Genomic DNA, 144,179 nt, shown 5'->3' with positions numbered 1-144,179 from the left:
TGATATTTCAGTTCATTTCATAACCCAGTGGGTCATAGCCCTCTGCATACCCTCTGACCTAAATGCCCTTGAACTAGAATATCATGTGCACTTTTGTAGCCTGTCAGGTAAATGTGAAATAATGAGTCATTGCACGTTGACCCTTTCCTGCTTCATGAACGCAAGTGTGGTTTGAAGAAGCGATAAGATGTAAGTATGGATGTACTTTTTCAGAACTTTAATTTCTTGGAGAGAAATGGTACACCACATATTATGAGATAATATTAGTAGAATAAGTTAAAATGACTATGGTACCAGGTAAAATATTAAATCTATTAAATATTTATATATCCCTTTAACATATGCGGAGTTTCCAAAGCTCACTCTTGCTTGTGACTGTGTTACTGGATGACTTTCACACTGAGTGAATTTACTGAGTGCACTCCCTCTCTCTCCCCCTTACACACACTCATCCTCTCATGCACACACACACACTCACTCACTCACATGCACAGGCTTCATCTACTCTGGCTTTCCGAAGTCAGGCACTGCCTTGGAGTATTACCTGACGTGACTCTTTGTAAACTAAATACCGATCACTGAAAGAGTGAATTATCCACTGAAAAAGTGGTTTTAACTGCTGAAAAAATGTTCCAGAGCTGAAGAGCATACAGCAAGTATACAAATATTATTTGAGATTGTGAAAGCAGAGTAAAGCAGGTAGTTTTCCAAGGCTGCAGCTTGGCTGGAGTGGGGTTTTTATGGAGGGCCCTTCTGATCCTCAAACTATCGCATCATTTTAATCTACTGGCTCCAACCATCCATATATCAATGTGTGAAGGAAGTAGGACAGACGTTGTGATTCTCACAATGCAAATGCAGAAAGTGAGCCTCAGAGGTGTTAAACTGGGTGAAATGTCCCAGTTTCCCATTTCCAATTGCAGGAAAGTATCTAGCCCTGGCACTGTATGCCTGATGACATTGATTACATCATTATTTGTGGTGTGCCAAGGGACTGGAAAGAACATGGGGTCAGTCAGGAGGGAAATGGTTGAACAAATTATATACTCATACTATGAAATACTATGCTGCTATTTAAAATAATGGCTTAGATCTAAACTCAGAAAAGCAAGTTAGAGAAAAATATATATCATACAATTCAATTTTTTACTTAAAAAAGGAAAGATTGTATTTAGGTAAAATTACTTGTAGGGGTTCATGGAAGATTAGTGAAAGATAGATATCTACTAAATCATTAGTATTACCTACTTGAAGAGAAATAGGCTATAGGGATGGTCAGAGGAGATGGAAGAGTGAATAATTAGCTTTTTTTGTTGTATAATTTCATTTGTTTCAAAAAGTAATGTTTTTGCAATTTCAAAAATCTGACAAAGACTATGTAAAACAATAAAATAAGATTCTTTCTTGTAGTTCTATTATTAAGTGAAGTAACTTCCCAAGATTACCTTAATTGAAAGGGGCAGCATTAGTGCTTGTTTTTGACCCCAAAACCATGGCCTTTCCTTAGTGCTACAGCTGTCTCTTCTGTATCAAGTCTGTGTAAAACTTCGCACCCTTGAAACTAGCATCGGGTGAACACACACAGAAAAGAGCAGAATAATGTCACATAAGAAAACACAGCCCAAATTATTATTGTTGTTAGCACAGTGTTTAATGCAAATTTAAGCATGTGAATCAGGTATCACAATAGCTGTTGAAGAAATGTAATGCTGACAGTATTTGGCAATAAAATAATAATCACTGTGTATATCTCTGATGAAATGAGATTTAATACATTTGAGCTCCTAATTGTCTGCCACACTACATTAGAGATGGATACAACTATTGTCTCCACTGCTCAGAAATATGAAATTCAAAGCAATATGCACAGTGTCTTGAAATAAGCTAGCTTAATGAACCAGCAAATTAGACCTTTCTATCTCTTTATTTAACAACCAGTTCCATGAATGTATCAGAGTTCATTACAAAAGGGCAAAATTTAAAGAAATGCTGCTAAATTCATTTATGATTAGAACTAATGGCTTTGAAAAGACTCCTCATATTTTTAGAGAAAGCCATTATTTATTATTGAATTTATATGGCTTTGGGTAATAAACATTCAATCTTTTCTCACTTACATCTGTTATTTATAATTTGGATTTTGTAAAACAGCCACACACAAAAAATCTCCCATAAAGAAATCAACTTTCCCCCGCTAAACTCGGCAATGACATTCAGAAAATACAATGGCAAAACTTTCTTCTTGATTTGTGTCAATGGTTGTCAGTGGGGGTGAGGAGGATTTTGGCAATGTCTGGATACATTTTTGGTTGTCACAGCTAGTGGGAGAGGGAAGGACACTGCTACTTGCATCTGGTGGGTGGAGGCCAGGGATGCTGCCAAACATCCTGCAATGCACAGAACAGACACCCACAACAAAGAATTATTCAGCCAAAATGTGAATAGTGCTGAGACTGAGAAACCCTGAGCTGTGTGTATGTGTCTCATTTAAAGAATGCTCCATTTCATTCAACGTCTTCTAAAATGAGATCACTCTCCATCCTGTCACGTAGGCTTAGAGCGAGACCAAGGGAAGGAATGGATCTGGCTCAGATGATTTTTTTCCCCCAAATCGTTATAGTAATAATTACTTCAGCATCTGCAATAAAGATGATAGAGTTTCATGATAATATAGATGACTTAAGTTTGTTCAATCATTTACATTATCTTCCAGGAGATACCTTTCCCATTTGAAATTAAAAGCATCTGATTACCTAATACTTTTCAACATGTTAGCATATTGGTTGAACATATTTAAAATAAATCTGTTCGGGACTCCAATTTAGACAAGAAGAGTCAGTAGCCAGCAGGTCTATGGCCAGAGTCAAGAATGCAGGCAAACAATGGGAAGATCAAAAGGTCTGATTCAGCCTGGGCATGGTGGCACACGCTTATAATCCCAGCATTTTGGGAGGCAGAGGTGGGAGGATTGCTTGAGGCCAGGAGCTTCAGACTAGCCTGTGCAAAATAGTAAGACCTTGTCTTTACAAAACAAACAAACAAACCACACTTCGATTTTTATTTTAGATTGGGGGAACATGTGCAGGTTTTTCTTTATCTCCCATAAAGAAATCAACTTTCCCCCGCTAAACTTGGCAAGGGTATATTGGGTGATGCTGAGATTTGGGCTTCAATTGGTCCCATCACCCAGCATAGTACCCAGTAGGAAGTTTTTCAGCCTTTGTCCCCTCACTCCCTACTCCCTCCCTCCTTTTGGAGTCCCCAGCATCCACTGTTCCCATTTTTATGTCTATGTGTACTCAAGGATTAGCTCCCATTTATAAGTGAGAAGATGCAATATTTGGTTTTCTGTTTCTGCATTAATTCACTTAGGATAATGACCTCCAGTTGCATCCACATTACTGCAAAGGATGTGATTTTGTTCTTTTCTATGACTATGTAGTACTCCATTAGTGTATATGTACTACATTTTTAAAATTCAATCCACCATTGATGGACAGCTAGGTTCATTCCATGTATTTGCTATTGTGAATATCGCTGCAACAAACATACAAGTACAGGTGTCTTTGGTAGAACAATTTGTTTTCCTTTGGGCATATACCCAGTAATGGGATTGCTGGGTCGAATGGTAGTTCTCTTTTTAGTTCTTTGAGAAGTCTCCAAACTACTCTTCACAGTGGCTGAACTAATTGCAATTTTCTTTAAAAATAGCCTGGCCTGGTGGCATGTGCCTATTGTCCCTGCTATTCATGAGTCCCAGCTCAAGCCTAAGAGTTCAAGGTTACAGTGAGCTATGATCTTACCACTGCACTCCAGTCTGGGTGACAGACTGAGACCAAGTCTCTTAAAAAAAACCTGATTCACTTTAGCTCAGAATTGCTTGGAACATTATTTACAGTCTGTTTCAAGGTAGAAATTGCACACTTTTGATAGGAATCAGTTTAATTCGAATATGGTAGAATTTCTCTTTTGGCATTCCAGACGTAGGCTAGCTTTTTCTCTAATCTGTCTTATCATATGCATGCATGGGGAAACTGGTTAATTTGATATAATTTAACCTGACACTTGTAGTTCCCCTATGATAACAATGATCAAACTTTGTATCTAGGCTTTATTTAAATAAAATCTAATTATTATGAAATAGCCCAGTGAGGAAAAATAAAAGACACTGAAATTCTTTTCATCCAAAAGAAAATAATGATCAAGTATCGGCGGGGTGCAGTGGCTCACCCCTGTAATCCCAGCACTTTGGGAGACCGAGGTGGGCGGATCACAAGGTCAGGAGTTCGAGACCAGCCTGGCCAATATGGTGAAACCCTGTCTCTACCCTGTCTCTACTAAAAATACAAAAATTAGCTGGGAGTGGTGGCACGTGCCTGTAAGCCCAGCTATTTGGGAGGCTGAGGCAGGAGAATCACTTGAACCCTGGAGGCAGAGGTTGCAGTGAGCCGAGATCGTGCCACTGTACTCCAGCCTGGGCGACAGAGTGAGACTCTCCATCTCAAATATAATAATAATGATAATAATAAAATAAAATCAAGTATCAAAAATTAAAACATTCGAATCCTAATTTGTTAAACTGCCAGGGAACTAGGGTGTCCTGAAGTAAACCTGGTTAAATATAAAACATGTTCTTATATCCTTCTATCTCATTAAGTAGAATAAATATAATTGAAACATTCACGACTTAAGGATTGTATAATGGTGGATTTCCTTTGGGAAATATTTTAGTGGTTATATGTTTATTGCCATATATTTTTAGGAAAATAAATGTTACTAGCACATCAAATACATGATTTCACCAATCTTACTGCTCTTGGAAATAATGAAATAGATCTTGGTGCTAAGCTCAACTTGATTTAAGGACAAATATTAGTGATGGTACGGGTGGTACTCAGATGTAGCAAAAATTGTGACTGGTATCCAAGTGAATGGAATCCTGTGGCAGTACTTCAGAGTCATCATTCTGAACATTTTTATTGTATAGCCCTGGGGTGAAAAAAGTGAAAAGGATGAAGGTTAAATGACCTCAGTGTATGTCTTTACACTTTTGGTTTTTACAATTAAGAACAGTTAACATTTATGGGTGCTTGTGGTGCACCCAATAACGTTTACATAGTGCGTAGTACATGCCAGGTGTTGTAAGAATGTTACTTGTTTATTGTTTTTAATTCGTTTAACCCCACAACAACCTCATTTAATAGATTACAGCTAGTACATGGTGAGGCTGGGATTGGCACCCAGGCGTCAGCTTCTGGAGTCTGTGCTCTTTGACAACTCTGCAATAATGCATCTCTTGTGGTAACAACAAGTACCGCACATATTATCTCATTGAATTCTCACTGTGCTCTTCTGCTGAGCTTCATTATCTCACTGAATACATGATGTCAATGGCGCAAGCCAATTCATTTCTCAGTAAGTTGTATGGCGGGAAAAGCTTTCAATTACCCAAGATTCTAAGTCAATTAAAACTAAAGTGGGGAGGGCACAAGAAGAACTACTAAAGTGTGAAAATCAAAAAGAATGTAGAATTTCAATTAACATTTATTTCATATCTCATCCTTTTCAAAATCCATTCTTTGTATATATGTTATAAAGCATTTATGCATCATTGCAATTGTACATTATGTAATTTATCTTTATATTTTTTATTTGAGACAGGGTCTTCCTGTGTCACCCAGGCTGGAGTGCAGTGGCATGATCTCAGCTCACTGCAACCTCTGACTCCTGGGTTCAAGCATTCCTCCCACCTCAGCCTCCTGGGTAGCTGGGACTACAGGCGTGCTCTACCATGCCCGGCCAATTTTTGTATTTTTAGTGGAGATGGGGTTTTGTCATGTTGGCCAGGTTGGTCTCAAACTCTTAACCTCAGGTGATCCACCCGCCTCAGCTTCCCAAAGTGCTGGGATTACAGGTGTGAGCCATCGCACCCGGCCCATTATGTAATTTATAAATACATATACAAATATTGGGAATGCATGATCAAAAATTTTATACTGATGGAATGTTTGCACTTAATATATATTTTATAATAACTCCAGGTTTTCTCCCTGCCTGGGCCATTTCCATGACATGAGAAAGTCAACTTGGAAACTTATATTATCTCCTTAAAACCTGTATCCACACTTAAATGAAGTATGCATAACTTCATTCCCTACGCCATCCAAATTCATTCCCACAGCACATTGTCACTAATTGCCTGGGAGTATTTCAGACACACAAAGTATATCTTACCTTGAGACTTCATCTACGAGACAAAACCAAAACCAAAACAGCTCATTGATTCAGAAAAAGAATATCTCATTGTCTGAAGGAATCCAAGAGGTTGAATGAATTAGTTGTTAGGATATCCATTGTGCTAGGCACAGCAGGTACCACACGTCTGGGCTCTGTCCTGATGGAGCTGACAGTTTATTGTGGCAGTAGGGAGCACAAATCCCTGGCAGTATGACCTTGAGCAGGTGATTCACCCTCTCGGTGCTAAGTTTTCTCATTTTTGCAATGGGCATAATAACAGCACCTACCTCAAACGGTTGTGGTGAAGGAGATGGTGAATTAATAGATAGAAAGTGTCTCGCACAGTGCGTGGCATCCACAAAGCACTATATTCTCTGTTTCGTTGTTGTTTTTGTTTCTCATTGTCAAAGAAGGTGAACGAAGCACTAGATCCTCATCACTTTGTGTGATGATTAATGTCATGTGTCTGCTTCACTAGGCCACGGTACCCAGATATTTGCTCCACCCTTATTCTAGGTATTTCTGTGAAGGTATTTTTAAACAAGATTCACATTTAAATCAGTAGTCTTTGAGTCAAGCAGATTACCCTCAATAATGTGAGTGGCCTCACCCAGTAAGTTGTGTGGCCTCACCCAATAATAATAATGTGGCCTCACCCAATAAGTTGAAGGCCTTGAGAGAAAGGACTGACCTCCCCCACGGAGGTAGGGATTCTGCCAGCAGACTGTCTTCGAGGTTGAACTGCAATACCAACTCTTCCCTCAGGTCTCCAGCCTGCTGGGCCACCCTGCAGATTTTGGATTTACCAGCCTCCACTATCTCATGAGCCAACGCTTTAAAATCTCAATCTCTCTCACTTTTTTATTTCTCTCTGTCATACACATCTATGTGCGTATATATGTGTGTATACTCATATAAGAGAGATATGTAACTCTGTATTCATCCATAAGTAAGAGTCACTTAAAGCTAAGAGTTTCTTACTGATACAGAGTAATACATCTCTCTTAAATGAACACACACACACACACACACACACACACACGCGGGCGCGCGGGTATATATGTATACACATCCTACTGGCTCCGTTTCCCTGGAGAAGCCTGACTAATACACTGTGGGATAATGGCAGCTAGCATTTATTGAGTCCATTCTACATACTGTTTAACACTTCAAATATGATCTTACTTATTCTTCAGAAAATCCCTATTACCAACCACCATTTTACAAAAAAGAAACCGAGTCTAAGAGAAGCCGGCGACTTTGCCCCAGATCATTCAGCTAGTATGTGGCAGAGGCAGGATTACTCAAGTGCCTCCCTCACTTCTCCAATACAAGTAAATGCTGTCATTGTTTGAGTATTCATTCAAAGGTTTTGAATGGAGTGATCTGTCTTCAGTATGCCCACAATGCCAGGTGATGTAGAAATATTTATGTGGCTATTTTAAAAACGCTTTCAGGCTATTGAGAGATACTAATTGCCAAACAAATTTTGCCTGCCTTTTTTTTCTCTTTCTTTTTTTGTTTTTTTGAGATAGAATCTCTCTGTCACCCAGGCTGGAGGGCAGTGGCATGATCATTGCTCACTGCAGCCTCAACTTCCTTGGCATCAGCCCCCTGAATAGCTAGGACTACAAGCACGGAACCACACCTGGCAGTTTGTTTTTTTAAGCAGACACTCATGTTGCCTCACTATGTTGCCCAGGCTGATCTCGAACTCTGAGGCTCAAGCAATCCTTCCACCTCGGCCTTCCAAAATGCTAGGATTACAGGCATGAGCTACCACACCCAGCTGACCACTTCTAATTGTAATTCTTGCCTGGGCTGAACTGTTGAACTGTTTCAGCAAAGCTATTTGCAATACATCAGACAGAAGCTAAGTAGACAGCAAAGAACATGGAGATGACCCAATCCTCTGCTACAAGGGCTACCTGGCAGAAGGGAGCAATTTTAACATCTTGGAGTGAAATTAGCCAAGGTATCATGACCAACTGTGGTTTTTGAGGGAAATAAAATCTCTTTTGAGTTAGTTGAGAGAAACAGCTGTTTACCAATGGACTTTCAAGACCTCTCCTTCCTATCACTGTGCATATTATGAAATTAGCAAATCCAATCAGACTTCTTCCAGTAAATAACTGTGACTGTTGAATGAAGCTTATCTGAGGGTTCGCCAAGCACATTTAAACCAGTCCGAGAACCATCGGGCAAACCCACATAAGCTAGCATTCACAATTTCCTTTTATGTGCAAAGCTGTTTCTAAAATTTAAGAGTTCAAAAGAGCTTTGAAGGAATATTTTTATAATCTGTGCCACTGGGTAACAGATTGAATTTAGCCTCAACTGGTGATATTTGTCTCCTTAATTATCAGCAATAATAACACTTTAAATTGATATGGTGCTTTTAATTTTGCAAAGAATGGTCAAGTTCATTTATCAACTCATCTACTTTGTTGTATTATGCTATAATTTTCAACTATTAGTCTAAGACAACAGGCTAAAATATGAAGAAAGATGGGCTAAGGAGTGCTGTCAACGTCTTTTTTTCTTAAGCTGAATTTAGGTGATGATGACATGATCTAAAGATACTTTTGTTATCTGAGATAACTTATTTAGTCATCACAGACGTAAAATATATACTTGATAGTAAATGCGTAGATAACACTTAACGTTGTCGTAAAAACTTTAATTCACATGCACATTCTAAGTATAAATATGAAAACCAATGATTGGCAAATGACTGGAGAACTTTCTTTGCTGTTTATCTCTGTCTGCGAGTCTAGGAAATTGAGAGTTTGCTATACTATCAAATACCATGCTTCAAAAAATACTACAAAGGGGTTAAGAGCAAGCAAAGGGCTTGGCCTTGGCTTTTGAATGGTCCATGCTGTGCCTGGCTATAGAAGCATCTTTCTATAAAAAATATTCATATACTCACCATAATAGGAAAGTAATAATTATGTCGGCAAACCCTTCAGCTATAAAACTTGCTAAATGGTGTTTAAAACAGCAGGAGAGCATTTGTCTATACATTTTGTACTACTGTTTTGCATTGTGTGGATTAGGATTATATGGCATATTTTAACATTATGTGACAAAGGAAGGCAACAACTCTGAAATATATGAGGTTGTAAAACTTATATTTAGATATTTTCACTATATAAGGAGACAAGTTCGCAAAGTGAAATTAATAGAAGGGATGTGTTTGTGCAATTTTAGAAGGTAAATCAAAGTAAAGCTATTTGGTGTGGAATTCCCATTCAGGAATAAGTCATGAAAACAAATTAGTCAATGAAAAGTACACGTATACATAAAATACGTACTGGATTGTACTCTCATGTTTGAAAGTAGAAAGTCATTATCAAATAACTATAAATGGTATATTACTGCATCAGAATCAACTCTTATAGCAAGGGATGCTTATACCTGTTGCAAAAAAAAATGCTGTCTGTGATTAGTCAAAGTTCACAATTTGTTTTGTCTCTGTCTATTGTATTTCCATAATTCTAGCTATTCCTATTCCAAATTTGGTGTTACACAGATCCAAGAAGCAATTTAGAAGTTTGTTCTCTTTCAATGTGCTCAGCAGAATCAGTACTGTCATTGACTATTACCCCAAGAATGATGTTTCTGTCTCTTTCTCCACTGTATCTTCCATGAGCTTCTATCTGAAATAGCAGAAGGGAAGACTTCTATTCTGGCAGCAGAAACCCAGCACCACAGCATTGCACAACTCCAGAGGCAATATTCACACTGTAGTTATGTGAATTCCTAGTGTCATTTTTATAGACTACCATGTGAATGGTGCCCTTTGGAGTGCTGCAAATCCTCTGAAATTAATTTCACCTATTAAATTAACAAAAGCTTATAGGGTTATCTCAAGAACACAGGAGGTTTTCTCCAAAGTTGGCTTTCTCTCTTCACCTTTATAAGGCCAGACACTTCCATCTCAACCTTGGCTTTGCTTGGCCTCTCAGTGCAGGCACCAACAGGATTGATGGGATTTGGAAATCTAAATGGCCCAACGTTCGTCAGGCATCCACCCCATGGTCCAATTAGCTGTGGCCACAGAAGGGGTTTTGTGCCATCCGCTTAGTAAGAGACAGAATCTCTGAGAAGGGGTATGGATCAGGCAGGCAACTGGCTACTGAGCTGGCTGTGGTTACATAGATAACGCTGGATTTTTTTGGGAGAGCAAATACTCTCTAAAAATTTTCTCATTATACAGAAGTCATTGACTCTATGAGTACTTACTCTTTCCTAATAGTGAAACTGCCATCATCTGGCAGATTGTATTATTAATTCAAAAAATACTTATTTTTTATTGTAAATAGATTGTATTATTTATTCAAAAATAAAAAATAAATAATAATTATTATTCAAAAATAAATAATTTTTGAATAAACAATACAATCTACCAGATGATGGCAGTTTCACTATGAATATATTATCCCTGTGAATCAATTATCATTTCCTGCCCCATGACTGCAAGTCAGGCCTGGACCTGGGACTTGAGGAAAGGCTAGTGAAATTGCTGTTACTTATCAGCAGACGCCTTAAGGGCCATCATCCTCTTTCCTTGCTGCTCTTCTCCCTCTGCTGTGATAGAAGCAATGTTAATATTTGAGGTAAATATCCATGTGATGTCAGTTAGTGATATTATTTCATATTATTTCTCTCCCTGCCCCTCCACCCTGCCATCTTTTGTTCCTGTTTTTCCTCCCCTGCCTTCTTTGTGGTTATGTTGTAGAAACTCGTGAATCTGTTATATTCTTACAAAGAATGTTGATGGTTTTGTTTTAGCAGGCAATTAACTTAAACAGACTCAAACTAGGAATTCTGTCTTGCGTTTGGCGGGCTGCAGCTCAGATCTCAATTCTGTTCTCTAAGCCTGACCTATAAGCTGCTTTGAGTCTGCCCCATGCACAGATCATTCAGGTGTCAGGAAATGGGGCAGTATTTACGCACAGAAGGCTTCTGAGGCTCCTCTGCCCTGGCTGTCATTTCTGGGATTCTCTCATCACTTTCCAGCAGCAGTGGTTGCCCCAGAACCTTTGGTTCTTCAGGCCAGAAAGAGCAGATGTTCTAGTGGGTTTTGCCCATTCATGCTGTCTGCAACCCAATCTCAGACTGAAGTCATGAAAATGGGTAATCCTCTGATAATCCCTCTTTCATATTTTGACTCCCTCCTAAAATCTGCCTGGTTTTGCTCGCTCTCCAGAGTATTTTGTTTGGAGTTCAGAGCTGTTGCCTGCAAACGGTCCAGGCTCTTAGAAATCTACTCTGTCATACTGACGTGAAATTCTAAAGCCAGTTCAGGCATATAATAACAAAAAATAAACTTTTGTGGTTGAAAGCCATTAAGACTTGGGGTTATATTTGTTTCTGCAGCCTAACTTACCCAAAACTGGAATGTTGCTTCTTAACCGTTTCACATCTATGTTTGTGAAACCTTATTCAAGGACAAATGAATTTCCCTGAATGTTTCTGATGCTGTGAATTTTGCTTTTCTTCTTCCACTGTTAAGATACTTTAAGTGGTACCCTTTCCTTCTTAACTTCTGCTGAAATCATGAAGAAGACTGTTCCTTAACTTTTTAAGAAGATATTCTCTGTTCCATGTTTGCACATTCCATCCTTATCACTGAAACCACAGGGTTTACAGATCAGTATTCATCATCTAAAATGAATACACATCTACCATACTGTGCTACTGACAAAATTGGTCTTGGTAAATTATGAAACATTTTATTTAAAATATATGGTGAATTGATTTCTGCTAAAGCATGGTAACATAAAAAACCTGTAAAGAAGGGGTAAAAACAAATTAAGCAAAGGAAAGCATTTTTCTTGGGATTGTCATTTCAATGTTCACTTCCCTAGAAATGATTCCATAAAAAGCATGCCTTTCTTCATATAATATAACCAAGCAGGTCTCTGGCATAGATGTTAAGTATTATGATATTGCCTTTAATAAAATGCAAGATTCTAAATATGCAACCTTCAAAATTAGTGTAAAAACTCTTCTTCTCTCTCTTAGTTGATTAAAATCATGAAAAAAGAAATACACACATATACATTTATATTAATATATTTTCCCCTAAGTTGATTACTTTCCAGTCTAGCATCTAATTGGTAACAAAAATCTCTTTATGAAAGTCTACAGGGGGGTTGTAGATTAGAAAAGCCTTTTTGAAATTCATGACAATCTTTTAGTATTATCAATTTCCACTTAACTTACCAGAAAGTCTGGGAGGCTGACAACGAGAGATGTCCTATAGTCATCTTCACAGCTTCCTCTTTTTTATTTGAACATTTATCTACAATTATTTTTGTAAATAGCCTGTAAATATATTTATATAGCTCAAATTATGATTTCTTTTTTTATTTATGTATTTTCTTCAGATTCTCTCTATCACTTATTCAACCAACATTTATTGAATGGCCACTTTGGGCCAAGCACGGTGGCTGCAGGAGTGAACAAGACACAGCTGCAACAGCCTTCATGGTTCTTCCTTCTTTTTTTTTTTTTTTCCAGGTGGAGTCTTGCTCTGTTGCCAGGCTAGAGTGCAGTGGTGTGATCTCGGCTCACTGCAACCTCCGCCTCCCAGGTTCAAGCCATTCTTCTGCCTCAACCTCCCAAGTAGCTGGGACTACAGGCCCGCACCACTACGCCCAGGTAATTTTTGTATTTTCAGTAGAGACAGGGTTTCACCATGTTGGCCAGGATGGCCTTGATCTCCTGACCTCATGATCCGCCTGCCTCAGCCTCCCAAAGTACTGAGATTGGTTCTTCCTTCTCTAGGGGAGGCAGACAGCAACCATTGGCACAAATACAATCACTTCAAGTTGTCAAATATGCTATGCAGGCCGGGCGCGGTGGCTCAAGCCTGTAATCCCAGCACTTTGGGAGGCCGAGACGGGCGGATCACGAGGTCAGGAGATCGAGACCATCCTGGCTAACACAGTGAAACCCCGTCTCTACTAAAAAATACAAAAAACTAGCCGGGCACGGTGGCGGGCGCCTGTAGTCCCAGCTACTCAGGAGGCTGAGGCAGGAGAATGGCGTAAACCCGGGAGGCGGAGCTTGCAGTGAGCCGAGATCCGGCCACTGCACTCCAGTCTGGGCGACAGAGCGAGACTCCGCCTCAAAAAAAAAAAAAAAAAAAAAAAAAAATATATATATATATATATATATATATATATATGCTATGCAGAAATGTAAAGCAGGATAAGGGGTCAAAACCTACTAGAATGCTCAATTCTCTTTAATTTGTTTACCTTTGCATCATTCTGAATTACAGTAACTGCTTTGAATTATAAGCAATCCCTGCACAAAAGATTAATGGTTTATGTACATTTTGCTTCCACCCACCCCAAATTCCACCACGCCTCTGATGCTGCCCTTCCTGAGGAAACCAAAGACCTCCTCATCTCTAAGTTCATTGAACATCTCTCACGCTTTTCCTAAGTTGACTCCTTTGTGCATCTCTCAATGTTGCTCACTCGCCAAAAAATTGCTCCTGTCCTGGGATCACCTCTGGCCATGCTTTCTCTGTATCCTCTGGAATCTGGAAACATTGAGGAGCCTGGAAGGGCCGGGTCCTCCACCCTTTTCTCCTTTTTTAAAAATATTTGCCTTCAGGCATCTTATGCATCCCTCATGACTGCTTCATTACCCACATATACTCCAATGACTCAGAAACTCGTGTCTCCAGCTGAGGCATTGCTCCCAAACTCCAGACTAGTGCCACCAACTGCCTTAGGACACTTCTCCTTGGATGTGCCTTGGGCTTCTGACATTCAATTAGTTCAACACTGAGCTCAGCATCCCATTTGTCTCCACGCACCCACCCAACAATTCCCCATCACAGAAAGTGGCACCACCATCTACTCCTCAGCTGCCTAAGCCAGAAAGCAGGTGCCATCCTCTCCCTCACCCTTCTCATCTTCTTAATTACAAAATACAGTGAAACTGACTTATATATTGCTCAGATCCATCCACCTGGCTTCATCCTCATTCTTATTCCCTTAGACCAGGCCACAGGGTGACAGACACACTCTCAGATTTGCTAATTTCATTCCACCCCCTACCCTGCAGCCAGGATGAACCATCTGAGCTCTTCCTCTGATTGGGGCTGTCCTAGGCTTGAAGTTCTTTATAGCTTCTCTCAGGGAAAAAGACTATCGGACATTAACCTATGCACCATTGCAGATTCTTTCAATTTCTTCATTTCTGAAGAAGCTCAGTTTGGCCATGCATGAACACCCCAAGCTGGTTGGGGCCCAAGTTGAAGCCGTGGGCCTATCAAGTCTACACACCAACCTCTGCTTTGAGTCATCCCTCCACTTCCAGAATGGGATGAAATGTCGCATGATGGCGCATGACATCTGGCTTCCTAAGCAGCCTCCAAGCACCAGATGCTGCAACCCAGAAGTGTGGGGAAATTAACTCCCCATGGATGCTCCCTGAATAAGGGAAAACAGGAGGTAGAGTGTAGCTGGGCAGATTAATTCCTCCTTCTCTCTGTTTTCATGGCCTACTACAAGACAGAGTTTCTTCCCACAGCCTTTCCAGAGCAATCCCACGTACCAGGCAGACTCACCTGCTGAGCCACCTGCTATGCCTCTTTTCGGCTCCTTGTAACCTGGTGGCCACACAGTGGTGTGTGACAGTTTCCTCACCATGCCTGACTTCTTTATTTGCCATACTTCCCTTTTTAACTTACCTTTTAAACCTTGGACTTGCACCTCCCGAAATGTCAGCACTTTAGTTTTTGACTCAGGTTCCACTTTCTGGAGGACCTGGGCTTAAACAAGAGCCGAACTTCTCGGTCACTGCCTACATCACTGACTTCATCTCTTTTTCTATGTACTGAACCCTTTCCTAGCTACCACCCCCTGCAGTGTCACGGATGTGCCACATACTTTCTTTCCTCTTCCAGGCCTTTGGATATGACCTCTCGCCGCTCTGCTGGGGAAATCTTAGGTCTCACCTGGGAAGCATTTTTTTACACGACTGTTGCATTGGACTGGTTCATGCACCATGTTTAGATGCCCATGGCACACTGTGCCTTCCTGGGAAAGGGCTCATCCCTCTTGTTTACTTCTTTGTCTTCTCCACCTGGCAGGAAGTTATTCACTATGTACTCTAGCGCCTGCTTCAATGCCTGACACGTAGTGTCCAATAAATATTTGATGAATGATTGGATAAATGAATACATGTTTTCAAAAGGAGACAAATTCCCTGGAAAAGGTACACAAGCAAGAAAATTATGCAAGTGTTCAATTTTTGTCTATGAAAGCTTTAGTATACTTTTTTAAAAACTGAAGCATATTACATTCCATTTTTTTTTCTTTCTCACTATGAATCTTCATAGAAGTATGAAGTATGGGGGGCTGAGGCAGGAAGCTCATTGAGTCTGGGACGTCAAGGCTTCCGTGAGCCCTCTTGGTGCCACTGCACTCTAGCCTAGGCAACAAAATGAGACCCTGTCTTAATAATAATAATAATAATAATAATGAAATGGCCAGGCTCAGTGGCTCATGCCTATAATCCCAGCACTTTGGGAGGCCTAGAAAGGAGGGTTGCTTGAGGCCAGGAGTTCAAGACCAGCATGGCCAACATGGTGAAACCCCATCTCTACAAAACACCTTAAAAATTAGCCAGATGTGGTGGCACATGTCTGTAGTCCCAGCTACTCAAGAGGCTAAGGTGGGAGGATCACTTGATCCTGGGAGGTCAAGGCTATAGTGATCCCAGATCATACCACTGCACTCCAGCCTAGGCAACAGAGCAAGACCTTGTCTCAAAAATAAATAAATAAATAAAATAAAAAATAAGACAGTAAGGAGATGTATTCTTACCTAACTGGAAGGAGTGGCACCATCAGTAGCTGAAAGATGTCATCAGATACTTAGCTCTCTCCATCTCTCCACTCCATCTTTCTCACGATGGTGTAAGCCTAGTTTCCAAGTGCCTCATAATAACAAGACGGTTGTCAGTGGCAACTGGAGCTACATACTTCTTTGTTCTCAACTACCTGGTGAAAAATGGAAAAACCATACCTCTAAGTGTGTAATATAAATGTTTCCTCAATTTTGACTGAACCACTCCTAATCACAGGACCAATGTGTGATGGAGGCAGGTGACGGGGGAATGGCACCTGCTGATAGCCTCCTTAAGATTCACTCCTGCTGGGTGTGGTGGCTCACACCTGTAATCCCAGCACTTTGGGATGCCGAGGTGGGCAGATCACGAGGTCAGGACATCGAGACCATCCTGGCCAACATGGTGAAACCCCGTCTCACTAAAAATACAAAAATTAGCCGAGCATTTTTTGTATGGTAGCCGGTGCCTATAGTCCCAGCTACTCGGGAGGCTGAGGCAGGAGAATTGCTTGAACCAGGGAGGTGGAGGTTCCTGTAAGCTGAGATCGTGCCACTGTACTCCAGCCTGGCAACAGAGTGAGACTCTGTCTCAATTTAAAAAGAAAGAAATAAAAAAAAAAAGATTTACTCCTAGAGCCTTGGTCGCATTCCTCTAAGTCTTGGGACAATTAATACTTGGTCAGAATCGGAGTTGTGTTAGGAAGAAAGACACAAGTGAATGGAGATGGGACAATCAGTAGTGTTCGCCCCAGGTACTATTGCTCTCAGAAAATATGGAGATGCCTCTTTTTTCATATTTTAAAAAACTTCTCAATTTTTAATTTTTTTAAGTTTTAAATTTTTGGAAATAATTATTTTGTTTTGTTTGTTTTTAGAAAAAGGATCTCACTGGGTTGCCCAGGCAAGAGTGCTGTGGCATGATGATAGCTTACTGCAGCCTCCAATTTCTGGGCTCAAACAATCCTTCTGCCTCAGCCTCACAAAGTGCTGGGATTACAGGCGTGAAAGAGGATTAATTCTAGCATATTACATTGTCATTAGAAACTACATTACCAGATGTAAGAAATAAAATAAAATTACATCTTCATATGTATATTTTATATATTTATAGCTAGCATTTATTGAGTGATTGCTTTGTGCCAGATACTATACTATACAAAATACATATATTTTGCATATTTATAGATAGCATTTATTGAGTGATTACTTTGTGCCAGATACTATACTGTACAAAATACATATATTTTGCATATTTATAGATAGCATTTATTGAGTGATTGCTTTGTGCCAGATACTATACTATACAAAATACATATATTTTGTATATTTATAGCTAGCATTTATTGACTGATTGCTTTGGGCCAGATCTGACTTTGTGCCAGATAATCACTCAGATACTATTGAGTGATTGCTTTGTGCCAGATACTACCCACCATTTCCATCAGCCTTCAAAAATACCCTCATTTATTTCATCAGAAAATACTTATGAAGCCCCTACCATACTTCAGACACTGTCTTATCACTGGGAATATAGCAACAGCAGGAAAAGACCAAGACCCATCCCCTCATGGAACCTACATTCAAGAAATAGGAAAGTGTGGCTGAGAGGGATTGAGTGAGTTGCTGAAATTTACAGAGCTTGAAAGTGGCAGACTCGAGATTTGAACCTGAGAAGTCTAATCTAACTCCAAAGCTAAGAGTGGGTGTATTAGTCTGTTCTTGCACTACTATAAAGAAATACCTGAGACTGGGCAATTTATAAAGAAAAGAGGTTTAATTGGCTCATGATTCCTCAGGCTTTACAGGAAGAATACTGGCTTCTGCTTTTGGGGTGGCCTCAGGAAATGTACAATCATGGCAGAATGTGAAGGGGAAGCATGCGCATCTTACATGGCCACCGCAGGAGGAAGAGAGAAATGGGGGAGGTGCCACACAGTTTTAAACAACCAGATCTTGCGAGAACTCACTCACTATACTGTACCAAGTGGGGGATGGTACTAAACTATTCATGAGAAACCTGCCCTCATGATCCAATCACCTCCCACAGGTCCCACCTCCAGCATTGGGGATTGTAATCATTCCAGTTCTCAGCCAATGGCAGGCTATCTTCTTTCAAGCCTCGACTTTTCAGGGGAGAGCTCTCTGGGGCCCGGAGGAGGCATTGCTCCGGGGTCAGGCACCATGCCCCACAGTGGAATCCCTGCTTGAGAGCACCCAGAACGATGAAGGGCAGCCTGCAAGCCAGGGGAGGGTCCACTCAAACCAAGGGTGTACAGAGTAACCTGCATAAGCACTGAGGCCCCAGGAGAGATTTGCACAGGAGATGCAGGTGCCCAGTATGATCAGACCCTCTCCCCACACCTCCAGCAATCATTTGCAGTAACTGAAGTAACATTACCTGTTACTTTGCTTCTGGGAAACCAGTGTGCACAACCTCCTTACAGGAAATAAGGGTTTGGCTGGGCATGGTGGCTCACACCTGTGATCCCAACACTTTGGGAGGCCAAGGCAGGTGAATCACCTGAGGTAAGGAGTTCGAGACCAGCCTGGCCAACATGGTGAAACCCCATCTCTACCAAAAATACAATAATTAGCCAGGTGTGGTGGTGCACACCTGTAATCCCAGCTACTCGGGAGGCTGAGGCAGGAGAATCACTTGAAACTGGGAGACGGAGGTTGCAGTGAGCTGAGACCATGCCATTGCATTCTAGCCTGGGCAACAAGAGTGAAACTCCGTCTTCAAAAAAAAAAAAAAAAAGAAAGAAAGAAAGAAAGAAAGAAAAAGACAAAGAACAAAAGAAGGGTTTGTGGCATGTAGTGGGGTGAGACTTTCAGACTTCTGAGCAGGAACCTAAACTGATCGAAGAATTGCACGTATTAAAAATGCCTGGTCCCTGTCATATTGTAATAATCCGTGACCTTAAATTTAAGTATTCAACTTTCACCAGGTTATTTTGAATTTGAGTTCTGCTAGATAGAATCAAACCTATGTAATGCTGGGTGCAGTGGCTAATGCCTGTAAATCCCAGCAGTTTGGGAGGCCGAGACAGGTGGATCATTGAGGTCAGGAGTTCAAGACGAGCCTGACCAACATGGTGAAACCCCATCTCTACTAAAAATATTTTTAAAAAATTAGCCAGGCGTGGTGGTGCACGCCTGTAATCCCAGCTACTCAGGAGGCTGAGGTAGGAGAATTGCTTGAACCCAGGAGGCGGAGATTGCAATCAGCCAAGATCACGCCACTGCACCCCAGCCTGAGTGACAGGGGGAGACTCTGTCTTAAAAAAAAAAAAAAAAAAGAATCAAACCTACGTTACTAATTGTTATAGAATCATCTGAATTTGACTGGCTTCAAAAGTGTCTTTCCAATAGGACTGTTTGTTTAATTGGGTTTAATATGTATTTTTCAACCAGTCTTGAAGAAGTTTTCAAGCACCCACTATGTGTCAGGTGCTATGCTAGGCACTGGGTGAATTAAAAAGGCATAGTCTGGTACCCGGAAGCAGACTCAGAGATAAAGATTTTTGTGAAAATGATTTATGAAGGCAGTGTCTCCTGGGAACACTGGGCAAAGGAAGACTAGGGGAACAGGGCAAAGCAAGAGGAGGAAGCCCACCAGAGTGGTGATCTCAAACCAAAGGCCAGACTCCACCTGATCCTGCAGGGAGCTCTGCAGAGTCAACTGCATCTCAGGGTTTTTCCTGACTCAGGATAAAGGAGCTGGGCTTTCATTCTGCTCTGTTAGCAGGTCCTTGGTTATAGGCTACCCCAAGGGGATAAAAGCACTCAGGCATTTCTGGCCCTCTGCACAAGGAGAGCAGAGCCTCTCTGGGAGCCTGAGAGCCGTTCTGTTGCAGGTCCCACTGATATAGCAAAAGAACAATGCAGCCAAAGAAGGAGAGCACGGAAATGGTAAAGGAATGTGAGGGCTTCTGAGCTGAGCATCAGCAGTGGCTGCTACAAGGTCCCTAAAAGACGGTAATAGGCAGGGGCCGGGCGCTCACGCCTGTAATCCCAGCACTTTGGGAGGCTGAGGCAGGTGGATCACTTGGGGTCAGGAGTTCGAGACCAGCCTGGCCAACGTGGTGAAACCCCATCTCTACTAAAAATACAAAAAAAGTAGCCGGGTATGGTGGCTGATGCCTGTTATCCCAGCTACTTAGGTGGCTGAGGGATGAGAATCACTTGAACCTAGGAGGTAGAGGTTGCAGTGAGCTTAGATCGCACCACTGCACTCCAGCCTGGGTGATAGAGGGAGACTCTGCCTTTAAATAATAATAATAATAATAATAATAATGATGATGATGATGTTATACCAGCTATCTGGGCATCCCTTCTCCCAGTCAGGTTGACACATAAAATTAACCATTATATCTGCCATTATCAAATGTAATAAATGCAGCACAGGAAATAAGCAAAGTGCAATTTTGTAAGTACCTATTTGGGAAGAGGCAGACATTCTCAACCTGCACGCACTCTTTGACCTTTCCCCTTCCCCTTACTCCCCAACTAGTCATAGGCCCCGTGCTGGTGATGGAGCAGCCATGGTGCTCCCCCAAGGAGTTATGTGTGAGGACCAACGTTCCAAGAATGGCTGGGTGGGAAGGTGGAAGAAGCCCCAGCCTCCGATGGCATCGTGGAGCGAGGGCACTAGCCCTGGACTGCTGCCTCCAGATTGCTTTTATGTGAGGAAAACAATACCCATGGTAAAAAGCCAGAGGATGTTAGATTTTTCTGTTTCACACAGCTGAACTTAATCCTAGCTGGCCTCCAAGCCTTGGAGGAAGGGTTCGCCTTAGAGAGGTGAGAGCACTTGTTTAATTTCACAGGAAGAAGAAGCAGAGGGTAAATGCAAAAGTAGGAAAGAGGCTTCTCACACTAGCTTTTTCATAGAGGTAGAGATTATTATGACACTGTAATAAAGAAGCACTCAACACAGTAAGTGAAAGGGCATGGCTTATGATGTCTGTGGGAGTCTTCACCTGCAGAAAGCTGGTTCATTTAACCCAGGGCTTTTGAACCTCGGCACTATGGATGTTTGGGGTGGTTAATCCTTTGCTGCAGGGGGCTGTCCTATGTAGTGTGGGGTGTTTAGTAGCATCTTGGCCTCTACCCACAGTAGCACCTTCCCCCAGATGTGACAAAAACATATCCAGACATTGCGAAATGTCCCCTGGGAGACAACATCACCCCCCATTTGCAAACCACTGGTGCAGTCTGTGAACTTTTTCTCTCAAAAAGATATTTAAAACCTAGAAGTGTTTTTTGGTTTTTCTGTTTTGGGGTTTTTTGGTGGGAGGAAGGAATGAGAGAGTGAGGGAGATGTTGGTTAAAGGACACAAAATTTCAGTTAAATAGGCTCACGTCTGTAATCCCACCATGCTGGGAGACCAAAGTGGGCGGATCACCTGAGGACAAGAGTTTTAGAACAGCCTGGTCAACATGGTGAAACCCTGTCTCTACCAAAAAAAAAAAAAAAAAAAAAAATTAGCTGGGCGTGGTGGTACATGTCTGTGATCCCAGCTACTCGGGAGGCTGAAGCAGGAGAATCACTTGAACCCAGGAGGCAGAGGGTATGGTGAACTGAGATTGCACCACTGCATTCCAGCCTGGGTAACAGAGCAAAACTCCATCTCAAAAAAACAAACAAAAATATGTGAGTTAATGCATATGATAATTCACTCAGTTTAGCCATTCCACATGTATACATATTTCAAAACAACATGCTGTATATGAAATATACAATTTTTACTTGTCAATTTATTTATTTATTTATTTATTTATTTATTTATTTATTTATTTATTTTTTGAGACGGAGTCTCGCTCTGTCGCCCAGGCTGGAGTGCAGTGGCGCGATGTCGGCTCACTGCAAGCTCCGCCTCCCAGGTTCACGCCATTCTCCTGCCTCAGCCTCCCGAGTAGCTGGGACTACAGGCGCCCACAACCGCGCCCGGCTAATTTTTTGTATTTTTAGTAGAGACGGGGTTTCACCGTGGTCTCGATCTCCTGACCTTGTGATCCGCCCGCCTCAGCCTCCCAAAGTGCTGGGATTACAGGCGTGAGCCACCGCGCCCGGCCTTACTTGTCAATTTAAATAAATAATTTTTAATTGACATGAAATTGACAGCAAGCTATATTACTCCTATATTTGTGGTTTAGTTATTTTTTAAAAAACACATTGTACCAAGCAATCAAGGAAAAAACACCTCAACAAGTATTATTTTAATTATCTACAAACTTTATAATTATTGACAAATTATATCCAAACTGTAAGGAAGTTGAAAAATAATCTTCTTTTGGTTCTATAGGTCTACCACCTTCCTTTAATTAAACATTGAAAACAAAAAATGGCAACTAGAAAAAATATATAGTAATATCAACCACAGAACAAATTCACTATAAGTGCACCTTAGCTAAGTCATTTCCCACTATACATCCACAATTTCCACATCTATAAATGGAGACACTTATACAAGAAAGCCCAGAAGTTTCTTTCTCCTTTAAAATTAAGTCATTCCACGTTTCACCGCACAATTTTTGAGTTATGCTGGACCTTAAATTATGATTCCATTTACAAAAAAAAAAAAAGTGATTTACATGCAAATTTGGGGAAAATAGGTCTATAGAAAGAGCCATACTGGCCAGGAGTGGTGGCTTACGGCTGTAATCCCAGCACTTTGGGAGGTCGAGGCAGATGGATTACTTTAGGTCAAAAGTTTGAGACCAGGCTGACTAACATGGTGAAACCCCGTCTCTACTAATAATACAAAAAAAATTAGCAGGGTGTGGTGGCAGGTGCCTGAAGTCCCAGCTACTTGGGAGGCTGAGGCAAGAGAAGCACTTGAACCTGGAAGTGGAGGCTGCAGTGAGCTGAGATCACACCACTGCACTCCAGCCTGGGCAACAGAGTGAGACTCCATTAAAAAAAAAAAAAAAAAAGAATGAGGCATACTATGTTTTTTTCTTCCAGAGGTTCTGTTGAAGAATGTAATTATTTTAAGGTAGGAAAATCATCATTGATTAAAAAATTCTACTAAGTAATTGTTATATCATTGATTCAAGGTCAGGTTTTTACATTGTTATCTTCTGAAAGCATTCATTATCAGCTTCTTTGCATCCTTTTACAACTGACATGACCAGAGTCAAAGAGAATATGCCAAGAAAAGGTCAGTAAATGCTGAGGTGAATCAATTTGCATAAGAAAAAAAAAAGGAGAGTGTTGTTTCCATGGCTTCTAATAGAAGCATAGACAGAAATGTGAAAAATAAAAACTAGTTTGCTGTGGCAAACAAAATAAACTGATCTATAAATATATCATAATTTTAGTTCCATAAAATCTCATTGTTCAGTGGTGATCTTTATTATGAGTAATCACGGGTTGCTTTTTGTTTGTTTCTGGCTTTTTTTCTGCTGATCTCTGTGCCACACGTCTCTGAAATAGCACCTACTAATTTCTTTTTTCTCTCCTTCTGGTATATAGAGAATATATGTAGTCATCAAGTAGGAAGTTAGATACATAACTATCCAATTTCAACATATAAAGTACATTTATAGAGTCAGAGAGGATAGTATACAAAATGAAAACCCAAAGATAAAGTCCTCAGTAATGTTTTCCCTGGGAAAGGGAATAGTTCATGTTTAAGACACTACATGTTTTCCTAAGAGGTTGAGAAGTCCCTCTTATGGGCAGTTATGTTGCTTCTTGAGTCCTGGAGAGATATAAAGGGTGCACTGGTAGCTGATGGGTGTGTACAGAGTAACCCTGCTTTGCTCAAAAGTGGGATACACGGCTCTTGCCTTTGCCTCTGCAACATCCATCCCCTCTTCCTTTGTTAACTTTTGTTTTCCTTAGGAGAACCACCCCCACTTACCCTCAATTCAGGTGGTCAAAGTGGAGCTACCCCCATATGTGTAGCATCGGCAGACACCTCCACATTGCAAACCCATCCAATCAGCATATTCCATCCCTGTGGCGAGAGTGATTCATTCAAACATGAACACCTAACCCAAAATGGTCCACAGAGACTCAATCCTGGGATTTCTGCTGAACTGATTGGAAGAAGAGGAGACGAGTTAGAGCCCTCCTTCCAATAAATGAGGAAGAGAGAGGGTGTCGGCCTGAGCTCTTGGGACTACCTCACAGGAGGATGAAACAGAGACCAACCCAAGCCAACAAAAACCGTGAGGGAAGACCAGCTTGAAACTACCCCTGGTCCTTTGGGATTCTAGAGGATGTAAATTCTTTCCCTTTGCTTAAGCCAGTTTGAGTTGGGTTTCATTGCTTGAAATTGAAAGACTCCTGAGGAAGTCAAAAAAGTCAAGTTCTGCAAGAACCTAGAGAATTGTTCATAGCCTAGAGATGTTTGTGCAATGAAGTAAAGAAAAATCCATGTTTGTTTTTCAGGGATCTGTACATAGCCTGCAAAACTATGAGGAACAAATTAGGAAATGGTTAACACACAAAAGCACTCAGAAAAGTGCTTAGCTCTAGGGTGAAGGAAAAATGCATATGTGGGGAGGGGCACACACGGGCTTCCAAAGCCCTGGTAGTGTTCAAATGCCAAAGCTGGGTATTGGTCACAAGGCACTTATTATTTTTATTTTTAGAGGTAGGGTCTCCCTCAGTTTCCCAAGCTGGGGTGCAGAAGCACTGTTAATTTGCTGTAATGTCAAATGCCTGTTCTCAGATGATCTTCCCATTTTAGCCTTCTGAGTAGCTAGGACAATTGTGTACCACCACCCCTGGCTAATGTTTTTTATTTTTGTGGTGACAAGTCTCACTATGTTGACCAGGCTTGTCTCAAACTCCCAGCCTCAAGTGATCCTCCTATCTTAGCCTCCCAAAGTTCTAAGATTATAGGCATGAGCTACCATACCTAGCCTATTGTTATTTTTGTATGTACATATACATCTTATATTTTATCTTAATATTAAATATTTCAATATCTCTGAGGTTAAGAAACTTGCACAAAATCACAGAGCTTATAAATGAGCCAGTGTTAGTATTCATCTCACCAGGTTTTGAAGATTAAATGAGGCAAAGCATGAAAGGATGCCAAACCATGCCGGACACACGGCAAGTGCTCCGTAGATGTTTGATGTTGTTATAATCATAACTGTTTGGGGATGTTGGGAGGATTACATAAGATAATGCATATTAAACACTTAGCCCAATTTCTGTCATCCATGAAAGGCTTATTTTAATGTTTGCTATTAATATTATCATTTTTTTATCCGAACTGGTTAATGTGTTTTCTTGGCCAACATACCTTCCATAAAAGCAGGACATCCATGACATTTCTTTGTGGGTTAAGCTTTTTCCTCCTACCATTCAAGCTCTTAACCAGCCTTATATTTCAAGAATCTTCACAGTAGTGCAGCAAAATTGTAATTTATACCTGTACTGTACAGTACAGTAGTCATTAGCTACATGGGGCTATTTAAATTTAAATTAATTAAAGTGAAAAATTCATTCCTTAGTTGTACTAGCCACATTGCAAGTGCTCCACAGCCACTTGTGACTAGTTGTACTGTTAGGGACTGCATGGATATGGAGTATTTCCATCATTGCAGAAAGTTCTATTGGGCTGTACTATCTATACTGGGGAGTAATTAAAACGAGAACCAAAAAAGCACAGAGACCTTCATGTGGGGGGTGGAGAGGAGAGGCATCTCGGGGCAAGGCTTCCTGGCTGTCTTCCTAGAGGCCTCACAAGATGGCTTCACCTTGACCCAGTGATGATGATCCAGGGTCTCTCTCAGCCTTGCAGACTCAGAGCCTGACTCGTCAGCACCATAGGTCTCCTCCATTTGGGTCATGAATCAGAATGTCAATATGTTGATTTACCATGAAAACCCTTACTACTTTCACTGCCCAGGGACTGGCATTCAGGACACTGGCTCCCGTGACTTCTCCCCACTGGCAAGGCCACTAGAAGTCCATGTATAATCAAAGGGCTGCAGTGAGTCGGAACCAGGCCAATGGCAGTGGTCTGTGTGTTCTGAATGTGCTATTCCCCAGCATCAAGAGGGACCTGCCTGTCCCTGGAGCCAGACAGGCACATCCTGGGCTGGAGTTCCACTGGCCTGATGGTGGTTAGCATTGCCAAGTTGTACTCCTGGGACTTCCGTTTTTTCTTTCTTCCCTACACCCTTTTTTCAATTTTAAAATAATTTTAGACTCACAAGACATTGCAAAAATTATACAAAGAGTTCCTGAGTACCTTTCTCCCAGTGTCCACCACAATAGCATCTTACATAACTAGAGTACACCGTCAAAACCAGGACATTGACGTTGGCACGATACCCTTTTCCTTTGATAACGGCAAATATGTGAATGGGTTCTTACACTGTGTCAGACATATTTTTGTTTCATTCTCACAACAATCCTACACTGTAGGTATTATTATTATTCACTCCATTTTATTGAGAAGAAGGCTGAAGCTCTGAGAAATTAAATATCTTTCCTAAGGCTAGACAGACCATAGATGGCAGAGTTGAGATTGGACCCTACCAAACCCGACTCCAGAGTAGCACTCTCTAAATATGAATGGATGGGAAAGGCTTTAACAAGCAGACCTCAAACGCCAGACCAAAACGCTTTTCTGCCTGTTTGCATTTGCGGCCTATGTCTCCGGGATGATTTCGTGTGTGTTAAACCTGCACTTTCCCTGGTAAAGGGAAGGGGGAATAATGGGCTATAACCCCCAAATTCTGATGATGCATTGCTAAAGGCAAAATCTGCTCAAATGCTTATTAAATTTATCTTAATGCTTGAGAAAGATAAAAATAGTGCTCAAAATATAAAGAGTACTGCAGGGTGGTTGTACATTTTCTACTTCAAGAGCTCACTTGATGTCATGGCTTATTATAATTAGAGTAAACTTTCACTAATCAACAGTCACAGAGAACCATGAATACTCTTCAGGAGGGGTGTCGACTTAAAGAACTGAGCTGCCAGTTTAGGAAATCAGGTTTAGACTCTGAACGTGGTAATGGTGAAACTGTTGCTCTAAAAAGAACCATCTGGTAGCAACTTGCATCGTACAGTACAGCTATTGCACTATTCTCACAGCACCTATTGCACAGTGCCTGCAGGCACATAGCAGCGATAGGTGGTATATCTCTGGTCAGTTACATTGCCTGTGTTCTTCCTTCACAGCTCCTCTTCTCCTACATGTGAAAGAACCACAAATGAAAGGAAATCAGAGAGAGTTGTGTTTTTGTTGTTGTTGTTTTGTTTTGTTTTTTGAGACAGAGTCTTGCTCTGTCGCCCATGCTAGAGTGCAGTGGCACCATCTCAGCTCACTGCAACATACCCTTCCCAGGTTCAAGTGATTCTCCTGCCTCAGCCCCCAGAGTAGCTGGGATTACAGGCACCCACCACCATGCCTGGTTAATTTTCATATTTTTTGTAGAGACGGGGTTTCGCCATGTTGGCCAGGCTGGTCTTGAACTCCTGGCCTCAAGTGATCTGCCCACCTTGGCTCCCCGAAGTGCTGGGATTACAGAGATGAGCCACTGTGCCTGGCCGGGGAGCATTTTATTGGACAGGAATCTTATCAAAACTTGGATGTTCCACCACAAAAATAAAAAGTTTGAAATCTACTGGCTTACACAAACTAGATGTAAAAGAGATCAATTACAAATCAGGCTAACAATTGATCTATTTTAAAATAACTGATTAACCGGAATCGGTTGATGCTGAGATAGGATTTGGGGGTTTACGTCAGCCTTTAGGAAGATCATAACTTACAGTCAAGGCTGAGTTCTGGAACCTAATTCTCTCAGCAAGGAAAAAAGTTCTATTTGAGCACCCCAGTAAACTCATCTCCTGACCACTTTCCCTCTCTCTACTCGTCCACCTCCAGCTATTATGATGGGGGCCTATTAAACAGACAAACACACTAGAAAATGGAAGGGAGAATGCTGTAATAAGATCATAAAAGCACAATTACCACGGATCATTGGCTAGGGCTTGGAAATACTTGCATTATGGCGAACTGCATCCATCAGCTTGAAAACATTTTGGAAGTAAACAAATGAAAAGAGTTAGCAATCTGCCACTTAGGATTCTCTAGGTGAAAGCTTATCTTACCAAAATTAATTTTTCAGCCCCCTCCTGCTCAAACCTACACTATCTTTTTTGCTAATTAGTGAGCCAAAGGTTGATAATACTTACGTGTACATTTAGCAAACCCAAACTCTGCCAAACTGTGTGAAAAAAATAAATGACTTCAGTGGATAGAGATCCAGGATGCAACCACACACTCCATGGCCATTTCTAACTGTGAGGACAGTGGAACAAGTGATCACAATGACTTGATATATATGGCAGAGACCTTCCTAAAAGTAGTCTCCTGTGTATTGGAAAGTGTATTTCTAACTGTTTTGTAGAGGGGTCCCCACACCTCAAAGAGGAGCCAGTATGGTTGGAAAAATCTAGAACTTCGAGGCAGGAGACCAGTGACCTATTTCCTGCTCTGTCTCCTGGTTCCTATGAGATGAAATCTTTTGGATTATCAGTTTCCTCATCTGTAGAGCGAGTTAGATGAATTAGATTATCCCAGCATTTTCTGTATTTGATTAATGAGTTTTTTGGGATTGGCTACATATTCAAAATGTACCCAATTCCTCTAAATTTCTCTACATTTAGTGGGGTTTTTTTCATTAAGGCTTGGATGTGGTCAAGATAAGGGATTGAGATTTGCCTAGCATTTTATCCCTGGCACATGCAAAAAGTGCTCTGTAATCAAATATTTTGGAAATGCTGAGTTGTACCCAGTGGGTACAACTAGTTTCTTTTTGCAGGACCTCTTGGAGTCTTTAATGTGTTAATACAAATTATGGCTCCTAAGAGGTCTCTATCTGATCACAAAAAGTCACAATTTTTCTAAGATGAAACACTCCCTGGCAGATGCTATACTAGAGTCCTCAACCTCCAGCGTTAGGCTCACTCTAATTGATCCTGCCACTGAAAAAAAGCAGGCAGGATGCCTTTGATAGACAATTCACCTTATGAGAGCAAAGACACCCAGTCCCCACTTAGAACTCTGACAAATGAACCTGCAGAGCAGAAACACGGATGGCCCACTTTCTTACCAGTCACAAAAATAGCATCTCTTCTGAACTTGTTCTTAGGGGGATTCCTCTGCGGGTAAACATACCTCCAAACAAAAAGTCACATGTGTAGAATTGTACCTGTTCTCTGCCATTTCGTTTTTAAGTCTTGATCTCTGCGTTGTAAAGAGACAGAGAGAGAACAAAGAAAGAGAGAAAGCAACAAAGAGAAAGAGGTGAGAGGGAGGGAGAGAGGCAGGTTTTAAGATAAGTTTGGGGAAAATTCACATCATAGTCATTGTTTCTTCCTTTTGGTTATTGGCTCTCTAAATTTTTTATGACAATATTTAAATAAAGCATATAAATTCAAGGAGAAGCTGTAATAGTTAAGTATTTGGCATAAGACCCAACTGGGTGTAAACCCAGCTCTACTACTTAGAAGTTACTGTGATTCTGTATGACACAGTTAATCTCTGTGAATCTTCCCTCCTTTGTAAAATAGGAATTGTGGTAGTAGCTACCTCATAGGGTAACTGGAGGTATTATATAAGATGTATTGAGATTTACTGAGTACTTACCATATGCAATGCACAGAACGAGGCAGCCTTTACATTTAGAAATGGAGATTTTGTAATTGGTTTGTGCCTATAAATTCCTATACCCAGATGTCTTATTATTTCTTCCAAGTCCTTTCCCTCAGGAAAAAAAAAATAGATATATTGATAGATATATATAGATAGATATACATATATACATACACACACACAATTCAAATTTAGGGGAGAAAAAAATTAGTCAATAAAATTTGTGTGGACTAACTAATAAATGTTGACCTAAACTAATAAAGAAGTAATTACCTAGCCCTGGTTTTTCCTCTTAAGAAAATTATTTTCTTTCTTTTATTTTTGGACAGAGTCTTACCCTGTCACCCAGGCTGGAGTGCAGTGGCACGATCTCAGCTCACTGCAACATTTGCCTCCTGGGTTCAAGCGATTTTCCTGCCTCAGCCTCCCAAGTAGAGGGGATTACAGGCGCCTGCCACCACGCTCGGCTAAATTTTTTCTTGTATTTTTAGTAGAGACGGGGTTTCACCATGTTGGCCAAGCTAGTTTCGAACTCCTAACCTTAGGAGGTCCACCCATCTCAGCCTCCCAAAGTGCTGGGATTATAGGTGTGAGCCACTGCACCCAGCCGAGAAAGTTATTTTCTGTATGAGACTTTCTGTCTGGAAAGTTAACAAATATGCTACAGATTTGCATAACAATCTCTTCCTTTTAATGAAGTACATGATACATAGCCTTAAGGCTCATCTTCAATGCTAAAAATAAATATTAAATGCAGTCAACACTGTAATGAATAAAACCTAAATCTTTTAGAACCAAATGTTCATCCTGATCCCTCATATTATTTCAAACACATTTTGTACTAATTATTTTTTTAAAAAAGTCTTTCTCTTGAATTAATATTTCAACTATTTAAAAATAGGTAAACTTTATTATACATTATCACTTGAATAGACCAAATAATTTTTAGTGCCTCCATAGACAATTGGCTTTCAAATTGAATCCTGATGATTTATTTTTAAATATAAAGAGAAATCATCAGATTAAAATAGATGTCTTATTTAGAATTATAAAAGCAATTCATTTTTCACATCACATTTAAGGCGTGGTTATTATATTTAAAAGATATTTCAGACTGATATTGTGGGTTTGTTAACAAGAAAAGCCACCATGTAATAGTACAGTGATAAAAGATGAAGGGTGAAAAAAATAAGGAGAATATCTATTTTACTTTTTTGGAACCCTTCTAAATGAAAAATCATTTACACAAAGACAAACGAGACCTAGCTTGGAAATTACCAGGCCCACCTATTATGTGAAAATAATTAGAAGTCACATGAAGAAGACACATACAAAGTAAGCCCTCAGACAAGCTGGAATCATTTTTAAAACTAGAGCAGGCCAGGCACAGTGGCTCACACTTGTAATCCCAGCACTTTGGGAGGCCAAGGCAGGAGGATTGCTTGAACCCGGGAATTCGAGACCAGCCTGGGGAACAGACCCATCTCTATTAAAAAATTTTTAAAAATTAGCCAGATGTGGTGGTAAGCACACCTGTAGTCCCAGCTACTCGGGAGGCTGAGGTGAGCGGATTGCTTGAGCCTGGGAGGAAGAAGCTGCAGTGAGCCATGGTCGTGCCACTGCACTCCAGCCTGGGTGACAGAGAAAGACCTTGTCTCAAAATAAATACATAAATTTAAAAATAAATAAATAAAAAATAAAGCTAGAGCTTCATGTAAAACAGTAACAGAAGTTCTCTTCCTTTATATAGCTGAGATTGTGTCAGGCTTTCACTGCAAGATGGCAGATGGAAGACTCATTTGCTACCTTTCCCCAATTCCACCAACAGATTTATTGAGCACCTACTATATAACTGGCCATTGAGATGAAAGCACATATAATAAGGTGAACATGCAAGGGGTCCACCAGTGAGCCAGAACTTTGGGCAATTCCCACAACTCAGAAAGCAGATGAATTCCACCGGTAAACAGAGAGAGCCTCAAAAGGACAGCCCAGAACAGACCTAGGAAAAGGAGGTGGGAAACAATTTACTCGAGGGGCAATAATGAAACTCCAGGCTCTTTATGATCTAATACATGAGTCGGCAAACTTTCTGTAAAGGGCCAGAGAGTAAATATTTTCAACTTTGCAGGTCATATAGTCTGTCTTGCAAATACTCCACTCAGCCCTCATGGTGTGAAGGCAGCCTTAGACAAAACACTGGCAAGTCTCGCTGGGTCCCACTCAAACTTTCTTTACAGGAACAGGCAGTAAGTCTCAGTCTGCCAGCGCCTGATCTAAATTCTTACCACTGTGGCTACATTACATGAAATCTAAAAATTTTAAGAGGAAATTGCCTGAGTTTTAGCTCTAGTCACCATCTTCTCTGTACCCCAGGTCTGTCTGATTGCCTTTCCCCACACCCAGAGGTTGCCAACACCCGAGCATCCATCTGCACTGTCAATCAGTTATACAAGGTGAATCCTGACGTTTCCTTGTCCAGCCTTTATCTTAACCAATGGTAAACTCTACTTGCTCTACTTTGGTTTTTTTGCTAGTTTTTTTTTTTATTATTATTATTTAAGAGTCTTGCTCTGTCACCCAGGATGGAGTGCAGTGGCTCTATTTCAGCCTACTGCAACCTCCCATGTTCAAGTGATTCTCCTGCCTCAGCCTCCTGAGTAGATGGGATTACAGACATGAGCTACCACACCCAGCTAATTTTTGTATTTTAGTACAGGCGGGGTTTCACCATGTTTGCCAGGCTTGTCTTGAACTCCTGATCTCAAGTGATCTGCCCACCTTGGTCTCCCAAAGTGCTGAGATTACAGGTGTGAACCACCACACCCAGGTCTCTACCTGTTCTACTTTTTAAGTGAGTCAGTTCACCTCTCTCCTTCTTTGCTGCCAACACCGGTAGCAGAAGCCACCTGGACTGCTGACATGGCCTCCCATCAGGCCTGCTCTCAGACACTCTCCAATCTCTTCTCTATATTTTTTGTAATTTGTTCAATAAATATTTATCAAGTGCCTACTATGTGCCAGGCATCTTTCTAGGTACTGGAGATAAATTAGTGAACAGAACAAAATTTTTGAACATCCCTCATCCTGTGGAGCTTAGATTCTGGTGTATGTGTGGGGAGGTGGGGGCAGTAAGGCAACCAAAAGAAAACATGATATGTAATAGAATATGCTAGAAGGTCTTAGTGCTCGGGAAAAGTGAAATATAAAAGGACTAAAAGGCATCTGGAGTGCTGGGGCAGGTGCAAATGTAAATAAGGATGGTTAGGATAGGCCTCCTTGCAAAGGTGAGATTTGAACAAACATTTGAAAGTGACAAGAGAGTCTGCCATGTTGCTGTCTATTTGGGGAAAGAGCAATCTGAAAAGGAGAAGATCCAGGACAAAGTTCCCAAGGTGGGAGCATGCCCTGTGTGTTCTAGAAACCTACAGGGGGCAGTGTGGCAGGAGCGGAGCTGGCAGGAAGACAAGAGGTAGGAGTAGTAAACAAAGTCAAAGATCTGAAGGTCTCTGTGAGAGAAATGAGAAACCACTGCAGGGTTTAGAGAAAAGAGTCTGACCTACTTTAACAAAAGAAAAAAAGGTGTTGATGATAGAATGTAGAGGGCAAGGGTGAATCTGGGAGGCCAGTCTTGAGGCAATGATGGTGACAGTACTCTAGGCTAGAGGTGACAGGGGCTCAGAACAAAAGGGGTAGCATGACAGAGGGCAAACTAGCTGAATATATTTTATTAAAATATATTGTTTTATTTTATTTTGTATTTATTTATATTTTACTATAATATAAAATATTGTATTATCACTAATATAACAATAATCTACAATATCATATATAAATTTCGAAGGCAAAGTAGATTTGCCTTCAAAAGGCAACAAGATTTTCAGACAGATGGGCCTTAGATGTGAGAGAATGAGAAGGGTCAAAGATGACTCCGGGGCCATCTTTGGAAGGATAGAGTTGCCTTCAACAAAAGGGGTTCGGGGGTTGCCAGAAGGTGTTGGGATGTGGACAGGTTGAGTCACACTGCAGTGAGGTCTTCCTTATGAAAGCTGCTCATGTCACACTTGCCCCATTCTTACGGTTTTTCTCCTTCCCCAACCAACCATGAAGACCAAAATCTTTAGTGTTGCCTATATAAGATCCCGCAAAGGGTCCCTGCCATCCCTCGGGATCCGTATTTGTTCCAGACTTTGCTTTAGGCACATTCCTTGGGCCACATGGCTACCCTTTTGTCTGCACTGTCTGGAATGCCCAGCCATCCTCCACATCTGCTGTTTTATTCTTTTCTTTCTTTTTTTTTTTTTTTTTTTTTCCGAGGATCTCACTGTCACCCAGGCTGGAGTGCAGTGGTACAATAACAGCTCACTGAAGCCTTGACTTCCAAGGCTCAAGTGATCCTCCCACCTTGATTCTTCAGGTAGCTGGGATTACAGTCACTTGTCACCACTCCTGGCTAATTTTTAATAATTTTTTTTGTAGAGACGGGGTCTCCCTGTTTGTCCAGGCTGGTCTGGAACTCCTGGGCTCAAGCAATCCTCCTCTCTAGCCTTCCAAAGTGTTGGGATTACAGGCATGAGCCACTGCACCCAGCCCTGTTTCATTCTTCAATTAAATTCTGCATAACCTTCACCTCTCATCCCAGATTCCAGTATTTGGGTTTCCTCATATGCTCTCTCATAGTGACCCTAAATTTATCTTCTATAGTTATAAATTTTTATAATTATTTGATTCATGTGCATCTTCCCATGAGACCCAGGGGGCTGGGTTCATGTCTGTTTTGCTCACCCTTGTACCCCCCATGCTGCACACAATATCTGGAATGTAGTAAGTCTCAGTTAATACCTGTTGAATGAATAAATTTTGGTTTACTACCTACCTAAAAGAAAATATTAGCTTACACATTTACTCACTTTCAGAGTCTTTGTATAATTCTGGTATAAAGAATGCTGTACTAGAAAAAACATAAAGGAAATTACACATCATTATTTATAATAGCAATTACTAATATAATTCAAAGTTCATTATGCTCATTAAGGAGTCCAAGCCATGAATGATTCATTTCCTGTAGAATATAGCACTGCTCACCTGATACCTTGTCTTCAGAAACCAGTGACAGACTTGCACTGTCTGTCCCCTTGAAGACAGACTGTCATGTGGCTTGTTTTGGTCACTAAAAAGTGAGCAAAAGTGACAGGCATCAATTCCAGGCAGAGAAAGCTGATGTACAACCCTCTGGCTGCACCCTACTATGTTAGTTTCCTGTGTCTGCCATAATAAAATTACCACAACTGGGTGGTTTAAAACAATAGAAACTTATTCTCTCGTGGTTCTGGAGGCTAAAAGTCCAAAATCAAGGGGTCGACAACGCCGTGCTCCCTGTGAAGGATCTGGGGAAGAATCCTTCCTTGCTCTTTCAGATCTTGATGGCTGCTGGCAATCCTTGGTGTTCCTTGCCTTGTAGAAGCATTGCTCCAATTTCTGCCCCCATCTTCACTTGGTGTTCTCCTGTGTGTGTGGGGGGGGGGGTTCGGGTGTGGGGGAGTCTCTCCGGTGTCTCTGTATCCAGCTCTCCCTCCCTTTTCTCTTATGAAGACACCAGCCATTGAATTTACAACCCACCCTAATATAGCATGACCTCATCTTAAGTTGATTACATCTGCAAAGACCCTACTTCCAAATAAGGTCATATCCACAGGTACCAGGGCTTAGGCCTTGAAAATAGCTTTCTAGGGGACACAGTATAGGCCACTACACTGGAAATCATGAAGCACATGTTGAAATGGAGCCTTATTAGTCAGCCCAAGTCCCAAACTGACTACTGTGAGACAGGCCTGTGTCTCCCAGCTCACCTCATTTCAGTCACGTGGCTCCCAAGTAAAGGGATAGGCTGAATCATCTGCACCAGGTAAAGCTTCCATCTCTCTTGCTTTTTGATGACGACCTTTAATGGACTCATATACATGACATGAGTCTGTACTGTATATGATCTTCTTGTAACTATCTCTGGACTGTCCTTCATGGGACATATTCCTGTTGCTGGTCACTTACTGAATGCCTGCCATATGCCTATTATTGTGCTGTGTGCCAAGAGAGATGCATAGAAAATTAGACACAAGGATCCTAACCCCAAAAAGTATACAATCTAATATAGTGGGCAGGACAGAAAAGATCTATATCAGCGCTGGCTGAAATTGTCAGGGGAGACCAAATAATGAGACTTAATAAGAGGTAACCCTGACAGAGCTCCCAGTCTGTTCCAGGCACTGTGATAAGCGTTTTGCAGGTATTAAATTCCATAGGGGTTGTTCCCCATGAGGTTGGTATTTTATACCCATTTTATAGGAGGGAAATAGAGGCTTCAAAAGCTTGTGTAACTTGCCCAGTGGTCACACAGGATTCCAATCCTGATCAGCCTGTCTCACAAACATGGGGTTCTACAGACGCTCCTAGATTGCATTTTCATTCAAGCTGAGCCTTGATGGTCTGCTGGAATATGGTAGGCTATACTTTACACACACAAGGCTCATTTCACCTGATACAGTTATGCCTGGGCAGAATTGATCATGTGGCAATATCAACAGTTACAGTAATAGAACAGAAACAATAAACTACTGTTTCATTTCTATTTCATTGTTGCTAAGTTGTCCCTCCTGCCTTTTTTAACAAACTAATCCAAATTCTTCTTTTTTTTTTTTTCATTTTTCCCTTTATAACAATTGAAGTCAGACTTCAGTTTTCAAACTTGGCCTCAGATACAAATGTGTCATATCAAGAGCCTTCATTTCTCTGCTAAAGCATTACAACAATTAAAATTTCCAAAAGAAACAACATGAAACTAAACCAACCCTATTTTTAAGTGTTTCCAAACTTGTTTCTTTTTTTTTTTTAACTTGTTTCAAAACAGCCTTATGAGGATTGTTTCCCAAACAGCTGTGTAAGAAGCCAGCCACTTTTGAAATCTGATTTTTCCTATGTAGACATATCATATTTTCTATGCTTGAAGAAGCAGGGAATACCCAAGCTGGCATTCAATAGTAGCAAATATGAAATAGACCATTAAAAGAAAGTCATAGGAATGTTAAAATCCATGTTGACTGGTTTTTACATTTACCCGGCAGCATTCCCGAGCTAGCGTTGGCATGGAGACTGGAAAAGGAAACTTTCCACAAGTCTGTCACTTGCTACTGTTTCTACTTAGTCCACTGTGAGTCCAATTTTAACATTTTTTTTAAGTTGAAAAAAAGCGTTTAACTCCTATTGTGTTTTCTGTTCATGGCGTTTTTTAAACATGAGAACACGTGTGAAAAAGATTTTTAAAAAGCAGCCAAAGAGTGGGGTTTCCAAATATTCAGCTGTTTAACATTCAGATAATTGCCTGCCTTCCCCCCGCCGCTAGCCCCCACATTTCGTCTGCATGCTTTGGCATAGGGGAGCCCCACAGTCTGAAAGTAACTCTGTCCCAACTCTCCTTACTGCATTTATTAGAGGCTGAAAGACGCATCTGCTTTTCAATAGTTTGTGGTTCTTAAGAGACCAGGAAAGCCAGAGGTTCTGACTGTTCACGAAGAAAGTTGGGTTTCCCAAAACGGGCAAACAAATTTGGTGTGGTCACATCTAGGTATTCTTGACATCATTTTTGTTGAGGGAAACAGGCTGCAATTCTTGGAGCCAGGCTAGGGTCAGAGATGGAGGGTAAATCTGCCACTTGTTCTTTCCTGGTGTGCCTGGAACCCACTAGACACTCAATTCATGTTTACATGAATGAACGAATCACAATAATGCCCTATCGCATCTGTAAAACCGAAGGGTGATTTTCCTGGGCTGGAAAGTTAAAGAAAGAAGAGAGAGCTGCGTACCTAGGGCTTAAGGGGCCTCAGGCTGGCACTCGAAACCAGGCGTTCTCATTTCCCTTTGGCATCACCCTGAACGGCTGTGCCTGGAGCTGGCGCGGGGCTGAAGAGGGGAGGAAATACATGTGAGGAAAATCAGAGGAGAGGGTCGGGAACAGATGTGGGCATAAAGGGAAGCCATCTGACACGAAAGAAACAAATAGGAGTTCTGCAGTTGGAAGGACAAATCCTTCCACGTCGTCGGGGATGTGGGATTGGGGCGATTTTGCTCTCCCTTTGTTCTTTTCCTCTGCCTTCCACGTTTCCAGGGTATGTGATTGATGTCTGTCTTCTCTGTTAAGTTATTCCACCGTGAGGACAGAGCCGGTGGCAGTAGCTGGCACACAGCGGGCGCCCAGTACAGACCTGCTGAGCAAACGAATGGATTCAGGGGCTGCTGTGTCTCCCTCACCCACCCCCCGCCTCCTATGTGTCTGCAGCGCCGGGCACGTAGTAGGCGCCCCCTAAACATCTGTACAGCAAATGATTTGCAAGTTTTCGGCGCAGAGCACGTGGAGTTTTGGAAACCAGGACAGCAAATGAGTGACTCGGAGACCACAAAAGCGATTCCGGCGCGTGCGAAAGGCGGCGGCTGGGCGACGGCGGAGGGAACGGCGCGGAGCGGGGCGCCCCGCGAGGAGCGCTGCCTGCGTGGCGCCCGAGGCGGGGGCGCGGGGGGCCGCGCGCAGCACGTGCTCGTCTGGGAACCGGCCGGGCCCAGGCGGGCGCGCGTGTGCGCGTGGGGCGTGGGGCGTGTGCTCGCGCCGTGCCCCCCGCGTGTGCTGCCGGGCGGGCGCCGGCGTGAGTCACGGCGGGGCTAGCCTTTATAACGGCCCCGAGGCTCGCGGGAGCCGCCGCGCCCGTCCGCCTGCCGCTCCGCGCTCCACCCAGCGCGCCCCGGCCCCGAGCCCCCAACCGCCTCCGGCGGCCGCCCAGTCCCGAGGGCGCCATGAGAAGCCCGCGCTGCGCCCCACTCCTGCTCCTCCTGCTGCTGCCGCCGCTGCTGCTCACGCCCCGCGTCGGGGACGCCGCCGTGATCACCGGGGTAAGCGGCCCTGGCGCACCTGTCCGCCCCTGATGCGCGCCTGCGATGTGCCCAGGGGTCTTGGGACGGGACCCTGAAGGGCAGGCTAGAGGCAAAGGGAGGGTCGCCCTGGGTGGGGACACCTGCCCCATTCGCCCCTTGGTGCGCTTGGGAAAATGCCCAGATCCAAAAGCAGCAGACGGCTGGGGACACTGGGCGCGTCCTGGAAGAAAAAGTGACAAGGATGTCGCCCACCACCTTTATTACCACCTTCTCCCACTTACTTCTCCCTCATCACCCACAGCCTCACTCCTCGCATTTTTCTTCTGTTAGGCTGAAAGAAGTTTCTCTCTGAGTCTTCTCAAGTACTTTTGGAGGCGCTCCAGCGTCGAACCTTAAAATTTGACGGCCCCTTCCTGAAATGCAAAGGACCAAGACGAATTCCCCAAGTGCCCAGAGTCTTAATCCTACAATCAAAGAGTTTGCTCCCGATGCGTCCTCCGCAGAAACCCTTTGAAATCGCTTGGTCCAGGGCCATGTGAGCGCTTTGAAAGGCAATTGTGGGCGCTTCCTTCTGGGTTCCGGGGCTTTTCCCCGCCAGGGTCTTGAGGTCTCCCCATAAAAGTTTTAAATTTCTAATTCCTGGCAAAGCACCTCCAGTGCTCCAGCATAATGATGGAGTAGGTTGCTGTGTAGATGTTTAAACTTAAAGATGTCTTCGTCTTTTTTGTAAGCAGGAACTAGTTCGGTTCTCTCCCACTCCCAACAATTTTGTGTGGATCTGAAGAATTGGGTTTGCAGTACAATAGTAAATAGTCTGGTTTACATTAACAAGGCGAAACTGCTATCATTTCCTGGTTGTTCAACTTCTTTACTGTTTTTTTTTTTAAGCGAGGAATTATTTCACACCTTCATTAAATTACTTAAAATATTTAAGTGCACATAATAGGATTTACATAAAATGTCTATGTTTGAAATGTTGATACCTAGATAATAAAATAACATTTGACTTTAAAGGAAATGTCATTGTCTTGAGAAAATCAAGTCCTATTTTCTCTATATTAGTTATTAGGTTTATAGAATTTTGGAAGTCCTTATGCTATGACAGCATTTGTATATATCCAACAGATTTTTAACTGTAAGCTCTGTGATATTTATTAGAAAAGAGGTTTTTAAAACAATTACTTGCATAGCTTTGCCAGTCCATGTGGTTGAAAAAAAGTTTTTGCAGGTCTTTCTAATACATGAGAATTGAAACATGATTGGATTTTTTTCTCCCTCTTCTCCTGCTGGCTCATTTAAAGTTTCTCCTAATCCTCTGAGCCCAAGATCCCTTTGCAATATAAGTATCTTTTTGTTCCATTCACAGGACAACACTATCTGAATAGATTTGCAATGGGTTAAAGATGAAGGGCATTAGGAAACAGCTGTCTAATTAAAAATATATAAACCTGTGCAACTCTTTGTAAATTTTCCAAGAACTGAAGCTTTTGTTACAAAATAAAATTTTATCACATTGGCTGTCTATCTGTTAGAGAGGCTTAGACTGGGCTTATTATATAGTTATGTGTGCTGTTTTTGTTATTGTTATTTTAACTCAGTGTTACAAAAAGAGAATTTTTTTAAATGTCTCTAAAGCAACAGTGCAATAAACTGCAGTTATGTCTCTATGACAGAAATCATCTGGATTCAAATGAAAAATTCAGTAACTTATCAAGATATATTGTATATAGCATGTTAAACATCCAGGTGATTGAATTTTAAAGGATTTTGGCTAGATGTTTGATTGTCTCATTAAAAAAACTCATGGGGCCTCAAAATTCAGGGTATTGAGCATCTGTTGAAATAAAATACTGGCTAAAACTTCCATCTTACATCTACAGTTTTTTGGGTAGTGTATGTAGGTATTTTGAAATTGATTTGTATGCCCACATAGATTTGTTAAAACTATATTGTAAAAGATCATTGACTAGACATCTTATTTATGGGATGCAATGGCTACATTTACATGATTTCTGGCATGCAGATAAAAATTGGAAAGTTGAAACATTTATATATTGTCCTGTAAAATCCAAACACCTCAAGATGAATGCAAAAACTCAAGGTGAAATTTTTACCTTTTATCCAGATACTTGTTTTAGATAGACTGAGAGATATATTCCAATGAGGGAAGTAAATGAACTTTAAAGTAAAATGGTTGGTTACTTTTAATGAGAAATAATGTGAAGAATGTGCCCATATTTTTATGTCTTGAGAAGTTATGACTGTCCTCAAAACTAAGAATTTTGAAGGACTGTTTTAGTTGTTTCCACTAATTATACATTTAAATTTGTGCCTAAATGATAGAGGTTTTAGTTTCTTACATATATAGTACAGGATGTTTTTATCTTATCACTAGCAAAACAGATTACTGCCCACGGTTCAAACAAAGCATTCTATTTTTTGTTGGTTCTAGGAAAGAATAATAGTTCTTCAGATCCATTTTCATGCAAACAAATTTAGGCTTCATTATTTATTTCTATTTAGTAGAGTATGGAAATTCCTCCATAGTTGTTTCATTCCATTGTTTCCTCCATTGTTTCATTGTATGTATTTACAACTTTTATATTGAAAGCAGGTGCCTTGAGTAATTACTATTGACAATTGCACCTGTCACTTGCATTTCTTAAACTGATGGATCTTACAGGATTGTTAGCTGGTTTTGTAATGTGCATATATGTTTATCCTAAGCCAGTAATTTGCTCTTTGCAGCTTATTCACCTGAAGGAAGAGTAACATAAGGCAAGCATCTTGGTCTGTCCATTCTCAACCTATGAGACTTCTTTAAAGAGAAAATGATGAAAAAGCAAGTCAGTGGTATGAGAAACGTCAAGTCTCATGAACCAAAATGCAAATATTTGAAAGGGAAAATGAGCACTTCTAAAATTTACCTCAGTGCCTTTATGGGTCTGGAGTGTTTCATGCCAGATTTAGAGACTATTTAAATCTCTTTTTTAAAATTGGCCCCAGTGTATTCTGCAGTTAATAGTCATAAAATCTTGTGATTGGATTTATGTAGTTCCTAACGGCCATGTGTAGTGTAAGACTAATATAGTCTTGTTCTTCAAGTTCAAAGCCAATTCAGCCCTAAAGCGCTGGAAAAAGAGAGCTGATTTCATTTTTTTTAAAAATCTTATGTTTATTTAAGATTTTCATAATCCAGGGGCTAGAATTTAGCCCAATTTCAAAAAATAAGAAATAGCTATTCTGATCAGATTGTATTGTAGATATACACAAGTAAATGAAGCTTATCATTTTTTAAAATATATGTGATTATTAAAGTTGAAGTGTTTAGATATTTAAAGGGAATTTTCACTGCCAATTATATATTTCCTTAGCCTGAGTCTTTCCTGTTATCTATATTTATCTGTTTGTTTATTACATTTCAGGCTTGTGACAAGGACTCCCAATGTGGTGGAGGCATGTGCTGTGCTGTCAGTATCTGGGTTAAGAGCATAAGGATTTGCACACCTATGGGCAAACTGGGAGACAGCTGCCATCCACTGACTCGTAAAGTTAGTATAATATATATATATATATATTTGTATTCATGGTGGTTCTACTGTGATAACTGCGAGCAAGGTCTGTATGACATGAAGGACCGGGTAATGTGCTCGGCAAACAAATGAATATTGGACGTTAGCAAGGATAACAGTGGAAAACTACCCCCTCTCCTCTCCCCTTTCATTTCAAAGAATTGTATCCTCTGTCTTTCTTATTCCAGTGATAATTTTCATGTTATTGCTCTCATAGTGTTAGAAGCATTTTACCAATATAATTTCCAACACATGAATTTGCTTAGAATTTATTTAGAACAAAAATATATATTATACTTTAGTATGCATCTTTGCAGAAATCGGAGTATAGAAGTTCTTGAAAAGACTGCTTTTAATATTAGATCTACTGATAAGGCATAAGCTCTGCGTTTTGGGTTTTTTTAAGAAAATCGATTATACAGTCACTCTTGTATGTTAGTTTAAACATTCTATATTTTGACTCTACCTACAGGATACATTGTTCACAATTTTAGAGATTGATGATATTTAATTTTCCAACTTGCTGTATTATCTGTCAACTCAATATCACAGTGACCTAAACAACACTTTTGAAAAGTTATTAACAGTAATGGCATGATCATAGGATGGCAGGATTGGACAGGGCTTGAGAGGTTGTGTCCCCAAGGGTTGCAGACCCACCTGTCTACAGGGGTCGGGAAGGTTTACATTATATGAGGAAGCGGGTGGGTGGGAGGCAGAAGGCATGTGGAACTGGAGAGTTCTTGGCCTTCTGATTAAAAACCTTTGAAACACTGTGAGGCCTCAACAGAGCCCCCCAGCAATGCCAGGTTGCGTTGCCTTCCTCTGGTTCCACCTCCGCATTTTTCCCATCAGTAAAGTGCCTCCAGAGGCATTGCAAGTCCTAGGCCAGGTGGTTTGCGAGAGGTTGAGCTCAGTCTCTTCAGAGTGTTCTTTCTACACATTGTATACTTTCTTTTAAAAACAAGTAGAATGTTTTCAAAGCAAACCAAATTCCGTTTTCTGTCTTATTTTTTCACATGTGATTTAGGGTTTTAAAATGTAATACAGCCAAACATCTTTCCTGTACTCGACAGTCCCAGAGAATAGTTAATATTTTGACCTCCTCGGAGTGAACAGAATGAAAGAAATTGTGGCCCCTTGACCCAGGTCTAGCTCTGCAAGCCGTAATGTGGATTCCAGTAGTTTGGGCCTATCTAAAGACTGAATTTGCTTTTGGCTTTCCTGTGGTTGCCTTGTGAAATGCTTCCTGTTACGTTTAAACCATCCCTCCTGTGGTTTTACCATGCAAGACTGCACTGTCATTAAAAAACATGACATGCATTGTTTATTCTTGGACAGAAGAGGTTTAAAGTGTTAGTTGTGTGTCTCAATGCCAAACTTCCCTAGAAGAGGGGCCACTGGCCCAGCTGCGTTTAGCATTGATCTTGTTATTTTCAACACCCTTATTGAATTATGAGTTATCTTTTGTACACTTAAGTCATTGTCTCTGAAACACTTACTCTTAACTTTCTCCTTTAAGAATTACGTTGTTTTTGGCTTGCATAGTGGCTCACACTGTAATCCCAGCAATTTGGGAGTCTGAGGCAGGCAGTTTGCTTGAGCCCAGGAATTTGAGACCAGCCTGGGCAACATAGTGAGACCCTGTCTCTATAGAAACATTTTTTAAAATTAGCTGGGCATGGTGGCACATAGCTGTAGTCCTAGTTACCAGGAAGGCTGAGATGGCGGGCCGGGGGGGATCAGTTGAGTCCAGGATTTTCAGGCTGCAGTGAGCATGATTGTATCACTACACTCCAGCAAGACTCTGTCTGGAAAAAGAAAAATTGTGTTGTTTTTATACAGTATTAGTATAGTTTCACATGCCCTAGATGTTAGAATCACGTAGCCTGTTTACTAAAACAAGGGAAAAGTGACACTTCCCGTGGAACTATGTTTGTGTTAATAACAATCATAATTGCACCTTGTTAAATCCTGTGACATACTGGATCCTCTATATTAAATGTTGTATATATACTTCTTATTTAATACAACAAGCCTATACACAACATTAAGCCTCAGAGGTGTTCAGCAACACAGGCCGTGAGTAAACAAGAGACACTCAACTTTATTCTTTGTGACACTCTATTGTTTATGTGGTCTTAATCATTACACGCCTCTACCTCCATGAAAGTAGTTGTTGGGTTTCATTTGAACACTTTTTAGTCCAATTAACCAAAACTGGTTTGTTTGGATAATAGAGACAGAATGATCACTGGAATGAGTGATAACAGTTCAGACTGGGAGTTTGTGCCATCCGATAGTTTTGAGTGTTCCAGTCCTCTGCAATATTTAAAAGAGAACCGAATTCTTTTTCCCCAGTTCCTAGATAACTTCAATTTCAGGTTTAGTCCAAGATTAATTTGGAAAGTAAACAAATGCAGTCTTCTTTCATAAGCCTGGCTACATCTCTTTGATTTTGTTTTTATCAGGGATCCAATAATGAAATCTTTAAATAACAGAGTATGGTTTTCAGATGCTCACTTGAAATGTATTTCTGGAATTTTATTTTCTAACTTTTCATATTGGTTGCTTTTTTGTCTTCAAATACATTTTCAAAGGTTATTTTGATGACCTATTTTAAGAGTAGGTCCCAGAGTTGCTACTTGTTCCAGATGAAATTTACCTATTGTAGAAAAAAAATCTAGTTTCTTCCAGAATATCTCTCAGCTGTGTAGTCTTTTCAAAACAACTCAAGAAAGAAAAAGTCTTTCCTCAGTACATTCTGATGAACATTATATACAGTATTCAATTATGCTCTCAAGTTTAATGGCTCATTAGTAGACAGTAAAAATGCAGACACTATATAGATTTTTTTTTCATTTTGTTTCAGCTTAGTCATTAGCCACCAAAAATCTGTTTATTTGGGTCAAGTGAACAGTATTTGATGAATGAAACTGAGAACCATAGGTAGGAGTTGATAGCTACCGAGGTCAGTTTACTGTTTTATTTAAGATGTACCAATTAACTTGTAGAGTTTACAGTCCCTGACAGGCTATTGTTTTATAATTGTATAGTTTTGAACTTTATATTTGATAATTTTAAGATAGAATAAAATATATGAGTTCACCCAGGAAACACAGTATGCATATTTTCTAAACACATTTTAAAGCAAATAATAGCTTTAACAGGTGTTCATTTTTCTCAATTTTCTTTTTTTTTTTTGAGATGGAGTCTCACTCTGTCACCTACGCTGGAGTACAGTGGCGTGATCTCAGCTCACTGCAAGCTTTGCCTCCCGAGTTCACACCATTCTCTCACCTCAGCCTCCCGAGTACCTGGGACTACAGGTGCCTGCCACCATGCCCGGCTAATTTTTTTTTTTTTTTTTTTTGTATTTTTAGTAGAGACAGGGTTTCACTGTATTAGCCAGGATGGTTTCGATCTCCTGACCTTGTGATCCACTCGCCTCGGCCTCCCAAAGTGCTGGGATTACAGGTGCATTTTTAACAGTTAAGAATGACTTACTGAATCATGCCTATAGAAGAAACTTTCTGTTTAAAAAACAAAACAAAACAACAACGTTTCTATTAACGCCTCTACTTTCCAAAGTTTACATAGAAGATTAGCCATTTCCTTCCCATTTTGACTAATGTTTAGGTTTGAAAGCTTTAAACACTTTTTAGTGTTCAATAATTATGTGACTAATACTTTAATTTTTACTGCATGTTGTTTTCTGAATTTGTTCAGTTTAAACAACTATGTTTCCTTCAAACAATCTTGTTTTAAATTTTGCTGCACTTTTTATGTGAACATTTTTAGCACCAGGATTTTTTAAAAACTTCACTTTAAAAGTTGACCAATATATTTTCCTTTTCTGAAGGAAGAAAATTCAAATAAAAATCTGGTACTTATTTGTTTTTTTAACTTAATATTTTAAAAATTATTAGTGGTTTCTATTTTAGAACCAGCCTATAACAAAACATTGTAAACATAATTATAATTTCAGAATATGAAGTTATTAAAATTTTAATATATTTTTAAGTAAAAAAAATTTAAAACATGAAAATATAACTAATGCAACTAAAAATTTGCAACAGATGGGGAAGAAAGCATAATATGCTAATTTTCTCATCTTTCCTATCATGATGTCAAGAGCTACTGTCTATTATTATTTCTTGGGATAGCATCATAGCTGTGTTTTATAGGTTCAATTCAGCAAAAGAGCTTACAAGACAGAAATAGGCTTTAGTCTAATACAGGTTTTTCTCAACTTTGGTACTACATACTCTTTGCCCAGTTTCTCCCAGTGGTGACATCTTGCAAAACTATAGTACAATATTACAAGCAGGATATTGACATTGATACAGTTAAGGCACAAAACATTTCCACGCCATAACGATCCCTCATGTTGCCCTTTTATAAGTGCTAATTTCTCTTTAAAAGTGCTGTAAAAGAGTAAAAATCATCCTTTCTCAAAGTGCTGGATGTTCTGCCTCGGTAACTTCTAGAATTTGCTGTTTGGAATTCTAGGCTATTGGAAACTTTGCATTGAGTGTTGGTTGATTCTAAAGTAAACCATGAAGTTTGGACTAAGGGGTTCCGGTGTGCATCTTCCGTAAGCACTTTCTCATGCATTTGTGATTATGAGACACGCCTGTTAGCTTTGTCACTCAGTGTCTGTAAATCTAGAAGTGAATGGGCCAGTCAAGAAATTGACAAGCATCTACTGAGTGTATAATATCAGAAATCATGGCTTTTGGCCAGGCACAGTGGCTTATGCCTGTAACCCCCAGACTTTGGGAGGCCGAGATGGGCGGATCACTCGAGGCCAGGAGTTCAAGACCAACCTGGGCAACATGGCAAAACCCGTTCTCGACTAAAAATACAAAAATTAGCTGGGCGTGGGTGCACGTTCCTGTAGTCCCAGCTACTCGGAAGGCTGAGGTGGGAGAATCTCTGGAACCTGGGAGGCGGAGGCTACAGTGAGCTGAGATCACGCCATTGCACTCCAGTCTGGGTGCAACAACAGAGCAAGACTCTGACTCACAAAAAAAAAAAAAAAAAAAAAAAAAAAGAAAGAAAGAAATAAAGAAGAAAAGAAGAGAAGAGAGAAAAGAAAAGAGAAAAGGAATCATGGTTTTTGTCATTAGGAGCTCACAGATCTGAGTGAACTGGGTTTGAATGAGAAAAAAGCACCTCAGTATCAAGGACCCTGCAGTTCAGGCAGATCCAGATTGATGTTCATACGGTCTCGGTGTCCTTGATTTAAAGATTACAAAGTATTTTTTGAAAGTTTCACAAAAACAGATGACCTCGTGAACACACTACCAGGGTCCCTCCTCTAGGTCCTGGACTAGAGAGGGGCTTTGGCCTCTTGGGCTTCATGGTGAGTCCATCTCTGAGTTTGGTGGTGTGAGTTACATTTTGCCTGCTCGGAGCTGGGCAGGGTAGTGAGGGGAGCCTCGGGATCTGAGACGGTCATCTCATTTCTGCCCTTTGGGGAGCTTCTAGTCTCTGTGGGGCATTGCAGGGCATGTGATTGGCACATAGCAAGTATTTCCTGAGTGTTTTCTGTGTACAAGACTAAGAGCTATATGCTCATGAGTAAAACGGATATGGTCCCCTCTTTAGAGAGTCTGGTGTCTGGGCTTGGTGGTATTTGAGAAGAGAGCAATATCTGGAAGAAAGCAGGACTGTGTTTGACTATGAGCATTATTCCCTCCTAGCTGAGTAATCTCAGTCCAGGACCTTTGCTTCACCTCAAAAGGAAGTCACTTACCTCTGTCTCAGACAAAGCAAAAATCTGGTGCTGAGGTTTGGGATGACATTCATAAATGATGCCTTCTGAGAACTGACCCATGGCACACAATCCACATGATTTTTCTTTTCTACCAGGCCCAAGGTACTGCCCACCCCATGTGACAGTCCAGAGAGTGATCATAGTGTCACGATGCAGAAAGCAGAAGGCTGTGAGCACCCGTAAGCAGCTGAAACAATTTTACTGGTGTTCTGTCTTGTATCATTAAGAGGGAAGCGCCACGATGATGTGCACCCTCACCTGTTTTGCTCATCGTTGTATGCTCAGCACTTAAGATAGGGCCTGGTATGAAGGTGGCGCTCAGTATCTGTCGAATGGGTAAATGAAAGAAACATACTTGGTGATCTCCGTTTATAACAGTTTAACATGCTCATTATAGGTGTATTTCACTGACACACTTCAGGCTCCTTTTACTTGGATATTGCTCTCTGTGTCTGTTTTTCTCAGCCTCAGCACTATTGACATCTTGTGCCAGATAATTCTTTGTTGTAGGGGTTGTCCTGTGCATTGTAAAATGTTTAGCAACATCCTTGGCCTCTACCCACTAGATGCCTAGAGCATCCCCCTCCCTGCCCTTAGTTGTGACAAATGAAGACATTTGCAGACATTGCCAAATGTCCCCTGGGGACACAGTCATCCCTAGTTGAGAATCACTGGCCCATGTACCAGTTTTAGGCTTGGCAGAAAGGAAACTTAAGGTCTCAGCGTCAGAATGGGCTATAAAGGTAATTGATGATCACTTCTCATGCTATCCACTTGTAATTGTCTAAGCCAGTCCAGCTGTACTCACCTCCTCTGATGTGTTCTTGGTGGCAGCAAAAGAGCCAGCCCTCAGTGTTCCCTTTGACACACAGTGACAGAACCATTCTGAGCACAAGTCTATATTAATCCAGTGGCGAACATGTCTGCATGTAGATGCTGTCATTAGAACCTGGGAAGTCATGACACAGCAGAAGGACAGAGGAACTGGGATGGCTTGGCTGTATCTTGCTCCACCAGTTCACTACATACATACCCTGCCCTCCCATTGCCTCTTTTTCTTCCCTTTGTATTTATTGATCTCAATCATCTCCCTGGCCCTTCCAGAACAATTTTGGAAATGGAAGGCAGGAAAGAAGAAAGAGGAAGAGAAGAAAAAGGAAAAAGGAGGTAAGAAGAATGCGAGTGTGGTACCACCGAAAGACATGCCCAGAAGAATTAGCCTTTATATTGTTGCACTACCATAGAGTTGGGTCTGTCCTATCAGTTCAGCGCCGATATAAGGTTGGAATGGTTCTGCCACTGTCTGTAGACAGCTTTGGTAATCTATGTCGATATCTATATGATATATACAAAGAAATCTATCTGGAAGGCATCTAAACAATGCATTTCAGCTTTTCTCATAAGGACAGATCATTGATGTGGGGTGGCCCGTTTTGGTGGAACAGAATGAGAAATACACTAGAATGATGTTGAATAAAGCATTTGAGTTTGGAAGCAGGAAGAACACATCCTCTGCCATGTTTAAACTATGGAAACATCTCTGAGATATGAGTCTGTAGTCACTCGTCTCTCTCACTTTAGCCTGAATCAGAGTCACTTGCCATCTGATTTCACAGACGCTCCAGGCCTGGGATTAAACTTTCTCCATATAACTTGTAAGACAGGCAGATTCTCAGGAAGGTGCTATTCCTTAGGGGAGGGAAAATGACATTTGCTGTCTTTATTCTAGAAAGCATACATATTTGGAGTGTACACCATTTGCCACTGACACAGACAACCACCATGCTCGCTGTCGGTTGACCCTCCTCAACCCAACTTGGCTGGTGACATGGGCTGGGTTCTTAGAGTAACTCTCAAATGAAGCAGACCTTTCACTGCTACGTGGTTTGTTCCATTTATGCAAATTGAGCTTGCCTTCTTCCCTGATTTTCCTCTGTTCCTTTTAAAGATTTTCCCAGCATTTTGACTCCTGGCATCTGTGTGCACATGTATGAATTTATATATTGCTCATTGATGGTGAGTTTATATTTGCTTATTGCATAGACATGGTCATGCCCATGATACCAGCTTCAAGCTTAAGGAGCTTCAGTGATAGGATACCGTAAAAAGAAATAAATGAGAAAAAGTGAAAGGCAGTACAGCTTGAGGACTAAAAGCTTGGTCTCTTGGGCCCACTCACTGCTGGCCAAGCTTCAAGTTTTAGATAAGTGCCCTTGGCCAATATACCAGTCTCTCTTTGCCTCATTCTCTCATCTGTAAAATGGGTACAATTAAAGTGCTTGCCATCTTTACAAGGTGATTGTAAGAATGGGAAAGGATAACATATAAAAAGTACTGAGCAGGCCGGGTGTGGTAACTCACACCTGTAATCCCAGCAGTTTGAGAGGCTGAGGCAGGCAGCTCACTTGAAGTTGGTAGTTCGAGACCCGCCTGGCCAACATGGTGAAACCCTGTTTCTACTAAAGACTACAAAAATTAGCTGGCCGTGGTGGCATGCACCTGTAGTCCCAGCTACTCGGGAGCCTGAGGCAGAAGAATCACTTGAGCACGGGAGGCAGAGGTTGCAGTGAGCCAAAATTGTGCCACTGCCCTCCAGCCTGGGTGACAGAGCAAGACTCTGTCTCAAAAGTAATAAATAATAAATAAATAAAAAGTACTGAGCGTATTGCCTAATGGGTAGTTAATGCTCAGTAAACACTAGTTGTTATTTAAATAGCTATCTCAAGAATGGTTTGGTGTGTTTGTTTTTGAAACCTTTCCAGCTCTGACTCCATTTTCTTTTTTATTTAGGTTCCATTTGTTGGGCGGAGGATGCATCACACTTGCCCATGTCTGCCAGGCTTGGCCTGTTTACGGACTTCATTTAACCGATTTATTTGTTTAGCCCGAAAGTAATCGCTTTAAAGTAGAAACCAAATGTGAATAGCCACATCTTATCTGTAAAGTCTTACTTGTGATTGTGCCAAACAAAAAATGTGCCAGAAAGAAATGCTTTTGCTTCCTCAACTTTCCAAGTAACTTTTTTATCTTTGAGTTTTAAATGATTTTTTTTTTAATCGGGAATTTTACTTTTGGATAGAAATATAAAGTGTAAGGCATTGTGGAACTGGTTTTCATTTCCCTGTTTGTGTTTTGGTTTGGTTTGGCTTTTTTCTTAAATGTCAAAAACATACCCATTTTCACAAAAATGAGGAAAATAGGAATTTGATATTTTGTTAGAGAAACTTTTTTTTTCCTCACCATCCCAAGCCCCATTTGTGCCCCGCCACACATACATACATACATACATACATACATACATACATACATACATACAACTTTTGGTCCCTTGCCTCTTCCACCTCAAAGAATTTCAAGGCCCTTACCTTACTTTATTTTTCTCCATTTCTCTTCCCTGCTCTTGCATTTTAAAGTGGTAGGTTTATCTCTTTGAGTTTGATGGCAGAATCACTGATGGGAATCCAGCTTTTTGCCGGCTATTTAAATAGTGAAAAGAGTTTATATGTGAACTTGACACTCCAAACTCCTCTCATGGCGTGGACGCTGGGAGTGCTGCCAGACCCTTCCTAAACCTGTCACTCAAGAGGACTTCGGCTCTGCTGTTGGGCTGGTGTGTGGACAGAAGGAATGGAAAGCTAAATTAATTTAGTCCAGATTTCTAGGTTTGGGTTTTTCTAAAAATGAAAGATTACGTTTACTTCTTTTTCTTTTTATAAAGTTTTTTTTTCTTAGTCTCCTACTTAGAGATATTCTAGAAAATGTCACTTGAAGAGGAAGTATTTATTTTAATCTGGCACAACACTGATTACCATTTTAAAATCGGTATTAAGTTGTAATTTAAACGTTGTTTGTAACCGAAAGGTCGATTGTAATGGATTGCCGTTTGTACCTGTATCAATATTGCTGTGTGAAAATTCTGTATCAGAATAATGACAGTACTGTATATCATTTTATTTTAATAGTATATCCTTATTTTTGTCACGGGTGTTGTCAGTTTTTATTATAAGCAGATTTCTAAATAGGCTATGTCCCAACATGGAGAAAGACCCCAAGGTTGGTAAAATAGCCCCAGAGATATGTGCATTTTCATCTTACATACAGCAGAATTCTGTTTGCATGGATTTTAAGGTAGTTCAAAAAATAAACAATGTGTAAATCAGTGGGGTTTTGGAGCGTGAAGGAAAAGGATGCCATGCAAAACTGATGGTAATCAGGAATGGACTCATGGGACTTAAGTGTATTGACTTGGCAAAGAGTGATGGGAGTGTGTGTCTCGGGTGGTTAGGCAGGGTGCTAGGTGCTACCACATGGTGATGCCAATGTAGGCTGGCCTTGAAAACCCACCAAGTATTGTAAATGGTTTCAACGTCGCAAGTAAACAGTTTATGAAATGTGTTCAACTGACTAAACTTGCCCATGCCAACCCACCAACCATTTCCAAACACAGAAACTGTCCGTTTTGTAGTTATTGACTCAGCCAGGGCTTATGATTGCACATTGTATGTAATTTTACCCCTTGAGCTAATGTGTCCCATAAATGTATGGGATTTTGCTGTGCTAATTACCAAACTTGATCAGAAAAGTATTATTTTTGGTTGTTTAGTTTGTGTTCAAGAAACATTCCTCTGCAAGTTTGCTGAAGAAAATTCAACTTCAACAAGGGGAATTATGAGTAAAGAAACGCACTCTGGCAATTTTGTTCTTTGTTTTCATATAATATTCAAGACTTTCGAGGCTACATTGGCCAGGTGCAGTGGCTCACACCTGTAATCCCAGCACTTTGGGAGGCCAAGGCGAGAGGATCGTTTGAACTCAGGAGTTTGAAACCAGCTTGGGCAACATGGAGAAACCCCATCTCTACAAAAAAAAAAAAAAGAAAAAAAGAAAAATTGACTGGGCACAGTGGCATGCACCATTAGTCCCAGCTACCCCGGAGGCTGAGGTGGGAGGATCACCTGAGCCTGGGAGATCAAGGCTGCAGTGAACCGTGATATTGTGTTACTGCACTCCAGCCTGGGTAGCAGAGCAAGACCCTGTATTTAAAAAAAAAAAAAAAAAAAAACTATAATGTTGTTTCTTCCAGTTCCTAGGATCGTCTCACACACTTGCTGGGACTTCATAGACCAGAATTTCCACAAAGTAAGGCAAGATGAAAATTTACACGAGAAAACCTAAATCCGCAGTCTACTTTGAAAATATGAATTCCCTTCATTCTAAGGTAGACAGAAATCTTGTGCTAGAAGATGATGCCCAAACCCTATTGGACCTTCGGATTTCTTTGCGAACATTGACTTTCGTGAAAACTATCATTTCTGACTTTATTCTGCCTTTTATCAAAAGCAACATTTTTTTTTAACCATAGAAAAGCTTATGCCAAAACTATTTCCTGTAAACCCTCCTATCTCGCTGAGAACCTTCATTCTTCTCAGTATTTCCATGTAGTTCTTTTGTTAGAGCCTTTTATGAAGTCAGTTCAGTGATAGATCAAACATATAACCTGGTTTTCCTCTTCATTGGTTTCAATATTAGAAATCTCATCACCCTTTTCTAGCTTCATTTTTAGAAGGTTAAAGGTGGGGGCCATTTTAATTTTAAAAGCCGGACACTTCTGGTATTCAGTAAGGGTCCCTGTGCAATTCACCGACAACCTTTTATGGTGTTTCCATCTCCGTGTTGCTATGTCTTTCTGATAATATCCTTGGAATTAGTATTTCATCTTCTGATATCTTCCCCAAAGTTGTCAATTCTCAGTACTTCCTTTTGTGTTAAAGAGAACTCAGTTTCTTCCAGCATTTTCACAAATTTTAATTGACAAAAATTGTATTTATTTGTGGTATACAACATGATGTTTTGAAATATGGATGCATTGTGGAATGCTAAATTGAGCTAATTAATGTATGGACTACCTCACACATCTTTTTTTTTTTTGCGTTGAGAACAGTTAATATCTCTCTTAGTGATTTTCAAGTATACAATATTAACTACAGTCACTGTGTTGTATGATGGATCTTCGTTCCAGGATTTTTTAATGTATTTCAAAGATGACAGTCTGTAACAACATGATCTTTAAATAAACTTTATTATCCCCCACCATATATATATATATATATGCATATGTATATATATTTTTAGGGTACTTTCAGAGTACACATTTCCCAAAATTAGAGATGCAATTATGATGCTGTTCTTGAAGTACGGTTCCCATTTTTTCCATCACCCACCACTCTGAAAAATTTTGATTTGATTTTTATAGGATGAGGCCTAAGTGTTGGGATTTTTTTTTAAAGCTCCCTAATTAATTTCAAGGTGCATCCATAGTTGAGTGCCGCTGAGAACCAGTAGAGGACTGTACTCCTATAGAAAGGTTACTGGTACCCAGTGACACTATTTGATGAGACACCTTTCTAGTTGAATTAGAAATGAGGATAGTAGCTGAGTGGCTTTGATTTTCTTACCACCCTCGAAAGTTCCTGTGGTCCTCAGCACCAGTTCCCTTTCATTCTAGAGGGAAACACACAGAGGGGTCCCACTGGAGAATTCCCAGCAGCAATTAGCCCATTTGAAGAATTCACGTGAAGTTCCCCAGGGAAGCAGGCCCCAGTCCAACCTGGCTAGCCTCACAGCTCCCTGGGTTTCATAAGCTCTCACATCCTTTAGTGCATCCTCTCACATCCTTTAGTGCATCCTCCCGGGTGACCCAGCTTCAAAACTCCCCAGCAGGCACACCCCTTTCCCAGCCCCTTCCCCATACATCTCACTATTTCATTCTATTTTACTGGGTCCATAAATCATCTAACTGCTTTAGAGAGCCCAATATTGTACTGCACTGTAACTGAATAAATCAGAATGGTAAGCATTTCAATAAAATACATGTTTGTCACAAAAGATTAAAAGCAAAAGAGTAGAAAATTGTGCTATAGGCGACACGATTGCTGGCAACAACATGCAGAGGCTAATGCATATTACGTGCTTACAGGGTATGCATTCTTGTGCCCCTGTGGGGATTCCCTCATCATAAAGCCTGGAACACCGACTCATGCAGTTGTGCCAGCTGGGCAAAACGATGGCCTTCTCCATGGAGTGACAACCATAGTGAATAGTTCCAGGCACTCTCATGTTACTTCAGAGTTTCTCCATCTCAACACTAGTGACTTTCTGAGCCACTTTTTTTTTTTTTTTTTTGAGACAGAATTTTGCTCTGTCACCTAGGCTGGAATGCAGTGGCACGATCTCTGCTCACTGCAACCTCTGCCTCCTGAGTTCAAGCGGTTCGCCTGCCTCAGTCTCCCGAGTAGCTGGGACTACAGGCGCCTGCCACCACGCCCGGCTAATTTTTGTGTTTTTAGTGGAGACAGTGTTTCACCATATTGGCCATGGTTGGTCTTGAACTCCTGGCCTCAAAGGATCTGCCCACCTCAGCCTCCCAATGTGCTGGGATTACAGGCATGAGCCACTGCTCCTGGCCCTGGTCCACATCATTTATTGTTGTGGAGGACTGTCCTGTGCGTTGTAGGATGTTTAGTAGCATCCCTGGCTACTAGTTCCAGTTAACACTCTCCAAGTTTTGACAACCAAAAATGTCTCTAGACATTGCCAAGTGTCCTCTGCGGTTGCAGGTGGGAATAAATTGTCCCCTTTGAAAACTACTGCTTTAGTCTGAAGCTATTTTGTGTCTGCTTGACTTCACTTAATAATAATATGTTTTTATTTCAGTATAAAAAGTTGAAAAGACGGTATTTGAAAAGTTAAACCTCCAAATGTGACATTGCAAAATAAGTATCCTAAAAAACAAACAAAATATTTTGTATCCAAAATAGTGGAATGGGGCCGGGCATGCCAGTGGCTTACACCTGTAATCCCAGCACTTTGGGAGGCTCATCACTTGAGGCCAGGAGTTCAAGACCAGCCTGGCCAACATGGCAAAACAGGTAGCTGGGATTACAGGTGTACTGGTGCATGCCTATAATCCCAGCTACTCAGGAGGCTGAGGCACAAGATTTGCTTAAAGCCAGGAGGTGGAGGTTGCCTTGAGCCAAGATCAAGCCACTGCACTCCAGTTTGGGTGACAGCAAGACTGTGTCTCAAAAAAAAAAAAAAAGTAGTGGAATGGTAAACATTTGATATAATTTACATATTCAATAAAAAATCAGTTATCTGTCAGCTCTATAGTTTACTGTGTTTCAAGGAAGAAATTTTTAGAACCACTCTTTAAAGTTTAAGATGAAGGGTTCTTTGGAAGGCCAAGGTGGGTGGGTCACAAGGTCAGCAGTTCAAGACCAGCCTGGCCAAGATAGTGGAAACCCCATCTCTACTAAATACAAAAATACTAAATACAAAAATTAGCCGGGCTTGGTGGCGGGCACCTGTAATCCCAGCTACTCGGGAGGCTGAGGCAGGAGAACTGCTTGAATCCAGGAGGCAGAGGTTGCAGTGAGCCAAGATCGCACCACTGCACTCCAGCCTGGGTGACAGGGTGAGACTCTGTCTCAAAAAAAAAAAAAAAAAAAAAAAGATGCTGTATAATTCATCTAATATTCATCTAATTTTTCTATGATTGAATTAACCTGAGACCTTCGGCCGGGCGCGGTGGCTCAAGCCTGTAATCCCAGCACTTTGGGAGGCCGAGACGGGTGGATCACGAGGTCAGGAGATGGAGACCATCCTGGCTAACACGGCGAAACCCCGTCTCTACTAAAAACACAAAAAATTAGCCGGGCGAGGTGGCGGCGCCTGTGGTCCCAGCTACTCGGGAGGCTGAGGCAGGAGAATGGCGGGAACCCGGGAGGCGGAGCTTGCAGTGAGCTGAGATCTGGCCACTGCACTCCAGCCTGGGCGACAGAGCGAGACTCCGTCTCAAAAAAAAAAAAAAAACCTGAGACCTTCATCTTTTTTTTTTTTTTTTTTTTTTTTTTTTTTTAGGAAATGTGTCTCAGTGTCACCCAGCCTTGTCTTGAACTTCTCGGCTCAAGTGATCCTCCCACCTTGGCCTCCCAAAGTCCTGGGATTACAGATGTGAGCCACCACACCCGGCCAACTTCACATCTTCAGAGTACACTTCTAACACATTTCCACATTGTTTAAATATAAATTTTAATCATCTTGATTAAAATGTGATATAACTAATGGAAATTTTTTTTGCAGAAATGTATAAGCTTTACAAGAAAAATTGGGGGAAATTGTGCTTTATTAAGTTAAACAGTTGAATAACTCTGAGAAGTTCACAAATAGAGTTTCCCTACAAACAAGATTGAGGCTGGCAGGAATGCATTTGGTTCATTCTTAAAAACAAACAAGCAAACCAACAAAAACTTTGTATTATTGAAAATTTTAAACATTAAAGGAAGTGTAAAGAAGTCTCATATATCCATCATCCAGTGTCTCATCAGCATTTATCATCTTGATGCTAAGCTTCTTCTACCTCTACTGCCCCACCTACCTCCACCTCTTGTGTTGAAGCGAATCAGTTTTGTCCTTTCTTGACAAGATCCACTGGTCACTATTTCATATGGAAAAGACAGCCAGTCACATTCTGTGTGTTATCAATAACATCTTCAGCCAGTACTCTTAAATATTTGTTCGAGGTATATTTTTGAGATCCAAAGTAGGTGTTTGCAATGCAGGAGCAAAATATTTCAGGCCCAGAATGTGTATGTGAATGAACGTTTGCTCCTGTGTAGAAATTTAGAAGAAAATATTTTGTGACTCAAAAAATAAGAGACCTAGAGAAGTGTATGTCTAACTGTGGTGCTGTGATTGGTTTATAGGAGCTGAATGGTGTCTGAAATTATTAGTCCTTTAAACATCAAATGTGAATATTCTGTATTAATTTCTTTGAATGTGGTTAGAAGAGGAAAAATTTCTACATGGAAGATATTTAATAAAAGTAGTAGACTTTTAATGTCTTCCACAGTTCATTTATTCTCACATTTATTAATTACTTCTCATATTCTCTGTCTCTCTCTCTCTCTCTCTCTCTCTGTTTTGGCAGGGTACATGACCACCCATCTAGACATCTAGAGACTGAAGACTGCATTTACCAGCTGCCCAAGTGTGGCCATGTACGTAAATTCTTAGTGATGAAACGTGAACAGAAGTGATCTGCCACATTTTCTTAAAAGGAAACTCCACTTCCTCTCCAATGAGGAGATGCAATAATGATTCTGTCTGCTTTGCAGAGTATAAAGGCAATTGGGGAAGATAGTAGAGCTGACCCACCAACGTGGGTCCCTGGATAACCAAATGGCAGTCACCCCATATCAGAGAGAGACAATTATGTCACCGTTGTGGCTTTGTTAAAGCACTCCCACCTTTACTGTAACCAATAAGTGGGATCATTCTCTTCAAAAGTGCATCATGTTGTTATACTTTATACTTCATTTTGTTATTTTTTTTTTATTTTTTTTGAGATTGAGTCTTGCTCTGTTGCCAGGCTGGAGTGCAGTGGTGCAATCTAGGCTCACTGCAACCTCTGCCCCCTGGGTTCAAGTGATTCTCCTGCCTCAGCCTCCCGAGTAGCTGGGACTACAGGCACACACTGCGGTGCCCAGCTAATTTTTGTATTTTTAATAGAGATGATGTTTCACCCTGTTAGCTAGGATGGTCTCGATCTCTTGACCTCATGATCCGCCCTCCTCAGCCTCCCAAAGTTCTGAGATTACAGGCGTGTGACCCACCGCTCCCAGCCCATTTTATTATTATTATTATTATTACTACTATTATTTTGAGACGGAGTCTCGCTCTGTCGCCCAGGCTGGAGTGCAGTGGCGCGATCTCGGCTCACTGCAAGCTCCGCCTCCCAGGTTCACCCCATTCTCCTGCCTCAGGCTCCCGAGTAGCTGGGAATACAGGCGCCCGCCACCATGCCCGGCTAATTTTTTGTGTTTTTAGTCGAGACGGAGTTTCACTGTGTTAGCCAGGGTGGTCTCAATCTGACCTCGTGATCTGCCCGCCTTGGCATCCCAAAGTGCTGGGATTACAGGTGTGAGCCACCACCCCTGGCCTTTGTTATGTTTTAAACATCGTTTTTGTGTTCCCGTTCAGTGGTTGCCATGCAAAGAGTGGGATCAGCCGGCATACTCACCCATCCAAAACCGGTTTGGATGTTGGGACTGATGACAGGAGGATGTGACAACACTTATTACTCACATAATGGAATGTTCTGGTGAGAACAGGGCAAGCACAGGTTGGCCCAGGTGGCAATGGCAAGGCACTGAGGTTGATTTTCAGTTTTATTGTGACTAGGAAGCAGAGCTGAGCTGAGGGTTGTTAGCAGGGTGGGCTAGATCAGGTGTAGGGCAAAGGAGAGAGAGAGAAAGAGAGAGAGAATTATGGGGTTTGAGAGCTGTCAGTGTTCCAATGTCAAAATGAATTTTCTTCTTAACTATGGTCCTGATATCTTAATGAGAACTTGCTAACCAAATAGAGAATCTTCAAATGAGAAATGGTTAAACTTACTTAAAAAGTAACGAGAGCTTCATATTCCAAACCCTAAGAAAATGTGTGAATCCATCTTCTTGCAGCCGATGTTTTAAACTCTGAAAGCTGTCGCCTGTCCATGGATTAAGACATTTCAGAGACAGGGAAAGTCACTGAGGCCCATCACAACTGTAAATTTTCTTATGATGCTGAAATGAATTTTAATCTGGCCAAAAGATACCAGGAAAGAAAGAAAGAAAAAGACCAAACTTTAAATGACAAATTTAGAGTGAACAAAGTTGCTTTTCAAACTAGCAAAAGCAAATTAATATACAATTAACAGAAAACTAATTATGTCTTTATATAATTGTGTTTCTTTCAATACAGGCAGGTCATTAAATGTGTATCCAAAGGTATTAAATTCTAATATATTTATAAAACTTATGAGGTAACTTATAAAGTAAGAAAAAAATCCTTTGTTAGACCACGTGTCACTATACTCATAAAGGATTAGAGCAATTATGCAAATTAAGTTCTAGAAATAGCTCTGGGTATCCCATAATTCCTCAACACAGATATGCAAATTAAACTGATCGTGACTGTGGGTTAAAAGAATTACACACTGTACATTTACACTCCTTCTGTCACTTTGCAGAATGAGTTCCTGTGACAGGTTTTTTCCTGTCTCTTCTCTTTCTCTTCTGTGTAGGACATTGCCATGCTTATTGGTCAATATTAAGGATATATATGGAGAATTTACAAGGAATAAAAGGGAAAATAAATCTGTTAAATGAAAAGACAAGAAAAAGTTTCATCTCATGCATTTTAAGCTTAATGATTCCGATATAATTTTTAAATAAGACATGTATTAGGTGGCATTGAAATGTAAATGCTTTTTCAAAGTCCTTCAAAATTATAGCACTTCTGTATCTTCAAGAAAACGAAACCCTTTACTGTTCCCTTCAGGTTCAAAGCAAAAAACAATGTATACTTCTCAGATATCATTTTCTGGCAGAAAATAAGATTTCCATCCCACAAAGCTAGGCAGATTGGCATAGTTTAGATAATATACATTTATCAGGGAAATGTTTAAATATACACTTTTCCAACAGTTTACATGCTTTCCACATAGAGTGGGCTGGCCACTTAAAACTTAATTTATAAATGACTAAATTATTTCTCCTAGAAGCCAAGTAGTGATAGCTTTAATTTATCTGTCTCCTAAATGTAACTGAGAAATACAAATATTGCATTTATGCCTTGACGTTGCAAGTTAAAATGTTTTTGCATGATTTCTCTATGTAATTTGAAATGACATCAAAACTTCAGGCTTTCAGATATAAAATTTGAGCTGTTTATTTATCTTATATTCTCCGACTAGGATACAGAGTTGGTTGGGTACCTACTGAGCCTTTTCCCTGCCCTCTTTTCTCCTAAACCAAAGCACAAAATACCCTTCCCTGTAGTGTAAACCTGCCATTTCCCCCACCCCTCCTTTGGGAAGGGGTTGGAGTGGCACTTTTCAGGGCTACCTGTTTGATTTTTACTCACTTCTGACATTTCTGGTCAATGGCATCTTTGCTGGCTCTCCTCACAGCATGATTTTATATAACAAACTTCCTCCAATAAAATGGCCACATTCCTTACCAGCACTTAAACATTTGGATAGAATTGGAAGAAAAACCTTTGAAGAGGGAATTATGTGTTTTCATTTTGCTTAGAGAAATGTATTTTGGAAAATGGATTCCAGAATGTGGAGAGTACAGAAGGAGTCAGAAAGAAATGTAAGAACCCGGGAGGAGGGAGAGATGGAACCTGTACAATTTCTGTTTCAGTCTTCGGGTGTTTCTTTTTCCCTCCATTGAGTAACCAGAGATAGAATGCCTAGGGCTCTTTCTGGACAATCGATGATGATGTCTGATCTCTTCAGTATTCCCGAGCTCTTCATCTAGATCCCTCTTTTGGCATCTACTATGTTCTGCCTTGCTTTATGGTTTTGGGTATATTTGCCAAGTTTTCCCAATTAGCCTGCTAACTCTTTTTTTGTTGTTGTTGGTTTGAAATGGAGTCTCACTCTGTCACCCAGGCTAGAGTACAGTGGTATGATCTCAGCTCACTACAACCTCCACCTCCTGGGCTTAATTGATCCTCCCACATCAGCCTCCTGAGTAGCTGGGACTGTAGGCATGCACCACCATGCCCAACTAATTTTTGTATTTCTAGTAGAGATGGGGTTTCGCCATGTTGGCCAGGTTGGTCTCAAACTCCTGGCCTCAAGTGATCTGCCTGCCTCGGCCTCCCAAAGTGCTGGGATTACAGGCGTGAGCCAACGCACCTGCTCTCTCTTTAGCAAGAGTGCGTCCCCTTCCTTATCCCTGTGTCCTCCACTGTCCAACACAGAAACTGGCTTCTTATTAGCTTTCAATATCTATTGGTTAGATGGATTAATTCAGATGGTTTTCTAGATTCCTGTAATTAGATTTATGATATCAAAAAAGTTTGGGCTACATGTGATGGCTCACACCTATAATCCTAGCACGTTGGGAGATCAAAGCAGGAAGATCACTTAACGCCAGAAGTTAGAGCCCACTCTGGGAAACATATACACCATCTCTACAAAAAAAAAAGTTTTTAATTATCCAGGTGTGGTAGCACATGCCTGTGGGCCCAGCTACTCAGGAGGCTGAAGCAGGAGGATCACTTGAGTCCAGGAATTGGAGGCTGCATTGAGCTACGATGGTGCCACTGCATTCCAGCCTCAGAGACAGAGTGAGATCTGGTCTCAAATAAATAAATAAACAAATAAACGTGCATGGATCAAATACTCAGGAGGCTGAAGCAGGAGGATCACTTGAGTCCAGGAATTGGAGGCTGCATTGAGCTACGATGGTGCCACTGCATTCCAGCCTCAGAGACAGAGTGAGATCTGGTCTCAAATAAATAAATAAACAAATAAACGTGCATGGATCAAAAAGGTATCATAGACCAGGCATGGTGGCTCATGCCTGTAATCCCAGCACTTTGGGAAGCTGAGGCAGGCAGATCACTTGAGGCCAGGAATTTAAGACCAGCCTGGCCAACATGGCGAAACCCTGTCTCTACTAAAAATACAAAAATCAGCTGGGTGTGGTGGCACACGCCTGTAGTCCCAGCTACTTGGGAAGCTGAGGTGGGAGGATCAATTAAGCCCAGGAGGTGGAGGTTGCAGTGAGCCAAGATCATGCCGCTGTACTCTAGCCTGGGCGACAGAGCAAGAGTCTGTCCCAGAAAAAAAAAAAAAAAAAAAAAAAAAAGGCCTGGCACAGTGGCTCACACCTGTAATCCCAGCACTTTGGGAGACTGAGGCGGGATCACCTGAGGTCAGGAGTTGGAGACCAGCCTAGCCAACATGGTGAAACCCCGTCTCTACTAAAAATATAAAAATTAGCTGGGTGTCATTGCGGATGCCTATAATCCCAGCTACTTGGGAGGCTGAGGCGGGAGAATCACTTGAACCTGGGAGGCGAAGGTTGCAGTGAGCCAAAATCGCACCATTGCACTCCAGCGTGGGCGACAAGAGTGAAACTTCATCTCAAAAAAAACAAAAAAAAGATCATAAAGTGCAATTAAACAGAACTGGCCTAGTAATAGGTATCTTTTTAATCTTCTGGATTTATTTCAGTTTAAGAAATCATGTCAAATATATCTCATTTTTCTAGAACCAGGTTAATTTAACAGCAGCAGGCAGAACAATCAGATAGTTGAAAAATATTAATAAGCCTAATTTTTTAAAAATTTGTGGATCCAGCTCTAGAATATCAGGCATACCTAGCAAAGGCGCGAAGGGGATGCAGTAGTTTCAAGTATTGTTGCAGTTTCTTGTCACTCCAACTAACAAGCTTCCTGACTATTAATGGCTGAAACAATAGTAGTTTTAATTTCAAAACCAGAAGTCTAGAGATAGGAGGTTGCTAATCTAATTAAGCAACTCAAGAATGTTAAAATGGGTGCTTGCACTTTTTATCTTTCTGTTCTGCTATCTTCATTGTCTTGACAGTGTCTCCCCTCATGGCTGAAGGATGGCTGTTGTGGCTCCAAGCATCACATCCTAACACCCCAAAAGGAATAAAGAGGGAAGGGAAAAGAGTTCTCTTCATGGGCTGAGTTAGGCCTGAAAAGTCTTGTCCAAGTTGGGGGAAAAGCATAAGGAACCCCCTGGCGTCGGATGAAGTTTGCTTTTACTTATATTTACTCCTGAAGCAACTAATGGGACTCAGATGTGGGTGGGTGGAGGTGGTTTCCCATCGCCTTCCTTGCCCCTCAGGGAGAGAGGGTCCTGAAGTTCAGTGGTCTTGGCAGCCCACACAGGGTGCACATCTGAAGAACAGTAGCTTGGGTCAGCTGCATTTTATAACCCCAGCCATCTCGGTGCACACAGCAAACCTAAAATACCAGTAAGACAATAAGTCTGCCACTTAGCTAGCCGTGTGCTTGGATCTAATGACTTAGTTTGGAGCCTTGAAAATCTTGCAGGGCCTGCGCCAGGCCCATCACCCTCTTTCTGTAGAGGCTAGGAATTCATTCTTTATGTCTAGTTATCTCTTTATGTCTGAAAGTTTAAGAGGCAGTTGAGGGGGGACAAGGAACAATGGCTTTGGCCCTGAGGAACACTGTATGCAAAGGAGTGGTGGTGTGACACGGCGTGGTCTGTTTAGGCACTGCTGGCAACTAGGAGTGACTAAAGCATGTCGCAGGGCCTGAGGAGAGAGTGGGAAGAAGTGAGACTGGAGAAGGAGCAGCAGCTGATGGGGTGCACCAGACGCAGGAGTGCAGACTGCAGGGAGGTAAAGCATGCACTCTGGGAGCCCAGAGGAGGCGTGACTGAGCCAAGAAGGGCTTCCAAAAGCCTTGGACCTGGATCCAAGATCCGACGTTCAGCCAGGACCTGGAGGTACAGTGGTACAGATTAGTTATGCCTGTGCCATTCCAGTTGTTAAATATTGTGAATTTACCCCCCTTCTCTAGAGGAGTTGGTGACGAATTGTCAGGCAGAAAAGTGGGAATGGGCTTTCCAGGAAGAGTGGAGAGCTGGTATAAGTAATCCAAGAAGGGAGAGATGAGAATCCAAGGGAAGGATGAGGCCAGGGTGGTAGAGGGCCTGACTGTGAAAGGTCTGTGGCAGACAGAGGTTTCTCCTCCATCCTGTAGCCCATCGACCCAGTGATCCATCTGTAAAAGGATAACCCTGAGTCAGCCCTAGGACCTGGGACCCTGTCACCTGTTAGGGAGCAGGGCATTTGAGAATATAGAGGGCTGATGGTGAGACCAAAGACTCGAGAGAAATAATTGTGCCGTTTTATTTCTTTTTAAAAAAGAAAGAGAAGAGAGGGAGGGAAGGAGGGAAGAAGGAAGGGAAAACAGAACAGGAACAGTAGAAACCAATATGGCATTTGGTAAGGCTTAATAGTGGACACAGAGATTATTATTGTTGTTACTGATTTGTTACATGCTTCCTCACTTTGCTTAAAATATTTCATTTAAGAAATGAATACGTCACACCTGTAATCTCAGCACTTTGGGATGCCAAGGCTGGTAAACCACTTGAGACCAAGAGTTAGAGACCAGTCTGGCCAACATAGAGAAACCTTGACTCTGCTAAAAATACAAAAATTAGTTGGACCTGGTGGCAGGTGCCTGTAATCCCAGCTACTTGGGAGGCTGAGCTGTAATCCCAGCTACTTGAACCCAAAGGTGGAGGTTGCAGTGAGCTGAGATCACGCCACTGCAATCCAGGCTGGGCAACAGAGTGAGACTCTGTCTCAAAAGAAAAAAAAAGAATATGTCAGGTGTACATTTAAACAGATATATAGATATATGGTCCTTCTACAAAACTATTTGACAAGATATCAAAAATGCTTTTTTTGACCTAATAATTCGATGCTAGAACATACAAAGACGTATGTACAGGAAGTCTATTTTCTGTTGCTTCAAGTATAGTGACAACTGCGTGGGAGGGTGGGGAAGTTGTGCTAAATTAATTTCCCAAATAAATAAAATGAGCAATTTTAATGAAATCTTCCCTAAATACATGGTGCCTGTGCTGGTACAGTAAGTAGAGTACTCTGGACACAACTAACCTTTTTTTTTTTTTTGATAATTTTTGATTAATGTAATTAACAATCAAAGTACATATTAATAGATTCACCGATCCTAAAAGCTGTTGGGGTGGCCCTTTGCACCTCCCCACTTTCTCCTACGTAGATTATTTTCTCTGGCCCTTTTGGTTCTCGTTTCCTTTAGCTGGCTGTTATTTCTTAGGCTGGCCTCAAACTCCTGGTCTCAAGCAATTCTCCTGCCTCGGCCTCCCAAAGTTCTGGGGTTACAGGCATAAGCCATCATGGTCTGGTCCAACTTCTGTTTTTTGAACTGAGATCACTTGGGCAGGTGGAGGATTAGATGAGGAGAGAGGTACTTCTGGGCTCCTCTGTCTTTGGGTTGGCTGAGGTTTCTGATCAGTGGCCCTTGGATGATTGAGGCCAACCTGGACTCATGATGTGGGGAGAAATAGGGTAACTGTCTCATATTTTCCAAGTATCAGACTGTCTTCACAGACTAACTTCCACAACAAAATGAAATCATGCAGCCTATTTACCAGAGATCAATTAAATTGGCCACACTCTTTTTATAACTTATCCCCATTGGACTGAACATTTAATAGTTTATATTATGCTCAGTTAAATTTCAGTATCTACCACCCCCACTTGACTGAACATTTAATAGTTTCAATATATCTACCACCCCCACTTTTACTTACTGCTTTTATCAAAATGATTTCTTGTACTCGAATTTGATATGTTTATTTAAAAGCTTTTTTTATGTCATTTAACGAATAGTCATTAAAATGTTCTGCCATCCAAATAAAAAAACAGTTTTAAAGCAGTATATATGTCTACTGCTTCTCCCCTTTAAGAAAAGATTAGCAGATTTTATCTTGCATTTTAAATTAAGCCTCCACAAGTCTTGGATATGCTGATGGTCAAACTATGAAACCTGTAACTAAAGAACACGTGCCAAAAGGATCATAGAGCATGTTATCCTAAGGTAGCATACTTAAGAGGCATGTAACATACTTCGACGCATGTATCATTACAGCCTCAACCACCACCACCACAACAAAACAACCACTCCAGAATGAAAATACTGGTATATTTGTATAATGCAAAGAGAAATACAGATATAAATCCTCAAAACGGAAGGTACATTAATAAAAATGTAGCATTATAAGCCAAAAATATTATATAGTACTTGCAGAATTTAGTCTTTCAGTTTAGCATTATAATGTCTAACAAAGAAATATTATTTAAATTATAGTTCTCATTATTAATTTAAAACAACCATCAGTAGAACAGCACAGCTTAACCTAGCAAACGTTTTAAGGAAATGCTTTGTTTCCTAGAAGGAGGGTATCATTATATTCCATTCATTTATACCATGAACAACAGAAGAACAATTTTCAAAGTGGAAATTAGTTTCATAAGACAGAATAAAACTGGGCTTCTCAAAGCACAAGCCATTTCCATAAAATTAAATTTTTATTGGCAAAAAATACTTAAAACAATTTTGATGTAGTACTCTGCTTCTCAGAGCCCTCCCAATCCTCGAACCACAATCTGTACACACGAACACATGCAATACTGTATTTTTCTCCACATCATTACTAACCAAAACACTTTACTCTTTTAAAACTTACAACTTGACAGAAATGTTTCCATTCAAGATTGCTATAATACAGAGAGCAGTTGTCACTGACTTGGTTTTCAGCAGTAGAAAGTAAACTGGGAATCAAATCTTGTTACTTACTGCTTTTAAAAAATGACTGCCTTGCTACTGACCTCCATCTCTGCTCTTTAAGTTCAATATCAACACTGACACTTTCAAAGAATCGGCGCAGCACAAGGACCCTGCAGCCGGCAATTCAGAGGGCATTTCAGACAACTTTCCCCCCACTTTCTCCTGCTTCCAACAGAAGATCCTCAAGAAATCTAACTTGTGAAGAAGTCCCCCTAGGTTCCTCTACTTCACTGCAAAATGTAATGCCACTTGAGGTTGTCAAAAATAGCTTCTGTAGAAAACTGGCCATGGTCTTTAGGAAACGTTGCATGAAGAAAATTAGTATAGCCTTTATAGAAAAAGAAAAAAAAAGGAACCACGCATGGAATAAAAGACGTCAGTACCGGTACAAAAAGACTGCAGGGCCTATTGTCAGGAAGAAAGTCGAGTTAGGAGGACGAATGTGCGGAGCTGGAGTGGGCTGAGCATTCCACTCCTCACCCACCCCACCCACCCCACCCCCAAACCCCCAAAAGGAGTCAGTACAATCCAAGTGTCTGTCCACTTCGAGTCATTTTGAAGGCAGCTTAGAAAATTAAACAGAGGCCAGAAGGAAAAGAAACGACGTCACCGTCCAAGCCAAAGGGAAAGGCTGGGTTGGGGGTCTATGTGGCGGGGCCTCCCTCATAAACCAATGCCTTTCAGGTCGCAGGGATGGGTCGCCTGGGTGGTCCGGGGGCTCTGGCAGCAGGGGAACTGGGCCCTGAAGCAGTCCCTCAGCTCCCTGTTGAAGAGGAAGCACACGACGGGGTTGATGCCAGCCTGCGCGAAGGTCAGCCACACGGAAGCCGTCAGGTAGGCCTGGGGGACGGCGCCGGGCCGCACCAGGACCCGCAGGTAGCTGGCCACGACGTAGGGCCCCCAGAGGAGCAGAAAGAGCAGCGTGACGGCGTAGAACATCTTGCACAGCCTCTTCTCTGTCTTGAATTCTTCCAGCACGAGGAGGCGGCGCGCGCCACGGCCCGGCCCTGCAGGCCGGATGCCCACAAGCGCGGGCGGCGTGGGCCCGCGGCCGAAGCCCGCCGTCCAGTTGGCGGCCGCCTGGCCGGTGGCGCCCGGGCCGTGGAAGGTCCAGTCGTGGCTGACGGCGGGCACCAGGCGCGCGGGCCGCATCTTGCGGCGGTCGTGGATGAAGAAGAGCAGGCGGAGGTAGACGAGGTGCGTGGCGCCCACCACCACAGCCAGCAGCAGCAGGAAGCCCAGCGCGCCGGGGGCGCCGTCGGGCCGCTGCTCCAGGGCGCACGGCGCGTCCTCGTCGTCGCCGCCGCCGCCGTCCAGCACGGGCGGGAAGGCCGCTGCCAGCGCCAGCGCCCAGGCGGCACACACCAGCATGGCGGCGCACGGCCAGCCGGCCAGGCGCTCGGCGTAGAAACGGTGGTGCGCGATGGCCAGGTAGCGGGTGACGCCCACGCCCAGCAGCAGGAAGGCGGCGTGGAAACAGAAGAGCGCGGCCAGGAAGGCGAGCAGCTTGCAGCCCAGCGCGCCCGGCGGCGCCCCCGCCGCGGCCGCCGCACGCCGCGCAGCCAGCATGACGGCCGGGAGGCAGGCGAGCGCGCGCAGCCCGTCGGCCAGGCACAGGTCGAGCAGCAGGTAGTACGGGGCGCGGTGTAGGCTGCGCTCCCGCACGATCAGCAGCGCAAACAGCACGTTGCCCGCTAGGCTCACGCACAGCAGCAGGCTGAGCGTGGCCAGCTTGAGGCCCAGGGCGGCCGCCTCGCCGCCGCCGCCGCCACCCGGCTCGCTCGCGTTCGCCATCGCGGCCTCACCAGGCCGTGCGCTCCGCCCCGGGGCCGTCCCCGGCCTCGCCGCTCCCGCAGGCCGCCCGGCCGGCGCTCCGCCGCCCCGCCGCCCCGCCGGCCCTGGGCGAGCTCCCCGTCCTGCGGGGCTCAGCCCGCTCCCGGCCGGCCCCTCCTGGGCTCCCCGAGCCTCCGCTGCGCCGCCGCCGCCGCCATCTCAGGAATGGTGCGCGCAGGAGGAGGCGGCCACTCCCTGCGCCCTGGGCGCCGCGGGCTTCACTGCGGACAGGGCCGCGCCGCCGCCCGCAGCCCCCCGCATCCTCCTCCGTCTCCTCCTACTTCTCCGCTGCCGCCGCCGCGCCTCTTGGCTCTGCCCCCCGCCGGGCCCGCCGCAGCCGCCGCCGCTGCCGCCGCCGCCGCCGCCGCCGCCGCCGCGGAGCCCCCTCCCCTCCGCCGGAGCGCGCAGCGCGGCCGCCGCCGCCAGCCCCGCCGAGGCATCCCGCACCGCCTGGGCCCGGCTGGGCTGGGGGCGTCGCCGCAACAGCCGCGGGGTCGGGAGGCGGCCGGGAGGGAGGCAGGGCCCAGGACGCAAGGTGGCGACAAGTCGCGTTTGGCCCCAGGTAACGGGGGTCCGGCGGCGGCGCCCGCGCTGGGGTCACGGCGGCCGTGCGCGGGGGAGGTTGCCTGGGCTGGCAGGGTCGGGAGGCCTCAGAGGGGACAGGAATATCTGGAATGAGCCTTCTGCCTGAAGGCTAGGAGTAATTTACGATAGTAATAGTCATCGTAGTCCTAAAACCGCTGATACTCAGGTGCGCACTGATCTGGGTGGCAGTGTGCTGGGGAGCTTGGCAAGCATTATCTCCCTCAACAGTAATAACGAAGTTGGTTCCATCCTTAACCCCACTTTGTACCTCAGGAAGCAGAGGCTTGGAGGTCAAGGGAGTTGAGAGCCGGGAAGTGGCAGAGCTGGGATTCAAATTTCGCTTGGTCTGATTTCCAGTGCTGGACTCACAGCGACTCTGCAGCATCCCCTACTCGCTAACTCATCAGTGATCCCGGTGAAGGACCTATATCAGGGAAAAGAAATGTAGCATTTCATCTTTAAGTGTTTTGGAAGGTGAACCGTATACCACCTTCCTCCCAGGATATCTATTTTCTGGGTAAGCCTGAAAGGGCAGCCCCTGTTGTGATTCTCAGACACACTGCATTTGTCTCGCAGGACCTTGCACATGCTTGTGCCTCTGCCTGGACCAACCCCACAACAGGCTTCCTCTCCTTAGGGCCTCCTTCTGACCAGTCTGTCTTATTCTGTATCGCTGCCCTCTAGTCATTTCCTTCTTAGCACTTATAATTTGTCATTATATGCTTTCATTTCTTTTTAAAAATCATGCCCTTCTAACTAGTCTCTAAGCTCTTTGAAGGCAAGGGATCATGCCTCGTTTTTGGTACCACTGTGTCCCCAGTGCTTAGCATGGTAAAGCCAGAATTAGGCAACGTGTTGTTTCTCACCCACACTCATATTTTTTTTCTTCTGTGTGGAAAATTATTTATTGCCTACTGATTACATGCAAGGCAGGCACCTTGATGGGCATTTTCAGGGTAGTGCGAGATCATAGAGGGCCTTAATGATCAGGCTGAGGAGTCAAAACTTTAGTCTGCAGGCAGTCAGGAGCCCTTGAAAGCTTTTGAGAAGGGGAGCGATATGACTAGGTGTGCTCCAGGAACATTATTCTGGCAGCAGTGTTTAGGAGGGATGACAGAGCAGAGCCGGTAAACCTAATACAGAGCCTCAAACTTTACTATGTGCAGAAATCACTGGGGACCCTGTTAAAATGAAGATTCTGATTTAGTAGTTCTGGAATGAGGCCAGAGGTTCTGCATTTCTAACAAGCTCCTGGGTGAGACTAATGCTGTTGGTCTGCTGACCTTGCTTTGAATAGTAAAGCCTTGGGGACAGTTTGGAAATTTTTTTTTAAAAATGTAAGTGATTTTTCAAGAAAATCAGCTATTGAGCACCTGACTTGGGACTCCTAAGTAGCCAGCAGCAAGTGGCTGACCAGGCACATCTGTAAATGTATGTTGACAGAAAATAGATTTTGGAGGGTGTATGGGTTAGGAATTGCAGTTTGATATTAGTAGCAAAAAACGTGTACATGAGTTTATTTTCCTCATGAAAGAAGAAGTCTGGAGGTCAGTGGTTGCTGATACTGATTTATTGGCTCAAGGACTGAATCTCTGAAAGTCTTTTAGCCCTTCCCTCGTGATCACAGTAGGCTGCTGACACCCCAACCATCATTTCTTCATTCCAGGCAGAAAGAAGAGAAGGGAAAGAGCAGAAATATTCCAGCCATCTAAGTAGGCCTCTCCAAAGAAGAGCTTTCTAGAAGCCCTACATTATAAACAAACACTTAAACATATCATTGGCTATCATTTGAGAGTGAGCACTTGAGCAAGGGAGGGTAGGAAATGGTTTCTTATTTCTTTAAAGTTAGACCCACAGCTGTAGAGAATTGGATCCTGCCTTGCTGTGGCCCTTAGCGCTTGGGCTGCCTCTGCCTAGAGGAGGGAATGCCTTCTTAATAACCCACACAAATTCACCAACTCTGGTTGCTTTATGGTAATACTGATGGCAGCCACCTTTTACTGAGCATTTGCTATGTGCCAAGCATTGTGCTAAATTCTCGACATGTGTTATTTAATGTAATCAGTGTAATGGCCAGATGTAGTATGTACTGTTACTATCTTCATTTTGCAGAGGAGGCACAGAGGAGTTAATTTGTTTGGGCTTTCACCACTTACACTTACTTTACACTTACTTGAAAGTAAGTGTAAGAGCTGGAAGTCTGACTTAATTTTATTTATTTTTTTATTTTGAGACAGGGTCTCACTCTGTCACCTAGACTGGAGTCAGTGGCATCATCATGGCTCACTGCAGCCTCAACCTCCCAGGCTCAGGCAGTCCTCCTACCTCAGACTCCTGAGTAGCTGGGACCACAGGTTTATACTTCCATGCCCTGCTAATTTTTAAAAAATTATTTGTAGAGGCTGGGCCGGTGGCTCACGCCTGTAATCCCAGCACTTTGGGAGGCCAAGGCGGGCGGATCACGAGGTCAGGAGATCAAGACTATCCTGGCTAACACAGTGAAACCCCGTCTCTATTAAAAAACAAAAAATTAGCCGGGCATGGTGGCAGGCGCCTCTAGTCCCAGCTACTTGGGAGGCCGAGGCAGGAGAATGGCATGAACCCGGGACACGGAGCTTGCAGTGAGCCGAGATCGCGCCACTGCACTCCAGCTTGAGTGACAGAGCGAGACTCTGTCTCAAAAAAAAAAAAAAAAAAATTTGTAGAGATGGGGTCTCCTTATGTTGCCCAGGCTGGTCTAGAACTCCTGGGCTCAAGTGATCCTCCCACCTCAGCCTCCCAAAGTGCTGGCATTACAGGCGTGAGCTACCACACCCAGCTGAGGAACTCTGTGTTTAGAATCCACCCTCGTGATCTCCACAAACACTACCTCTTTGTTATAACTGTGAAGAAGGCTTTTGAGTTTATAAAAGCAGTAAACTAACATACACAAAATACTGATGCTCCCATGCACAGAATTATAACCCCTTTCAAGAGGGAAGGATTTTTCAAAACCATCTAATCCTAACTCTTGAATTTTACTAACAGAGAGGCTCATGAATAGCTGAGTGGGAGGGAGAACCCAGGTCCTCCCACTCCTAGGTCACTACCTTCCACTTAAAATCTTCATATTTTTTGTTCTAATGAGCACATGATGTTCGACAAGTCACTTAACCTCTTGGAATCTCAATTTTGCCCATATACGAAATGGGACATTGGACCAAATGATTTCTGAGAGTCCTGGGCTCTGAAGTTGAGTTTTGGTATAAGGAAATGGAAGTTAAGTGATTATGTCTCCCAAATGGGGAGAGATTTATTTTTCAGAAAAGGACACAAAAGAAGAGACAGTATTAGTTCATTATAATTTAAAATTTTCTGTGTTTTCTGTTTCTATCTACAGTTGAAAATGCTGCTCTTCAGATTTGATTTAGTCATTTTCCCAGGCTCGAATGGCAGAAGCAACAGTAGAAAATATATAAATCATGGTTCTCTCGCAGCATTTATATGCCTACTTCTTTCATTATCAACATTTGTTCAGTAGATTAATACTTAAGGAAAAACTAGTAACATTTCATTGGCCAGGATCAATGTATTTTCCTTTTACTGTTTCTAGGAAGCTGCAGGCAAGAATTTTAAATACCTTCTTAGGCACCAAATTGCATGCCTTCATCTCAAAGCAAAACAGCTCTACGAGATTTTTTCCTGTAAGAAAATTTCCATTATTCTTATATAATCAAATTATTCCTTTTGGACATAGATAGAAACATAAGTATTTCCCACCCCCACTCTCCAAACCATTTATGTCCCTTCTTTGATGTACATATAGATGGTGTGATTGGTACTAGAAATCCTGACTGTTCAGAGAAACTGGTTGGCACCCTTTGGTACATACAGTCAAGGTCTTGGGTTCCCCAATCATGAGGTCCAGTCTGGTCAGTGTATCCTGTTTAACCTCAGGCTTCTGGCCAGTCACCTGCCAATAGGTACATTAAACACCAAGTTAGAGAAGGTTGGTGTGACTTAACTCCATCCCAACTCTTAGAAAAAATGAGCCAAAGTCTAGGCCTAGTGGTTGTTGGATTATCAAAGGGCAGCACTCAAGTTGACCTCTTCATGGGACAAAGTCATAACTATGATGATGAAAATGGGCCTTGTGGTGAGGACCACTCTGGTTCATGTCAAAGTTCCACCAATGACTAGCTGTGCATTGGTGGTAGTGGTACATGAATCAGATTGTACCTAACTGTAAAGAGCCTAGACTTTGGCTCATTGGGCAAGTCTCTTGCCTACTCTGTACATCTGAATATCAAAAGCTCATTGTGGGAAGACTCAATTAAATGAGATTCATTTACAAAGAGTGTAGCACAAGGTGTGCACACAGGTCGTGTGCAATAAATGGTTAACTACACTTATGCATATTTGTGCTTACCTAACTATATAAATGTCTTGGCTAACCATGATTTAATTGACTTTTATGTTTCCCACCTCAGCTTAACCTAGCAGGATGCCCTGTACACAGTAGGTTCTCAATATGTATGTGGCACGTATGAGTGTCAGTCTGTATAATAAAGAGTGCAAAAAGTGCAGCTGCTTTCTAGAAACCTAATTTCGGACTCTGTGTTGCCATTTTGTCTTGCTGGTGGGGAAAAAAAAGGTAGCCTTAGTGCATCTTGGGTTTCGTCATGGGTCCTTGCTTTCTTGGAATATACTGTAGTTTCAGGCAAGTGCCTAAATTGCCTAGTATATGGTCATTCAGGATAGTGCGTGCATGTGTGTGGTGAGTATCCCTTCTGATATTTCATCAGTTGTTGGCATATTGTTCCTGTTCTTCCAAGCCATTGTGGTTTGGTGACTCTTAGCTGCCTTGTGCCATACTTGTGATGTGAGAATCTGGGCTGAGGATGCATTTGATATTAGATGCATCCACAGGAATTCTCAGCAGTATGTCTGAGAAACTGGGTGCAGCTCCCCTCTCTCTGAGTACCTTTTTCTTGTCTTCTTCTACCTTCATCTCCAAGGACTCCCTATCTATTCTGGAAGAAGGTGAAAACCTAGTTCTTTCTTGTTCTTCTGGACCATGTAATTACAGTCATCCCTCAGTATAAACAGGGAATTCGTTCCAGGGCCTCTGTGTGCACCTGAATCCATGTATACTCAAGTCCTATAGCCAGCCCTACAGAACCTACATATATGAGAAGTCAGCTCTTCATATGTGCAGGTTTCACATCTCTCAAATACTGTATTTTCCATCCTATTTTGATTGAAAAAAAATCACATGTAAACCAACCCATGCAGTTCAAACCCATGTTGTTCAAGGGTCAACTGGAATCAATTTCCCTGGGAAGCTGTGTTCCCCAAATTCAGGTGTTTGGAAAAAACAAAAGCCAGGAAGCCACCTTGCCATAAACCTCTCCTAGTCAAGGAAGCTCGGAGCCTGCTATCCACTTGAATGTTGAGAAGGAAAGGGAAAAATAGAGGAAGAAAAATTATCACTGCATATCTCAAAATATTGTGCTTGCTATCTGTATTTGTTGAATGAATAACTGAATATCTTTATGTGTATATGTATAGCATATTGTCACACTTCATTTAAGCAAAATATGTTTAGTGAAAACTCTTTTAACAGTTGGTTTTCTTTCTCCACATGCAAGAGAAGGAAGTTGCGCCCCAACCCTACACCATATATTTAAAAAAATTCAAAATGGATGATAGACCTAAGAGTCAGGGCTAAAACTGTAACAACTCTTAGAAGAAAATATAGGAGTAAATTTTCATGACTTTACATTAGGAAGTAGTTTCTTGGATATGTTCCCAAAAGGACAGGTGACAAAAGAAAAAAAAATACATAAATTAGATTTCATTAAAATTTTTAAAGTTTGTGCTTCAATAGACACCATCAAGAAAATGAAAGGCCCGCCCTCAGAATGGGAGAAAATGTCTTCAGATAATGTGTCTGATGGGGGCTTGTATCCAGAATAAAGAACTCATAACTCAAAAAAGACAACCTAATTTTAAAAACGGGCAAAGACTTTAAATACACATTTCTCTAAAAAGATATGTAAATGGCCAATAAGCACATGGAAAGATACTTTGCATCATTAGTCAATAGGATAATGCAATTCCAACCATCTGAGATACCACTTCATATCTACTATGGTGGCTATTACAAAAATGTAGACGGTAACAAGTGTTGGTGATGACATGGAGGAATTGGAACCCTCAGATGATGCTGTTGGGAATGGAAAGTGATACAGCTGCTTTGGAAAATCATTTGGCAACTCCTCAAAAAGTTAAACATAGAGTTACCTTATGACCTAGCCATTTCACACCTAGGCATTTACCCAAGAGAAATGAAAACATGTCCACATGAAAACCCATATGTAAATGTTCATAACAGCATCATTCCTAATAACCAAAAGGAGAAAGCAACACAAAGGTCCATGAATGAATGGATGGATAAATAAAAGTCACATATCCCTACAGTGGAATGCTATTCACTCATAATAACAAGTACTGGTACGTGATGCTCCAACATGGATGAACCTTGAAAACACCGTACTCAATGAAAGAAGCCAAATACAAAAGACTACGTATTGTACAAATCCATTTATGTGAAGTGCCCAGAACCGGTAAATCCATAGTGATAGAAAGTTGGTTAGTAGTTGCTGGGAACTGGGGGGAAGGATTGGAGAGTGTCCGCTAATGGGTCCAGAGTTTTTTTGGGGTGATGAAAATGTTCTAAATTTAGGTAATAGTGATAGTTCCACAACTCTGGATATCCTAAGAAAACAGAATTATAAAAAGAAATTCATATGAAAGTGAGGCCACCTCTGTGACCTCTGGAGGTGTCTTTATTAAAAGATGGATAGGAACCTGGCAAGTAACATGAACTCCTAGTTATGAACTCCTAGCAAGTAACATGAACTAGCTTTCTGAGTAAGTGCAGATTCTTAAGGTGTGATTTCTTGTGCTCTTACCTGAGGCTGGCCACAGAAATAAGTCATGCCTTGCCATATGATCATGTGCACAAGGATTGCCCCCTTTGGTGGGCCTTAGCATTTATGTGCTTTGGGGCTTTGGTGTTTAGGTAAACCTGGGAAGAGAGACTAAGAAAGTTTTATTTAATCAATAGCTTTATATTGCAGCATAGCCTCTGGAAAAGCTGTCATTTTTTAGATCAAAAAATGCACTAAGCTATTTTGCATATATGATTACCAATTTACTCCTACAAAATCCCTTACCCTAGTTTTATAGATGAGGAGCCTTGAGTTTTAAAGCAGTTAACCATAGTCTGTGGTCACACGGCACAAAGTAGAAGAGCAAGATAAAATTCCAGTCTGTCTGGACCGAAAGCCTGAATTCTTTTTTTTTTCTTTGAGACGGAGTCTCGTTCTGTCGCCCAGGCTGGAGTGCAGTGGCCAGATCTCAGCTCGCTGCAAGCTCCGCCTTCCGGGTTCACACCATTCTCCTGCCTCAGCCTCCCAAGTAGCTGGGACTACAGGCACCCGCCACTACGCCCGGCTAATATTTTGTATTTTTTAGTAGAGACGGGGTTTCACCGGGTTAGCCAGGATGGTCTCAATCTCCTGACCTTGTGATCCGCCCACCTTGGCCTCCCAAAGTGCTGGGATTACAGGCTTGAGCCACCGCGCCTGGCTGAATTCTTAATAAATATGTACAGAGGGCTTTGTCAACTAATATATAATTGAAGGAAAACCTATCGGGATGATAGAAGTATTAAAGTGGGATTGTATCTGCTAGTACAGAATTGAGGAAAACCATTATGCTAACGGCATAGGTGGCAGTATTTTAACCACCTGAAAATAAACACTTTCAATATTGAAAAGAAACAAGGAGTCTACACTAATATGTTATCACTATTTAAAATGCCATTGTCGATATTTCTATAATGGTTTTCTAAGCAAGTCATAGCAACGGCCCCAAGTGAGAAAAGGCCTTTTTAAAAAATGTGGGCCTCTCTCTTTTGCATTATATTTACTAGCTGTTTAAACTCCCTCTAGTGGTTAAGTCATGTTGTGATCCTAAATTTTGCATTGATAGACTCAATGCAGCCACCAGGACTAGGGTGCTACTGGGAGTGCCAAAGATAACAGGATCAAACCTATTCCTTAAGCATTCTTTTCATGTGCATGGAATCATGGTATAAATATTGTATATCAAAGCTACTACTGCTATAATCCTTACCTTCATCTCCTTTCTCTCTTATTTGATCGAAAATCAAATAGTGCATCGATTATTGATACTTTCTACTCTAGAGAATTACAGTGAATATACTTTATAAGGTGGAGATTTTGGGGGTATGTCCATATAAAATGTTCTGAACTATGAAACAGGGGCCTGTAAGACACATCTTTAAGGATGTACCTACTGTTTCTTGAATTGCTAGTTTACCTATTATGCAATGACTTCCTTGTAATAAAATATGAATGTTTGGCTCTTTTAAACGCTCACCCTCTATATACATACACCTCCCACCTCTCACACGCATATAAATTCTTCCTATGCCACCAGCACCAAGCTTTGCATTGGGTTTTTATTTAGATGAGGTAGATACTCTTTCATTTGGAGAACTGTAACAGTTGTTGAGGAGAGCATCTGTAAAAATAAATCTTAGAGATAAGGCAGACAGATTTTTATGATAAAACAAATCATATAAAAAGTAAGACTTGGACTCAATTCTCCTTAGACTCCCATGTGAACTTGCAGAGGTCTGATTTCCATATCTCAAACATTCGGGATAAACAGCTGCATTTCTCAGAAAAACCCCTGCCACCACCCTTCCTTCATTCTCTTACTTCATCTGGTCTGGACAGCTCCCTGCACAGCTTCCAAAACATGCTCTTCTCTTCTCTCCCTATGAGACTTCCTGTTTCCTGGAATGAACCCACATCTTTCTCTTTCTCGTTTTATTCTTTTGTTTCATTTCAAGTGGTGTACATACATCAGTAGCTTCCTGAGAAAGCTGCTTTGGACATAAATTTTTTATTTTTATTTATATATATATTTTTTGAGATGGAGTCTCGCTCTGTCACCCAGACTGGAGTGCAGTGGCACAATCTCGGCTCACTGCAACCTCCGCCTCTCAGGTTCAAGCAATTCTCCTGCCTCAGCCTACTGAGTAGCTGGGACTACAGGTGCGTGACACCATGACCAACTAATTTTTCTACTTTTAGTACAGATGGGGTTTCACCATGTTTGTCAGGCTGGCCTCAAACTCCTGACCTCGTGATCCACCCGCCTTGGCCTCCCAAAGGGCTGGGATTACAGGCATGAGCCACCGTGCCCAGTCAGAGATGAGTATTTTAAGACTTTTTACATATCTGAAAATGCTCTTACTTTACCTTCTTCGTACTTGATAGTTTGGCTGGGAATAGAATTCTACTGGTTTGGCAATTATGACCAATGATATTGGACATTTTTTCATGTGCTTATTTGCCATCCACCTATCTTCTTTGCTGATGAACCTGCCATATTTTTTCAATAAATCATTTATTTTTCTTATTACTGACTTTTGGGAGTTCTTTATGCATCCTGGAAAGAAGTTCTTTTTCAGATATAAGATTTGGGAATCCCATTTGCCCCTGGTTTGTGGTTTGTCTTTTTATTCTTTTAATAGTGTCTTTTGGGCCAGGCGCGGTGGCTCAAGCCTGTAATCCCAGCACTTTGGGAGGCCGAGACGGGCGGATCACGAGGTCAGGAGATCGAGACCATCCTGGCTAACATGGTGAAACCCCGTCTCTACTAAAAAATACAAAAAAAACTAGCCGGGCGAGGTGGCGGGCGCCTGTAGTCCCAGCTACTCGGGAGGCTGAGGCAGGAGAATGGCGTAAACCCGGGAGGCGGAGCTTGCAGTGAGCTGAGATCCGGCCACTGCACTCCAGCCTGGGAGACAGAGCGAAACTCCGCCTCAAAAAAAAAAAAAAAAAAAAAAAAAGTGTCTTTTGAAGAGCAGAGATTTTAATTTTGATGAAGTTCAGTTTATCAATTTGAATTATTTTATGAATAATGCTTTTAGGTCATATCTAAGAAATTCTTGCCTAAACCATGGTCATGAAAATTTTCTCCTATGTTTTCTTCTAGAAGTTTTATGATTTTAGGTTTTTTATAGTTAGTTTTATGTTCCATATTAATACTGTAAATGGTATGAGGTGGATTGAATTTCAATGGATTGAAATTCATTTTTTTAATATATGGATATTCAACTATTCCTGCACCCCTTGTTGAAAAACTTATTGCACCTTTGTCAAAAACGAATTGTCCACATACGTGTGGGTCTCTTCATGGACTCTTTATTCTGTTGAATTTATGTGTTTGTCTATCTTGATGTCACACTGTATTCATTATTGTGGCTTTATAATAAGCCTTAAAATCAGGGAGCATTATTCTTCCAAATTATTCTTCTTTTTCTAGTTGTTTTGGCTGGTCTCAGTCATGAGCATATAGATATGTGTTTTAGAATCAAGTTATCTAATTCTACAATAAGGCCTACTGGGATATTAATTGGGGTTGTGTCTAGATCAGTTTGGGGAGAATTGACGTCTTAACAATACTGCATCTTCCTATACAAAAACAAGGTGTATCTCTTCATTTCTTTAGCTCTTCTTTTATTTCCCTCAGCAGTCTTTTGTACTTCCCAGTGTATAGTTCTTGTATATCTGGTGTCAGAATTATGTCAATATTTTTTATTTTTGATACTTTTATGAATGGTATTTTTAAAATTTTTAATTGTTCACTACTACCATAAAAAGAATATAATTGATTTTTGTATTGACCTCATATTTTGAAACTTTGCTAAACTCACTTATTTCAGTTTTTTGGGGGTAAATTCCATCAGGTTTTCTACATAGATGTGCATCTTGTCTAGAATAGACAATGTTACCTTTTTTTCAGTCTAGATGCTTTTTTATTTCTTTTTCTTGCCTTGTTGCACTGGCTAGAACCTTTAATACAATGTTAAATAGAAGTGACAAGAGCTAACCTTATCGGTCTCTTCTCTCATATTAAAAGGAAAGCATTCAGTTTTTATTCAGTTTTTCACCATGAAGCGTGATGTTAGCTGTGGATTTTTATAGGTGCCCATAGATGAGGAAGTTCCCTTCCATTCCTGTTTTACCGAGAGGTTTTTGTTTGTTTGCTTGTTTTAAAATCAGCAGTGAATGTTGGATTTTGACAAATGCCTTCCATGCATCTATTGATAAGATAACCACACTGATTTACATTTTTAGTTTGTTAAATATAAAATTATATTGATTGACTTTCACATATTAAGCCAACCTTGCATTCCTTAGATAAATATGACTTGGTCATGAACTACTATCCTTTTTGTATATTCTTGTATTATACTTGCTAAAATTTTGTTTTGAATTTTTACATCTATATTCATGAGGGTTATTGATCTCTAGCTGTTCTTCTTTTTTTCTTGTACTGGCTTTGTCTGGTTTTTACTTCAGGATGAAGGTGATCTAAAAGAATGACTTGGAATGTATTCTCTCCTTTTCAATTGTTTTTTAAAAGTTTATGTAGAATTTTTTTCTTTAATGTTTGGTGGAATTTACTAGTAAAACTATTTGAGCATGGAGTTTTCTTTGGGGGAAGGTTTTTAACTATATATTTCATTTCTTTTATAGATATATGGCTGTTCAAGTTATATATTTTACCAAGTACATTTTGGTGGTTTATGTCTTTAAAGGAATTTGTCCATCTCATCTGTGTTACAAGTTCATTGGCATAAGTTGTTAATAGCATTCCCTTGTTATCTTCTACATAGCTATAATATAAAATCAGTATTGATATCTTCTGTGTCATTTCTGATATTGGTACATTTTTCCCTGAATAGTCGTGCCAGAAGTTTATCATTTTTTTTCAGTCTCAAATAACCAGATTTTTACTTTCATTGATGTTCTCTACTGTTTTTCTGTTTTCTATTTCATTGGTTTCTGCTCCGATATTTATTATCTCCTTTGATCTATTTAATTTGCATCCTATTTGCTTTTATTTTCTAGTTTCTTAACACAGAAGCTGAGTCCATCTATTTGAGATCTTTATTTGGGCATTTGTGTTAGAAATTTTCTCCTAAGAACTGTTTTGGTAAAATTCCATGAATTTGATAGATATTTTTTTATATTCATTCATTTCAGAATACTTCCTAATGTTCCTTTTGATTTCTTTTTTGATCCATGAGTTATAGAGAAGTGTGTTATTTACTTTATAAGTATTTGGGGGATTCCCAGAGATCTTGCTATTATTAATTTCTAATTAAATTCCACTGTATCAGAGAACATACTGGTATGACTTGAATTCTGTTATGTTTATTAAGACTTTTTGACCCAGAATATGGTCTATCTCGGTAAACATTCCATGTACCCTTGAAAAGAATATGTTTTGTATGGTTGTTGGGTGAAATGTTTTATAAATGTCAGTTGGGTCAAGATGGTTGATAGTGTTGTTGAAATCTTTTATATTCTTACTAAATTTCTGTCTGCTTGTTTTAGCAATTATTGAGAGATGAGTGTTGAAATCTCTTGACTAAAATTCTGGATTTGTATTTCTCCTTGCCCTTCTAACAGTTTTTGTTTCATGTATCTTGAGGCTCTGTTATCAGGAGTAAAAAAATATTTAGAATGATTATATCCTCTTGATGAATTGACTCATTTATATTACTAATGGACCTTCTTCATTCCAAATAATATTCTTTGCTCTGGAATTTACTTAGTGTGATATTAATATAGCCTCTCCAGCTTTCTTTTGATTAGAATTAGCAAAATGTACCTTCTTTTTTTACTTTAAAAATTATTTCATTGTAGGATATGCTCATAATATCAAGCTAAGGATCCATGTAACTTCTAATTTTGCTTACAGTCTGTGCCTGGGATTCTAGGATGTGTGTGTGTGTGTGTGTGTGCGTGCGCGTGCACGCGCATGTGCATGTGCATGGATGTGTTTTTTTGTTTTTATTTTATTTTATTTGAGATAGAGTCTCACCCAGGCTTGAGTGCAGTGGCACAATCATACCCACTGCAACTTCCGCCTCCTGGTTTCAAGCCATTCTCCTGCCTCAGCCTCCCAAGTAGCTGGGACTACAGGTGAATGCCACCACACCCGGCTAATTTTTTATATTTTTAGTAGAGATGGGGTTTCACCATGTTAGCCAGGATGGTCTTGATCTCCTGACCTCATGATCCGCCCAGCTCAGTCTCCCATAGTGCTGGGATTACAGGCGTGAGCCACCGCGTCTGGCAGGGATGTGTGGTTTTTAATGAATTTTCACAATTCTTTTGTTCCTTTAACAAGTTTTCTCGTATATTCCTGGATAATAGTAGGTGCTCAGTAAATATTTGGTTGTTTTGTTTTGTTGTTTTTTGAGACAGTGTCTTGCTCTATCATCCAGGCTGGAGTGCAGTGGCACGATCTCAGCTCATTGTAACCTCTGCCTCCTGGGCTCAGGTGATCCTCCCACCTTAGCTTCCCAAGTAGCTGTGGCTACAGGTGCGCACCACCATGCCCGGCTAATTTTTGTATTTTTTGTGGAGACGGTGTTTTGCCATGTTGCCCAGGCTGATCGCAAACTCCTGGACTCAAGCGATCCACCTGCCTTGGCCTCCCAAAGTGCTAGGATTGCAGGCGGGAGCCACCATGACTGGCCAATATCTGTCAAATGGAATGTTTGTGTCTACTACATGCAGAAAGAAAAATGCACACTCTGTCCTTTACTTTAATCTATTGTTGCCTTTATATTTAAAGTGCATTTCTTGTAGGCAGCATTATTGTTGATTCTTGCTTTTATATTCAACCAAATAATGGCTGAAATTCAATTGGGAATATTTAAACTGTACATTTAATGTGAATATTAATATGGTAAGATTTAAATCTGTCATCTTGCTATTTGTTTTCTATTTGTCTTAACTGCTCTTTGCTTCCTTTTTCCTATTTTTATGCTTTCTTTTAGATTAATTAAATATTACTTATGATTTCTTTTTATCTCTTTTGTTGGATTATTAGCTATAATTCTTTGCTTTGTTATTTTAGTGCTTTATTTAGGATTTGCAGTGTACATTTTTAACTTATCACAGTCTACCTTCAAGTGATATTATACCTCTTCATATACAGTCTAACAATTTACAGTGGCATATTCTCACTTCTCCCTCCCAACTTCTGTGCTAGTATTGTCATAGATTTTTCTTTTATTCATGTTATAAAGTCCATAGTACATTGTTATTTTTATTTAAACAGTCCATTATTTTTTAAAGACATTTTAAAAATACTAAAATTATCTTATGTTTTACCCATGTGGTTATCATGTCCAGTGCCCTTTCTTTCTTTCTGTAAATCTACGTTCCCTTCTGGCATCATGTTCCTTCTTCTTGAAGGAATTCCCGTGACATTTCTTTTTTTTTTTCAGACAGGGTCTCACTCTGTCACCCAGGCTAGAGTGTAGTGGTGCCATCATGGCTCACTGCAGCCTCAGCCTCCCAGGCTCAGGTGATCCTTCCACCTCAGCCTCTTGAGTAGCTGGGACTACAGCCATGCGCCACCATACCTGGCTAATTTTTTAATTTTTTGGTAGAGACAGGGTTTCACCATGTTGCCGATACTGGTCTGGGGCTCATGGCCTTAGGCGATCCTCTGGCCTTGGCATCCGAAAGTACTGGGATTACAGGCATAAGCAACTACTCCCAGCCTGTGACATTTCTTATAGTGTTGATTTCCTGGTAGTGGATACTTTCAGCTCTTGCATATCTGAAAACATCTATATTTCTGTTTTTTGTTTGTTTGTTTCATTGATTTTCTCTATTATTTTTCTGTTTTGATTTTATTGATTTCTGCTCTTTATTTTTCTCTTCCTTATGCTTGCTTTGGGTTTACTTTGCATTTCTTTTCCTAGTTCCTTAATGTAGGAATTTCGGCTGTTGATTTCCACTTTTCTAATGTAAGCATTTAGTGCTGTAAGTTTCCCTCTCAGTAGTGCTTTAGCTGCATCTGACATGCTTTAATATGTTGTATTTTCATTTTCATTCCAGGTCTATGTATCTTTGAATTTTCTTTGAGACTTCCTTTTTAACTCATATATATACTGTTTAATTTTCAGGCATTTGGAAATTTTCTGGTTCTTTTTCTGGTATTGATTTATTTTACATTTGTTAAGTTTTGTTTTATGGTTCAGAATGGTGAATATTCCATGAACTCCTGAAAAAAAATTGTGCTCTGCTAAAGTGCTATATATGACAAATACATCCTGTAGTCTGATTTTGTTGTTCATTTCTTGTGTACCCTTGCTGATGTTTTATCTAGCAGTTCTATCCATTGTTGAGAGTGGGCTGTTGAAGTTCCCAGCTATAATTTTCTATTGCCTATCTCCTTTCAAGTCTGTGAAGTTTTGCTTCGTGTATTTTGAGGCTCTGTTGTTTGGTGCACACATATGTAGGATCATTATGTCTTCCTGGAGGGTTCTTTTGTAATTATGTAATGTCCTTTTCTGTCTCTGGTTAACTTTACTCTAAAATCTGCTTTATTTGATATTAATATAGCTACTCTTAACTTTGTTGGGTTATTGTTACATTATATCTCTTTTTTCATTTTTTTCCCTTTCAACTTACCCACATTGTTGTATTTGAAGTGAGTTTTTATAAATAGCGTTTTGTTGCATCATGGTTTTTTTTGCTGTTGTGTATTTGCTTGTTGTTTAATCCACTCTACCTGGTGAAGGTAAAAGTCTAAGCTTCTCACTTGGCCTTACTGGCTTAGGTAGGGGAAGGATCACAGTTTTTTCTGTTGCATTTGGCTGGCATAGTTATGTCTAAGAGTTTTCTGTCTTGCAAGGCTGCTCTTTTGGCTAGAGAAACCAGACTTTTCTTGTCTATGCTTGTTAGCATTTTCAGGTTGCCAGCTTCTCCATCTCTGAGTCTAAGATATATGAGACAAAAAGAAAACCCAGGGAACTTACTGCTGTGTTGTTCCTTAACCTAACTGCTATGCCGCCTTTTGGCCTCTTTCAGAGTCTTCTTATGTTTGTTTTACATAATGTTCAGGGTTTTTCACTATACTTTGTGGGAGGAATTGAGAAAGCATGTCTTATTCCATCTTCCTGGCAGAGAATCTTCTCCATCATTTTTGAATAGATATTTCACTGAGTATAGAATTCTAGGTTGACAGGTTTTCTTCTTTCAGTACTTTAAAGAGTTTGTTCTGTTATCATCTTGGTTGTATCATTTCCTATGAAAAAATATCTCTGTTGTGTGTGTGTGTGTGTGTGTGTGTGTGTGTGTGTGTGTGTGTTTTGGTAGAGATGAGAGTTATCGCTATGCTACTCAGGCTGGTCTTGAACTCCTGGCCTCAAGCAATCCCCCTGCCTTAGCCTCCCAAAGTGCTGGGTTTATAGATGTGAGCCGCCACACCCAGCCTAATTCTTACTTTGTTCCTCTGTATATAATGTATCTTTTTTTCTGCACTGTAGCAGTTTGATTATGCCTTGCCTTGGTGTGATTTTCTTCATGTTTTTTGTGATTAGAGTTCATTGAGATTCTTGAATCCAAGGGTGTATTCCTCTTGAACAGCCACTCTCCAAAAGCAGGTGACTCAACCAACTTTATGGTAAAAATTAGAGAGCTATTAATTTGTAGTTGAACTATGATATTTTCCACGTTCTAAATTGTTTATTTAGTAGGTGGTCATATGTTTTGTACACCAGATATTCAAGCACCTTCTGCCACAGTGCTCTGTTTTGAACATTTAGGGCATAACTTGAATATTTTCATAAGTCAGAGACTCACCTCATTTTCTAGATGATAGAGATGACTTCAGAGAAGTGAAACATTTCCTAAAGTTTCCTGAAGTTGCAACTATTAGGAGCACAGGCAGACTTAGGGTTTGAACTCCATACCTCTTGCTGGGTGATGATGGGAATGTTATTTAACCATTTTGAGCCTCCAGTGTGTAAAGTGGGAGATGATAATCATACTTATTAATACCTCATCAGGTTGATATGTGGATTAGATGAGAATAGTTAAGGATTCACAGAATGGTAGCTGTTGTTGCTGTTGATATTTTTCTTTAATAGACTTTCTTTTGTAGAGCAGTTTCAAGTTCACAGCAAAATTGAGTGGAGGGTACAAGGAGTTTTCCATGTATCCCATCCTCACGTATGCATAGCCTTCTCCATTATCAACATCCCACACCAGATGGGTGCATTTTTTATAATCAAGGAGCCTACATTGACACATCATTATCAACCAAAGTCCGTAGTTTACATTAGGGCTCACTCTTGGATTTGTACATTCTATGGGTTTTGACGGGTGTCCAATGACATGTATCTGCCATTAGAGTATCATTCAGAATAGTTTTATTTTCATAAAAATCTTTGCTCTGCCTATTCATTCCTTCCTCTTCTACACCTGAACCCCTGACAACCACTGATCCTTTAACTGACTCCATAGTTTTGCCTTTTTCTAGAATGTTGTATTAGTTGGAATCGTACAGTATGTAGCTTTTCAGATTGGCTTCTTTCACATAGTAATATGCATTAAAGTTTCCCCGATGTCTTTTCGTGGCATAATAGCTCATTGCTTTTTAGCAGTGAATAATATTCCATTGTCTGGAGGTACCATGGTTTACTGATCTACTCACTGCTAAAGGACATCTGGTCTCCTTTCAAGTTATGGCATTTATGAATGGAGCTGCCATAACCATCTCTGTGGATTTTTTTTTTTTTGTGGACATAAGTTTTCAACTCAATTGGGTAAATATCAAGGAGTATAATTGCTGGATTGTATGGTAAAAGTATGTTTAGTTTTGTAATAAACTGCCAAACTGTCTTTCAAAGTGGCTGTACCATTTTGCATTTTTATTAGCAATGAATGAGAGTTCCTGTTGGTCCACATCCTCACCAGCATTTGGTGTTGCCAACGTTTTAGGATTCAGACATTCTAATAGGTGTATAGTGGCATCTCATTGTTTTAATTTGCAGTCTCTGGTGACATATGATATTAATCATCTTTTCGTGGTGCTTATTTGCCATCTGTATATCATCAGCAAGATGTTTGCTCAGGTATTTTGTCCAATTTTAAAATCACGGTGTTCATTTTCTTATTGTTGAATTTAAAAATTTCTTTGTAGATTTTGGAGCTATTGGTATTTTTATTTGAATTATTATTATCTTAAGTGCTTGGACAAGAGTTTCATTGAAACCTCAGCATTTTAACCAGCAAAACATGAAAATGTTTTCTTCTCATTTTTTGGAGGGAGGTGGAGAAATGATCTTCACTTGAAAAAATAAAAATGAAAAGATGTTCTCCTAGGTTACTTTGATCCAGAAAGAACTTTAGGCTGCCTCTTAAGTAGAGCTGTGACTTCATGGGCCCTCCATGCTGTAATACCCTCCCCACAAAATTAGTTTGTGCCATGTGTTTTTCAATGGTTGCCTTACTGAGGAGTGGGAAGTACCTGCTTAGCACAGTATTGCCTTTCTTTGTTAGGAATCTGTGGATTCACAGGGTGCTCTGCTGTTATCAGGGTGGTGACATTACACCTATTAGCAAGTCTCCTCAACTTGCAGAGAACTGCTCTGGCCTGGATCATTCTGTAGAAAAACTAGTTACTAATGCTATTGAAGAAAAATATGTCCCATGATAGATGGAGGTATTATATTATCTGATTTCCATTCTCCCACCCTTCACTGTGCGTCAATAGATTTATATCATGGGATTCATTTTCATTTTATGTCTTTTTATTTACGCACCAATTCTTTTGCAAGTAATTTTAATTCTTCATTTTATGAGAGTGAGGCTCTGTGCCGGTGTACTCCTATATAAAATAAAGGAAATGATTGTTTTTAATGCAGATTTGAAAGAAATATAATGGATTTCAGCTACACCAATTTCTCCCCATTTAGATGAGATGAACACCTAGTTAGATGAGGAACATCATTCCTCATATAATTTGAATACATCCTGTTTCCATGACAACTTGTACTTACCAGCTTGCCTGGTAAAAGAAGTGCTTGAATTCTTCCTTTGATAAAAGATTCGACCAAACACTGGGGCCCCAGTTTCTTAATTCCAATAATTTCATTCCAGCCTGGGGCCAGTTTTCTTTTTAACATGGGATGATGTTGAGGATTAGAAACCAAAAACGATTTTAGAGGTGAATTCATCTTCAAAATAAAAGGAGAGGACTCATAGGCCGAATACTAATGAGCACGAGAAATGAAGATACTTGTGCAGGTCATAGTCATGTTCTGATATCTTCCAGTTAAATTGAATCAACAGAGATGATGCAACAACTTATGAAGATGCTATTTGATTTGACAAAGAATGATTCAGTTACTCATTTCCATCCGGACGTTATAATCAGTTGGCTTGTTTTTTTCACTGCTAATTTATATCTTGCCATTATGGGTGGCTTGTGCCCTCTTACTGCTGAATTTCAATTCTAATAAGGAGTATGGTTTTATTAATGATTTTCCCTCAGAATGAAAAATAGGAAATTATTTGCATCATTAACTGTGCTTTTGCAAACTATGAAAAACACGATACTATGTTTAATTGACAAACTTATGTTTCATATGTTATAAAATATTTTAGTCCAATAAGGCAAGCAGACATGACCCTTAGGCACTTTAGGAATGATAGGGACTCATCCCAAATTTAGGATAATTCACAGTGTATTTTTGAGTGACCTGGTAGGTTTTGAAAGGACAAAAGTGACTCAGCTATCTCCAAGATAATTGTCAACCACAGTATATATTTGTGACATCAAATACTTACATAAAGTCATCTGAGGGGTACCATGTTCATCATAGCCTTCATGAGAGCTCGTCTTTTGTAATGATGATGTAGTATGATCAATGTGTGAATATTTTTAGCCTCTGGGAATAAGATACTCTCTTACCACAAACACTAAAAAAATTTTAAAGCAAATACCATAAGGTGCAACATGCCATTATGTAGATAATATGTAACTAATAAGAAAGAACAGGAAAAGACTGAAAAATTAACAGCATCTTTCTGTATTGTAAGTATGCAATTCCTGCTGATGGTAAAAGAAAAGAGATTCGGTAACTGAAGGGATCTCATTGGCCTAAACACTGCACGTGTCCTCATGTTTCCTAATGGATCATTTTGCACAGTAGTTACAGTTCTAAAAATGTCATGCAATTATGATTTTTTTTAGAAAACAAATAATGCAGCTTCATTTCAAAAATTGCTTTATTTTCCTTTACTAATTGTTCATCAGTTGATAATGGCTTCTCAAACTTTAGTGTACTTAGCTCTTAAGAAGTAAATGACTTATAAAATATTTCAGACTATACTTTAATGAATGTTTTTAAATCACAGAAGGATTCATTATTCAGATATTTATTGAGTTTCCAGCATATGAGCAGTACTTTATAACAGTCTCTGAGGACCTCAAAGGTGAGCTCCCGACCCCTCAGGAAGCTTGGGTTAAATATGGTACAGGGAAAGATGGTACAGGTGGTCTTTTTGCAGCCTGACTTATCACGTCCTAATATTTTGCCAAGTCAGCTTATATTTTCTGTATCAGGATTTCTTATGTCATAAATATGATTATTTCAGCTTAAAATAAAGCTTTGGAAAGCACAATACACTTCCTCAGAGAACTGGCTTACAAAATGTTCCCCTAAATGATCTATGAACCATAACTGAAAGCCCCAAACAATATTTTATCCTTAAAGCAGCTTCTTAGACGTAAAGAAATGACTTGCTTGCTGTTGATTTGTCCCACTAGGCTAGCTGTTATCAGCCCACAGTGGGGATTACAGGCCTCCAGGATGGTTGCTGAAATCCTGTGGAACAGGCAGTGCTGCAGGACCTGCTCCTTGCGTATCTACCACGCGCACATTCAAGCATATGTTTTTGGACTTTCCTCTGATCACTCGCCTCTCTACTGCTCATTGTTTCCTCTCTTAAAAATTGCTGAAGACAAATTTGAGGCCTGCCAGTTCACCCCTTCAGTACAGTTTCTGATGTAAGCCATCTTTGTATCTCTGATTGATTGGCTGGCCAGTAATATTCAGAACAACTCTTTGATAAGAAGCCAGTGATTGACAGTGTTTATTACAGGGTTGCACATGATAGCCACAATCATTGGTAATAATCTAAGTGCCCAACAGGAGGAGTTGGTTATACGAATCATTACTCCTCCAATCAGCAGAATTCTGTGTGACTACAACAAAGGTCCTTTAATCAGAGCTCTTAGACTGGCCACAAATCCTATATATTTGAAATCATTGGGACTTTTTTTAAATCACGGAAGAGCTTGGTTACTTCCCAGTGCTCTTTTTGCCAGGATAAGGGATTTCCTCCTGGGAAAGTAGTTTGGGCACCGCCCAGCTGTATCTCTGGGACTCTGTGAATGTCCCTATCTGGAGTGTGTTTGGTGACTTACTTCCTGTGAGGGAACTTGGCCTGGCCCTTGAAGGATGGTTAGACAATTTAGATGGTCAGAGGAGAGAAGAAAGGTCTAAGGCAAAAGTGTGAAGATATGAGTACATACGGTGTGTTTACCAAGTGGGAAGTAAGACCGTCATTGATTCAGTAAAGCTGGATCTCCCATGTGCCAGACACTGTGCTAGGAACCCAGAAGACAGTGGTGGAGGGGGTGGGCCCAGGCCTGTCTTCGGGAGCTCATGTTGTGGCAGAGCTGAAAATGCACCAAGAAATAGGGACAAATCTGTTTGGAATATATGTATTTCCATGTATAGCTATATCTCCAAATATATAGATTTAACATATATATTCCAAGTATATGTAAATAGAGTGTATAATTATATCTCTCTAAATATATTTGGAAATATACTTGCAAATGCATTTGGAAAAGGGGGTCAAGGTGTAGACGATTTCAAAGGCTAGATTCCAGATTTCAGACCTCAGCCTATGAGAAACAGGCAGCGCTTTATGGCTTTTGAACAAAGAAGTAATAGGACAAAAGTGCTTTTTAGGAAGACCAACATGCTGTCCATAAGAAAGATACACTGGCAGAGGAGAAAGACAAGAAATTAGGAGACAAAGCCACAGACTCTTCCTTTCAACCAATATCTGCTGTATACCCAGTTTGTTTCCTTAATAGATGTTGCTGGTGTGCCAGCCTTGGACAGTCCCTGCACTAGGCACTGGGTGGACAAACGTGGACAAGAGAGGCCTGGCCCTCTCCACTTGGACTGGATATTCTGGTTCGGAAGATCGGCAGTAGATGTGTGCGGCTGACACATGCCCTGAAAAAAATAATGAGGAAGGGGAGAAGACCTGCTTTAGAGTGGAGGCCTAAGGCAGGAGAAGGAGTCAGCCATGCCAAGCAGAGGGACTTGCAGTTCAGGAGAAAGAACAGCATGTGCAGATGCCCTGTGGCCACAGAGAAGCTTTGAGGCAGGGGGAGAGCTCAGCCACGGGTTTGGAAAGGCAGGAAGGGTCCAGAAGATGCCGAGTACTGTTGGTCACCAGAAAGTCTGGGTTTTTTTCTGAGAGCAGGCAGAAGCAAACCAGTGTTTGAGGGCTGTTGGTCAGGCTGCTGTCTGGCAGGAGATGAGAGGGTCGGGTGTTAGAAGCAGGGAGACCTGTTAGGAGGTTGTTGCAGTCCTCCAGACCATGCTTGGCTGACTCAGGAGTAAGGACTGGGAGTGGCTGGCACCAGTGGGAATAAAGAAGGAAGAGCAGGCTGGGCACGGTGGCTCACGTCTGTAATTCCAGCACTTCGGGAAGCTGATGCGGGAGGATCACTTGAGGCCAGGAGTTCAAGACCAGCCTGAGCAACATGGCGAAACTCTGTCTCTACAAAAAATTTTAAAATTAGCAGGGCATGGTGGCATGTGCCTGTAGCTACTGGGGAAGCCGAGATGGGAGGATCGCTTGAGCCTGGGAGGTCGAGGCTGCAGTGAGCCAAGATTGTGCTACTCCATTCCAGCCTGGGCAACAGAGCAAGACTCTGTCTCAAAAAAATAGCAATAATGATAATAGAGAACAAGAAAAGAAGAAGGAAGACCAACACGCGGAGTGCAGGCAGATCAGGACGAGAGAACTCAATGTCTGATAGGTGGATGGATGTGGAGAGTGGGACAACCAAACCTCAAGGCCACATTTTCCAGGCTTAGCGACCACATGGACCTCAGTGTCCTCACTGCAAATGCTTAGCACATGCCATTTCCTTTACTCCTTTCTCTTCCATTAGCAGCTCTGAACAAGAGAGGCCTGGCCTGGCCCCTAAAAGACCTTCAGAGGTCTTTTGGAATCTAGAGATTAATAACACTAGTTGAGCTTTTTCTATGTGCAGCTTGCAAGGTGCTTTATAGACAATGTTTTCTTATACATGGCTTAGAGCAGTCCCTTGAGGGCGCTCTTGTTATCTTTGTACCCCAGATGAGGAATCTGGAGCTCAGCAAGGTTAATAACTTCCCAGAGTCACAGGGTTTACTCATGGCAGGATCTTGGTTAGAGCAGGGATCAGTCTCACTCAGAAGCAATCATCTTGAACCACACCGTAGCCTCCCCTGACCCGTGAGTATCCCAGAATAGTTTCAAGTCTCCCCTACCTCTCGAAGCCATTGCTCTAGGATTGACCAGCTGCAACACACCTTTGTTGGAAGCTTCAGTCAGGGCCTGTGCCCCAGGCCAGACCCTTCCTGTGCCCTGTACCTACGGGAACTGAAGACTGCCATCTAGTGGCCATTGCCTTTTTTCTTTTGCTGTTAAAAGAAAGGAAAACGGAGTTCCCACATAAAAGACAGGCCTGCATATTTATAGTATCACACCCTGTAAACAGGAAACTTCTCAGTCTTAGAGAAGGAGCCCAGCAACATAAACAGCATATTGCCAATGAGTTCCCCCATCCATTCAACAAACACTTAAATACACACACACACATTCTATTGGAATGTAGGCTCCCTGAGACGGGAATTTCTTTTGTCTGTATTGCTAATGAACCTGGAGAGCTTAGAGCAGTGGCATTTGCATAGCAGACATGCAACAAATATTTATTGAGTGTGGAATGAATGAATGTCTGACATTTAGTATATCTTTACTATATACCAGACACTTGACATGTACATTTTCTCATTTAGTCCTAATGATAACTCAAGAGATAGAGACCATTAGCATGTCCAGTCCTCAGATGTGGAGACTGAGGCACAGAGAGAATAGGAAGCTTGCCAGCTTTAGGGAGAACTAGCTTTGATCCAGGTTTTCTGACATTAGAGACCATGTGTTCCCTCCTTTCGAGGGAACCACTGGCCAGTTCCCTCCCATGTTCTGCCTTTATTGAATGGAAGGCTCCCTTCCCAAAGTGTTGAGACAGAGGCCATCAATGGAGGGAATGGCACTAGCTAACTCTGGCTGTGTGACTTCCAGTGTCCCTGAACCCCAGATTCCTTGTTGAGTAAAGGAGGAGACTGAGTTAGGACCCCTGCCTTCCCTTCCAGCGTCATCATTCTGTTGTTCCTGTGACTCCCAGAGAGCGGATGTGAGTAGAAGAGAGAGGACCACTTGTTGCTAGGCAACCAGCACCCACCTCACCCATGTTGCCATGGTGATGATGAAAGTTGGGCTGATGGGATTACCAGCTCCTGCTAATTGCATATGAGCGCTCAGGTTTCTGTCTCTTTCTTGCCTGCTTCCTTGCTCTGACTTTCTCATTCTTCTAGGAACTGTAGAGAGATTTCCCCCTCTCCTCCATCTGCAGCCTCCCTGAGGCAGCCTTAGTGCAATGGAAAGCAACTGGGAATGGAGCCTGTCTGTGTGTCTGAATAGCTGTGTGACCTTGGGCAGGTTACCCAGCTTCTCTGGGCCTTTCTTTTCTCATTTGGAAAATGAAGGTGTTGGAACAGTGATCCCTGTCTAAGGTTCTTCCCTGCTCTCAAATCCTTTGATGCCTAGGGAGCATGTCAGGGGAGCAGACCACACTGTTACTAGGCAACCAGCAGGCACCCTGCCCAAGTTGCCTTGGTGACTGGATGCTGGAGGGGAGGGGAGTAGCTGCTGCAGCTAATTGCTTAATTATTTATGAGTGCCTCAAGTCCTTCTTGTTGTTTTCATTGCTAGGGGCTGTGGGGTCACCTTCTCTTCCTCTCTTCTGCCACCCCAAGTCGTCTGTGTTGCGTGTCATGCAGTGGGAGAGCACGTTGGTCCGGACCTCAAGCTACCCACGTTCTAGTCCCGCCTCTGTCATTTCCTAGAGCTGTGGCCTCGGGTAAGTCACCTCACCTCTCTGGGCCTCAGTTTCCTCATTTGTAAAGTGATGTGTTTGCTTAGATGATTGCTGAATCCCCTTTCTACCTTGAAATTCTAGTTCCTGCCGTCCAGTTCCCAGATGAGGGAAATTTCCCTAATTTATTATCTTCTAAGAATGATTCTGAAGAGCAATAAAAATAATTAAGTCTCTTACATATTTCAAATAGGAAAGGAATGAAAATTGTGCCCATTGTTCCCTCCTTAGCCATTTTGTATTATCTCTTTTATTAATCTTAAGGTCATTTAAATTTTATCTATTCATATATACCACCTACTTCCAAAAGAAATTTGAGGGATTCAGTGTAAGGTGCATATATGCTATTAGGTCTTTAAAATAGAAGTAGGAATAAATATAAAAATAGTGATGCTTCTTCATTGGCTAATATTGGTGGTGTGATTGAGCACCAAATGTAATTATGAGCGGCCTGGAAGCCAAAGCAAAAAGAGAGAAAGGTATATAATTGCTATTCAGTAAAGAAAAACTGCCAGACTGTTCCTAGTTCTAAATTCTGGAGGGATTTTTTTCATGTGGTACACATTCCTTTTACAGAAACTGCAGATAAAAATTCTTGACTAGCCCTTTTTTTGCTGAGGATATTGTTAAAGGACATAAGGAAGGAGCTAAACTTGACAGTTTGACTAGTTTTAATCATTAGAAAGCAAAACTTCCTCTCTACCCATGCCTTGGAATTTTATATAGATATGTGTCACTTCGTAAATATAAATTTTCAGAATCAACCATTATTTATAAATCAGCTATATATAAATTCATGTAACCACTTTGCAAAGCAATTTGGCAATGTGTATCAAATTTTTAAATGCAGCCAACAATTCTTCTCCAAACTTATTCTGAGATTAGCTTGTGCAGATGAAGAAAGACATAAATATAAAAATACTTATGGTAGGATTATTTATATAAGAAAATGTCTAGAAACCACATAAATGTTGGAGGCTAGTGAATTAAATTATATTACTTCTTTACAATGAATTACTTTGCAGCCCTTAAGATAAAGTAGATCTATATGTTTTGATATGGAAAAATCTTCAAGGATATAATGTTAAGTAAAATAAGGTGCAGTATTGGTATTGAATGCTTCTATTTCAGTTATAAAAAAATACAGATTTATAACTTAATTAATCTAGATATATGCTTGCATGTGCATACTTGCATTTTTCTGGAAGGAAACTGTTGCCAGTGGTTTCCTCTGGGAATGAAGATTGATAGTCTCAGGAGGGAAGGAGACCTACCAGTCACAGCTTGTTTTTACTATGTGGACTTGTTAGTGTTCCATGTAGAGAGGCAGGAGAGTCTGGCAGTTGAAAGTCTAGACTCTGGAGTGGGAATACCTATGTTCAAATCCCAGCTCTCCCACTTACTAGCTCTGTGACCTTGGGGTTATCTTAATCTTATCTCTGTTCCTCATCTGTAAAATGGGTTAATAGTATCTTCCTCATTGGCTTATTGTAAGGATTAAATGAGTTATTAAGGGTAAAGTGCTCAGAGCAGTTTAAACAATGCCATATACCACCCTTCTTGGAAAAATGAAAGGAGGTATTAAGCAACAAGATAAATGCATCTAACCAAAAGCACTCTCCTCCGTTTTAGTGTTGGACAGATTTTATAAAATCTGTCATTGCTTCCAACATTGTATGTTATATAGAAGCTAAATTTAAAGCAGGGGTCACAAAGTAGCAGTCTTATTTTTTTTATTGTCACTTTATGTGACCTTGATTACCTTTTAGGGAGGGCATCTACTCTGGGATTCATGACAGTCTATGATGATGCTCTGAAGTCCCTGAACTCGTCTTGTTTTGTAGCTCTTCCATCCCAGCGAATGCTCAAGGCATGAACAGAACACATGCTAGGCCAGGTAGAAAATCAGTGAGGAGATGGAACCCCATGCCCTTCACTGCTCAAGGCCAGAGAGGAACTATCTAGAAATTCAAGTGTAAAGAGGATGTCCATGTTGGTTGCGACATGTGTGTTCACATGCCTCATGCCTTTGCTTTTCTTTTGAAAAAGAAAGTGACAGAGACCTGGGGAGAAGCAGTGTTAGGAGGGTCCCTCCTACTTTGGGCTCAGGAATCTCACCGCCTAAGGGACTTCCTGAGTGCTCAGAGGTACAGGAAGCAGAGCGCTGTGTTCAGAGCTGCCCACTTTCCTCCTTCCTACTCGCAGGTGCTTTAGGGCAGATCTGGATACTTCGGCTGATTTTGGGAAATGTTCTCTGAAGTTAGCCACACGTTAAGCCGGCTTGAGGCCCTCACTGTGGTCACATGGTAGCTCCAGAGGTTGGGATGGGGGCTCTGGCCCCTTCAAATCAGCGGAGTTCGGAAGTATGCTCTCACTAAAAGGAATGCAAAGCCCACCTGCTCCAGCCTCATGCCCCAGTCAGTGGTTCTCCTGTTCATTCTTCTGTCTCGCCCTTTGTTCTGTACTCGCGGGCACTGGAGGCTCTTTATCCATTTGGCCATCGGTTCCCCTCTCCATCTATCTGTCACACCCAACTGTGCTTCCATCTGCCCTCCATCCCTCCTTCCCTCCTCCCGCCATCTGCCAGCCTTCCCTCCATCCTTTTGACTGCTGGTATGTCTGTCCATCCCTCCTTCCCTTGCACCACGTGGGTCTGGGGCTCCATCCCCTGGCCCATCCATCCCTCCATCTGTCCCTAGCCTGCCGCTCCATCCCGCTGCCCTTTTGCATGGCTGCAGGGCCCGCCTGCAGACCCTTCCCAGGTCCCTCTCACCCCCGTGGGCCCTCTAGTCCGTACCCGGCCCCCACTCCAGGCCGGGCCGTCGGTCCCCCACGCGGGTCCCGCGCCTGTACGGGATCGGCCCTCCATCCCTTCGTGGGCCTTTGTTCGGCGGCCCCGGCCCGGTGGTGCCTCCCACGGCCCCTACGCGCGGCTCCCAGGCCCTGAAGGCTGCGAGCGGCTGGCAGCAGGCAGCGGGCCCGGGGCGGGGCGGGGCGGGGCGCGCGGGGCGGGGCGGGGAGGGGCGGGGAGGGGCGGGGCGGGGGCCGGGGGTGACTCAGCCGCGCTCGCCCCGCGGTCCGCGCGTCCGCCGGTCTGGCAGGCGGGGCGGAGAAAATGGCGCTGCCCCCGGCCGCCGCGCCCCCCGCCGGGGCCCGGGAGCCGCTGGGGTCCCGCGCAGCCGCCGCCGCCGCCGCCCCCGAGCCGCCGCTCGGCTTGCAGCAGCTGTCGGCGCTGCACCCCGAGCCGGGCGCGGTCCCGCTGCACTCGCCCTGGACCTTCTGGCTCGACAGGTGAGGGGGCGCGGGGCTTGCTGCGCACGGCCCCGACCCGGGTCCTGCTGCCACCGCCGCTTTGTCTCGGCGCGGCCCTTCGCCCCGGCCCCGCTCCGCTGCGGCGCAGACTCCGGCCCCGCCGCGCGTCCGCCTGCGCGTCCCGGGACTCGCCCCGCCGGGTCGGAAGCCAGCTTCGGGCCGCGCCGGGCGGCTGTTGGGCGGCCTCGCCTCCGGGCCGGGGGAGGACCGCGCAGCCCGAAAAGTTTCGGCAACACTTTCTACCTCTTGTTCCCTTCCGAGCGGAACGCGGCGTGCTGGCCGGGCCGTGGGAGAGGGTGGGCGAGCTGGGTGGGGGTGGCCGCGTCCCCACTGCAGGGAGAGGGCTGTCCTGCTTACCCCGCGGGGCGCCTGGGAGCTCAGGACACGACCTCAGCTGTGACAGCGCTCGGAAAAGTTGCCCATCCCTTGGGAGGTGTGCGGTGGTGCAATGATTACTGCACGTCGGGCGCCCCCACCCCGTGTCCGGCCGCTGCTGCCGTGGACTCCTCTTCCAGTTATTCCTCATCCACTGGGCAGGTATTTCCTGAACACGTACGGTGGAGCCACACACCTGCTATGCGGTGGAGATTCAGTAATGAACAGCAGCTCACCTTGTCAGGAAGGGGGTGAATTATGGCTTTCTCAGGGTACAACCCAGGTGCCATCTTTTCAGAAAGGCCCCCTGACTACCGTATCTAAGATAGAAACCTTGCTCCATCGTTTTGTATTCTCTTGTCCTTCCTTCTTTTTCTTCCTAATGCTTAATGCAGCCGGATTCTATTATATATGAATTTGTTTACTTTCCGTCTGTCTCCCCAGCTCCTCAACACTTCCCTCAGTTAAGGATAAAAGAGCAGTGGCTTTTTGTGTTTGGACATTTTGGACCTAGAACTGTGCCTGGTCTCTGGTAAGAATACCAGAAATTGTTGATGAATGAATACACGAATGAATGCAAAGCCCCTTCTTAGTGTCTGCCCTGCAGTGGGTGCCCAATGATGACACCTCAAGGTTGTCCCAAGAGCATTTGGAAATTTTGATGAAACCGTGTCTGCTCTGGCTAAGTGTTAGGAAGAAATGTGTGACTGTTCTGAGAAGTTTGCTTGGTACACACAAACCTGGTTTGAAAAGGGTTTGCGTAAAATGATTGCAAGATTTTTTTTAAAAAGTGGTATCTTTTTTTGGTGAAGACAATCTCGTTTCTTTTTTCCTTTTGGGTTCTTATAGCACCCGTCTATAAGAATTGTCACTTGCTGCCATTTTCTTTGCCGGAGACCCAAAAAAGTTGGGGGTGGGGGAGATGGAGTGAGTCTTTCAAAACATTTTCACTTTCATTATGGGATGTGAAGAGAGCGTTATACTGTCATAACAAGAGTGCTTTTGGCAGACCTTAGCAGAATGAAATCATGTGTCTGTTTTCATAGGTGTGCTGCAACTGTGCTATTGTTACCTGGTATCTGTTTTCAAGGTGTTAAACCTGGACCTGTGGTCTAAATTGTGAATACTGCAGACTGGTGGAAACAGTATCAAGACAGTTTCTTTTTAACAGGTCTAAAATTAGTTTACATTTAGGAACAACACTTTTAAGGACTCGTCTAAAATGTCGATACTACAGATAACGCAGTCTTTTAAGACTAGTAGCTTAAGATTATAGTAACTTTAATGAAGACACAAACTATATCTTACTATTGATTTACACATTTTTGTTCTCTGAAGGTCGATCATCAAATGAAACACATTATTGCCACAGTGTCCAGATCTTTAATAGAAATGGCTGTTAATTTAGAAATTATAATGAGTTCCAATATTGTACATATGAATTCATTTTGCCCGATCAATCATCTCATAATTTTTATTGAACTTTTTCTACTTCTCTGGGAATCCATTACCTTTATGTAAGGTGCCCCTCTCTCCCTTGAGGTTATGAACACCTTGTGTTCTAGAAGTTCATTAGTAACTTTTCCCCCCAGGTAAGCAACATTCTAGAGACTGGTGAGGTTGTCAGGAGAGCCCTCCAACGCAGCCTTCCCTGCAGCATAGCCAGTGTCCACCTGGCAAGATGACATCCGTTTTTGAGTTCCATAGCATGCAAAGGCCTCCTGCTACTTAAAACTCTCCTTTGGCGTCCTACCTCCTGGCCTGTCCTACCTTCCAGCCTACTGTGTGCTGATGAGCAAGTCACCTAGCTGCGCCAAGCCTCACTTTCGTTGTAAAATGGGATAGTCATAGGCTATATCTCACGGGGTGGTTCTGAGGATTAAATGAGAGACATGATGTGCAACACCTAACAGGTGCCAGCTGGTATAAGGAGCTTCCTAAGTGTAAACTACTAATACTGTCATTATCATGCTCCCCAGCTACCAACCCCTCCCCATTCCCACACCCCAACAAACAGTCTCTGGAGCAGCTTGTCTGAATTCCATGTTGGGAAGCCAGAAACCTAAATTCATTCCCCCCACTGGATGAGTTGGAGAACTACTCAGTAAAGTTATTAGTATTTTTAATAGTTAACTCCAATAAATCCTTATTTGGTTAAAAAATTAGACTGTATGGCTAAGGATTTCAGCATTTGAGGGAGGTAATTTTAGATTGGGGGTACAGGCTGAAGAGTTTTTCTCCCCTTTTCTGGATATTTAAAACTATCCTGTCTTGATTCTTGGAAGCCACTCTGGGTTATATGTCTCTAACTGCTTCCTTTTGATCTTATGGTGACCCCCTTCCCTCTGAGTTTTTTTCCCACAAGACTCAGGCCTCAGGCCTCTTCTTTGCTCCATTTACACCAGGGGTCTCATCCAGTCACAGTGCTTTCACATCCACCTGAATTTTGGTGGCTCCCAAAATCTTACACTCTTAGATCCAGTGCTCCTTCCCCTTTGTCTCCATGGATGTCCAGTGTAATACACAACCAGACTCAACGTGTACTGAACTACCTCCTCAACTGCCTTCCCAAACTTGCTTCCTTCTATCTGTGTCTCAGATAAGAGCAGTTAAGAGCAAGTCTATCCTTCCAGTTGCCCGGCCCAAAAATCTTGGAGTCATCTGTAACCACCTCCCACCCCCGTCCCCAGAGCAAAAGCCAGAGGGCTTACAAGTAACCCATAAAGCTTTGCAGCTCTTCCTGCCCCACCCAGGATCCTTTTCTCCCTTGTCACTCTCCCTCCTGCCATGCCCTTTCTGCTCATCAGTCCCCTTGCTCTTTCGCCATCATCCCAAGCAGGGACCTTAGCCACTGACGCCCCCTACTGCATGGAGTGCTCTCGCCTCCATCAGTGCTTGCCCTGCTCTTTGCTGTCCTTCAGGCCTCTGCTCACATGTCACATTCTCAGACCTTCCATATTAGTCCGTTCTCACACTGCTACGAAGAGTTACCCAAGACTTGGTAACTTATAAAGGAAAGAGGTTTAGTTGACTCACAGTTCCACATTGCAGTGGAGGCCTCAGGAAACTTACAATCATAGTAGAAGCCAAAGGAGAAGCAGGCACCTTCTTCACAGGGCAGCAGGACCAAGTGAGTGCAAGCAGGGGATATGCCAGAAGCTTATAAAGTCATCAGATCTCATGAGACTCACTCACTATTATGAAAACAGTGTGGGGGAAGCCACCCCTATGATCCAGTTACCTCCACCTGGTCCTGCCCTTGACATATATGGGGATTATGGAGATCACAATTCAAGATGAGATTTTGGGTGGAGACACAGCCAAACCATCTTATGTTCCCTGACCACTGTTATGAAATGGCACAAGCGACCTGACTCACACACCCCGAGCCCCTGACCCTGTTTTATTTTCTCCATAGCATTACCACCATTGGCTTATCTTCTCCCACTAGAATGTAAACTTTATGAGGGTAGAGTTTTTGTCCTAGATGCCTTATCCTTAGCTCCTGGGTTGGAGCCTAGCACAAGTCAGCCTGCACTGAATACCATGAACAGGGTGCTGTTGAATTCTACCCGCAGTGACTTCCTGTGGTGGCTCCATTACTCTGCTAATCATTTGCAAGTCTCCATCTCCAGCCTTCAGCTCTCTTCTGAGTTCTGGACACATATCTGAAAGCTCAGGAAGTCCACAGGCACTTTAAATGCAGTACTGATTCTTCAGTGACTGAGCCGATTTCTCTCCATTCTCTTTCTCTTCTGCTGACCGCGTGTTGGTTAACCATCCCACCATTCAGTTTTTCAGAATTGGAATTTCCATTTGATCCTTGAATCTTCTTTCTCTCAAGCACCCTACTCCACCCAGTTGTGTATCGCATACTGTTAATTCCCCCTGGGAAAACTTGCTCCAAGTGTGAGCCATTTTCCCCTCTCCGTGCCCTCTCTCTGCAGGTTCTGGTTGTGTCTAGTTCCAGTTACCTCCTAGCCGGCTCTTAGCTTCCTGCCTGCTCCCAAGCTCTGCCCCTCTCCAGGCATCCCTCACTTGGGCTGGCATGGTTAGCCTTCTAAACATACACCTTGTCTTATTGCAAAACTCCTTCGCCCCGTGCCTCTGCCATAGCAGCGGATTTTTACTTTATGTCTCTTACCACCTAAGAGGGCCTCTGTTGTGAGGTTATGTGATCCAGACAATAGGGATTCTGGATCTCCACCACCACTTCTACCAGAGCAGCTGTGAGAGGTGGTGAAGTGGTGGTTGGTTTGTTTTTAGAAGTGGGCCCCTTTAGGCTGGATGTGGTAGTTCATCCGTGCAATTGCAGCACTGTAGGAGGCTGAGGAGGGAGGATCTCCTGAGGCCAGGAGTTTGAGACCAGCCTGGGCAACACAGAGTTTGAGACCAGCCTAGGCAACAATAGATACAAGCAATACCTTGTCTCTATTTAAAAAAAATTTAGCCAGGCTTGGTGGCAAGAACTTGTAGTCCCAGCTACTTGGGAGGCTGAGGCTGGAGGATCCTTTGAGCCTAGGCATTTGCTTGAGCCTGAATTCGAGGATTTGGTGAACTATGGTCACATCACTACACTCCAGCCTAGTTGACAGAGTGAGACCTGGCCTTTACAAATACATACATATATACATACATATATATATAAAAAGACCCCTTTAGTTTCAGTAAAAGATTCCCTGCCTTTTTTTTTTTTAAGGAAAACTGTGGACTTACAGATTATGGTATACATTCATATATTGCTTTTTAAAAGTGGAACCCACCTCTTAAAATATATTAATATATGTATAAATATATATAAATATGTATATATATAAAAATATGTGTGTGTGTGTATATATATATATATATATATATATATTTTTTTTTTTTTTTTTGAGATAGGCTTTCTCTGTTCCCGAGGCTGGAGTGCAGTGGTGCAAGTATGGCTCACTGTAACTTCTATCTCCCGGGCTCAAGCAGTCGCTCCACCTCAGCCTCCCAAGGAGCTGGGACAACAGGCATGTGCCACTACACCCAGCTAATTTTTGTATTTTTTGTAGAGACAGGATCTCACTATGTTGCCCAGGCTGGTCTCAAACTCTTGGGCTCACATAATTATCCCACCTCAGCCTCCCAAAGTGCTGGGATTAGAGGCGCCCTGCCCAAACCCACCTCTTCTTTAACCGTATCACCTACCACTCTTCAGCTCTGCAGTACCACTCAGTCTGTTCACTCTTCCTGGTCACATCAGACTACTGGCCCTTTCCTTGGATGGATCTAACTGCCTCATGTCTGTGACTCTGGGGAGTGCACATTACGGTGCCTGGTACACAGTAGGTGCTGAGTGAGTATTTGCAGACTTTTTTTTTTTTTTTCTCATTAGAAAGGTGAACCATCATATACAACTGGCACCAACTCCACCCGATCATGGTTTAGCTCCACCAAGTCTGTGTTTCTCAAAGTATATTCCCTTATCCACCTATCAGAATCACCTGGCTGTGCTTGTTACAGTACAGGCTTCCCACCCTCCCCCAGACCTACTTATTCAGACCTCAGTGGTGAAAGGTAGATTTGTAACAAATGCTATATAGATATCCAAACTTGAGAGTTACTGCTCTATGTATTGATCATATCAATTGAGTGTATTATTTACCAGTCACCATTCCAGGTTATAAGATTGCAAACATGACTACACCTTGGGCCTTGTCATCGCAGGAGGGATATCTCACATGCTGAATGTTTCAGTAGTATCAATGAAGAATTCTGAGAGGTGTTGAGTTCTAGAGGGACCAAAGGGTGCAGTACTTCAAAATACATTTCAATGGTGTGGTCCATAATAACAAATGATATGGGAAGGTAGGGCCTAGCTTGACAAAAGGGACCCCAAAGTCATCCTTATTCATTGAGTTGCCTCCTGGGACTAGGTTGGGGAGGAGACTGGATGGAAGGGCCATGACTGACAGGTGGAGAGTGGCTGGCATCTGAACTCTTCTTGTCTTTTTCCCACTCTTGCCCTCCTGAACCTGTAGGCTCTAAATGGCCCAAGATTTTATTTTTTGTGAGGAGTAAAGGTCCTCTGAGAAATCTGGCAGGGCAAGGCGCTGACGTAAGAGTACTTCCAGCATTTTCACCTCAGGTCAGTGGTTGCTTCTTGCAGAAAGGTGTGAGGACCTTTCACATCGACACTCAGAAAAATTTCTGGTCCTTACCTGGCACTAGCTGCTCAAAAACATTTCTGCTTTTAATATTACAGAGACCATTAACTTACTTCCAAACCCAGGGCACGTGGCAACCATTTAGTGATCTGTCATGGGAATGGTTCACAGCTTGGTCTTTCTGAATTTTGTTGTAAACTCTAACACTGTTGTACTTCTCCAACCATCCTCTGTGTACTAAAGGATTAATATATCTCAAGAAAAGAGCCCCAGTTGCTACTGTCAGAGAGCTGTAAGATAGACTAGGAATGACGATAGGAAAGCAGGGAGAAATCAAAATCAAATAAACGTAGAGAAATAAAACCTTTAAATGATGTAGATATTTTCAGTAAATGCATTATTAACTATCAGTAATAGGGCTTGGGCCATTTTTGTATGCGACTCTTGATCAGACAGGAAGCTGGTGTAGCCACAAGCCACAGATCTATCTAAAAGTGATTAAAATGAAATCATCTTTAATGGAGTGAATGGCATACGAGGGGCATACTTAATCATGTAACTGGGCTGTGCAAATTTTCCCTCTGACAGCTGAGCCCGATACTGTAAATCCAACAGGAAGACTAGCATTTAGAAGTAATAGTTCTGCCTTTAAAGTCTTCCCCTTTAAGGTGGGTTCTCATGGCTGAAACGAAATTATCTCTCACATGAGATGAAATATGGTCATCATTGGTTTTTTCAGCAAACATTTGTTGTGTGCCTGTGTATTGGGCATGTGTATCCAGTAATTGGATATACTGTACCACATACTGTTTCAGACATTTTTTCCCACTTTAACTTGTTAATATGAACTACAATTTACTCATTTGTGTTAAGCACTGGACTGGATACTGTACATAATTATCCACAAAATGTTCACATTATTGAAGTAGGATATATCAGCAACATTTTACAGGTGAGAAAAATGAGGCCCAGAGAAGTAACTTGCCTGAGGATCACACAGCAATATAGAACAGAAACAGGATTTGAATTAGGGCTGTATGACTCCAAGCCCTGGTGTCCCTAACCCCACTGCACACTGCTTTCTTGTGAACGTGAACACAGATGGGACACAATTCTCTCATATCCTAAAATATGGGAGCTGGACAGGACTTAAGAGGTTATCTGGCTCTACCTCTTAATTTTACAAATAAGGAAACCAAGAGCCAGTTTCATGGGAGATGATTAAGCCAAGGACTCCCTGCTTCAGAATTTGCTGAGAAAAGAAGATAGCCCTTGCCTGAAAACCCGTATTTAAGTGCTTTTACAGAACTGTCCTTCACATTTAAGGATAACTTCTTCTTGATGTCTTTGGGTGATGACAAATGCGTTTGTGACAATAGTGATTTTACATTTGTCTTGTGATGCTGTAGTTCTTTAGATTTTACTTTCCAAGTTAGCATTTCTTATGGTAACTTGATTTAGATGACATAGGCCAGCATGTCTCAAACTCTAATGTACATACAGATCACCTAGGATTTAGCAGGTCTCATGGGGACCTGAAGACTGCCACTCTAATAAGCTCCCAGGTGATGCTACCCATTGCCTGGTTGCACTTTGAGTGGCAAAGATGCAGGCAGGGTTCGAAGAAACCTTTTTAGCTTCTTTGCTTTTTAAGAAGCATCTCTGGATATACATATGGATTGCAAGTGGTGCTATGGCCTGATAAAAGATAGCCAGGTAATGATTAAGATAATTTCCTTGGTATTTACAGAGGCATCTGTCCCCATGAACTTTCTTAATGAGCTTAGGCTGCAGCAATTATATCTTTAAAAGTGGAGTTTAATGGGGAAGGCATATTTGGGAAGTCTGAATGGAGGATTGTAAGCTGCAGACAGCGGGGGCCATGCTTGGTGCAGTGTGTTTATGAGGGTGCCAGGCTGAATATTGGTCATGTAGGAGCTTTTTAGTTTAGGCTAATGACTAAGGGCATGGTTGTCAGGTAACCTTTGGTGCAAGTCCCAGATCTGCCACTAACCAATGGTGTATATTTGGGCAAGTTACCTTACCACCTTCAGACTTAGTTTGCTTAGCTTTAAAGTGGCGTTGCAACTATTATTTACCTAAGGTGTTTTAATGAGGATAAAAGGAGATCATGTATGCATGTACAGCATGATATGTGGTCTTTCAGTTATTGGCGGCCCAGCATTTCTGGAATAAGAAAAAGGATAAAATGCTTTCAAGCACTTCACTTCTTCCTGAATTGTGTTATTTATGTTACATTTGGGGATATTTTTATTGCCAGGGATTCTAGTGGCATCTAGCCCTCTCCTGCACCTCTGCCTCTGTGCTTTGCCAGCAGTGTGGCTAGATGTATGGTGGGCAGGCGAGAATGACAGGCAGGAACAGTTGGTGGGCCTAAGGAGGGATATGACATAAGATGTGCTATGGGACACCTATGCTGACAATGACTGCTCAGTTATTATTGGGAGTCAGCCTAGTTTAAGGGGAAGGTCATGGGCCTCAGAGCCAGATAGACCAGGAGAAGAACCTAGTCCTGCTACTTAAAAACAAGTTTACTGAGCCTCAGTTTCCTAATCTGTGAAGTGGGGATAATGAAACCAACCTGACAGGATTGCTGTAAGAATTAGAGATAATATCTGCAAAACCCATTCATATAATACATGCTTAATAAAAGGGAGCCATTATTACATTAATATTATTAAGTAAACAGGAAACCCCTGGTGGAACTATTCAAATTCTTTAACCTGATCCATCAAGGGGCATTTATTGTTCCATTGCTGTGTTCTCAGCTCTAGCTGTATACCATGGGAGGGCGGCGTATGATTCAGAAAATTCCGAGCCAGGGTCCTGATTCCTGGGTTCTGTGATTTTCCACAGCTCTGCCTATGGATCTTCTGTTAGGAATGGTCATTATCAGCATGTGTATTCCTCTCTCAGCTTTCTTTCCCACCTCCTCCCTCCCAGGAGAATAAAAACATTTGAACATTGTTTCTTTGCCTTTGGGAGCCTGGGGAATTCCGAGAGGAGGGGTGTTGGTTCTAAAACATAAACTCTATGGGAAAAGGCCTTTTTCTAGAATATTCACCATTGTATCCCCAGCGGCCATAAAAGGTGTGCAAAACATTTTTGTTGATTAAATAAATGTTAAAGCTCCTGAGACTATTTGTTATACATTGCCAGGAGAGTTTCTTTACGTGGGCACCATGGACTTTCTGGCCAGGGCGATTCTCTCTTGTGAGGGCTGTCCCGTGCACTGTAGGATGTTCAGCAGCAGCGTTGGCTTCTACCCACCACATGCCAGTAGCACATCCTCAGTTGTGACAACCAAAAATGTCTTCAGATATTGCCAAATCTCTTCTGGGGTGCAACATCCCCCTCAGATGAGCACCCCTGGTCTGTGGAGACAGGGTTTGGACCAGGAGTCTATTGGGAAGGGAAGGTTTATAACATGAATGAAAGAAAAAGATTTTTAAATCTATGAGAATATACTGTATATGTGATACCAGTAAAAATGTTTCCTTCCTTGACATCCATTACAAACATTTACCTTCAGCTGCTACAAGTGTCTACTCAGGTGACAGGGAAGAGAGGTGTGGCTGCTGGCTGCCCAGGCTGCAGCGTTGCCATGAACAGCTTGCACTGCTACTTTTTCACAGTAACCGTAGGCCTGGTGCAGTGGCTCACGCCTGTAATCCTAGCACTTTGGGAGGCTGAGACGGGTGGATCAGGAGGTCAGGAGACCGAGACCATCCTGGTCGATATGGTGAAACCCCGTCTCTACTAAAAATACAAAAAAAAATAGCCAGGCGTAGTGGCGGGAGCCTGTAGTCCCAGCTACTCGGGAGACTGAGGCAGGAGAATGGCATGAACCCGGGAGGCGGAGCTTGCAGTGAGCCGAGTGCCACTGCACTCCAGCCTGGGCGACAGAGCGAGACTCCATCTCAAAAAAAAAAAAAAAAAAAAAAAAGAAACAGTAACCGTAGATGATACAGCTGCAGTTCAATTTTGAATCAGCAAGTCCAATACAGACTGACCTGTTTACAGGGCAGATCGTTTAAAAATCTCGGGTTATTTGCTCTTCTGAAATTGATTCTGTGGATATGGCCCAATTTTGCTTGTTAAACAAGTATGAAGTTCAGGCATGAGGTTTAGGCACATTGGTGTTTTTCGGTGACTGTTGGAATCACATTTGACTCACAAAAGGACGCCTTGCCTTCTGCTGGCCAGCCAAGTACTTACTCCCATTAGTACTTTCGACAATACTGTTTTATTACTTTGAAGCCTGAATATTCAGAAAGGTGCCCAGCAGCTGGAAAGAATCTTTAAGATCACAGAATCACCCTCCCCCATGAAGAAATTAGGAAACTGAGTTTCTTTGGAGCCTAATATATCTCCTTTCTTTTTTTTTTTTTTTGAGATGGAGTTTTGCTCTTGTTGCCAAGGCTGGAGTTCAGTGGCACAATCTTGGCTCACTGCAACCTCCACCTCCCAGGTTCAAATGATTCTCCTGCCTCAGACTCCTGAGTAGCTGGGATTACAGGCGTGCACCACCACGTCCAGCTATTTTTTGTATTTTTGGTAGAGATGGCGTTTCATCGTGTTGGCCAAGCTGATCTCAAATTCCTGACCTCAAGTGATCCAACTGCCTCAACCTCCCAAAGTGCGGGGATTACAGGCATGAACCACTGCGCCCAGCCCATATCTCCTTTCAAATCCCAGTACATCAGTATCATCAGGTGTTAGTCTGTTAAAATAGAGCTTTTGTTGAGTATAATCCTTTTGGTTTTTGTGAAGATCTTCCCTACCCTGCTCCATTTGAAAGACTATTTTAATATTGTTTCTTCTCAGAATATTACCTGGATACAATCTTGTATTAAAAATGGTGTTCAGGCCTAGAGGTGATGGGTCACTCCTGTAATCCCAGTACTTTGGGAGGCTAAAGCAGTGGGATCACTTAAGGCCAAGAGTTTGAGACCAGCCTGGGCAACATAGTGAGACCCTCCCTCTACAAAAAAAATACAAAAATTAGCTGACCACAGGTGACATGCACCTGTAGTCCCAGCTACTTGAGAGGCTGAGGCAGAAGGATCGCTTGAGCCCAGGAGGTCAAGAATGCAGTGAACTATGATTGTGCCACTGCACTCCAGCTTGGGCAACAGAGTGAGACCTTGTCCCATAAACAAAAAAAAAAAAAAAAAAAAAAGGGGGATTCAGCAAAAATGATGGCCTTGATGAAAACATACCAAAAGAGTCAACTGTAAAACTCCATTTAAAAAGGCAAGTGTATATATGGCTTGAATGGGCAGCTCAGCAGTGATGGGTGAAGAGCAGGAAATCACAGATGGGGCACCTGTCTTCAAATCACATGTTAGTGGCCACGGACAAGTTCCCAAACCTCTCTAAGCACCAGCCTGCTCACCTGTAATGGTGATGAATAATATCGACAGCTTCATAAATAGGATTGCAGGGATTCAGTGCTTCAACGGAGGTCAGAGGCTCAGCACACTAGCAAAAATTCGGCACTTACATGTTAGTCATTGACACTGTTGTGTTACACTAATAAGCACTTCCTAGTTGTTATTTTATTCTAGAGTCCTTTTAGGGCCTCTGGAAACATGATTTCTTCAAAAAACCTGGATAATGAAACTGAGGGGACCTATGTAACTTGCTACAATTATCTCCTGCACTGGAATACGAGTAAAAGACCAGACTGTGGAGACAGAGGCATTTAAAAAGAACCATATATAGTAAATTTTCATCAGTGATTTTTATTTTTTTGTCTAGGTTAAATGGTATTATCCTCACATTTTATTTGGTTAAAATTGACATCATACTATATGAAGCAACGTTCAAATTATACTCATTCTAAACCGTTTCAAATTGAAGTGAACTTTAAAAATTAGTTAAAAAAATTTTTTTTTGAATATACAGTTTTTTGAATGAAAAAAAAAATACAAAGTATATTTCCTCCCTTTGGGCGCTAGAATCCCACCCCCCAACACACACAGAGGGAAGAAGCCTTGTGTATACTCTCCTGTGTGCTTTGGGGGATCCAGGAATGTGTTTACTGAGCATATGTAGCAGAGCAGTCAGTTAAAGGAAGAAAAGTTGTATTTTAATGTTAAAATGATAGATTTTTCATGCTAACAGTCTATTCAGAAAAAGTTAAGAGTTTAAAAATTTTTTCCCCTCATTTAAAAAATAAAGCTGAAAAAGACATAAAATCTATGTTAAATAGCCAACTTAATATCTATCCAAGTTGATACTTCAGTAACTACAGCCCAGTCAATCCATGTGGACTGATGTATTTCATCAGGGTCCCAGGCATGAACTGTCATTAGCAAGGTATTGATTGAGTACTTCATTCTTTGCCACACTCTTAGACATAGTTATTTTAGGCTTAAAGTCTGACAACAACAAAATGCAGTCATGGTGTTTAATGTGGATTTGCTTTTCTAAAACAATGTCCAACAAATTGAGTTGTAAATTCAGTGCTTTACGGTAGATTTCTTTATGGGACCACACCTGCCCAGTGGAAGTCCCTTGTTTTCCCCCAAACTAGTCCGTGATTGTGCGTCCTTAGTGACCTTCTGATAAGGAAGCGGTATTCAGAATTGCATTTTTTGTTTTTTTCAGACAGAGCCTCACTCTGTCACCCAGGCTGGAGTGCAGTGGCCCAACCTCGGTGCACTGCGACCTCCACCTCCTGGGTTCAAGCGATTCTCGTGTCTCAGCCTCCCAAGTAGCTGGGACTGCAGGTGAGCATCACCACTCCCGGCTAATTTTTGTATTAATATTGTTAGTAGAGGTGGACTTTTACCATGTTGGCCTTGCTGGTCTCAACTCCTGTCCTCAAGTGATTTACCTGCCTCAGCCTCCGAAAGTACTTGGATTATAGTCATGAGCCACTGCGGCTGGCCATAAATGCATTTTTGGTATTGAGGTTCGACTCTTAGGGAGCATTCACTGGTTCATAGTTCAAGGACTGTAGTCCTTGCTGTGCTTATCCCAACCCAGGCATGGGCCTTTGGCTTTGCCTCCACCTCTGAGCACATGTGAGTTTTGTCTCTAGTGTGCAGCGGTTTAGCAACTGTCCAGGAAGTACAACATACTGAGGGTCCTTGGGGACAGTGTCTCTGGGGTCAATGTCTGGTAAAGAGCATTGCTTTTATAGATTCCAGATCCCAGTGGGTCAGCTGTGATTTTGAGGTACTTTATCCTCTCAGCAAGCTTCTTACTTCTCACCAACAACCAGATGTGGGCTTTCATGCATTATTTGTGTGATGAAACATAATCTTAGGCTGATATAATTGTACCCCAACATTTTTTAGCCTGAACTGCTAATTCAATGTAGAGAGAAAGAAAAGGTGGCAAGAATTGAGAGTCTTGAACTCCTAAGGTTTGATGGGACCGGTCATTTTACCATCCCAGGCAACGGTGCTTGATAAAACCAGTTAAATTGCAGTGTTTCTGGTGACTAAACCTGTAGTATGTTGCCATCTAGTGGAACATACAGCAAACTAAAGATTAATGCAGTCTGACCATAAAGTTCCCCTGAGCTAATTAAATCAGCCAGAGAAAAGAACTGAAAGTATTTTCTAAAGGCAAGTGTTGTGGTAACATGCAAATTCATATGAAACCAGAGTTGACTTTTCTTAAAGTAGGCAAATGGTCACTCTGTTTCTCAAGAGTGCTTGCATACCACCCAGTTACTAACAAGTTTTCAAACATATCACCAGGCCAGGACACTGCATTTTCATTGTCATCTGTACAATATACAGTTTCTCTTCTAAAGTCCTGGAGAAAATGCTTGGTTATCAGTAGGTTATTTTGGTATGTTTTAAAATGTGATTTTAAGATGTCCATTCCCTTTCTTATTAATACATACTTATCCTTTTTTTCTATTAAATTTCCAAGAATAAATCTGCTGATTTTTAGGAGAAGCAAACACATGACTTCACAAAGTAGGGATTTCACATTTTAAATTCTAACTAGCATCCCCAAAATGTCCAGTCCTGTGGTTTGAGACCTGATTTTTAGGAAGACCTGAAAGATTCTACTGTGGGCTGTTTTGTGAGCACTGACTGCTTGTTTTGTCTTTGTCCTGCTCCTGCTTGCCTAGATCCCTCCCTGGTGCCACAGCAGCTGAGTGCGCATCAAATCTGAAGAAAATCTACACAGTACAGACAGTACAGGTAAGAGCAAGAGAGGGACTAACTGGATTAACACGGCACACATCGGACACCTAATCACCCACCTTGAAATCTGTTGCTGTGCTGGCAGCCCCTGTCCAGGGTTCTGCTCTGGAGTTGACTCTCGGGTCCAGGTTGGCACAACTGCCCTTGACCAAGTCCACCCCAGGGCCAGCTGAGCACACAGTCAGGTGGCCTGCTCTTCTCTTGGCCACCTGCTGAACCTTTACTACCTAAACCTTTCATAGACCCACACAAAAGGCAGACTGCAGTGTGGTTAAGAGGAAAGGTTTTTAAGATCTTTATCTGTGTTCCTGTTCAAACTCCAGTTCTGCCACTGCCTTGCTGTGCCTCTGTTCCCCATCAGTGAGAGGCAGTGGCGCCTTCCCTGCAGGGCTATTAAAGGTTTAGAGGTCACATAGGGAGAGCAGGATAGTGTGGAGCATGAAGATGGAGAGTCTCTGCTTGGTTTCCTACTTCACTTCACAGTTCCATCATCCTAAATTAGGCATGGATCAACCCCTTTCATCTCTGTAAAATTGGTCTAATGGTAGCACCTACCTCCATGGGTTACTGTGAAGATTGAATAAGATTATGTTTATGCCATGCTTAGTGGAATACCTAATACATAGCAGATTCTCAATGAATGCAAGCTCTTAGTTCTATTAGTTCTTTCTCTATCTAACTCTGATGGTGGAGTTGGAAAAACACAACTGAAAAAACACAACTGGCCAGGCACAGTGGCTCACGCCTGAAATCCCAGGAGTTTGGGAGGCTGAGGTGGGAGGATTGCTTGAGCCTAGGAGTTCCAGAGCAGCCTGGGCAACATAGACCCCCATCTCTACAAATAATTTCCTTCAGAATTAACTGGGCATGGTGGCACACACCTGTGGTCCCAGCTGCTTGGGAGGCTGAGGCACAGTGATCACTTGAGCCCAGGATTTCAACACTGCAGTGAGCTATATTCACACCACTGCACTCCAGCCTGGGCAACAGAGCAAGACCTTGTCTCAAAAAAGACAAAACCTGATTGATTTAATTGATCCCATTTCTATTTTCTTCAATAGCAGATTCTATCCAGTTTCTCCTATCTTCTAGTTTAATGGGTTGGTGCAGGTAGAATAAGGCTTTTGAGGCTGCTTCAGAGTTGCATTGACCGTATGTCCATGAATTTTCTAGAAGGGACAGATTTTAAATAGCTTTCCTGTTGTATCCCTAAATCTTTTAATGTCTTAGAAATTCCAATAGATCAGCATCTAAATTGTGTCTCTTAGGCAGCCTCTTACATGCAGAAGTAGCACAGAGATCCATTTTTTTTCAGGCTGTGGTCCCAGTATCTGGTTCAAACTGGTTCAAAAAAGTTGGCATGCATAATTACGAAGTCCCAGAAATCTGATTGTAAGGTGCTGTGTGTGGCTACCAAGGGCAGTGTGCCGGGTGTGAAGACACTGTCCTGACTGTGGGCCATTTCTGGTGTAGTTGGGGAAGTGACATAAACGTGTGGGAAGCAGAGCAGCAGTGCTGCTGTGCAGTGCCAAGTACAGACGGCACCGCAAGGCAGCGCGAGGACCACTGTCCAGAGACATCAACGTGTTCAGAATCTGGGAGGCCTCCCTGCACGTCTCCTCTTCTGTGGATTTAGGGACTTCTGTGACCTTTTCCCAGCAGCTATTTTATAATCCTCAGAGCGCTTGATTTGAAGGCCTGTCCTCATGTAAAGGCTCTCAGAGTCTCATTAGACTTTTCCCAATCCACATGACATTAGATCATCAGGGCTATGTAAGAGATTCCAGGGCTGACACTAGTCAGATGAGGGGATTGGCTTGGTTTTCCTGACCCTGCGAGATAACCCAGAGTATTTGGTAGAGCCCTTGAATCCACAGCATTTTAGGGTCTTCAGGGAGCAATTTAAAGCACCCGGGCAGGCACATACTAGGAAATACTTTCTTTAAAACTACTTTATTGGGATATAATTTGTATATAGTAAATGTAGATTTCTTAAGTATAACTTTTGACAAGGGTACGTATGTACAACCATCATGCAGATCAAGACAAAAAAAAATCTTTCCCATACACCAGAAGGTCTCTTTGTGCCCTTTCCAGCCTCCATCCCCCAAAGCAACCACTGTTCTCATTTCTACCACATTACATTCATTCTGTTATTGAACTTTATGTGAATGGAATCATGCAGTACCATATTATTGTGTCTGGTCCTTTGCACTCAATGAATATTGAAGAATTGAATGAATGAATGAGGCTGAGCATGGTGGCTTACGCCTGTAATCCCCACACTTTGGGAGGCCGAGGCGGGCGGATCACTTGAGTTCAGGAGTTCAAGACCAGCCTGAGCAACATGGTGAAACCCTGTCTCTACTAAAAATACAAAAATTAGCCTGGAGTGGTGACACACGCCCGTAGTCCCAGCTACTGGGGAGGCCGAGACAGGAGAATCGCTTTAACCCGGGAGGTGGAGGTTGCAGTGAGCTGAGATTGTGCTGCCCTCCAGCCTGGGTGACAGAGTGAGACTCTGTCTCTTACATGTACACACTCTCAAAAAAAAAAAAAGAATGAATTAGAAGTTAATAAATGAACCACTTTCCTGTAAGGATTCTGTAGGCTGCACATTCTCAGCGGGGGCCAAAGTTGATTCTTGCAGAGGAAGTACATCAGTGAACAAATCTCGCTCTTTTTATGTGCAAAGCATAGATGTCCGTGCAGTCCATAAACATATATGGTATCTCTGTGATATTAAAATTTTGTCATAGGTGATTAGGATAAAGGGCTCTTTTAGGGCCTAAGGGAGCAACAGTGAAAAAATGGCTGATAAACACTGCCTTAGGGATCAGGAAAGTCCTTTCTCTCTCAGCTGTCTGTGCTCCCTCGGTTTCTCATCTGTAAAACTGAGGTAGTATTAGTGCCTACTCCCTAAGGTTGAGTGAAAGTTAGATAAGATAGGTATATAGTTCTTAGTAATGCTTGGCACTTAGCCCTCAGATGTGGCCGGCTTTTACTTAAGTGTTACTGGATTCTGTCCCTCAGCTCTATCAGTTATCTGGTTAGGGTAGTCACAGTGCCTTGGTTGATATCTCATATGTGACACTTTCTAGCTTGGACAAGTTATATAACCTGTCTGAATCTCATTTTACTCATCTGTAAGATGGGAATAATTGTGATGGTAATTTTATCATGCTGTCATGAGACTTAAATGACACAATGACGTAAAAAGCCATAGTTAAGTACCCAATCATCTGCCATAATTTGTCTACTTCTACTGAGATATCTTTTTATGCTTTCTTCAGTCATATTTTATATCAGAAAACTATACACCACTGCTTCTAGATTATTTATTTCAAGTGATTATACTCTGGATTGCACCACCACTAACAGGTGTATGTGAAGATACTTAACTTATCAATAACTTTTGAGATTTCAGCCTGCGAGTGTCCTTAACATCTAATCAATTGTCCTTAGTATTTAAGAGCTGGCCAGGATATTATCTTGCAAGTCATTTGAGGATATGCTTTTGTCCCACTGTTTTTTTAATTTATTCTAGGATTGTATATTAATTATTTTTTCTTCAGAAGCAGGGTCTCACTCTGTCACCCAGGCAGGAATGCAGTGGTGCAATCATAGCTCACTGCAGCCTCAAACTCCTGCTCTCAAGAGATCCTCCCACCCCATCTTCCTCCCAAGTATCTAGGACTACAGCCATGTGCTACCACACCCAGCTAAATTATGTTATTTTTTTGTAGAGATGGGGTCTTGCTATGTTGCTCAGTCTAGTCTCGAATTTCTGACCTCAAGCTGTGTTCCTTCCTTGACCTCTCAAAGTGCTGAGATTATTCTCACTCCATTAGCACTAAAAAAACCGCTTCTCCAATTATGTCTATATTTTCCTCCCACATGTGTTTAGATGAAAGGTAAAAATCATGTGATATTAATGATTGCCTTATTAAAGACATATGTGTCTTTTTACACTTTGAGGCCCTTTAGCAAATCAAAGTAGATGGGTTTGGGAGAGGAATTGTCACCCCATCTATTAGCTGAGGAGCCTGAGGCTGGAGATAAGTGGCCCAAATATTCAGTGGAAAGAGCCAATCATGCCATGTCTCTAGGACTGGAACTCCCTCCACTTCCAGTTCAGTTCTCTTTCTTTTACTCCCCCTGATTGAGGAGTCGGGGAGGCTCAGCCTCCAAAGGACCTGGGAACCCCTGCTGAGGACACTTTGATCATACCCAAAAATAATTCTCTCTGCCTGGAGTTAAATTCATTTCTACTTTCCTGCCTTTCTTGGAAAATTCCATTTTACATCTAGGCATGTTTTCCAGATGCTTATTGATTCTCTTACTCTTTTGTGAACCTGTCCAAATTTTCCACAGTTCTCATGTGGTTTTGCATCCTCAGGGGTTGCAGTGCAGAATAGAAAATGGCTTTTAGCCAGGTGCATTGGCTCATGCCTGTGATCCCAGCTACTCAGGAAGCTGAGGTGGGAGGATTGCGTGAGCCTAGGAGTTCGAGTTCAGCCTGGGCAACATGACAAGACCCACATCTCTAGAGGGAAAAAATAATAGAACACAGCTTTTGAACAAGCCTTATTTTACCTGTTGGAGAATGAAGAGCTACCTGCCAGATGTGATTTGCAAGAGAAGTCTCCCTTGTCCAGTTTATTTCGGCCTTACCTGCTATAAGACTAAAAATCCCACCCCTGAAAACTCATTCCTGTACAGCACTCTGTCTCGAACCTCAGTTATTTGAAGTTATCACCTTCAAGATTTTGCCACACTTAATCTCACTTGTATATTCTACCCGGTATTTCTTATAAATTGACTTCTCATTTAAATTTGCATAAAACAGAAACCATATTTCCTCTATAAGTGGAAATTCAGCATCGTTTATCATAAACAAAGTCTTCATAAAGGGTATATATAACCTATTGAAATTAAGAAAATGTTTCCCCTGCATATGCCAAACTTATCCTGTGTACTGTCGATAATATCAAGACTTCATTTCATTTCAAGCCTCCTGACTGTGGAGTTGTGCAGTGATGGATCATTAAGTTAGGGCTGCAGCTTGCTTTCCAAACCCTTGGGAAATGAGGGCTCTTCGTTCAGAAGAAGAGGTTTTCTAGGTCAGTATTGATCATGGAGGATGATGGAAAGATTGATTCCCAGTACTTACTGCCCTGGACACAGCAGGACAGCCCATGGTGGGTGGTGTCTTGCAATAGAATGACCTGGAGTGAACCCCTTGGGAGAAGGGAGGAGCCTGAGGGGAGAGAGGAAGAAAGCCAACACTGAAAAGAGAGAAAGAGAAGGACCTGCAGCCAGGTCCACTTCATAGTTCTGTCTAGCGCAGACTTCGAATCAAGTATAACAAGATTCTTTATCCATCATTTAGTTTATTCATTATATGCATAATAGGATCAACATCTATAGCTACAATCCAGTTATGAAGAAATATAACTGAAGTTAAATTGCTCGTGTTCCTCCACATTCTCAGTGGAGGCCATTGTGTCTGTGTATTGGGGTGGGGCGAGATTTGACCTTGTTATTTAAAAGTAATTTAGTCACTTCAACTGTGAAACTGGGTCTCTTCCAATTTAAATCTCTTTTGGGGAAAATGACCACCCTCTTCTCCTCCTCCAAATGAACAGGCATAGGCAGAAATATCCCTGACCCCTCCTGACCTTGGGCCATGCCCACCGCCTCTGGCCCTGCTGTAACCTCATGTCATGAAGACCCCTGCTATGTACACGCACGTCCAGACCCCAGGCCCTGCTGTCTGTAGGCTTTCTAGCAATTTCAAGCTCCAGATTGGAGATTTAGGAAATGTTGTCTGCCTTCCCCCTACCCCACCAGAATGAGGGGAACCTATAAGGTTGTGGCAGGCCCTCCCGGCAAAAATAACCCCTCCTGCCTTCACAGCTGTTCTCAGACCTGACCGCCATGTTGCTCAGCACTGTAGAAATGAGGGCCTTTTCTGGGAGTCTTGGAGCCTCTTGGGCTGTACCAGAAAGCGGGTTCCACACTGCTCTGCTCTAGGCATCCCCAAACTTTGCGTGGGGCTCTCTCCCATCCTTTCAGGGTTTTAACCTCACTCTCCTCTCACTCCAAGCTTTTAACTCCCCAACTCAGAGTTGGTTTTTTACTAACTGACTTTCTATGTGGTGGGAAATTACCCTCACATCCTATCACATCTCGTTTACTCTATGATCACAACTCCACACTTGGCCTATCTCTTTAAATCAAGTCCTTTTTGGAATTCAAAGGAAAACCCATTTCTCTCTCAGGTACCTAGCTCTTGTAAATCAGAAGCACTCTGCTTTGAGCCTTTGTGTCTGCTGTGAGTTAAAAATATTCATTAAACTCTTCAGTTGCCTATTTGGTTCAGATGCCTATTGGCCCTGCCCATAAATACCACTGATTCAGTTGGTGGGAAGCCCCAGGCAACTAGTAATACCTAATGAGCAAAAATATTTGTTTTATTTTTTTGAAAATACTCTCCTGCTACACATGCCACAACCTGGAATAAATCCTGTATTTTTTTTTTTTTTTTTTTTTTTTTGAGGTGTGTTGGCTGGGTGGTTTTTTTCTGGTTTTTTTTTTTTTTTTTTTTTTTTTGAGACGGAGTCTCGCTCTGTCGCCCAGGCTGGAGTGCAGTGGCCGGATCTCAGCTCACTGCAAGCTCCGCCTCCCGGGTTTACGCCATTCTCCTGCCTCAGCCTTCCCAGTAGCTGGGACTACAGGCGCCCGCCACCTCGCCCGGCTAGTTTTTTGTATTTTTTAGTAGAGACGGGGTTTCACCGGGTTAGCCAGGATGGTCTCGATCTCCTGACCTCGTGATCCGCCCGTCTCGGCCTCCCAAAGTGCTGGGATTACAGGCTTGAGCCACCGCGCCCGGCCTGTTTCTGGTTTGTTTTACAAAACAGACATATCACTTTGTTGTCTGTCAACACATGACATTTTTTCTTCTGAAGAATTTCCAAGTGCATTATTTTTCTTCAGAACATTCCAGTAGGAATTTGAGGAGGAAATTTGCCAGTTTTCTTGGTAATGAATGATTATCTATTTGGCAGAAGACTGTCAGGTGGGACATAGTTGCTCCAATCCAGTACTAATAGATTGGGGATTTATCAAGTGGTCAGCATATTAATGGGTCTAACCATACTTTGCTTCCTTCCTTAGGCCTTGCAAGTGCTTTCACTTTGTATTTCGTCATTACATTTTCCAATGAAGTAGCTGTATCCTTATACAGAGGAGGCAACTTGGGTTTCAAGGGCTACATGACCTGTGAAGGTTATCCTGAGAACCTAGGTCTTAAATCCAGGTATTAGACTCCATTGGACAGGTGTCTTCCTTGCCTCAGTTTCTCAAGGAGAGGTGCCAGATTGGTGTTCTAGAACATACCTCCCAAGGAGTGGATTGCTGTGGTCAAAAGCTGACCCTCCTGCATTCAGCTCAGTTCCCCAAGGACTCTTCACTGTGCCCTGTTCACAACTGATGGTCACAGATGTTGACTGAATGAAAGATGTTCAACTTTTATACCTCTCCTAGTCCTAGGGTGATTCTCAAGGCTTTTGGGGAAAAAAAGCATTTAACCATCATTAATAAACATTGTGCTTAGTTTTACTTTTACTGCAATCTTCGATTTGGAAGTCCAACAAAATTAATTATAAGCCTAATGGCTTTTGAAATCTATTTGCAAGATTTTATGTATAGTCAAATTTAAGTGTTTCCATTTTCAAGATGTGTTACAGAGAGTATAATCTCGAATTACCAGGCTTCCACTGTAGCAGACCTTTCACTTCTGCAAGGGTGGAAGAGATTTTCAGCAGCTGAATAATGGTAGATTCCTTCCTGTAGGTATTTCACCAGCAGACATACTTCACAAATATTCTACACATTGGATGAGGTTTGCAACAGGGAAACAGACCAGTTCAATGACACATGTTTTTTAAAAAGGGCTTTTTTTTTTTTTTTTTTTTTTTAATGGTGTGACCGGATATTTTGCTCCTATTTTACGCTCAGCACAAATGTACAAATACGTGCTTTAATGAATATGTTAAGTCTATCGCTGATCTTCTTGGGCTGTAATCTCTTCCTGTCAAATTTGCCAAGCCGAGCAGAATCAGTTGTCTGTTTTTGTTTTCAAGAGAAGCTTCTAAAGCTCCAATCCTTAGCACGATCTTTAGTGTTTTTCTGATCTTTGAAATGGAAGAGGTGTTTTGTTGTATTTTTTCAATGCGCTTCAAGTACTAGGTTAAAAAGTCAAGCTTTGACAACTTTTGACAGGGGCATGACGGCAGGAACTTTGGTTTGTGATGCCTTTGAGGAGACTTGAAGTTTGCCAGCACCAAAGTCCTCTTGGTTTTTACCTTAGGCAGGAGTTTTCATCTTAATGTTATTTTGTGCATAAATTCTACAGAGGACATTGCCACATCATAACTGGGTTCTCAGGCTGGAGTTGACAACCACCAGCCTCTTGGGAATTATGGGCATCTTACTGATGGGAAAACATCTTCAACATGTGTCCCTCTTTCTGTGGCTTCATGACCTCATTCCTGGCTGCTAAGATTGGAGAAAGATGTGTCAAAAACATATAGTAATATCTTAAAAGAAAATAGCTGAGTAGTTAGGAACAGAGGTTTGGGAATCAAATTGTCTGGATTCAGATTCCAGCCCTACCTACCCACCCTCATACCGCAGACAGTCTGAAATATTGGAATAGTCTTATTTGTACAAATAGCAAAGCATTTATGGGATAGGTACCTCCATAAAGAGAGATGTGTGTTTGAGGAGCTACTGTTATTACAGTAGCTTTTAGCTCCTCCCTACACTAGCACCGTTTTAGTAGGAGGGAGCCAAGGTGGATTCTCAGTTAATACATCTATCATCCTGTAGTTTTTTGTCTTCAGTTTGATCTTAGAGTTCATCATTGCCACCTTTGCAGTTAATTCAGTGTTATTATTTTTTTAACGCAAAACAGGCTTGAACAACCCAGCAGGATTATCATTCAACATAGATAAAATTCCATTCCACCCATGTGACTCAATTCATGAGCCCTAGGATTGATTTTTCTAATTGCTCTTTTACTTGTGCTGCTTTCCTCAGACCTACTGGGAGACCCAGATGATCACCCTATGCTTACCTCACCACACAGAACAATATTTCTTATTTGCACAGTAATTCGGTGCATAGCATTCATAGCATAGTAATTCTATGACCTACTCCAAACAAATGGGGAAGCATTTTCTTCTTCATAGCCTCAATCCTTGTCCTAATCCTAATGGTCATACCAAACAGTGACTCTTGGGCAGGTTCATCTCTGCCTGATGTCCTTATCTTTAAAAAAAAGGATAATAATCATACCTCCTCCTAAGACTGTCATTAGGATAAATTGCATAAACATGTAAATGTTCATAGAACAAAGCCTGGCACAGAGAACAGCTCCATTCTTTGCCAAGACTTCCTGTTTTTCTATTACTTTATTATTTTTGTATAATCTATTTCTGTTTACCAGTTGCCCTGTGTCTTAGTTCAGGCTACTATAACCAAATACCATAGACTGGGCAGTTTTTAAAATTTATACAACAAACCCTTTTTTCTCACAGTTCTAGAGTCTGGAAGTCTGAAATTAGGGTGTGAGCATGGGCACATCAAGGTGAGGGCCCTCTTCCTGGTTTGTGCATGGCCATCCTTTCCTTGTGTCTTCACACGGCAGAGGGAGGGCCGGCTCTCTTCATCTTCTCACAGGGACCCCAAGCCTGTCATGGTGGCTATACCCTCATGACCTGATTACCTCCCAGAGGCTCCCTCTGCTAACACCATCCTATTGGTAGTTAGAGTTTCAGCATATGAATTTGGGGAAGACACAGACGTGCAGTCCATAACACTGTATCTTGCGCAGCTTGTTGCTTCAGCATCTGAGCTGTTCCCTGTTCCTTTAGCAGAGGAGAGATAAGGGGCAAACAGAGTGTCTAAGGTGGTTTCTCTTTGCCATCTCCTTTATCCCTCAACTCCCAAGCCGTAGCATCACAGACTTAGAGAGAAGACAGGGTCTATTTTTTTTTTTTAAACGGAGTCTTGCCCTGTTGGCCAGGCTGGAGTACAATAGTGTGACCTCGGCTCACTGCAACCTCCGCCTCCCGGGTTCAAGTGATTCTCCTGCCTCAGCCTCCCGAGTAGCTGGGATTACAGGCGTCTGCCACCACGCCTGGCTAATTTTTTGTATTTTTAGTAGAGATGGGGTTTCACCATGTTGAAGACAGGGTCTGTTATAACAAGATAGTTACAAATATGTTCAGTACATATATTCAGTACTAAAGACTTTAGTAGATACTACCTAGCTGTCAGAAAAATCATTAGCAAAGTGCTTTCCAGTTTTATGTGTAGACATGTTGCTTAGGAATGTTTGCTTAATAACCATAGCTTCTTGAAACATAGAACTTGGCACAGCATCAGCAAGGAACATCTTTTCTGCTTCTTGTTGTGTTTTTGTTTTTTTGAGGCAGAGTCTCACTCCTGTTGCCCAAGTTGGAATGCAGTGGTGCCATCTTAGCTCACCTGCAGCCTTGACTTCCCAGGCTCAAGCTATCCTCCCACCTCAACCTCCTGGGTAGCTGGGACTACAGGCGTGTGCCACCATGCCAAGCTAATTTTTTGTATTTTTTGTAGAGATGGGATCTCGCCACATTGCCCAGGCTGGTCTCGAATTCCTGGGCTCAAGTGATCCACCTGCCTCGGCCTCCCAAAGTGCTGGGATTACAAGTGTGAGCCACCAAACCTAGCATTCTTTAATGTTATATTACATTTTCTAGCAGAGAATTAGAAGGGATACTGAGAAAAACCTATTTTGAATGGATAAAACAATGAGAATCAAAATTTTTCTTTAATGCACTAATTTGATAATCTAGCAGCATAATAAATCTATACTGGGTATATTAAACAAAGTGTTTGTTTTTCTTTTAAAGATATTCTGGAGTGTATACAATAATATCCCTCCTGTGACTAGCCTGCCTTTGAGATGCAGTTATCATTTAATGAGAGGAGAGAGGCGACCACTTTGGTAAGTGTCTAACGTGTAATTTAAGGTCAAGGTGGGAGGGAAATGTTTGTGAACCTCATAAAATATCATATCACCTGAGATGTGTGTCTCACATGGACAACATAGAAAGTCTATGATACCAATCATGACCCAGGGTCTGGGGCTAAGTGTCCTCCTTCTTTAATAGCTTGATGTAGTGATGAAGATGGACAGTAAGTTAGTTTGCCCAAGCTGGAGTCCCAATTAGTAATAAATCCTTATGTCCTGTCATTCAGTCTTTCTGCATTATTTACTCATTAATAAAATGTAAATGTGTCTCATCTTGAGTAGTGGCAAATGACAGAAACCTAATTTTTTTGTGTGGGTTTTTTGTTACTGTTGTTGTTCGGTTGGTTTCTTTTTTTTTTTTTTTCTTTTCTTTTTTTTTTTTTTTTTTTTGGAGACCGGGTTTTACTCTATCACCCAGGCTGGAGCACAGTGGCACCATCACAGCTCACCACAGCCTTGACCTCCCAGGCTCAGGTGAACCTCCCGCCTCAGCCTCCCAAGTAGCTAAGACTACAGGTGCATGCCACCACCCCCAACTAATTTTTTATTTTGGGTCAAGATGGGGTTTCACCTTGTTGCCCAGGCTGGTCTTGAACTCCTGGGCTCAAGCGATCTGTGCGTCTCAGCCTTCCAAAGTGCTGGGATTACAGGCATGAGCTGCCAGGCCCAGCCACCAGAAACCTAATTTGAGCAAAAAAAAATTGAATATGTTTTTAACCTGTGACTGGGAAGTTCACTGGTAGGGGTAATTTCTGGCAGATCCGGCTCCAGTGTTATCAGGAATCTGATGGTCCCCACCAGAATTATTCTGCTTTATTCTACATTGGTTTAATTTTCGGTTTTATTTTCTCCCATCTGAGGTGGCAAAGTGGCCTTTGTATGCTGTGGTCTTACACCCTGCAAGTTTACTAATGTCAGTACTCAGCAGCCCAGATAAAATCTCAGGGCTGGCTCTCATTGTCTCACTTTGGATCCCCTTTCAATTTCTGGCCAATCACAAAGACTAGGAAGAGGCAGTACTCTCATAGGCTAGCCTGAGTCAGAAGCCCATCTTTGAAGCTAGGACGTGGAGTCAACCCTGCCTGAGTGGATCTCACAGAAGAGTAGGGGGCAGGTGGCTCTTTAGGGGGAAACTGGGATGCTCTTACCAGAAAGGGAGCAGATACTAAACAGTGACACACAGCAGGTGTCCTTCACAGGGATACCTATGAGGCCTTGATACATGGTTGATAGGAGAATCACATGAGACAATGTCATGACTATGACTTTGAAGTGTCAGGGCCTTCCCTTGTATGAAGCGGTTGTATTCGTTGTCCATCCCCAGAGTCAAGCAGGCCTGTCTGCACCAGCCCTTTGAGGATGAGGATCTCAAGTCCTATCACCTTCCCTGCCCATGGAGCCACTGAATGCCACTTTCTTGCCTCTCCATCCCTAGCTCCTTCCTTTTGCATTCATCTGCTTCTGTTTCCAACAAAAGGACTGAGGAAGAGTTTATTGAAAAATGCCCAATCTTACCCCTGTTAAAATGGCTTTTATCCAAAAGACAGCAATGCTGGTGAGGATGTGGAGAAAGGGGAGCCCTCGTACACTGTTGATTAGCACAGTCAACTATGGAGAACAGTATGGAGGTTCCTCGAAAGACTAAACGTAGAATTGTCACATGATCCAGCAGTCCCACTGCCAGATATATACCCCAAAGAAAGGAAATCAGTATGTCGAAGAGATATCTACACTTCCATGTTTATTGCAGTGCCATTCACAAGAGCCAAGATATGGAATCAGCCCAAGTGTCCATCAACAGATGAATGACTAAAGAAAATATGGTACATGTATACCATGGAACAGTATTCAACCATCAAAAAAATGAAATTCCGCCATTTGCAACAACATGGATGGAATTGGAGAACATTATATTAAGTGAGATAAACCAGGCATGGAAAGACAAATATCTCATGCTCTCATTCATATGTCGGAGCTAAAAGAACAAAACAAAACAAAACAAAACAGCTGAACTGATGGAGAAAGAGAGTAGAATGATGGTTACCAGAGGCTGGGAAGTTGCGGGGGTGATAAAGAGAGGATCGTTAATGGGTACAAAAATACAGTTAGAATAAATGAGGTCTTGGAGCACAACAGGGTAACTATAGTTAACAATAATTTGTTATGTATTTCAAAATAACTAAGAGTGGAATTGGAATGTTCCTAACACAAGGAAATGATAAAGACTTGAGGTGTTGGATAGATATCCTAAATACCCTGATTCAGTCATTATACCTTGTATGCATGTATCAAAATATCACATGTAGGCCAGATGTGGTGGCTCATGCCTGTAATCCCAGCACTTTGGGAGACAAAGGTGGGAGGATTGCTTGAGGCCAGGAGTTCAAGACGAGCCTGAGCAGCAAAGTGAGGGAGACCCTGTCTCTAAAAAAAAATTTTAAAAATTAGCCAGGTGTGATGGCACATGCCTGTAATCCCAGTTGCTTGGGAGGCTGAGTGGGGAGGATTGCTTGAGCCCAGGAGTTCAAGGCTACAGTGAACTATGATCATGCCACTGCACTCCAGCCTGGGTGACAGAGTGAGACCTAGTCTTTAAAAAAAAAAAATTCAGATATACCCCATGAATAGGTGCAACTATTATGTATCCATAATAAAAAATAAAAAACAAAAACAAGAAAAATGCCCAACTATTTTGTTTTTAAGGTCGTCTATTGTTAAACTAAATGTATGTAGAGATATTTAATCTAAATGTATGTAGAATCACTTAGTCCTGAGTGTAACTTTAAACGTTGGTCTTTGGCCTAGGGAAGAGGAGAGTAATGCAAAGGGCGGCGTATGGAAGATGAAAGTCCCCAAGGACAGCACGGTAGGTTCCTTCTGATCCTCTTCTAGAACCGACAAGGCTTGGGGTTGTTGACTGCCTGTCATCAACATGTTGTGCTTTGCAGACAGCCTGTTTACCTGGCAGTCCCCAAACAGGCTAGGGGTGAGAAATTCTGTTCTGACCTTGATTTTCTGCCTTACACTGTCACCTTGAAAGTGTATAATTGTGCTTCTCCATAGACATGGTGTAATATGTGACTGTATGATGCAGTCTGCAGGAGTAAATGCCTGTGAACTTCACAGAAAAGCTGGGTGAATGTCTTTATGGTAGTCATTCCTTTGACAGCCATGACTAACATGTGGCATATGGTTTTACAAAGTCGGAAGTAGGATCTTTGTTTCCAAAGGCTCATCCCTCCTCTACAGGGGGAACAAAAGCAGTTCTGAGAATGTCCATGGCACAGAGAATAGGGAGGCTTGGCATTTCACCATCCTTTGGGGTTTCGTGAGAGAGTATGCTCCATCCCCCTCTGGGGCTGATGAGAACCTGGATGATGTGACGACCTAGTGGGATGCTGGTTTGCAGTGATCAAGTCTCAGAAACCCAGATTTCCCAGAGCGAGCTCTAATTAATCATATTGACTGGAAATGAACGTGAACATTAAAATCGGTTATCTTAAGCCCTGGGAAACCAAAAACTTCTTTGAAAATGGACAAAAGGGGAAATGCTACCCAGTTTCACCTTTTCATGATTTCTTTCATGTGGATAAGCTCAAAGAACTGAAATGTCTCCAGGGACCCATATGCTTGAGCTGGAGTCATTTTCCTATAAGCACATACCCAAAGATATGACCAGATTTATTTGTCAAAGGTGCAAACTATTCGTCAAGATGTGAAGCTCCAGCGTTTTCCTGTTATTTGGTGTACATAATGAAAACTATCAGGGGAGCAGAGAATATAAGAGAATGAGGGAATATAAGGTGTTTTTAAAATTTCATTATGAACACTTTTTGCCTTTCCGTGTTATTTACTCGCACTAGACTTTGAACTCTAGTAGAAGTAATCATGATGTCAACATTCCTTGAAAAGCAGCTGAAAGGCAGTTTTGTCCTCTCCTTGTTAGCTCACTTGGCTGCGTTGGGTTACAAATAATAACTCTTTCATATCCGTGCAAATGCCTTCATCCCAGGCAGTTTAGCCTACTTTTCGTCATCAGCCAGTGGGAGTCTTGTGGGCCAACCTTGTCTGAATTCAAAGCAGAAGGGTGAAGTCTCCCTTCCCCTAATGGCATCTCCCAGCTCTCAACTTCATCACTAACAGCTTGAAGGACTGTAGCTGGACAGAGAAAATGGAAGCAATGATTCTTAGGTGGGAGACTCATAGACCAGAAGGGACTGGCTAGGAAAGACAAAAGAAAAGGATGAAAGGTCACTTCTCAGTTCCCTGGCTAACTGCCATGGCCTTGGTTAAAGATTCAGCGAGACTGCTTTAAGCTTGTGAGGACATAATAATAAACACTATTATTATAGTTAATATGCATTGAGCACTTGGAATATAGCAAACACACAGCTGTTTATGGCATGGATCTTAAATGTTAAGCCCTTTTATTGCAGTCATTGTACTAAGCCCTCTGAGCACGTTTGTTGACTAATTTCATACCCACAACAGCCCTGGAAGGTCAGACCTATTATTATTTCCTTGTTCACCTAAAGAAACTGATGATCAGAGAGGTTGTTAACCCACCTGGTTTGCAGATAGCAAGCAGCCTCTCAGGATTCAAACCTAGTTTGGGGGCAATTTGGAGCCTGTGAATCACAGGAAGGAGGATAAATAGGACCAAGAACTTTTCAAAGGAAGTAATGTGAGTGGAAATAATCTGGCTGTCTATTGGATGCCACTAGTAGATTATGAGGAGAAAGAAACTCCAGTGTTTCTCATTGGTAGGAGGCAGACCACAGCAGGCACTGAATCTTCCAGGGAAATTACATACATTCTTACATAAAGTTCTATCGCCTGCCATAAACAGTCTGCCTCAAGTGAATGGAATTTCCCAAGACTCTAGTATTAAATAAACAAGAAATGTCCTTAAGTGTTCTTTACTTGTGTAACCTTTGAAGTACCTTATAAGTAGTAAGAAAAACAGAGAAAGGATTTTGAAGAGAAAGATTTTACTAATAGCATCCACATATAATTAGCTTCTGTGTTTTGAATCAGTGAGAGGTAAAGAAATTGGAAATTTTTTAGTCGTTTGAATGCGTTTTGCCTAGAAGTTCTTCTGAATTTCACCAGGAGTTTCACTAGAGATTAGCTTTTACTAGACTTTGGCTCACTTGTATCTGTGTGAAGTTATTTGTAAACCACTGAAAAATATGCCACGGTGATAAATGTTTGCACCTAGGCTTTGGAGGTGTCTGTGGACTCCAAATATGGGCACAGAAAGTACATGTGAAGTTGAAGAAAACATAATTTGTTTAGCTCCTGAGGATAATGTTCTAAAAATATGTGTATTTTGTTTTGTTTTTTATTATTTTCCCATATCAGTCCACAGTTTGGAAAGAGTTGCTGTTAGCAACCATCGGGGAACAGTTCACAGACTGTGCTGCAGCAGGTAAAGCAGCCCACGGCTCTGGCCGGCCCTGCCTCTTGTGTTCCTGGCTTGTGCTTGTTTCTTGCAGCAGTTTGTTATCACGTGTTTGACTTTTTACATGTTTTGAAGTTGTTTATTTTGGAACTACAAAGTTACTCAGTTTTTTTTCATGTGATTTTGGTGTTTAGTGTTAGATATGTGTGTCTATGTCCATACGTGTATTTACGTATGTGCATATTATATTTATATATGTATGTATATATTCATGTATGTGTTTCCCTCTTAGCTTAACTTAATAGTATCTGTAATCATCTGTCCAAAATAAATAGGCAGAAAAGAAAAATCTGACATTAACTGGGCCCTTAATGCAGTTGGTAGTAGGTTCCCTTTATCTCTTCCAGTTTTTCCAGAAGGGGAAAGTGCTTTTGGTGTCTAGTGAAGTTTGTAGGTGGGCAGGCACAATCCTCTCTGTCCCTCTCAACCCCTAGCCCCTTCCTCTTGTTCTCTCTGTCCCCTGCTCAAAGAGGACTAGAGTAGTAGGTGGGGACATGCTCACTGTTATGTCCCGGGATCACACGGTGGAGGATAAGACAGAAGTTCTTCAGGGCTTTTCTTTGGAGACCATTTTCAAATACTCAGGGTATTTCTGAGAGCAAAACAAAAAGCTTTTGTTTTGCTTTGTGTTTATCATGAACCCACTCAGAGAGCAGAATTTAATTGCTTGTTTAAAGTTTTGTTTTCTTTTGGGGGTAGTTCCTTCTGAATGCTCCTGAAGTAACATTTAGAATACTATTTTTCCTACCCAGCTTTCAGTTAAGATTTTCTTTTTAGCTAATGACAATGATGAGTTGTCGCTCCGATGTCTTAGATGGGGCCGTGTTTGAGAGCCCTGTAGGCCTTGCCAGTCCCGGGGCATGTTTCGGATTCATCTCATGAGCAGTTCCTATCATTCCACTTTTGTTTTGCTTACTTCTTACACCACTTTTTATTCACGTAAGACAAAACCTGCGCTGGGCATGGTGGCCCATGACTGTAATCCCAGCACTTTGGGAGGCCAAGATGGAAGGATCACTCGAGGCCAGAAGTTCGAAACCACCCTATGTAACATAGAGAGACCCTTTCTACAAAAAATGCAAAAATTAGCTGGGCATAGTGGCATACACCCATAGCCCCAGCATCTTTGGAGGCTGCAGTGGGAGGATCACTTGAGCCCAGGAGGTAGAGGCTGCAATGAGCTGTGATCACTACTGCACTGCAGCCTGGGTAACAGAGTGAGACCCTCTTTCAAAAAAAGAAAAAACAGAGACCCCGGTTAAGATAAAATTGTCTGTAAGTACAGATTCCTTCTGTTTTAATAGGGAGTATTTAGCAACTTGATAATATACAGCCAAAAATGTATCCTGTGTATAATTATAAACACATAAATCCCTGGGAGAGGAAGTTTTCTGCATGAATTATTCCTGTTTCCAGAACCAGGGAAAAATAGTCTAAGTAGTAATAGCCAGGATTGAATAAAGAAGACCAATTGTTTTGTGGTTGACTTGAGACATGAGAGCACCATTAGCTATTAACCATTAGCTCTTCCATTAACCAGCTATGCCACTTTTAGCAAGTCAACTAATCTCTCTGGGCCTCACTCCCCTCATCTTTAAGCAGTGGCTCCTCCCAGCTCTAATGTCTTATGCTGCCAGTACCCTAAAATAATCAAGGTTTTGCTGGTTGATTCTACTTATGAATATTACATGTTTGCTGATGGATCTGCCTTTGGATAAGAGTTGCAGCCTTTTTTTACCAAACCATTTGTGAAAGTGCTGTGCTAGTAACTATGCCTGGTTACCAAGAGCAAAACCAAACTGAAATATTGACAGTTCGGCATCCGTCCGTTACGTCACACTTTGACCAATAGGGTAGAAATTGGCAACACCAAAAGACAGGAAACATGAACATTTCCTCAAAAGGGTGACCTTGTGACTTCATGGCCACTCTTGAAACTGGTAAACTGCAAAGCTCCCCTTTGTAGTTGATGATTTTTATTTTCATATAAAATATAACATTGAGCTCTGGCAAGACTATTTTTAAAGTGTAAATTAAAAAGTAAAGAATCTGTATCTAAGAATATTTTCTTGATGGAATAATAAGTTTCTGTGAATGGCCATGATAAGGTACTATGTTTTTTGACTCTTTTGTTTAAATGTGGCATATATTCAGAAGAGTGCACACGTCATATGTGTACAGTTTGATAAATATTCACAAAGTAAGCATATAACTGTAACTAGCATCCAGATACATAAGCAGGATATTACCAGCCCTCCAGGATCCCTCTCTGCTGTCTTTCCTTCCTTCAAAGGTAACCTGCAGTCTAACTTCTAACATCATAGGCCAATTTTCGCTGGTTTTGAGTATTTATATAAATGGACTCATTTAGTGTCAAGTCATACACATTTAGCCAGGATCAAATTCATTTTACAAAAGAAAAGAAAGAAGAGGGGGAGAAAGAGAAGGGAAGAATGGAGAAAAGAAAGGAATTACTTTACTGCCAATTATTTCTTTTAGTAAATTGGATATGTTTTTATTTAAATTATATCCTAATACTAAAACGTTTTAACTTCCAGAAGACAACTGGAAAAACTGATGGCATGAATATTTAGATTTACAGAGGCCAGCAAATTAGGTAAAGCATACTAACTAAAGCAAAGTTTTCTTATATTGATAATGCTTATCTCTCACCTATTACATATTGATGCTGTTTATGAAAGTGCAGAGAGCTGACCGTATTGCATTACTGTGTCATGAACAAGGAAAACCAAGAATCAAAAGTTTGTATTCTTTTCATTTTGCTGCAAATTTGTGTAAACAAAGTGGCTGCAAGGGAGGATAAAACAGTATAACCCCCTACTATCCATCCGCTGTTCTCAACTGTGTACAAGACAGCCCTAATCTGGAATTTTGTTTTTTTGAAAAAGTCCACCTTAATCAATGTAGATAAATGCCTTAATGTTCATTCATTGAAGGACAATCCTGTAATAGCAGAGCTGTACTCAGAAGATTTACTCTCACTCTATACACAGGGCTAACAGATGGTCATTGGCTCACTAGCCCACAGTATATAATGCCCAAAACCAGAAAAGGGATTTCTAGAGGGAGGCATCAGGAAGCAGGAAGAATTCGTAGGAAAGAAGCAGACAGGCAAACCGCAGAAAGCAGATGAGCAGCAGAGAATGCACAATCTGGGTCCAGTTAGTGTTGGGGCAGATAGCACTGACCACTCCAAGGTGCCTGAAAGCTTGGCAGGAAGTCAGGAGAAATTCTTGTTCTCCTTACCAAAGACAGCAAGGCATCAAGGAAAAGTTCATTTCAGTTCACTTGGCTTTCAGAGGGCAAGGAATTATGCAACCCATTTTAGAAAAAGTCTCATCAAAACAGAGTAAGAAATAGTCACAAAGCTTTCCTAAAGTTAAAAAGGGTAAATTACTTATCTGGAAAATGCATTCGGCTGGAACACTTTATCTGAGTCCCTGGATAAATGTGATGTGACTGCTACACCTTTTGTGCACTGACTTGCTTTCCTCCAGTGATTCCCCGTAGAAACAATTATTTCTTACAAGTTGTCTTGTGCCACCTTTTTTCCATCTTATCCTTAATTTTCAGATAAAAAGACTAAGTTCTTAGAAACAGTCAGACTGACTTGAAAGTATCACTCATTTTTTTTTTTTTTTCCTGTCTTCCCCTCAGATGATGAAGTAATAGGAGTTAGTGTCAGTGTTCGGGACCGAGAAGACGTCGTCCAAGTCTGGAATGTAAATGCCTCTTTAGTGGGTGAAGCGACTGTTTTAGAAAAGATCTATGAACTTCTGCCCCACATAACTTTTAAAGCAGTATTTTATAAACGTAAGTGCCTCATTTCCAGTTATTACTTTGTAGCTTACTCTATCATACTTTTAAAGATAAAAACTGTTTTGCAAATGCGATGAAGGCAGACTCACTTGAAATTTGATAATTCAGAAAATAATTCAACAAAATACATTTAAGTGTTTTAAAAAAACACCAAACATAGTCTCAGAAATTAAAATGATATTTTATTTTTGCCTAACTGTGTGGATCAGAAAAGGAAATAACAAATACCGTGTTTGTTATTTCAAAAATTTTTACCTGAACTCAAATTTGTAATTCTCAGAAAAAAATTTACATTCTATTGGAAACAACAGTAACAAAAATGTCATTATATGAACTGGCAGGTAGATATTCAATCATCCCTTCATAAATAGGAATTTATAATGTATAACATCTGTATTTGTGGAAGAAATGCATTCTGAGCACAGGCATGATTGAATGTTCTACTGAAATGCTAATACTTCCTCATTATGAATGACTGTGACACAGAACCGAGAGAGAATTCACGCCTAGTAGTGAAATGTTAACGGTATGAATAGGTGTGTGGACCCATTGTTTCCATCATGATTCATGTTCATTGCTTTTGTGTGCTCTTTTGAAAAAGTCTTCTTTTTCATAATGAAACATCTTAGTGCTATTAAACCAATGTTTGGTAGATCAAACTGCAGGTCACACATTTAACAAAGAGTTAGAGAAAAGGACGACAGCCCTACACATGTATGATAAATTTCCTATATCCAAAACTCTTCCTAGAGTCAATAACCCATTTTTTAACTACTGTATTTCATTGAATCTAAGATGCTCTTGAAGATAAAATGCTCCATTATTTTTAGTATTACTAAAAAAGAAAAATAAAAGGCTCCTAATTAAACTGTAACACATTATTGGTACCAGAAGTCTTCAAATATATGTGTGGTAGTTGTGAGGAGTGCATCTTAGAATTGCTGAAATACAGTTCATTAGTGCTTCACTTTTTCCAACTCTTTGCCAAAAAGGGTAAAAAAATCAAATTTTGTTTTGTGAGTATCCTAGTATAACTGGGGATATTAACACTAAGGCCTCCCTGTAAGGAATCATATAATTACAGGCCAAATGACTTAGATGTTAAGCAGTGGGACTGATCTGGCACTACAGATATTCTGAATTTTAAATGGAAGTTTAAAAGAGACAGAAAAATGTCACTGCAGAAGTTGCTTATTGGCTGTGCAGTGTAGAAGTTGCAAATTTGCCGATGCTATTTTTATTCTTTAAGGATACTTTAATTGTATTTTCACCCCAGATATTAATTGAAAGGTCATCAAGAGTTTTTTCTTTTTTTTTATTTCACAAGACCAGCAGAAACTCTGTAGATGGAAGTGTATTTCATTGGCATTTACGTATGGGGCTAAAACATTTTTTCCCATGAACCAGCTCCACACTTGACTCTAAAGAGGAGAACACCAATTTGGGGTCATTAAGTCAGGCACTTTGGATTTTTGTCCAGCTTCACCAGTGTGACCTTGAGCAAGTCACAACTTCTCATTCTTTTACTTTCTCATCTGAGTATCGAGGAGGTTGGTCTTAGATGATCTCCAAGGTTCCTTCTACTTCAAAGTTCTATGATTTAAGTTTCCAGGTAACACATTGGTTAGCAGCAGGCTCAACACAGATAATAAGATACCTGTTTTATCAGATAATAAGGCCACAGAGTGGTCAGGTCACTTTTTAGGGCCATGGCAATAATCAAGTAAGATTGACAAAGGGCAGGATGATTCACTGGTTAGCTGTTGTGATGGCTCTGGGAAAGAAAAAAGCCAAACAAGGGGAAAGAAAACTGCGACTTGGCCAGTTAAATCGAATAGATACCTAAAGGTAGAGGCCATTGCAAAGTGTGTGATACACGACTGAGGAAGGGTCTCAGCAGAAATCCATATTTTAAGGTCATAAATTAACATTTAAAAACTCAAAGATCGTTCAAATAAAAGTGTGAATTTGAAAAAACAAGCAGTTTTCTTTATTGTAAACAAAGCAGGCAGTCCTTTACTCAGCAGGGTATATACCACTTGCTGCAGAAGTGATTTGGAAAAATGAGGTTTGGGCTGAAATCTTTTTCACAGCAGGGTGAGCTAAGTTAGAAATGGCCAATTTATGCGTTTACTCTGGTTTAGTTAATAGGATCCTAGTGTAAGTATTCCCAAGTTTACAGAAGCCAGGTGACTGTAAATTTTCCATGTAGAAAGAACCCAAGCATATTCAGTCATGGCCTCTAGTGGGTAGATGGGCATTGGGCCATTGATAACTTACATTTGATATGGATACACATTATTTGACTGAGAAATTCACAATGCACAGACTCCACTCCCTGACTAGCCCCACCCTGGCCAATTCTGCTAAGTTCTTCAGAGCAGCTGAGTGACAAAGGTCTTTTCTGCTGTGAGAATTGTTTAGAGCAGGAAGCTGGAGCCCAAATCTGCCCCCCGTCTTCCCCTCCCCTCTCCTGTTTCTGTATAGGTGTAGCTGAGAATGCTTTTTACATTCTTCAGTGGTTGGGAAAAATCAAAAGAAAAAGTATATTTTGTGACACATGAAAATTATATGAATACAAATTTTAGTGTCCATAAATAAAGTTTTATCAGCATAGAGCAATACCCATTTGTTTCCGTGTTACCTATAGCTGCTTTAGTGCTACAGTGGCAGAGTTAATAATTGAGACAGAGGTCAGACCTGGTGGCTCACGCCTGTAATCGCAGCACTTTGGGAGGCCAAGGCAGGCAGATCATCTGAGGTCAGGAGTTCAAGACCAGGCTGGCCAACATGGCGAAACCCCATCTCTACTAAAAATATAAAAAGTTAGCCGGGCGTGGTGGTACGCGCCTGTAATCCCAGCTACTTAGGAGGCTGAGGCAGGAGAATTGCTTGAACCCAGGAGGTGAAGGTTGCAGTGAACCAAGATCACACCATTGCACTCTACCCTGGGTGACAAGAGAGAAACTCCATCTCAAAAACAACAACAATAAATAATAATAATTGGGACAGAGACTATATGGCCCATAAAGACAAACATTTATTCTCTTCCTTTTCCTGAAAAAGTTTGCCAACTCCAGGCTTAGAGCAATTCTGTAATCCCTTTCTACCCAAAGTAACCTAAGGCTGACAGAACTCCTGTTCACTAGGCACTCCCAGTTCTGAATGTTCTGTTTTACTGTCTCCTTAACCCATCAACATTGTAGTATGCAACTATGACCACCCCAGACTGCCCTTCACACCTGGAAGTAACACGGATCTTTGGATAGCCTGTATATCTGGATTTATTGTTTGGAAACCAGGTCACTATAGTTCTATAGTACCTCTGTTTGACCCTGAAGTATAGTATAATTTCTTTGCAGATCAAACCATGTTTTCTTTGGTGTCTTCCTTAAATATCTTTCTTAAAAAGAAAACACACTCACACAATGTGAAATATTTGTAAAGTTAAAGCTGTGAGAAATGTTCTATTAAATTAGTTCAGATTTCAGGCTGCCCTTAGGAGTATGGCCAACCTGAGGTGACCTGGGAAGTATAAAGTGCGTCTCTCCCAAAGTTTTTTCCAAGTGCGGAGTAGGTTGGGGTGAATGTCCAAGATGATGTTGCAGGGAAAATAGACCCGTTCCACCCACCTCTTCAGCAATAGTCTGAAGAATTTAGTCCTTATGAAAAACACAGAGGCCAGGTACAGTGGTTCATGACTGTAATCCCAGCACTTTGGGCGGCTGAGGCGGGTGGATCACTTGAGCTCAGGAGTTCAAGACCTGCCTGGGCAACATGGCAAAACCCCGTCTCTGTCAAAAAGACAAAATTTAGCTGGGCATGGTGGCATACACCTGTAATCCCAGCTACTCAGGAGGCTGAGGTGGGAGGATTGCTTGAGCCCGGGAAGTCGAGGCTGCAGTGAGCCGAGTAGCGTGATGCTACTGTACTCCAGCCTGGGTGACAGAGCAGCAAGACCTTGTCTTAAAAAAAAAAAAAGAAAAGAAAAAGAAAAACAGAATTGGAAGGGGCTTAAAAGGTGAAATGGGGCAGCCCATCTGCCTCCCTGGAACCCCATTCACTGCTAGTGTGGGTAGCGTGTTGGGGATCAAAGCACCCAGAGTCCTGAATTACCCCACCTTTATCAGACCTTGCTTCCTGGTAATGGTTAGCCAGATCCAGGAGGTAGATTGTCACACTCGGTCTTTTGCCTTAGAGAAAATGTTATGTATTTCGTAGGTTTCCCTGTGCCATCTTCTACTTTAAACAACGTTAAGTGTTTGAAAGTATTTTTGGTAGCATAATTTTTTTCAATTCCTGAATTCCGACTGGGCCTGGTGGCTCACGCCTGTAATCCCAGTACTTTGGGAGGCCGAGGCAGGTGGTTCACTTGAGGTCAGGAGTTCGAGACCAGCCTGTCCAACATGGTGAGACCCCGTTTCTACAAAAAATACAAAAATTAGCTGGGCATGGTGGCATGCACCTGTATGCCAGCTACTCGGGAGGCTGAGGCAGGAGAATTGCTTGAACCCCGGGAGGCAGAGGAGGTTACAGTGAGCCGAGATTGCACCACTGCATTCCAGCCTGGGCTACAGAGCAGAACTCCATGTCAAAAAAAAAAAAAAAAAAAAAATTCTAGAGTTCCTAATTAAAATTAGTAATTTTGCGAACCAGATGATAGGGCTGAATATCTATTGGCAGGGGGAAACATGATTTGGAAAAATAAGACTTAACAATTTTGTGAAACTTCATTTCCCATGGAGAGTGCTGAGAGGTAGGGAGCAGGGGCACCTAGGTATAATTGCTGTCACCCTGGTGTGGTTCTTTGTTTTGTTTTATTTTTAGTTTATTGTTCAAGATAGGCTTATGAGTGGCTCTGTCTCGGGTTGTGTCAGGCACTCCCCCCCACCCCCCGCAATGCATTTTGTGGGGCACATTTTCCCCTGCGGCATTTGCTTGCAGCCCAACATACTCTCTTCATCGGCTTGTCGAGATGACTCATCCTCCCGGGCACAGCAAGAAGAAACAGGCTGCATGCCCATTGCTTGTTTATTCCTTGTTTTAATTTTCATTATTACGTTTCTCAGGAAATGCACGCCTTAGCTAACAGTTACTGGCAAAAAAATAAATAAATAAAAAATAAGGTGTTTGAGTTCTTGCCAACATTTGGGGAAGCTGAATGAGATGCCTAGAGGAGGGTTGGCCCATCCTTTGCTTAAAGTTTTCTTTCCTTTTTTTCTTTTTTGTTTTTTTTCTGTCCTTTAGCCCATGAAGAGCATCATGCTTTTGAAGGTGGACGTGGAAAACACTAATTGCACTCTGTAAAGAATTCTTTGTCCTTTGCTGATTGGTTTTGGAAACGGTCTTAACAGGAGGGAGAGTGAAGAGAAGACTTGCCGAAGCCGATGCTGGTCAATTTAGAGTGGGTTTCTGTCCTTGCAGATGGGCAATTAGGACTCAAAGTGGCAGGTGGGGTGGGGGGAGATTGTGTGGGTTTCTACCGTCACGTTACTTGCTTTTTTAAAAACAAAAAAACAACAAAAAAACCATTTTTTTTGGCTTTCTAAATTCTCTGTTCTTTTCACTCTGAATTTTTTTTTGTGCCCTTTAAAATTCCTTGTTCAGCCTAATTATTGTTTTCTACACTCCCCTTTCATTGAGGCACAAGAAATTGGTTTCCCTTTAAGTAGCTCTGCTGTACCTAGTTAATGAGAATATGCATAATCGTGACAATACTGCTTTTGAATACCACACTGTACAAGGAGGAATACTAGCTTGGAGAAACCTGTCTTCTGATTATGTGTTGTGACACATTCCTATGTGCTGTGAGCTGGGCATTGTTTTTTTCTGTCCCAGGGAAAAGAAAAACCATACTTAATCTGATTTTGCACTGACTACACTCAAATCTTTAATTTTCCTTTTTAAAACTTTTTTTTAGTGATAAAAGGAAAATAATAGTTGGATTGCCTAACATGAAAACTATAATCACAATTCAGTATCAGGATATAAATCAAGCTCTAAGTCTTTGGACCCTTCGTAGGAACATTTCTAACCCGAATTTTAATTTGGCCTTTTCAACCAAAGGCTTAGAGTGGTAGCAAGGGATTTCTCCCACTAGGAAACCTGATGTTTCTGATTTAAAGAGAAGGTGATATTTTAATTGTTTGGATTAAGCTCCTTGCAAAGTTCGGATGTGTTTACCCACTTAGGGCTTTCCCAGTGAACGCTAACACATTTTGTTAAATGATCCCTTTCCCTGCTCACGTTGTGTGTCATTTCTCATCATCAGTAGTCCTCCAGCCTGGGCAGCTGTCCCCACCCTTTTTCATGTAGGTGCAGGAAGTTACATCTCATTTCCAGGATGCATGTGAACATTTACAAAGTTGAACTTTGAGTGCATTCAGCTCATATTAGTTATTGGGATTGTTGATATATATTGTATTATGCTACCAAAGAAATATTGGTTTTATTAGAAGGAAATGGTCATCCTCTGGACCATGGAGACGTGCTCAGAATATGCCGATTTCCCTCTCCTGACTTTGCCAAGCCTTGGGCTGCTTTTGCCTGATAAAAGACAGGGCCATTCAAAGACACTTCCCCCAGTCGGCTTGTTTGTGGAGTCACAGGAGGTAGTGTCTGCTCACACATTTTTCAAAAGGGCCGTATACTCAGAACTTCACTGTACCTGGGATTTTTAATTCCTCTTGCAGTGTTGACCAGCAGAGAGACTCGAGGCTACTTTAAGCCTCCACTATGTGTTTGTAGATAAAAATCTCCATTCAAACATTTTAAAGGACTTTGAACATTATCTGTTTATAGAAGTCGTGCCCTTCACTTGGTTAGTAACCACCTCAGCCGTAATACTTATCATCATAGGTTTTTTAAAATGCTTTTTTTTTTCCCCTAAACTTGAGTTTCCTTAGTGATTTCAAAATGAAGTATGAGAATATCAGATCCCATTAGCAAAAGCCTGGGACTTGTTTCTCCAGACATTGTACTAACATTCAACTTGTTTTAAAATTGTGACTCAAGAATTTTAAAAAATTATTCTGGACATGAATTAAAACTCTTTTTTATAATATAAGTATTTTTCTGATAGATTAGAAAAAAGGATATAATTGACTTCACTATAATTGTCGTATATATTTCCATAAGTAAATGGATTTTGAAGTATTTTTATTTTTTGAACTTTATTTAAAGCATGTGTGATGACATGTTCAACTTTTGCATGTATGTAGCCTTTGAAGTAAAAATAAAATAAATAGGAATGTCAGGCTCACGTTAATATTTCTAGTTTCTGTTTATGATCATGGAACATGACTAGCACACAAAGTAGATTTTTGCCCCAGTGAACTTCTGCAACTGTTTCTGACCCTTTAGAAAATACCAACTGTGAGAAGGATTTAATTTGCCTAATGTTAAAAACCTATCATCTAAATTACTTTCAGAGAGGATTTTGTCAGATTTTGGTTTGGAAATTGTTTTAATTGAATATTTAGTCATAATAGACTTTATGAACTAAGCTGATTTAATCAGTTTAAAAACCTCTCATTACCTTCTTAGATTAAAGAAGCTAATACTCTTTTGAGATAGAAGGAAATATTTTGTGGGACATGTGACTTTTGTGTTAAGGCAGTTTACCCATCTTGGCCGATGTGGAGAAAGTGCAAACTTCAGTAGAATCCCGGTCTTTTCATCCAAGTGCTTGCAGGTGCAGCGTTGTACTCTGCAAGGAACCATACAGAAACCAAAGAGCTCGCTTTTTTGTCTTTGTAATTCCTTAGGGTCTGTGATATATGCCAGGAAATCTGATTGAAACTAATATGCTTTTTATTCTCCCATTATTCCCTAAATTGTTATATCACAGGCACTTGCCTACACTGGGAAAGTAAGAACAAATAATGCCCATTTAATGTAACTTGCCTGTTTTTTGACTGTCTTTTGTAAGCACTTGCTGAACTGCTGACTTAACTCAGTTTTAAGATTTCCTCTTTCCCCCCAGCTTTTCCACATTTCTTAAATGAGGGTACAATTTACTGCAAACATGTACATTTAATATAATATTGCTGTTAGATTCATGGTACACTTTATGAAGCAAAAACATGAAAAGGAAAACACAACTCTAATAAACTTTAAATTACAGATTGACTCTCTCTCACCCCTCTTCTTGAATTTAGCCCACGTCTACACCATGTACACAGGCACAGGACTTTATGGCTTAGAAACTTTAGATATAATTGGGTCCTATAGACATAACATGCAATCCACCAACTGAGCCTTGGCTGAACTTGTCCCCTGTTAAAGACGTAGGGCTAGCCAGCCATAGAGCTGGGCATTGAAGTCGGCAAAGTGTATCCTGGTGCAAGCACCCTTAAATGGAGAGTACTCAGGATCTGCCAGCCTTAACCTGCCCACTGGCCACCCTAATCAAGCACTAAATATCTGATCCAATCTGGCCACTGATGTGACTCCGTAATCAGACATCTTCTTTGTAAACAGCTCCTCCTCCTCTCCCTCTCCCTCTCAGAGACAGAAGTAGTGCTGGGGTTTGGAGTTTGAAAATAACCTTCCTATGACAGGAAGTGGGCTTTTGCTGTTAGTTGCCCAACTCTTAGAGGATCCCAACTTGTGTCTTTAGACAAAACTGACAGCCCTTGGAACGATCACATGGTGGCGCTGCCTTCCAGCCAACAGTTCTGGCTCAGCTGCAGAATTTACCCAGCTATGTTTGTGGAATTCTTTTACGATCCTACTGCATTTTGCTCCTATGCTTTTATAAAAATTTGACGAGAAAATGTAAAAATGATACTTGGCAATAAGACATTTAGCTTTCATGCACCTAATAAAAATGTGTCAAAGCTAGATCGCTCCAGATGTGCTTAAAATATCTCAAATCCTAGGCTCTCATTGGGCTTATAAGTGGTTGGGAAGAAAAAGAATAAAATAAACTTACATATAGGAGATATGGAAAATATTTCATCAAATATTATGCCCAAAGAGAGAAAATTAGGAGTTGATTTTTTTTTTTTTAGCTCTCTGAACATGGAAGTTCCCTTTAAAAATGTAATTCTACCCTTCACCTTCCCCACATTGTATGTTTCTGTAAGATTTTACTCATTACAAATGAAAGTAGAGGACTGCCTGTGAATTGTTTATTTCTGAAAAGAATATATTGAGATCAGTTAAAATTACTCAAGAGTTTGGTGACTCAGGATTGTAAAAAGCCTGGATCTCAACAGCTGGGAGGAGTCAGAGGGTGACGTGGAAAAAAAATAGGGACTGAGGGGCAATGAAAAGTCCCTTTGAACCTGTGGTCATGTATAGCAATTAGAGTGGGTTGCCCTTCTACTTCTCCCAAGAAGAAATCCCATATAGATTCCTTTCATGTCAGATTATACTGTTCTGATTTTATTTTCTATTATTTTTACATATACATCCAAATCTAATAATACTTATTCAGATTGACCCACTGAGACCAAAAGTCACTGTCTTGTGTTCTAGAAATTCTTTCATGTTGCTGACATGAATCCATTTTTAAAAGAAAACTCAGGGACTCTTAGAATTTTAGAGTGGAAGGGACCTTTGAGATCATCTACCAGTGCTTCTCACCCCTTAGCATTCAGCAAAATCACTCAGATACTTACTTATTGTGCACAATTCTTGACCCCAGCACTAGAAATCTGGGAGGATATCTGCATATTTAACAAGTACCCTAGTGATTCTAATGCTGATGGTGCTCAGATCACTCTTGGAGAACCTCTGATTTTATCCAACTCCCACATATGACAAATGAGGAAAGCCTCCCAACCCTAAGCTCTGTCCGGTGGCCTGATTCCAATATATGATACCAACAATCTTATGAAGGCTGGAGAAAGCCATTAATACTGAGACTTGAGTAGATGATGCTCGTAAATAAGAACTTTATGGCTGGGACCACAGCAGTCATAGGAGCCCATCCCTGGCAGTCCATAATATAAAGCCTTTAATACAGAGTGGTGGTTTTTCTCTTTTCTAAATACCATTTCAGCCTGTTAAGAGAAAAGAAATTAATGTTCAGAAAAGTAGTTACTCCATATGTGCAGTAACTACTTTTCTATAATGTCTTATGGCATCTGGGGTTCAGCATCATTGAACAAGATTAAATGAACGTTATAGAGCTATAAAATTGCATGTAAAATAACGCAAAACTGTTCAAATGACTATCAAAGTAGCCTGGGAATGAATTTCCACTAAAATTAATTGTCACTTTCAAAACGTAGCTTAGCAAAGCTGTTACTAAACGGGAGAGATCCGTTAATACATAGAAATGTCAAAAAAAATCAAATAAGTATTCCCTAAACGATGTGAGTGATAAGCAAAAGTCATTGCGAAGTCAGTATTTTTTTGTTCATCATTGCTACTGAAATTTAGAGTTCCATTGTGTATGTGTGTCTTGAGTGTACCTTATTAGAATATCCAATACAATAGCTTTTGGATATTCTATGCTTTTGTGTCCTTCAGAAATCATGAGATTGAAGGAGTCTGTGTTAAATGTTTTTGTTTTGGTTGCTGCCTGAAAAAAGTTACCAACTCATTTAGTAAAATGTAAGATTTCTTTATAAAAATTTCAATTTCTAATATCGAAGTCAGATAATTTTTCTTGAACTTTTATTTTGGAACAGATGTTTATTTCGGATTTATTAAAGTGTCAACTTTGCATTATAGAATTGAACATGACGTAAATTGAGAGTTTCTGAGTTTTCTATAGAAAATTTATGCTACCTCTCATCTCTTCACATACAAAGAAGCAACTTTTAATGAAGACGAGGTGAAAATTTTAATTTTAGCATTTTGCATTACATGATGAATGGAGAATATTAAAGGACTTTGAACATTTTAATAAACT

General features: G+C 41.7%; 4 protein-coding genes and 1 long non-coding RNA gene across 6 annotated transcripts; 3 read left to right on the top strand and 2 right to left on the bottom strand.

The window, feature by feature from the left end:
* Nucleotides 1–1,507: 1,507 nt before the first annotated feature.
* Nucleotides 1,508–14,905, bottom strand: LOC112426313 (uncharacterized). The gene is made up of 3 exons (XR_003017585.2): nucleotides 14,837–14,905; nucleotides 12,472–12,550; nucleotides 1,508–2,638 (listed from the first exon to the last, which is right to left on the bottom strand). It is a non-coding gene; the product is annotated as an uncharacterized lncRNA (long non-coding RNA).
* A 23,634-nt stretch (nucleotides 14,906–38,539) lies between these two features.
* Nucleotides 38,540–52,452, top strand: LOC105479580 (prokineticin 2). 2 transcript variants are annotated; one of them, XM_011737602.2, is made up of 4 exons: nucleotides 38,540–38,698; nucleotides 42,106–42,231; nucleotides 49,139–49,201; nucleotides 50,825–52,452. In XM_011737602.2, exons 1-4 carry the CDS (start codon nucleotides 38,603–38,605, stop codon nucleotides 50,927–50,929), a joined length of 390 nt encoding a protein of 129 aa, XP_011735904.1. In that variant the 5' UTR covers nucleotides 38,540–38,602; the 3' UTR covers nucleotides 50,930–52,452. The 2 variants fall into 2 exon arrangements, with proteins under 2 accessions (XP_011735904.1, XP_011735906.1); XM_011737604.2 differs by lacking the exon at nucleotides 49,139–49,201 and having other exon boundaries at nucleotides 38,541–38,698.
* A 14,165-nt stretch (nucleotides 52,453–66,617) lies between these two features.
* On the bottom strand, nucleotides 66,618–69,280 carry LOC105479578 (G protein-coupled receptor 27). The gene has a single exon (XM_011737594.3). It carries the CDS (start codon nucleotides 69,071–69,073, stop codon nucleotides 67,943–67,945), a length of 1,131 nt encoding a protein of 376 aa, XP_011735896.1. The 5' UTR covers nucleotides 69,074–69,280; the 3' UTR covers nucleotides 66,618–67,942.
* On the top strand, nucleotides 69,168–111,482 carry LOC139360855 (sterile alpha motif domain-containing protein 1-like). The gene is made up of 3 exons (XM_071089120.1): nucleotides 69,168–69,674; nucleotides 94,738–94,885; nucleotides 111,361–111,482. Exons 1-2 carry the CDS (start codon nucleotides 69,278–69,280, stop codon nucleotides 94,869–94,871), a joined length of 531 nt encoding a protein of 176 aa, XP_070945221.1. The 5' UTR covers nucleotides 69,168–69,277; the 3' UTR covers nucleotides 94,872–94,885; nucleotides 111,361–111,482.
* On the top strand, nucleotides 97,981–141,442 carry LOC105479579 (eukaryotic translation initiation factor 4E family member 3). The gene is made up of 7 exons (XM_011737595.2): nucleotides 97,981–98,191; nucleotides 112,847–112,919; nucleotides 123,887–123,981; nucleotides 126,814–126,874; nucleotides 129,373–129,439; nucleotides 133,151–133,306; nucleotides 138,560–141,442. The coding sequence occupies exons 1-7, from the start codon at nucleotides 98,016–98,018 to the stop codon at nucleotides 138,604–138,606; spliced, it is 675 nt and encodes a 224-aa protein (XP_011735897.1). The 5' UTR covers nucleotides 97,981–98,015; the 3' UTR covers nucleotides 138,607–141,442.
* The last annotated feature ends 2,737 nt before the right edge of the window (nucleotides 141,443–144,179 follow it).

The sequence above is a fragment of the Macaca nemestrina genome, chromosome 2 (assembly GCF_043159975.1).
Source record: "Macaca nemestrina isolate mMacNem1 chromosome 2, mMacNem.hap1, whole genome shotgun sequence".
NCBI classification, from domain to species: Eukaryota; Metazoa; Chordata; class Mammalia; order Primates; family Cercopithecidae; genus Macaca; species Macaca nemestrina.
This window is presented reverse-complemented; position numbering and strand designations above follow the sequence as displayed.

Excerpts from the sequence above, each read along its gene's own strand:
- LOC139360855 (XM_071089120.1), top strand. The coding sequence starts at position 69,278 with ATGGTGCGCGCAGGAGGAGGCGGCCACTCCCTGCGCCCTGGGCGCCGC. Across the intron at positions 69,675-94,737 it reads CAAGTCGCGTTTGGCCCCAG|GGGCTGTGGGGTCACCTTCT; the intron begins GTAACGGGGGTC and ends TTTCATTGCTAG.
- LOC105479578 (XM_011737594.3), bottom strand. The coding sequence starts at position 69,073 with ATGGCGAACGCGAGCGAGCCGGGTGGCGGCGGCGGCGGCGAGGCGGCC.
- LOC105479580 (XM_011737602.2), top strand. The coding sequence starts at position 38,603 with ATGAGAAGCCCGCGCTGCGCCCCACTCCTGCTCCTCCTGCTGCTGCCG. Across the intron at positions 38,699-42,105 it reads ACGCCGCCGTGATCACCGGG|GCTTGTGACAAGGACTCCCA; the intron begins GTAAGCGGCCCT and ends ATTACATTTCAG. Across the intron at positions 49,202-50,824 it reads GAAGAAAAAGGAAAAAGGAG|GTTCCATTTGTTGGGCGGAG; the intron begins GTAAGAAGAATG and ends TTTTTTATTTAG.
- LOC105479579 (XM_011737595.2), top strand. The coding sequence starts at position 98,016 with ATGGCGCTGCCCCCGGCCGCCGCGCCCCCCGCCGGGGCCCGGGAGCCG. Across the intron at positions 126,875-129,372 it reads AAGTCCCCAAGGACAGCACG|TCCACAGTTTGGAAAGAGTT; the intron begins GTAGGTTCCTTC and ends TTCCCATATCAG. Across the intron at positions 133,307-138,559 it reads TAAAGCAGTATTTTATAAAC|CCCATGAAGAGCATCATGCT; the intron begins GTAAGTGCCTCA and ends TCTGTCCTTTAG.